General features: G+C 34.5%; 10 protein-coding genes and 2 pseudogenes across 12 annotated transcripts; 8 read left to right on the top strand and 4 right to left on the bottom strand.

Annotated features, from left to right (window-relative positions):
* Positions 1–13,767: 13,767 nt before the first annotated feature.
* Positions 13,768–22,986, top strand: LOC110708501 (annotated as a pseudogene).
* Positions 22,987–23,027: 41 nt separating this feature from the next.
* Positions 23,028–28,310, top strand: LOC110708500 (annotated as a pseudogene).
* A 1,696-nt stretch (positions 28,311–30,006) lies between these two features.
* On the bottom strand, positions 30,007–36,265 carry LOC110708502 (26S proteasome non-ATPase regulatory subunit 12 homolog A-like). The gene is made up of 11 exons (XM_021886632.1): positions 36,121–36,265; positions 34,721–34,915; positions 33,950–34,057; positions 33,761–33,865; positions 33,599–33,655; positions 33,303–33,499; positions 31,755–31,854; positions 31,566–31,678; positions 31,312–31,465; positions 31,145–31,222; positions 30,007–30,651 (listed from the first exon to the last, which is right to left on the bottom strand). Exons 1-11 carry the CDS (start codon positions 36,121–36,123, stop codon positions 30,433–30,435), a joined length of 1,329 nt encoding a protein of 442 aa, XP_021742324.1. The 5' UTR covers positions 36,124–36,265; the 3' UTR covers positions 30,007–30,432.
* Positions 36,266–39,186: 2,921 nt separating this feature from the next.
* LOC110708499 (kinesin-like protein KIN-14U) lies at positions 39,187–43,085 on the top strand. Its single transcript, XM_021886631.1, has 10 exons — positions 39,187–39,940; positions 40,045–40,128; positions 40,229–40,390; positions 40,498–40,604; positions 40,723–40,907; positions 41,013–41,180; positions 41,331–41,549; positions 41,649–41,686; positions 41,852–41,979; positions 42,072–43,085. The coding sequence occupies exons 1-10, from the start codon at positions 39,760–39,762 to the stop codon at positions 42,672–42,674; spliced, it is 1,875 nt and encodes a 624-aa protein (XP_021742323.1). The 5' UTR covers positions 39,187–39,759; the 3' UTR covers positions 42,675–43,085.
* A 1,893-nt stretch (positions 43,086–44,978) lies between these two features.
* Positions 44,979–47,780, top strand: LOC110708498. The gene is made up of 2 exons (XM_021886629.1): positions 44,979–45,556; positions 46,751–47,780. The coding sequence occupies exons 1-2, from the start codon at positions 45,219–45,221 to the stop codon at positions 47,400–47,402; spliced, it is 990 nt and encodes a 329-aa protein (XP_021742321.1). The 5' UTR covers positions 44,979–45,218; the 3' UTR covers positions 47,403–47,780.
* Positions 47,781–60,830: 13,050 nt separating this feature from the next.
* LOC110708497 (protein translocase subunit SecA 1-like) lies at positions 60,831–66,236 on the top strand. Of its 2 annotated transcripts, XR_002508754.1 has the most exons (6): positions 60,831–61,176; positions 61,555–61,703; positions 62,392–62,553; positions 64,622–64,737; positions 65,518–65,660; positions 65,967–66,232. XR_002508754.1 is itself a non-coding variant. In XM_021886628.1 (5 exons), exons 1-5 carry the CDS (start codon positions 60,969–60,971, stop codon positions 65,537–65,539), a joined length of 657 nt encoding a protein of 218 aa, XP_021742320.1. In that variant the 5' UTR covers positions 60,831–60,968; the 3' UTR covers positions 65,540–66,236. The 2 variants fall into 2 exon arrangements, 1 of the variants encoding a protein (XP_021742320.1); XM_021886628.1 differs by having other exon boundaries at positions 65,518–66,236.
* Positions 66,237–67,814: 1,578 nt separating this feature from the next.
* On the top strand, positions 67,815–71,807 carry LOC110708496 (protein FAM133-like). The gene is made up of 3 exons (XM_021886627.1): positions 67,815–68,336; positions 70,024–70,297; positions 71,205–71,807. Exons 1-3 carry the CDS (start codon positions 68,168–68,170, stop codon positions 71,542–71,544), a joined length of 783 nt encoding a protein of 260 aa, XP_021742319.1. The 5' UTR covers positions 67,815–68,167; the 3' UTR covers positions 71,545–71,807.
* Positions 71,808–76,527: 4,720 nt separating this feature from the next.
* On the top strand, positions 76,528–83,598 carry LOC110708495 (threonine--tRNA ligase, chloroplastic/mitochondrial 2-like). Its single transcript, XM_021886626.1, has 8 exons — positions 76,528–76,866; positions 78,332–78,478; positions 78,591–78,738; positions 79,330–79,583; positions 81,149–81,526; positions 82,186–82,494; positions 82,805–83,005; positions 83,121–83,598. The coding sequence occupies exons 1-8, from the start codon at positions 76,528–76,530 to the stop codon at positions 83,379–83,381; spliced, it is 2,037 nt and encodes a 678-aa protein (XP_021742318.1). The 3' UTR covers positions 83,382–83,598.
* A 907-nt stretch (positions 83,599–84,505) lies between these two features.
* LOC110708494 (uncharacterized N-acetyltransferase p20-like) lies at positions 84,506–85,277 on the top strand. Its single transcript, XM_021886625.1, has one exon. The coding sequence runs from the start codon at positions 84,568–84,570 to the stop codon at positions 85,099–85,101; it is 534 nt and encodes a 177-aa protein (XP_021742317.1). The 5' UTR covers positions 84,506–84,567; the 3' UTR covers positions 85,102–85,277.
* Positions 85,278–85,360: 83 nt separating this feature from the next.
* On the bottom strand, positions 85,361–98,869 carry LOC110708491 (serine/threonine-protein kinase EDR1-like). Its single transcript, XM_021886620.1, has 13 exons — positions 98,313–98,869; positions 96,151–96,573; positions 95,681–95,784; positions 93,698–94,845; positions 93,226–93,266; positions 91,522–91,590; positions 90,860–90,960; positions 87,364–87,442; positions 87,194–87,292; positions 86,613–86,681; positions 86,451–86,500; positions 85,971–86,147; positions 85,361–85,846 (listed from the first exon to the last, which is right to left on the bottom strand). Exons 1-13 carry the CDS (start codon positions 98,772–98,774, stop codon positions 85,711–85,713), a joined length of 2,958 nt encoding a protein of 985 aa, XP_021742312.1. The 5' UTR covers positions 98,775–98,869; the 3' UTR covers positions 85,361–85,710.
* A 123-nt stretch (positions 98,870–98,992) lies between these two features.
* Positions 98,993–101,663, bottom strand: LOC110708492 (aldehyde oxidase GLOX-like). Its single transcript, XM_021886621.1, has one exon. The coding sequence runs from the start codon at positions 100,990–100,992 to the stop codon at positions 99,343–99,345; it is 1,650 nt and encodes a 549-aa protein (XP_021742313.1). The 5' UTR covers positions 100,993–101,663; the 3' UTR covers positions 98,993–99,342.
* Positions 101,664–101,811: 148 nt separating this feature from the next.
* On the bottom strand, positions 101,812–104,517 carry LOC110708493 (pre-rRNA-processing protein TSR2 homolog). 2 transcript variants are annotated; one of them, XM_021886623.1, is made up of 4 exons: positions 104,196–104,517; positions 103,777–103,862; positions 103,490–103,597; positions 101,812–102,233 (listed from the first exon to the last, which is right to left on the bottom strand). In XM_021886623.1, exons 1-4 carry the CDS (start codon positions 104,383–104,385, stop codon positions 102,033–102,035), a joined length of 585 nt encoding a protein of 194 aa, XP_021742315.1. In that variant the 5' UTR covers positions 104,386–104,517; the 3' UTR covers positions 101,812–102,032. The 2 variants fall into 2 exon arrangements, with proteins under 2 accessions (XP_021742315.1, XP_021742316.1); XM_021886624.1 differs by having other exon boundaries at positions 103,777–103,847.
* Positions 104,518–121,361: the final 16,844 nt, after the last annotated feature.

The following is a 121,361-nucleotide window of genomic DNA, read 5'->3' as shown; positions in this document are numbered from 1 at the left end:
ACACCAATCTTGCTCCCTAAACAGCTAGCAAACAATATGGATGAAAAGTCTACACTTTGTAAACTGAGGGTAACGGTGGGTATCAGTACTAACTTTGCATTTTTGTTTTTTTTTTCTTTATTTATTATTTTATAATACAAAAGTTCTTTTTTATTTTCATATTTGCCACTTGATAAGTTTAATTAGAGTTAGCAGTTAGGAATTTCCTCACAAACTCTACCTTAAACTAATTTGACCCATCCGATTTTATTAAACCATTTAATTTTCCATCGTTTTTTTACCTAAAATATAACAAATGGAACCGCTTTTCGTTTCACACAACTTAAATTTGGTCTGACATATTTTTAACCCCACTTCTTTTAAGTTAAATTGATATTCTTGTTGTCCTTAAGTTAAATTGATATTCTTGTTCTCCTTATTTAATTTATTACTGTTAGGTTAAAGTATTATCTTTTAATCTGATTTTTCATATGTACCTCAATCAATTTCATGTTTTTCTTCAAAAAAAAAAATACAAAAAAAAAATGTAAATATTTGTTATTCTTATTACACATAACCACATACTCGTAATACAAATTTTTATTTTTACCTAAATTTAATAATAGTTTTTATCCTTATGTGATTTTATGTTTATGAAGTTGAAAGAAAATATTGACTACCTGATTTTTGAATATCATATATGCATTTTATTTCATATACTAAAGCCTTGGAATTCTTAAAACATTATATATGAAAATGTTAAATTACTAATGAATATGTGTTAAAAAAAAATACTAATGAATCTCAAGTAGGCTAGAAAAAATACAAGGCACCATTTTTCAATTAAAAAAGGAAAATGTTATACATAGTAATGTAAGCTACATGTAAGGAGCTAAAAGTGAAAAAAAAATCAAAAAAATCAAAAAATAAAAAAAAAAAATAATAAATAATTATATAGTGCTTTGCACGTAATGTTTTCATATATTTCTAAACTAGGTTAGTGCCCATGCAATGCACGTATTTAACCCGTATTTGACCAAAAAAATTAATTTTGCGTAAATTAAAGCTATGTAGTATTAAAATAGTTTTAAAAATCAATACGTACAAAAATAATAATAATGTTTGTAGGAAGTGGAAAAGAAAAACAAACAAAATAGGATGTAATATGATAAGATGAGATTAAGGTCCTATTTGGTAGTAGCGTTTGAGGTAGCGATTAGCATTTTGGCTAGTCAAAACACTTCTAGAAAAAATTTGAGAATGTTTGGCAAGGTAACAAGCGGTTCTAGTAGCGGTTAACGATAAAGGTAGCGTTTATAGCTAGCTTTTCTCAAACGTTAAAAATAGTAGCGTTTAGAAGTAGCGGGTAGCGTTTGACCAGATTCTATTACTTTTTAATTAATATTTATATGAATTTTGATATATTTTAGTATTGCAACCGCTACTTTTGTCAAACACTCGTACTATTAATCGTAACCTTGAAAGCTAACCTTTACCCACTACTAGTTGACAGCTACTCGCTACCTTAACAAGTACCCATTACTCGACCGCTAAACCTACCCGCTACCGCTACTTTTGCCAAACAAGATCTAAATAGAGGAAAGGGAGTTTAGCTGATAGTCAGAGCAATCTTGTAATTTTTGAGGGAAAAGAAAATAATTACATCAGTTTATTTTATATATATACACCGCTAATGTCATCATTGTCTACGTGTCACTTTTTTATTTAATTTTTCAGCAGACACAAATAACCTCTTTAGTAACCCCACTTAAGTAACCCCTTAAGTAACTCCACTCAAGTAACCCCTCAAGTAACTGATAGGCCGTCGTCGAGCCTACCAAAGATAATAATTCCTATCTTGGTCTCACTAACAATAGTAAGGGTAAGAAAGGGTCGAACCCAAGAGAGGCGTTGAATCAACCACCGAGTACTACCGTTTAAATAAGCTAAATGAATTCTATATTGGGTTGGTTTTGAGTAACTTCTTCTAATTCAACTCAACTAAAGCTAAGAGGAGATTAACAATATTAAAAGGAATCTAGGGCTTGGGTTATACCACTCAATTTCATCACAAATCACAATTAGCATGCAACAATCAAGGTAAATTAATGGGATAAATTAGGGGAAGTCATCTAAAGCACCCAACTACTCTCTCAAGCTAGAGGGATTACTTGAATCATGAATACAACCTACTCTCGTGGTTACATAGCATAAAACAAGTGTTAAGCATAATCACGATGACATAAACATTCCCTTGACCGGTAATCCCTATTCTCATGGCATTTCGGGTCAATCAAGCATAAGGGAGCTAACTCAAGTTCATCTCTCGATCCTTCGTTGAGAAAGCTTGGATAAATAGTTCTAGCAATGGCCATATACAAGAACTAAGCAATTAAACCACTTAAGCTCAACTAATTAACATCCCACAACAACCAAATTAGCACATGCAACAAGTAATTAGTGACTACATTGAGGGTTTTGCCCAAACCCTAGAATTTAGACTACTCACAATCCATGGGGGTTAAAGCAATTAAAGATTTCAAGCAATTCATGAACAAATTCAAACTAAGGATTAAGCTAATTAACAATCCAAAACATGCAAGAACTAGCAAATAATTAACAACAAAGTAAAGAGAAGTAGAAAAGATGAGTAAGAAATGGTTACTATGAAGCTTCAAGGTGAGCAACAATGGTGGATTTTGTCTTCTACAATGATTGAATTTGAATAATTCAAGCTAATAATTGAGAACTAACTAATGATTTGAGGATTTAATGTTCTAAGACTACAAACTAAGAGAAAAGCTCTGAAAAACTGCCTCTCCCGTACAAATGAGCTCTAAAGGGGTATTTATATGACCCCCAAATAAAAAGGACGGAGAAAACAAGGAAGGAGTTCGACTGCAGGTCTGCACGGACGTGCCAGATTTGGCACGGACGTGCAAGGCTAAGCACGGCCGTGCCAAGTTTGGCACGGACGTGCAGAGGGGGCAGAATGGAGGCAGGAGCTTCTGCCAAGGTCTGCACGGACGTGCAGCTTTTGGCACGGACGTGCAGACTTGCACGGACGTGCTATCATCTTGCACGTCCGTGCAGGATGCCCTGCCTAGACTGCTTAACTTTGGGAAGCTGTAACTTCTACGTTTCTTGTCGGAAATGGACTTGTGACCAGTCGTTGGAAAGCTCTTGAGACGAACTTTAATCTCCAATTTGAATCGCTTCAAAAAGTTGATAAGATCAAAAGTTATGGTTGGTTGAAGTTGACGCTTACGCAAACGACCTTTCAAGGTTCTCCAAAAGCTTTTCATTTCCCTTTAAGGCATTCCTCCTTCTTCCTCCATGGCTCTATCAACCAAGCTTGCCCTTATCCTTTCTCACTCATGCTTGATCATTTCCATAGTGCTAAAAATAGCTACATTACATCAAAAACACAAACAACCGGTGAAGCATGCATGGTACAAAATTTGCATAAAAATAGGATAAAAAAATGAACTTTGATGTCGATTAATAACGAAAACAAGGTTCAAAAGTACCCTAAAATCATGCCAAATAACAAGTTATCAGTAACTCCACTTAAGTAACCCCTCAAATAACCCCATGTAAATAACCCATCTAGTAACCACTAACCAAATAAGTAACCCCTAGTAACCTCTAACCAACACCACCGACGAACAAACCACCCACGACTATCGGCGATTAAAATCGGAAACCGTAACCCTAAATTCTGCAATTCCATCTTCAATTGAAAATGGTGAAGCTCTGATTATCGCTGACAAATGATGGTTGCAAAATTTTTTGATTGTTTCTTGGAGAAAATTAGAGGAAAGGAGAGAGAAATGATTGCAAATTTTTTTAATTGTTTCTCAGAGGAGAGGAGAGAGAAAATAAAAAAAACAATTGTGGTTGGCCGCACGGTGTGACTAGCCACATATAAAACTTTGTCTTAAATTTTTTCCTCCAAAATGCAAGGATGATGTCATTTTTTTTCCTTTTTAAGCTATAATATTTAACATAGCTTTGAAAATATATTCCATTTGAATTTTTAAATTTTGGATTTTCTACACATGACATATTATGCTACTAGGTTAGAATTAGTGTGATGCATGGTTTATATAAAACCTATTTATAATTTGTACATTTTAAAAATAAATCGCTATTATACATGAATATAAATAAGAATTACGTCCGTTCAAAAAAAAAAAGAATTACATATATTTTGTTTTTAAAAGTTTTTATTTTAATCAAAATTATAATATAGTATATGCTCAATGTTGTCTAATTCATAGCTCAATGTAGAAGATCATTTATTAGTGTGCTATTTAAAATTGTTTCAATTTCTTACGATAAATTGATAGATTCTAGTTGTAATGTAGAAGCTTCCAATATTTAAATTTCAAAAATATTAAATATAATAGCTTAAAAAAAAAAAGATGACATTATCATTGTATTTAGGCGGGATTTTTTTTTTTTTGAAAGATTTAGGCGGGAAAATTTTTATTGAGAAAGCTACACGTAGGCAATGGTGATGTCAACAACTTCTGTTTTAGTAATAGTTAATAGATTTAGTTATTTACGAGTTGTTAACAATAGTTAATAATATAATTTAATTGAAATTTCTTAATTAAAAATGAAAATTATGCACTTTTGGGAATTGCATATTCATATTTTATTAGAAATTAGTTAGGAAAAATTAGGAAATTATTTTCTTTCAATACGTGTTAAAAGTCTATAATTCAATTCTTATTTTAAACTCTTGCATCGCACGGGGTCAATTTAGTATATAAATATTTTTTTAAACTTTTTTTGAAAGAGAAGAGATAGGATGGTTTTGGAGGGAAAATAACAGCACCAGAATATGACACGTGTCATTTCCAGTGTCTATTTTAGTATTATGTTATTGATTGATTGATTAATACCAACTGAAAAGATAAAAAATGTTTATTTTTAACCCAACGGGCTACCGGCTACATGCCTACATATAACATTACACTTAAAAAATAGTACGTACGCATTAAAAATAATTCAACTTGATTTCCAATTCTATCTTATATTATAAAAGATTTTGTTTCTCTATCTTTTTTTTTAATAAGCTTAACATTTGATCTTATAGAAGATTTTGTTTCTCTATCTTTTTAATATGAAATAGAAAAATAAATTTGGGATGTGTTGTAACCTTTTTTTTTTTTTTTTTTTGAATAATTTGATTCATATATTAAAATTCATACCTCATACGACATTTAAGTACAATAAGATTTATTAAATCTAATAAATACATGACAATTGAATCAATTAAAAAATCCTTTAAACAGAGCTATGATCGATGTTGCAAATTGTACAATCTTCATACCCTCTTTCATATCGTTGCGATTTACAACCTTCTTCAACAAGGGGGTCGTCTATCAATTTGTTTTAGTCGTGAGGAAAATTTCCATCTGATTCATCGGATGGTAATTGAGGGGTTAACTTCTTTTTTGATCCCGCACAAATCTATATCCATGAAACAACTTGTACCATACTAAACTTAAAAAACAAAAACAAAAACAAAATCATTGAAACAAAGTCTACCACAGGGACACTTACTACACTCAAACCCACTATAGTGGTACTTAGAACCTTCAAAGAGTGTAGTTTTATTGAATTTAATAACAAAAACATTAAGGAAATAAAGGAAAAGGGTTGGAAATAGCCAAATTCCGACACAAATTTGGCTATTTATGGCCTATGGAACACTTTCGAAGAGAAACCCTAGAGAGAAAAAATAGAGAGGAGATGCCTAGCGGTTTATTTGGGAGGTGTTGCAACTTAAAGTTATATAGTTTATTAAAATTATATTTATGTATAAGCAAGTTTTGTATTTTTAATATTCTACTTCCTACGTTTTCCTAAGTTTCCGTTTTCATACACTTTTTAAAGTATTGAGAATTATAATGGAAAGTAGGATTAATTATATCAAGTGAATATTAGTCGAATAAAGCTAGACTAGAAAATAATTATAACCATTAAGAAAAACAATTATAAAACTAATTCTAATTGGAAATTTTTAGAAATTTTTTGTTATCAATAAGAATGTGCAAAAGTATATTGCTACCAATTAGAAAAAACCCTTATTTTCATAAACAATTGCATGCTGAATTTGTAAAGATTAAAAGATGATATATAGATTAAGGGCCTGAATTGAGCTGAACTGAACAAGACTTAGCTGAATAATTTATGAGAGAAAGAAATTAGGAATTGAATTAAACTGCACTGAAAATAAGCTGAAGAGAACAGGCCCTAAATCTACACGTCAGTCTTTGCTGGCTAGTATTATTCTTGTTATTAAAACAAGTGAAAATACACTTCATAAATACTTAGGAAAGATATCCACATTATCATATTGTCGTGAAAAAACGATCATTTTAGATATTATAGTGAACAATTTAGGAAAGATATATAGAATATCAATCAAAATAAATAAAAAATTCATATTTTCTCATTTATTGTTTTCTACTTTCACACTAACATTGTTGACTGTAAAAAAAAAGTCAATTTAAAACATTAAATTTTAGCTTTAATCCCAAGTCTATAAATACATGACCTTCATTTTTTCAATATGGTCTCTAATTTAATTTCCAATCTCCTAATAAAAAAGAATTGAATCCAACAATGTCAAAGGCAATGACTACAAAATCCATCAAGAAAGTTATTGGTGATGTCCTCAAAGAAATAGATATACTATCTACTTTCTATGGGTTACATTTTTTAATGGTTTTCTTTGATACAGAAAATGACATAGAGAAAATGGAGAAAATTAAGAAAATTTATAGATTGGCGGAAGCTGAATTGATGAAAAAGAAGCTTAAGAAGCTTCAAAAAAGAAGTCTTTGGAAGAAAATGAGTGTTCGGTGCATTTCATTTATGCAAGGGAGAAAGAAATTCAAGGATATTTCTAGAAAGAGATGTTTAATATTCATGCCTTAGATGATAAGAAAAAAAAAAAAAAAAAAAAAAAAAAAAAGGAAAATCCAAGCCAAATTTAATCGGAAAAAAAAAAAAAAAAAGGTTTGAGAATGGCCTTTCTTTATTGTTTTGTATGCTAATACTCATTTCAATGGGAAACATAAGAATGAAATTGGCCTTGTTTTTTTTTTTTTTTTTTTTTTTTTAGAAAATCTTATAGTCTAATTTTACAACTTTGATTCAGTTTGATCTCTATGCTTTATACGTTCTGATCAATTATGTTAATTTTTGTATTTAAACTCAACACCGCAACTCTCATAGCAATTTCTTTGATTTATTTATATTTCCAAAAAGTTAAAGATACATTGGCTATGTATTTCATAACACCACCAATATAAGAAGCTGTATGGGCTAAACAAATACAATGGTTAGTTGAGAAGTAAATTTATATTTACTCTGTTTTTTTTTGTTGACACATTTCTTTTACCACGTGTGTCAACGATTAATAAAACTCTAATTCTCAATAAATTATAAGATTTAATATAAGGAAAATATGCATTGGGACGGTTCAAACAAATTCCACATGACTATAGTATATTTTATCTTAACTATATAATCACAAACCAGACAAAAGTAGATCAAGTTTGTATTAGTATCAAAAGCTAAAATGTGTCATTTGAGGAACTTTTTACCTCATCTGCTTAAATTTTTTTTTTTTTTGAAGAGTCATCTGCTTAATTTGATTACTCTTTATGTTTCTGAATAATTAACACAGTCAAATTTGGCACAAACGCCAATATACTAGTTTGACTTCAGATATACTAGTATATGATTAATTATTACTCCATTCGTCCCTTAATTACGTGCCCGTCGGTTTTTTCACAGGAACCAGGAAATTGGGGATTCCTTAAATTCTATTATTGAAAGTACATTGTGCATATGGGGTTGAAGAGAGAGTAAAAATGAAAATGAACAAATGGCTGGAATTTAATGAAAAAAGAGAGAAAAAAAAGTGTATTTGGGAATTAATGCCAAAAGGCATCACTTCGTATTAATATCTATATGTAACAATATATTTTATGATTTTTTTTTGTTTTTTGTACGTTACTAATACACAAGAGTCAAAATTAGTATATACTTCCTCCATTTTCTTTTACTTGCAACACTTCTCTAAAAAGGAAATGTCACATTACTAGCAACACACTATAAAAGGAAAGTTACTTTAGGGAAAAACTTTACTATTTCCCTTATTTAAAGCACATGGCCTTCTAAATTACACTCCTAACAACCAATCATCCCATTTTAAAGTGTATTATATCATGTGAACCCCACATTTCTTAAATACCGTGAAAAAATGTGTGTTGCATCTAAAAGAAAACGGAGGAAGTAAACAGTAAAAAAAAGTCAAATATGTCAATTATTTAGAAATGAAAGAGTATTTTGTAAGAGTTTTTTATACGGAGTATCAAATAAAGTATTCAAAAAATTATTGCTGGTATCACTAGTAGAAAATATCATTTGGCCACCGGTTCAAAACCCCCCTATGCCACCGGTTTTGAACCGGTGGGCATTTGGGGGGTGGCAATAAACAAACTCAAGGCCACCGGTTCAAAACCGGTGGCAAAAACTAGTATTGCCACCGGTTAACCGGTGGCAAAACCTTTCCCGCTTTTTTTTGTAAGGGTTATTAGCACCGGTTCTTGCTCAAAACCGGTGCCTTTAATGGAAAAAAAAATAATTTTTTTTTTTTTTTGCATTTTTTTCACTTAAATTGATGTATAAACACTAATATATATATATATATACATACATATATATATATATATATATATATATATATATATATATATATAAACTTACATATTTTTATAAAAAAGATGCTGTAATATTACAATTTTCGTCCAAAAAATAAAATAAAATACAAAGTTACACGGCAGCACAGATACAGCAGCAGCAGCCTTACGAGGCAGTAGCTGCACCAAAACAATCAGAAATTGCAATTAGAAATTAACAATGAATAAAAAAACAAAATTGAAACTAAACCTGTAATATTCTTGAGAAATAATGTGGGATGGGACCAAGATAATAATCTTTAAATTAGCTAATTAGAGATGGCAACAAGAACTAATACCCTTCAACAAATGTCTACTAATCAATCCAATAATGTCCACATCATAACATCTGCTGGACCATGTTTCATATATAAACCATTACATTTGTATTAAAAGCATATGGTCATACCACCATACAGATATATTTCGATAGTTGTGAAATAATAAGCAACATGGGTTAGCAAGATAAATAATTCCCCATTAATATGATCAAGCACACCTTAAGTTGAACTGTTCACACATATTTCCATGTTAAAACAGGTAGGTACATAAGAAAGGTTCCACAAGATATGTGGCACTCTGGAACCCAATTTCACCAAAAGCCTCCTTTTCTTAATAATGCCTTCCTCTTTTATACTCGTATGTATCTTAGCAAGAGAACATAAGATAAATGAAACCAAATTGGAATTCTTTACACTGAGAAACACTCTCAAATATTTGGAGAGACTACTATATGCATAATCTAAATATCTCTAAATAGTAACATTCTCTTTCTCAGATGTCTCCTACAAAAAACATTCCAGTCAAGTTAAGAGGTTTAGGATACAACTCATATGTCACCAATGTGCATTCAAATATGTTTTTGGCCATATATTTAGCTATTTCCTTGGCAAACTCCAAAGAAAGCAACTTTGGATAACTTCAAAAAACTACAAATTATGTGTGATAACAAGTTCTACACCATGAAACCTAGAGTCACTCACTTCCATTATGCTTATTAGAAGATAAAAACCATGTTTTGCCTTGTCATTACCTAGTATGACAAGGCAAAGAGGAATGTGACGGAGAGATCAGAGACATCGATACAACATAACGTGTTGACTGTGCACATAGTTATTATACTACCAACCTTCAATCACAATAAACAAGGAAATATCTGATCACATGGCCATAGCAAAATTAGAAACTCTATAGATGTTGTTGGAAAAGAATCATTGATACATTACAAGCACAAGACAGAAGCAGCAGCAACATGGTAGCACAGATACAGCAGCAACACAGAAGCAGCACCCTGCGAGGCAGCAGCAGCCTTGCAAGGCAGCAGTTGCAGCAACAGATGCACCAGAACAATCACAAATTAACAATAAAAAAAAAATTAAGAAACAAAATTGAAACTAAACCTGTCCTTATTAAGCACACGCCTCGGAAATTACTTTTCCTGCAAAGAAGAAAAACACAGAAAAATAGACCAATAAGAATAGCACCAAATAAATGTAAGATTAGTGATATTTTCTTTCTCTACTTAAACTCTTCAACAACTAATTGAATAAAAAAACACTATGATATTTTTAATTACTATGGAATCAATCTCCACAATAGGTGAAGCATAGATATACACTTATGAAACAAATCACAAAAAAAAAAAAAAAAAAAAAAACAGATCAGGCAATAATAAAAGAACTGCACTTAGAATTCACAAAATATGCACTTACAAATATCACAATACAAACAAAAATGATATTTACCAAACAAGCACTTCCAATTCGAAACACCAAAAGTATTACAATTTCAACAAACAAGATCACAGTTGCACCAAATCAAAAGCTAAACAAAAAGCAACAATAATCTAAATCATATCAGATATCACATATTTAAAAATGAAATTACATTAAAAGGTTAAATAAAAACTTACATTCCACCAACTCCTCCAATAATCTCCGAACTAATCGGATGGAATGGAAGCTCGCAAATTCCAACCTTAAAACACCAATCATTCAATAATTTAACAGATACTCAATCATAATAACAATAATAAAAAAAAATTAAAAAAAAAAAAGCAAAATCTAATTCTAATTCAATCCTTTACGAAAATCCATCTAAAATAAAATTAACATGAGCAGTACTTTATAACCTTAACACCAATTTGAACATTTGAACCCTTTATGTATATGGTGTGGACAAGAAATAAGACCTTAAATATATGAACAGTAATTAATAAGAAAACCCAGAAGCAGCAACTCTTATCTCGTCCAATTTGAACTCAGTGAAACTCGGTTGAGACACACTTTCATCTTTCCCTCCGTTTTCTACAATCACCCAGAAATAAAAAACATATAAGCATCAAAACCCATCAAAGATTAAACTACAAACAGTTAAACAACATCCACAAACCCAATCTTTGATCTCAAAACATAACAGACCATAACTCCTCCTGGATTAGATCCAGCAACTAAAACCCAATCAAACCCATAATCCCCTTTACTCCTGACTCCAATTTAATCCCATTCATGTAACTTACTATTATTAGCTAACAAGAGGGACAAAATCGAACTCAAAATCAAACATCACATACAAACTCAAACCCAAACACAACAACCACATCACAAAATCCAAAATATAACCTAATAGCTCAATGAAATCGAAATCAAAATCAAAATTCATATTATCAGCTGTAAATACCCCGAAAAAAACCCACTAAACACTCAAAAACACCCAGAAAAATGCCATAAAAAATCGAAACATGTCTGTCACACGTTAACACAACAACCTAATCAATTCCAAATCAATTCAAACCAAAAAAAAAAAATCAGAATTTCAGTAAATTGAAGCCCGATCTGAACCAGATCCTAACCCTAAAAACACAATTCAGCAAAAAAAAAAAAAAATCGAAAACAATCGAAAAAATTACAAATACAAGTACCTTATTCTCGGATTTAAGCAAAGGACTCAAGAAGAGATAGAGAGATGGAGTGGGCTGGCGGATCGCGACCACCGTCACCATAATCACCTTGGCGCCGTGAAGAGAACAACATGTTCATCAACCTCATCACAACATAACCCCAACTAATTCAATCAAACGCCCAATTCATTTCAATTGTTCATCATTAATCACAAAAAAAGTAAATAAAAATCAGAAACCCTAGATCTCAAATCGAAGAGCACATACCTTCGAGAAGAATTCCACCACATCTGCAAAGATCTGGCACCGGTAAATAAAAAGACCGTCAATTACGATGGTGGCGACAACATTCACCACCGCCGTCATCCTCAAATCCTAAATTCCCCCAGTAGTGCTGCCAAGAGAGAAGTGAAAGAAAGAAAGAGTGGAGTGGCGGTAGATGGGGCGGCGGTAATTGGAGCAAGAGGAGGCAAGTGAAGAGAGAGAAATGAGGGTTTGAGCAGAGAGAAGAGAGAGGAGACGGAGAAATCAAGAAGAGAGAGAAAACAAAGGAGAGAATACGAGAAGAGAGAAGTAGAGATGAGGCGCGTTTTCTTTATAACAAAACCACCGGTTCAAAACCGTTGGCCTTTACCATTTATGCCACCGGTTCGGATTGAACCGGTGGCAATTTAAATATATATAATCCTGCCCATTTTTTAAGCCACCGGTTTTCGAAAACCGGTGGCCATTGAGCGGTGCCTTTTTGTTTTTTTCTACTAGTGTATGAAAGAGGGTATGAAAATTGTAAGAGTTTTTTATACAGAGTATCATATAAAGTATTCAAGATGAGAGAAAGTGACCGATCTAGAGAGATAAGCTAAAATGCGGTCCCTGAACTATGGCATTAGTTGCATATTTGGTCCCTTATCTTTCAAATGAGACACATTGGTCCCTCTAATTAACACCCTTGCCTCACCATTTATGGTGGAGGAACTTATGAGTCAACAAAGTTTGGGGATGTGTATTGCCAACTAAGCAAAAGTTAAGGGACTTATCCTAGTTAGCATTTGTTTAGGGATTATTAATCTTTTTTTTTTTGTCAGCTACAAATATTTATTACTACGTATTTATTATGTACAAACTTTGATTAAAATGAAAAAAAAAACCATACCCAAATTTTTTGCTTTTTTAAAAAATTAAATGATTTTTTTAAAAAAAAAATATGTCTTAAAGAATTAAAAAAAGAAAATTAAATGTGACTTTAAAAAAATTAAATACTTTGACTTTCTTTCATAAAAAAATTAAATACTTCGAATTACAGAAATAGGAAAAGAAAAAAATAAAGAAAGAAAGAAGGGAATAGGAAAAGAAAAAATAAAGAAAAAAAAGGGTCAGCCCTCTCTTCTTCTCTTTCGGTTTGGCTGCTCTAATGGGGAAAAAAACCCCTACTTTGCACCTCATTAACGATCATCAGCAATCACCGTCTTTTAATTCCAGCTTTTGATTTATTTTTGTGATTTTAATCTTGGCCTTCTGATTTTATTAATTCTCAAGCTCATGCGCAATATAGTTCGGGCGAATCGGAGGTTTGGGTTGCGTGGTTGATTAATGACGGTGGTGAGGTTGTAGACTTGTGGAGATGGGGTTGTGTATGTCGCAGGTTGTTGGTGATGTGGGGTTAGAAAAAATGGAAAATCCTATATATTTTTTTTTTCCGACGAAAATTCTATAGTTTTATTAATGCAAATCATAACTAAAATATTAATATTGATGAAAAAAATAATGTCAGTTAAAAGATTCCTTTTTAAATAAAAACTGACAAAAAAAAAATTAATGAATCATGGTCCTAAACTTTTTTAAATATCATTTTATTGTTTGCCACATGGGCACTTTGGTCCTTAAACTTTGGCGACTCATCTTTTTTCCACCGAAAACGTAAGTTATGGGTGGTTGAGGGACCAATTTGCTTCGTTTGAAAGATGAGGGACCAAAATGCTACAAATACTAAAGTTTAGGGACCGTATTTTAGCTTAACTCCGATCTAGGAGCAAAGTCTTCACAAGAGAAGAAGAAACTCTCCCAAGAGATAAACGTTAAAGGGAGCACTCTCTCTCTCTAAGAAAACTAATGAAATCTTTTTCTAAAAAAAAAAAAAAAAAAAAAACTCATTCAACAACACAAAAAAAAATGGCAAAATATCAAAAAAAATATTGCTAATATCTACTTAAATGATTCCAAAACACGCACGTCCAAAAAAAAATTATAACTCCAATATCCATTCTCTGCTTTTTACTAGTGTACTATTCAACTCTTAATTAATTGGAGCTAAGAAAGAATTAGCAATAGGCCAATAGCACCCCACAAAATGAGTCAAGATCTTGAAACTCCATTAATATCAAATGAAGTTCAAGAAAACAATAGTACGAATAATGTTATTTTTGACGGTCCAAATATAAATAGTAATAGTGAAAGTTTATTATTAAGCAAAAATGAGATATTGAGTGAAGTGAAGAAGCAATTAGTGTTAGCAGGGCCTCTTATGGCTGTGAATTTCTTGCTGTTTTCTTTGCAAGTTGTATCTGTTATGTTTGTTGGTCATCTTGGTGAGCTCCCTCTTTCTGGTGCTTCTGTTGCCACCACTTTCGCCTCTGTCACTGGTTTCAGCTTGCTGGTATGTTTACATATACTTCGTACGAGTATGTTTTTACTAATTAATCGTGTTTTGTATACAACGTATTAAGCTTGCTTTGGTACATCGCGAGTTGTGACTTTAAGGTTACAAGTTCTATTATATTCCTACCAATGGTGGTAGAGGTTCTGTTAAGTTGATTTGTGATGAGTAAGACCCTGTTCACTTCACCTTAAAAATAAAATTAATTTCATTTCAGTAAAAATAATTTCACTTCAGTAAAAATAAGTTCAGTTCATTAAAATTCAATTTTCTTAAAGAAGATTTATAATTAGTAAAAATAATTTTAGTTCGGCAAAAATAATTTCAATTCAATAAAATTAATTTCACTTCAGTAATTTAAGTTCAGCAAATATAATTTTGTTTTAGTAAAAATAATTTTATTATTTCCACTTGGAATGACTAAAGAATTGGAAGTGAAAAATTGGTGAAGTTGCATTAAAAATAATTATACTGGTTTTGAAATTGTGAATGTGAAGACTAATTTCATGTGTGACATTAAAGAAGACCATGTGCAAAGATTTTACTCTCCTCTCGCCTATAGCTAACTCATTGTTGGTGAACCACGTAAAGTTTATGTTCTTGTTTGTTGATTTCTTTAATCTTTCGTGCATCAGTCACAACTCTTACGACTGATGCTTGCTATATTGATTGATAGAGAGGAATGACATACGCCCTGGACACATTTTGTGGTCAATCATATGGAGCAAAGCAATACAAAATGCTAGGAATACACAAGCAAAGAGCAATGGTAGTAATCCTCTGCATCAGCATTCCTCTTGCAATTATCTGGGAAAATACAGGACAAATTCTTGCATTTATAGGCCAAGATCAAGAAATCTCAACTGAAGCAGGAATTTATGCACATTACATGATTCCTAGCATATTTGCATATGGTCTTCTTCAATGTCACATTGGATTTCTACAGCTCAAAACATTGTTGTTCCTATGATGCTTACTACAGGGTTTACAACTCTGTTGCATGTTTTTATCTGTTGGTTTATGGTGTTCAAGTCTGGACTAGGCAACCGAGGGGCGGCTTTGTCGAACGCCATATCGTATTGGATTAATGTGGTGTTGTTGGCTGTTTATGTGAGGGTGTCTCCTGCTTGTAAAGAGACATGGACTGGTTTCTTAATGGAGGCTTTTCATGGCATTCCTGAGTTTCTTAGACTTGCTATTCCTTCTGCTGTTATGTCATGGTAAGTGTTTATTTTATTTCATTTTAGCAAATTGTGAATTATATGAGTTCACTTGTATTAAATCTAAAAAAATAGAACATAATATAATTTTAATTTGGTCGCTTTAATGATTTATATATGCATGCGATGTGTGTTTTAAATTTTGATATTATAGCTTGGAAGTATGGACATTTGAGATGATGGTTCTACTAGCCGGTTTTCTTCCGAACCCAAAGCTTGAAACATCTGTTCTCTCAATCAGGTAACATTTCTTTACTAGTCCACTAATTCATCATAAACCTTGCACGTACCATACGTAAAGGGCGTTCTTATTTATCGCGAATTTCCTAAATTATCAGTATTACAATATTAATTAACGAGTTTAATTTAATTTACAGTCTCAACACATGTACATCAATATACATGTTACCACTAGGATTAAGTGGAGCAATAAGGTATAACAATTAATTAAATTAGACTACTCCATCTGAAAATAATTGTCACATTGTCTCCGACCTTGATCATGTTGTGCTTGTGCTCTTAATAGCACAAGGGTTTCCAATGAACTAGGGGCTGGACGACCACACTTAGCTCGATTGGCGGTATGTGTTTCGACATTGATGGTGGGAGTAGAAGGGATTTCAGCAGCATGTTTGTTGATCTTGGGGCACAATTTGTGGGGATATTGTTATAGCACAGAAGAAGAGGTAGTGAAATATGTTGGACAAATGATGCTTCTTCTTTCTGTTTCACATTTTTTTGATGGCGTTCAATCTGTGCTTTCAGGTAAGAGTTTGACTGTACATTACAACTTTATTCGATAAAGTAAATGTTACATTGATAAAAAAAATAAAAATAAAAAAAATTTACTATGTCCATTTTAGAATTAAAAAAAATAAATAAATTACATCGTACTGCTTTTTCTGTATGTGATATGCTTAAAACCCATACATAATCCTGGGCACCGTGCCGGGCCGTGCCTGACGGGCCACGGGCTGGTTCGTGCCGTGCCGGTCGTGCCGGCGGGCCCAGGATTTCGTGTCGTGCCGTGCCGGCCATTTTCAAAGGCCAGCCCACGGCACGGCACGACCCTCGTGCCTGGCGGGCTCGTGCCGTGCCGGCCACGTGCCGGCCTGCGGGCTGACAGCGGGCAGGTGCAGTTTTTTTTTTTTTTTTTTTTTTATTTATTTATTTATATGACAACATTATAAATTAATAAGTTTATAATGTATATAAGTTATAAAATTATAATTATAAGTTTTATAAGGTAACTTATAAGTTTATAACTTATAAGTTATTAAGTTATGAATTTTATAATTATAAGTTGAATATTTATGTTTTATAATTTGTATATTCAATATTTATATTTATATATTTACTTTATACTATTACTTTAAAATTTAATGTTTATGATTTATTAGTAATTGGTATAATTTTATTTATTTTTAATATGAATTTACAAATTGTAACAAAACGGGGAAAAAAGGCAAATTGGACTTTGGATGTGAATAATGCGTACTTTATATTATTATTACTTGAGTTGAGAAAATTGTACAATGATAACAATGATAAAAATCATACAATGATGGTATTAAACAAAAATTGGAAAATGATAAAATTGATATTTTTAAAATCGTACAATATACAATAATTGTCTATTCTTCTTCTCCTTCTTCTTGCTCGTCTTCGTCTTCGTATTCGTCTTCGTCTTCGCCTTCGCCTTCAAGGTCATCGGCTAGTTGCATAGATTGGGAACTAGCCGAACCCGAACCGGAAGCGGAGGTTCCTTCTTCGTTGTCGTTGTGGTCGTAAGAACGGTCTTGTGAGCGATTTTCCGAATCCAACCAATCTTTGAAACACACGCACATTTCTAGTGTTTCGGGTTTTAGACTTGTTCTTCTATCGTCTAAAACCCTTCCGGATGCGCTGAAAGCTCGTTCGGAGGCGACAGAGGAAACTTGGATAGCAAGAATGTCTCGTGCCATTGCCGCCAAAGTTGGATGCTTCGAGCTTTGTTGTTTCCACCATGCAAGGAGGTCGAGGCTGTTTATCTCATCGTCGTCCATGCCTTTGGTGAAGTCGTAACTCAGGTACATCTGCAACTCCGAGACGTCGCTTTGCGTTCTCCTGATTGATGAATCACCTGAAAACCTTGAAATCAAGTTAGTAGCTTGTGAAAATAAATGTTTGGCTTTCTTACTTACGTTTTTGGATGGTTGGGAAGGCCCTGAGCGAGGAACAGTGCCATATTTGGCTTCATAGACTCTATATAAAGCAAAAAATTGATCCTTCACATTAGTCTTATAGTTTTCTACATCATCGTCAAGAAACATGCATTGAAAGTAAATGTCAACTAACATAAATGTGTTTTCATACTTTTGCCTAGGATCTAATATGGAAGAAAAAATATAAATCAAAGGAATCTCACTATAATATTTACGCCACTTTTTTTCCATTGCTGGAAGATACTGATCATAATCACTTTGATGGCGATGATCAGCGAAAAGTTGGGCGAGTAAGCATGCATTAGAAAGAAAGTTTTGAGCACAAGGATTGTAAACAGTAGAAAAACAATACGTCATGTTATATAATAACTGTAAAAATTGCATATATCTTTCACAGTTTTTCCAATCATCATCATACAAAGCATTTTGTGGAAATTTTTGGTTGTAAAATAATGTTAACGGGCCCTTGTACTCAATTGCCTTTGTTAACATGTCATAGGTGGAATTCTACCTAGTTGGGCAATCGGTTCTAATTTTTATTACCCTTATCTTTTGTTGTTTTAGAAAATTCTTCCATTCTTTGTATCTCATGTTAGAGCTATTAATAGACATAATAGCATCTCTGATTTTGCTGTAGTATGGGCCAATTGCCCAAACTCCATCCTGTACACATAAGTTAAGTACATGGCAAACACATCTAGTATGAAGAGCTTCACCGTCTAATAGTACATCGGTTAAGTTTTGTTTGATAAGATTAGTTGTGTATGTCATAGAGGTTACATTATCAAAAGTCATAGACATCATTTTATCTCGAAGGTTGTATTCGTCTATTGCTTGCATTAAATGGTGAGCAATGTTAATGCCGGTGTGTGGGTATTCCAGCATTTTGAAATGTATTATTCTTTTTTGTAACATCCATTGATCATCTACCCAATGGCAAGTCACACATAAATAGTGATATTTATAACCACTATCCCAAGAATCGGCTGTTAAAGATACTCTACAGTTAAGGTTACTCAATTCGGCTTGTAACCGGACTTTGTACTCTAGGAAATTTTTCATTGCGGCGGAACGAACGGTTTTCCTAGAGATTCTTTTATGTTGGGGTTGTAGTGCTTTGTTAATGTAGGTGTTGAATGCGTCACTTTCCGAGAAAAGAAAAGGTTGTTCGGCGTGTACTATCATTTTTCCTAGTTCATCCCTATCCCTCTCATAGTTGTATGTAAAGCCGTATGGATGAAATTGGGAAATTTTGGGCTGGGTTGGATCACTAGCTGGTTTTGCACAAGCTTTCATGTGTCTAGATAAGTGTCCCGTCCCGTTTTTGGTAACTGCCGTGAATACACTATTACATGTTTTACATTTTGCCCATTGTTCACCATCTTTACTTAGGACAAAATAACGCCATACCTCACTCCTTCGGTTTTTCAAAAGTAGCATCTCAGTTTCGGTTAACCATTCATGATGTGTGTGATGGTTAGTAGTGAGACTAGTGGGAGTGGCAGTAGAAGGGGTAGAACCGGAGGGAATTCGGGTACTTTCTTGGCTACCTTGGCTAGAACAATAGTTTTGTTGATCACCGATATAATTAGGTGGAAATTGGTATGGTGGTAGTGGAAATTGGTTTAGTGGTGGTGCTGGAAATCCCGACGTATTATATGGCTCATAGCCCGGGGGGAAGTAAATGGGGTCATTGGTTTGACTCGTAATTTGGGGGCTCGTTGTATTTGGTGGTTCCCTAGAACTACTACTACGGATAAGTCGGCCTTTCCCCCTAGACCTAGATGATGGGTTGTTCGAGGCCATAATTAACAATTAATTTTTTAATAAAAAGTGGTTAACTATAATAATAATAATTAATAACAACAATTTTAACAATAAAAATATCAATAATAATAATTAATAACAACAACTATAACAATAAAAATAACAACAAAAATAAATAATAACAACAATTGTAACAATAATAATAATTAATAACAACAATTATAACAACAACAATAACAATTAACAACAATAATAATTAAACAAGATTATTCTAATAATAACAATAAAACAATAATAAATTTAAGATTAGTTTAGATCTTACAACCGTGCTTCAACGCTCCACTAATTACGATTACGAACTTTTTAATTTTTTCCGATATTAGGAAAATAATTAGAGAATTTAAGAGAATAATTAGAGAATTTAAGAAAATAAGGATTATTAGAGATTTAGAGAATATAAGAGATAAGAAGAAGAGATTGTGATTTTGTGATTTGGGAATGAAATGGAGGTGAGTATTTATAGAATTTTTGGGGAGCAAATTGGCAAAAAACTAGCCGTTTTTTGGCTTATTAGAGCTAGAATAAACGGTAACATTACCGTTGGCCCGCGGGCCGTGCCTGCGGGCCAGCACGGCGGGCTATGCCCGTGCTCGTGCCGGGCCGTGCCTGGGAATTCTCAACCCTGTCCGTGGCACGGGAGTTGAACTTCGTGCCGTGCCGTGCTTGAATTCGGGCCGTGCCGGGCGGCACGCGGGCCAACCCGGCCCGTGCCCAGGTTTACCCATACATGTTCTAATCAATTAAAAAGTTGAGTAACAGAGAGAGTATGGGATTATGTCTAGTAACGGACAATCTTAAAATGAAATATGTTATTATGTCCTCGAATTAGAGACTATTAAGATACTAACTTAGGGTTCGTTTGACATCACTTTGATTTGCTGTTTTTTGGTTTTTATTTTTTTAAAAAATATATTATATATGTCACATAATGAATTAAAAATTATTTAGACTTATTAAAATCATGATTATTTTGAAATCTGACTACAGAAAAGTGGAAACACCTTTTTAGTCTTCTATTTTTGGTTTTTAGATTTCAAAAAAACAGAAAACTGAAAACCAAAAATAATGTCAACCAATTAGATTGTATTATGTGAGTTTTTCAAACATGGAAAAAAACTACTACCTCCGTTACATATTATTTGCAACGATTAGACATTTTTCCTCTTTACTTTACGTCAAATCGTTGCAAATAATATGTAACGAAGGTAGTATATAGATCATGTAAGTTGCCTAAATGTTATTTTGGTGATAATGATTTTAGGCACGGCTAGAGGATGTGGTTGGCAAAAAATTGGAGCTTATATTAATTTGGGAGCTTATTACCTACTAGGCATTCCTTGTGCCTTGTTTCTAGCATTTGTGTATCACTTTGGAGGCAAGGTAAGTGTGATGGTTATTAGGCTTGTTGTAACTTTGTATCATATATACACTTCGTATGATATATTCACGCCTCTAATATATTTGTTTCTCAGCTCACACATATATTATGCGTGATTAGAAGATTATATTGAAAATATTTTAACCTTACTAGGCATGGGGCGGAATAATTAATTTGGGCCTCTTAGACCTTATTAGCTCCGACTCCATAATATATGGATAGTTTATTCGATTTACGTAGTATATACGGTAAGAAGAATTTAGATCTCCATTTAATTGAGTTTTGGTGATCTTATGCAGGGACTATGGACAGGAATTATATTGGCCTTAGTCGTCCAATCGTTTTTTCTCCTATTCATAACATTACGTACCAATTGGGACAAAGAGGTTAGTGTTATCCATTTTCAAATGCTAGTTATTATTTTGTTATAATCTTTTTGGGTTAACTAAGGGTCTGTTCTGTTCCGTTGAAATTCAGTTCAGTTCAGCTCAGCTCAGTTCAGTTCAGTTCAGCTCAGCTCTTAATTTATGTCTAATGATATTGCTAATGATATAAAGCCAAATTTTTATTCTTTTAAGCTCTTATTACAACGACAACAACAACAACAACAACAACAACAACAATAATAACAATAACAATAACAATAACAATTGAAATAATAATACTAATAATAATAATCAATAAATAATAATAATCATCAATAAATAATAATAATAATGATAATAATAATAATAATAATAATGATAATAATAATAATAATAGTAACAATAATAATAATAATAATAATAATAATAATAATCAATAAATAATAATAATAATCATCAATAATTAATAATAATAATAATAACAATAATAATATTGATACAATTCATTGTTCAAATGGTTCTATTTTTTTGATACATATTTCTAATGTTAATCTCATTGAGAAAATTAGAGTACTACACAACTTAAACTAATTTTCATAGCCAGTTAGTTCTTCGTCTTCTTCTTGTCCACCAAACTAATTATATAGTATATTTTTTGTAAATATTTTAATATGTACATTTGTATATACACATATGTATAGTAATAAATAATCAATAAATAATCAAAGATCACTAATCCGTAGTTAAAAATCACTAATTAATAAGTTCAGTTCAGTTCAGCTGAGTTCAGTCAATCGGAACAGGCCCTAAGTTTAATTTGTCTCTAATGATTGTTATTCTTTGCTTCAACAGACAAAGAAGGCCAAAGATAGGATGTGTAATTTAACAGTGAATTAAGGGCATTGTACCAAACATCATTTTGATCTTGAATTGATGTTTGCTTTTAAAAGAAGTGTCATAACTCATAAAGATGTTGAACTAGAAACGGAAAAGTTTTGAAATACAAATGCAATATTACCTTATTTGGGTATATAAACTTTTTCATGACATGCTAGTCCACCCATACTTGGATCGAGTTGTATGCGAGTCTTTATGATCACTTACTCATGTAAAAAGTGAAACACCAATTTTATAACTTGATGGATGAAAGAGTGGTTAATTAAACATAAGAAATTGGTTAAAAAAAAAGCATAAGAAGTAATGCGAAGGTTTTTTTTTTTTTTTTTTTTTTGTCCGTTGTTCGCTAATTCAGACTGGATTGACCTGGCCAAATTACATTAGACTAAATCAAATTTTTGAAATTTGAAAACATTTGTTGGTGGAAAACTACATATAAAATACACAATATTGGAAATTATAAAAAAACATAAAAAGTTTGGTGGCAATACCCACAAACGGTGACATCATCATCTTGTGTCTTAAGACTTGTGTTTAAGACTTTTTTCATTTTTCTTCAAATTTCAAGCAAGTCTCAAGTTGAGACTTCGAAATTCCAAGCTCAACTTAAAACTTGAGGTTGGGACCCACCTCAATTTTATTTTTATTTTTTTAACGCTTTCTACATATAATATGTCATATATTTGAGTCTTAGGGCTAAAGTGATACTCCGTAAATTTGGGCAAGTCTTAGTGAGTCTTCATAAGAATTTGATGACATTTAAACCTTAATTTTTTTTATTTTTTTTTTGGAACAACGACAACAACCCCCCCCACCCCACACACACACAGAAAAAAAAAAAAAAAAAAAAAAAAAAAAAAAAACTATTGAATTTATTTTTTGGCCATCGTTATGAAATACACTCTGTTGACTGTGTTGAGGTATGACATACACGACCAATACTCAATCCCAATTCCCAAAGATTTGTAAGTAACTTGTGACCTCCTCCCCACCCCTTATATCGATCATTGCTTGGGCCTAACGCCTAAGGCCAAGCATACAATGGGAGTGATCATGACAAATTTTTCTAAATGCTTCTCAAATAAATAAAACTTGAGAATAAGAAGCAATGTGTGGTTCGTGCAGGCGGATGCACGATCCACATGGTGTATCTCTTTAAAAAAAAAAAAGCGGAAAGAACATTGCATAGAAACATAAAGAACATTTAATTTAAGTGAAAAGAACATTTAGTTTAAGTGAAGAGAACAGAACATTGTATAGAAATGTAAAGAACATTTAGTTAAAGTGCAAAGAACATGTTATAAAATTGTAAAGAACATAACGTGCAGTTAAATAATGTTCTTTATCTTCATGTTATTTGATTGTCAGAATAATGTACTTTTATTTGTGAAATATGTTAATTGTTTATTTTGAAATATTCTTTGAATTTTGTGTTTAGATTATGGTGGTTGAATGAAAATAATGTTCATTACATTATATTATCATTAGAGGTGATAAAAAATTCGGGTCGGGCTGGGCCTTAACATAATATATCGTGTCCAAAAAACCCGGAAAAGGTAGAGGGCTTTTCGGGTTTTTTTCGAGCCGAGTTTGGATTTTTAACTTAAAAAGCATTTTTAGGCTTGTCTAAACCCACCCTTATTTTTGGGCCGGGTCGAACTTGATCACCTCTACGGACGTTCTTTAGATATATATAAAGAAGATGAAGTTGGATGTTTTTATTTTACAAAATAGTTATATGTTTTTTATAAAACAACTATAAGTTCATTACAATACAACTATTTGGTTTGTTTTTTATGAAATAACTATATGTTCTTTACAAAACACATGTATGTTCTTTACAAAACACATGTTTGTTCTTTACTGAGCAACGGAATGTTCATTCCGCCTTTTTTAAGAGAAAATGGATGCACGGAGCATCTGCATCCGCCTCCATAGAAAAAATTTCAAATAAGAAGAGTTAAGTTGTGATTGCGATATCAATCTTAATCAATAATAATTTGATCGGGCTTTAAGTACTATGTATTAGATCTCAATTTGATTTTATTCGAGTTTATCCGCAATTTAATAATCACTTATACCTTAGATCATTTTTAGTAGTCATTCATACACCTTATATTTTGTATATTCGAAGCTAAACAACAAAACATTGCCATCAATAGTCACCACTTATATAACCATTACAATTTTTAGTCATCCTTAATAATTCTTATATTATTACATTCAAAGATAATAAACAAAAAAACATTACCATCGATAATCACCACATATATAAACGTTAATTAACTAGTCTATAATCATTAAGCTTAGTAAAACTAGTAGCATACTCATTGCTAAATTACGTAAGAACAATCGTTTTCATGAGCAACCAAATAAAGGACCATACCTTGCATCCCATGAAATCGATTGAAATTGACTTGGCCAAAAGAGTGATGCAATTTGCATGCTAGGTTTTGTTGCATTATTATCCTATTAGACTAAGTCACCAAACAAATTCATCCACCTGTCCTTTTATCTTTGGTTCATTGTACTTATGTTAATTTTAATAAAATGTATAATTTATAGTCTTTAATTTTCTATGGATCATCCAATTCAATCAATTCAAGTAGGTTTGTCTTTCTTTTCATCTTTTATTAGCAAAGACAAGTTAATATAAATGTGAACCTACTAAAACTTGGCGTATTTTTCATGTGCCAATGTGACATATATTTAAAGTAAACTTAGTTGTGTAAATAAATGTTAAAAACTTGTACGAAGAATATAGAGGTGGTAATTTCACATGTATGACAACAATCCAATTCAAAGTTTTGAGAGAAACTTACACTCTACACGACGGCATGAACAAAAATGAAGTAACTCAAACTCAATCCAATTAGACAAATCTGTGATATTATAGGCAACTACTTACATAGTTTTTGTAAGATAAATTTGAATCATTTAATAATTAATTACCATGAATTCAACACGAACTTTTGACCAGTTTATCCAATTTGATAGCTTTGTTTTTATCTTGAATCAGAATAAAAACTGTTTTTAAGTCAATTAACTTTTACATTTAACTTTTATAAAACAATCATCGTTCAAGTAAAAAAATAAAATAATAATAATTATAGATAGAGGAAGTACACTATCTTTACCAATGCTCTGTGATTAAAAACTAAAAAAATTGATAATAATAATAATAATTCTAACTACTTGTCTATTCCCTCTGTCCCTTATTTTTTTGCCCTATTTGACTTATCACATTCTCAAAATAGCGTCTTTAAACGAATATATCTTTATACTTATAAGCGTAAAAAACTATAAAAACTGATATCAATAAAATATACAACAAGACAAATGCAACAAGACCTCAATTGACTATATAATCTCTTATAAATTAACTAGAATTAATAATCAAAGTTATCAAAGTCTAACCTACTATATACTATTCTACTACATACTACGTGTACTTTATACAGTTATATTACCTCATTATATATACATTATGCATTAAAGTCTCCCACAATCTCACATCATGTCATGTCTATAATTCATCCTCTTCTTATTCCTATTCATTCCACCATTATTCTCCATTAAAATCCATCCTTTATTCTACTCCTACATTATTATCATTATTCCTTCATTCCACTATGATCACTTTTAATACCTATATTCTTCTCTTCATTTTCACGGTATTCTCACGTGCTAGTGACCTTCCTGGCACGTGGGAACTTCTAGTACACAACGTTGGCATTGCTTCCATGCACACCGCCGTCACATACTTTGGCACGGTGGTTCTCCTAGACCGAACCAACATCGGCCCCACTAAGCTTCTCCTACCTAAACACCATTGTCGTAATCACTCTAACGACGTCGTTTTGAAGCATGATTGTTACGCTCATTCTGCTCTCTTTCACCCTACAACCAATCAAATCAGACCGTTAAACATTCAAACTGACACGTGGTGCTCATCCGGGCAGTTCCTCCCTGACGGAACTCTCCTTCAAACGGGTGGTGACATGGACGGGCGGAAGAAGATTCGTAAGTTTACGCCGTGTGAAACGACGGAGTTTTGCGACTGGGAGGAGCTAAACGACGTCGTTTTGTCCCAAGGAAGATGGTACTCTACTAATCAAATTTTACCTAATGGTGATGTTATTATTGTTGGGGGTAGAGTTGCCTTCTCAGTCGAGTTTTACCCTCCGAGGCAAAACGGTGCCGTTTTGTTTCCTTTTCTTGCTGACGTGGCAGATAGGCAAGGAGATAACTTGTACCCATATGTTCATCTTCTACCAAATGGGAAATTATTTATTTTTTGCTAATACTAAATCTGTTTTATATGATTATGATAATAATTTAATCTTGAAAAAATATCCACCGTTGGATGGTGGGCCTAGGAACTACCCAGCTGCTGGATCGTCGGTTATGCTTGCATTAGATGGTGATCATTCAACGGCTGTGATTTTGGTTTGTGGTGGGGCCCAATTTGGGGCATTTATTACAATGGATGACTCGATACCGGCTAATGGTAGTTGTGGTCGGATTGTAGCCACTTCAGATGACCCGGTTTGGGAGATGGAGGTCATGCCTTTTGCTAGGATCATGGGTGATATGGTCATGTTACCAACTGGTGAAGTGTTGATCATAAATGGTGCCCAAAGTGGGACCCAAGGGTTCGATTTGGCGTCTAACCCGTGTTTGAACCCGGTCCTCTATCGGCCTGATCAGCCGGTTGGGTTAAGATTTATGGTGCTGAACCCAGGTACGGTTCCTCGGATGTACCATTCGACTGCTAATTTGTTACCGGATGGGCGGGTTTTACTAGCGGGTAGTAATCCGCATTATTTCTACAATTTCAAGGCGGAGTTCCCTACTGAACTCCGTCTTGAGGCGTTCTCACCTGAGTACTTGTGTCCAGATCGAGCTAATCTTCGGCCTGAAATAAAGACGTGGCCTAAAAGCTTAAAATACGGTGAAGAATTCGAGGTAGAAATAACAACTACCCTCCCTCTAGTGGCACCCATTGAGATTAATTTGGGAAGTGCACCATTTGCTACACATTCTTTCTCTCAAGGACAAAGGCTAGTGAAGTTGAACGCAAAGCCCGCAACTCCTAGCACTAATGGGTGTTATATAGTTAGTTGTGTGGCTCCACCTAGTGCAACGGTGGCTCCACCAAGTTATTATATGATGTTTGCGGTGAATCAAGGTGTACCAAGCATTGCACAATGGGTCCAATTGGTTGTTTGATGATATCATATGTTACATCAGGAATGAACAATTTCAGTTATATTACGGAGCAATGATCAACTTACCATTCTATTGCGAAGACTCAAGAAGTGTACATGTATATACTACGTATTTGTTGGCTTTTCTTTAGAATTAAAAGAGAAAAGTAATTCTAAGATTGATTTGTAACAGTGTAAATGTAACGCCAAACTGTATGTAGTATATAATATTTAAGAATATCTTAAACTCTCTCCTTGTTTTGCTTGTAATCTCGAGTCGTTAGGAGCTAGTCTCCTCTTTCCACTTAGTAATAAGAAAAAAAAATACTACCTCTATTAATGGTTATCTGCAATTTTGGAATATTATTTATGAGATATAAAATATACCAAAGTTACGGATAATAATTAACAGAGGTAGTATAAAAAATTTAACACTATCTATTCTCTATATTATGCAACCAATCGTTGGCTAGTGTTGGTGCTTTTTAAAAGCCCCTTTAATCTTCTTTTTTGAAATTTCGTTATTCTTGGTGAAAAGTCCATATCAGTTTTTCATGATTAGGAAAGGAAGATTCTTGTATGCATTTTCTCCATTAAGAAATCGTTCAAGTGGTAAATGAATGGATGTTAGCATGTTACGCTACTTATGTTTATCTATAAATAAACCAATAGGAAAATGCAATGATTTTACTCCTATATTTTTTTGTAACGATAAACCCCTATATTACTGTCTTATATTACTACATTTTATTATAAATTTTATACTACATCCGATTCATTTTAGTTGCAACAAAGGACAACTTTACGCAAACCAAGGCAAAAGATTGAAAGCATGATTATGGAAAAATAAGGGTATATGCTTAACTATTAATCCAACCCAAAAAAAAAAAAAACCTTAATTAAATTTAAACAGTAACCCACCACCACTACTGACACCACCAAGCATCACCCAAACCACCCACCCACCACCACCAAGCATAACTGAAACCATCCACCACCACCTAGACCGAACCCAACTCCGTCGATGCACCACCACAGCCACCATCCCACGCACCCAGCAACCCACGAACCCAACACCCACCGAACACAGCAACCCACGAACCCAGCAACCCCACGAATGAACCCAGCAACCCGCTGCCCACCACCACCACCACCACGAACCCAGCACCCACGAACCAACGAAACCAACCCACCAAACCAATGAAATCTACCCACGAATCAAACCTGCCGATCTGAAACCACGAACCAAACTTGTCGATTTGAAACCATACCCACGATCTGAAACCACGAACAACCCACCGATCTGAAGCCAAAAACTAAATCTGCCGATTTGCAACCCACGAAACCAAACCTACGACGCCGATCTGCAACCCCCGCCGCTCGTAATACCATGAAGCTACCATGAAAATAGGGTTGGAGGAGGAGAGAGAATGTTAAATGGGATAAGAGTTAAATTAATTAAGATTGGGGTTTAATCTAATAAAATCAGATTTGTAATTTAATAAGGGTGTTTAAGAAAAAAAGTAAGGACATATATGTCATTTTACAGGCCAAAAGTTACCAAATAAGGAAAAAAAAATTTGTTGCAAGTAATTTGAACCACCCCAAAATGAAAATTGTTGCAACTAAATTGAACCGGAGGTAGTATATTGATAAAAACTTATTGTAAAAGTCAAAAAGATATAACAAAAACAATACTGTAGCAAATTAGCAATGTATACTCCATATTCATCATTCCATACTCCGTATTATTTAGATTGTACAAGTAGTAAATTAGCACAAATACACTTTTGTCTATTATAGAGCACTCACATTAGTGAACAAAAAAAGATTTATTCATTCTCTCTCTAGCCACTTTCTCTCTCTTTCCAACCAAATTTGCTCATGAGCATTGTTGGTGAGGAAATTTTATCCCACTAGTGATCAAAAAATAATTGAATTGCTCATGAGCATATTTTATTTTGCTTATTGATGTAGTAACAATTCTACCATTTTTGGCTTGAAGAGTATCCCCCGGAATTACATGGGGCGATTTGTAATGACCTTGAAAATTTATTGAATTAATAAAGTGCTATGCTTGATGTTTGTAAAAAATAAAAAAAAAATTTTAAAAAAAAAAATTCTACCATTTTTGCTCATCAATTTTGGATGAATGCAGGGTCCACGTATTTAGTATTCATCTTCAATTTTGCTCATCCTATGAGCAAATTCTAACTTGTTCATGAGCATATTTTATTTTGCTCATTGATATAGTAACATTTCTACCAATATTGCTCATGGGCAAAAAAATGCTCACTAATGTGATTGCTCTTACAATATTATTCCCAATAGAAACTCAAGGCAAGGAATTTAACTAATTATAATTGTTTTGTAATTAGGATGGAAGTGTTTTTATTTGTTAAAACAAATCCACATTTTATTTTATTAATTAGATATCTAATTACAAATTTATTTTTTTTAAAAAAAAAAAATAAAAAATAAAAAAAAAATAAAACCCAAAGATGGTACTTTTATTGATACTCCGGAGAGGCAGAGATGTAGTACCTTCCTTTAGGGTTACAAATCAAAAAACAATTGACACTACTTAACACCTTTTTTTTTAAAAAAAAAAAAAAAAAAAAAATTTACTACGCAATAGTTTTTACCACCTTTCAGTCTTTTTCCTTCCACAAGTTTCTTGTCTACCACCGGAGTACAGATTCCGTCCAAATTTCTGTTCAAGTGGTGCCCATTGACAATTTTTTTTCGACTTTTTAGTTATAGCACGGCAAAACAGAAGCAACAAAGGGATGCTACTTCCTCACTGAAGTTATATGCTCTAAACAAAAACAGAATACATGCTACTTGACCTAGCAGCATGAATCCCAGAGCTAATAGCCGGTTAAGCATGTACCCTTTACAGTATACAGAATAAGCTATAGCACTAAGAGAGCATAGAAGGATCAAAAGTATTTCGAAGAAATGGCTATTTCTTCAGAAGCCTAGTGAATTAGTGATTAAACCTGGAATGAACTTAAAGGTCATTCTCTCATTCAAGTTTTAAGAGCAGCTTTGTGAACCATCGTCTCCTTGTGTATTTGATGGCAACTCTTCTCAACAAGGTCAAGTAGCTTCTCCAAGTTCATTGACCATGAATTGAGGACGTCATTGCTATCCTTCACTACCTGAAAACATACGACCCCCATTGGCCTGTCTACCTTTGCCACCAAAGCCTTAGAGACAACCATATCAGATAGATGCTTCTCTGTTTCCTGAGACCACAAGTATAAGTCATATCAGAGTAAGAAAAGATGAGATATATAAAATCAAGTCAAAGTACTAAGACATAACTTGAATCTATCAAATAAAGTTGATGTCATTCTTTTGAAGGGGCTAGATTGACCACATTGAGTGGATTAAGTAATCTGCTAGCTCGACTAATCTAAGTGACTCCACATCAAGCACAATGAGATCAATTGCATAACCAACGTAAAATGAAATTTCCACTGTCAGAGCGAAACTTAAATTTCAACTTAGGTCTAGAGAATATGTATATAAATCCTGTATTATTTAAAGAATGCATGCAACATGCATACCAAACATATTAAATATAACTGACATAAGACTTGCTAATTGAAACATCAAATTAAACAAGGATTTTTAGAAGAAACATCCAAAAAGCTATCTAATGTATCTAGATAGATAGAATTAAAGATAGAAATTATAGGAAATGTGCAAGTGTTCGAGCTCATAAAGGCAGCAAACCTTAATACTAAGGCACAATAAGTCTGCCAGTCTCTTCAAGGTGATCCTCGAATAGTATTTTGAAATAACAAGTATGTTCTGCAATGAGAGCAAATAATCAAAATATGATTATTAACCTTATTGTCTGAGGATTGTAGATAATATAGATCAATGGTAGAAAAGCTTACATGTTCAATGACCCTTTGTTTTAGATCTTCAGCAGCTTTGTCGCCTAAAGAGCCTCCAAGCAAACTCTTCTCATTCTCAAATTCGCCCTCAAATTCATTCCAAAGACTGGTCCAAAGGACAACCTCCATTGTCACCAGCTGTTTCAACAGTGACCTGCAGCAGTACATCAAAAGAACCCATAACACAATGTAAAATACATATTAGAAGTATAAGTGAAATAAGATGAAAACCATTAAGGCAGTAAATGACATACTTGAACTTAGGGATTTCAAAAAGGTTCTTATCCTCCAGAGTAGAGTTTAGAAGGCTTGACTGCATTGGATCATGTGGGGCAAGAGCCAAATACCAGCATATTTTCCTCAAAATCTGAAAAAATACCAAATTAATATACTGTAAAGATCCGCAAGAAAGTGCAACATGATAATAGTGAAGTATTGTTCACCGGTGTCCACTGCTCAGGGTCTTCCTTGACAGATGGGATCTCATAGATAGCCTTGTAGCATCGACATATTTCAAGGTAGTCATTGTGGTGCTTGTAGTATCTAAACAGAAGAAACTCATTGAGTCCCCAGAATATCAACTTCAGATTAAATATGTCAAATCAACAATAAGAATAACAAATCCATTTCAATAGCATGGATAGCATTTTCTACAGTGACCAAACACAATCATTTGTGTCCTCACTCCTCAGACCTCAGTAGTATAGGCAAGAGGGAGATTTCAAAATCCACAAAAGCAATCCAAAAAAAGTTGTACTAGTAGAGTATGGCAACATTTTAAATTTTAGCATAACAATTCAATCTATTTTAAGATATTTCAGTATATCCCACAACCCATTACAATGTAGGATATTCATCTAAGCTGGATTTAAATAAGGGGTTCTCCTCCTATGAAGAGTAAAGGTGATAGTTGAGTATGATGGATTGATATAATTCTTCTTCCTCCCTAGTCAGCTTTCCTTAAAAGGGCATAGGAGTAATATTTTGGGTGATTTCGGATGCAGAGAAATAAAGTCAAGGATTGTATTCAATTCACTTATATGGAAGGAAATTTTTTTTTTACTACCTCCCACAGAGAAATTGTTCTCCTTTCCACTCCCTCCATCCTACTTACACGTCAATCTCCAACCTTCCCAAGATTCCAACATTACTGCTTCCTCTCAAGTCTCAATCCAACATCTCCCTTCCACTAGTAGCAATCTTTCAAAGCAATATCAATAATTTTCAACACTTTTGACACCAAAAGTGCTGTCACCAACAACAAGATTCTAGAACAATCTCCAAAGGATGCAAGCTCTCTCACATTTGTGATCTAAGCTTTTATTTCTTTAAGATGTCTAAGGGTGTAAGAAAGTTGGAGATGGTGCAAATGAACTTGGATTTCAGCAAGGATGATGGTTAAGATGTAGAGGAAGATTGACAGTAGAGAGAGACAAAAAGAAGCAACTGGACATGGAATCAGGTAAAGTTATAATGCTAATGTAGTGAGCAGAGATAGAATGAGAGCAGAGGGGGTAAAAGTAATCTATGGCTGTCCACCAAGCTTACAGAAAAAGAGAATTTCCCCTGGATTATTAGCCTAGAAAGCCCCCTCATAAATTTTACCCCTTTAAGTTATACTTTGCCTCCAATTATGCCATTAGTCTATTTTCTCTACCTCTTTAATCTCCCTAAGAGGTAACAGAATCTCCAAATATCAACAAAAGAAATAAAAGCCTAAAAGGGCACACACAGAAATTTTCCAAGCTAAAGATTTGAAGAAAAAACTACATTATATTGACTACTAGCAATAAATAAATAAATAAAAAAAAAAAAAAACCAAAAATTCATGGTACCTGGCATAATCCACTTATTTAGAAATGAAACTAATTTATAATTTAAATCCCAAGGAAAACAATTACTGCGAAAAGAAAAAAATTCTAACTGCAAAGATATCCTAGCAAGAACAGACTAAGCACTCCGTTGATAACAATTTTGATTTTTGAACTCACCGAATCATCAATTCGTAATAAATACGCTTCAATTCTGGCAACGAAGGAATATTAGCAGGGGCCTCTTCTACAATGGCATCACCTTCCTTAGGTTTCTTCTTTTCTTTTGAAGGATCAATATCGAAAACTCTGGGACTAATTCTTCTGGAAAGGATTTGAGCCCGAATATAGTCTTTACGGTCTAAGCAAAGGCGAACCTGATAAGCAGAAAATTTTCAGTTTTAACTCCAACAGTAAACAATTACTGCCAGGAGAACAGAAAATGGAACCAACAAATCTTGAGAAATGGGACATACTTGCTCAAGAATAAAAGCAATCTTTTCAGTTTTTGCCATTGCACCAAAGGTTTCAACCTGCAGTATCACAAGTATGTGTAATGATGATCAATTACGCAACTTTTACCTGAAAAACAGAGTATCACAGATAATGGAATCATATATGTAAGCAACCACACTTACCGCTATCTCTTGCATCAATTCAGCAGCCTCGTCGATAAGCCCTTGTTCTTCCTTAATCTTAGCAAGAATCTTGATCAACCGTGCCCTTTCTATTTCAACATATATCTGTAACAAACAGAATACGACATGAAACATATGAAAGAGCAGAATCTAACAAAAGACAAGCTCAACACAATAATATCTGGTTACCTTGCCAGCAGATACACTATTCAATGTTTTAATGAGCTCTATACGAGTATCAAGATCAGGTGTTTGATCAATGTAACCCATGGCTTGCTGCACCATCGCTGTCACAGCCTGTAAATAAAGGAACCTCCTGGTTAAATGCTTCATGAAGGAATGATGACTCCAAGATTACAAGGTAGGTAACTAAAAAGAAAAATACAATAAACAATTATGTTGTTTGAATTCTGTCTGGTGAACCTTGAACCATATAATTATGGATAATTAATCCAAATAAATTACTCAATTTCCTTAAAAATTCCAAGAATATCAACATAACACAATAGAAACAAGTAAGGTTCAATATGCAAACATAGAATGGTCCAGAAAGTGTAATAAGGGATATGCTACTACTGAATTCAATGATGTCATAGAATGGTCCAGAAAGTGTAATAAGGGATATGCTACTACTGAATTCAATGATGTTGTGGTGTCAAAAATAAATAAATTCTCAGCTGCAACTCAAGGCATATACAAAATGAGCAACAAAAACAGCAGAAGAAAGAAACATTCTAGGCTTCCATTCACCAGCGCCAGTGGGGTAAGGAAATGCTATCCTTATAGAAGGATCAAGGATGGATGGTATTAGCCATACTTGATCACTTAACCCTGAAGTTTTCAGATTAAGGATAAGTCCGGCTGACTCACTGCATATTTAAAGCACAGATATTATAATAAATTACGTAACCACAGCCGCTTCAATCATGATAAATTTTACTGAAGTATAAAGCTAACAACCTGTTTGAGTTGACCTCGGCGCTTTGACAGAACAACAATCTGATCATTCAAGGTTTTCCAGGCTTTAGCTTCAAAGCATAACTGGAGAATGTCACATGCAGCTTTTCTAGTTCCAGCAACATCTCCAGCAAGTCTCGATTGCTTTTCAGCATTCAATAATGCATCTATTTGTGCTTCCAGATTGCTTTGATTGTCCTGTAAAACAAATGCCAAGAAAGAGCACTGGTCAAAAGCTTAACGGGTAGAATGAAACAAAAAAGGCAGCATGATAAATTTCATTTCCTAAAATGAAGGGAACCAAAATCAGATAACAAAACTTTGATTTTGGGAAAAAGAATGTAATTAAGTGCATTAAAGCTCATATTAGCATCATCAAGGCTTCATTGTAGAAGTTTGGGATAAGCTATGTTTTGTAACTTCAATCATTCCATGTCCATTTGCAAGCCAATGAGGTAAGCGCTACTTGAACTGAATTTTAAAGATGAGATGATTTCAGGGATCCAAAAACTTCTACAACGAAGCCTTGATGGTGCTAGACATATGATAATTGCATTACAAGTTTACATCAAACTCAGGTATCAAATCAACTGCACCCAAATTCTAATCAACAATAAAATCAAACACAAACCCTCTAAACTAATGCTCTAAAGTAATAAGTACTCGATGAGTATTAAATGTTTAAAATCACTACTCACTACTTTCAAACAGATGAACAAAGAATATTATTGATTAATGTATTCATGAAAGAGTAACAAAAAGAAATAGAAAACAACCTCTTCCTTAACAGCTTCAAACATGAAATTCAATTTCACATCGGCTCATTCATAACGCCCAATTATAAGGTTAAACACTAGTAATCAGTATGTTGACGCATTACAATACATCAAACTCAAGTAATACATCAAAAATAGACAGATTTTAATCAATTTATATGAAAAAAAATCACACTTCTAATCATACATCCATTTGAAAACCCCATTGTATAAGCTAACTACCCTCTTCCACAAAAAGATTCAACACTATGAAAGCTCAAGTAATCAACATTAATCGTTTAAATTACGCTAAATTTCATAATTTAGACTGAATACTCAAAAACCCCAGAACAATTTTCCCCAAATTATTCACAAATTCTAAGCGAAATATAATTTAAATTTAAATGCAACAGAAACAAGCTAAATCATGTGAATTTCAGCATCGATAACACTAACAATCTTTAAAATTGCAATGTATCATTTCAAATATGAATGAATTAAACATATAAATGCCCAGATTTTGCTTATGATAAACCCCCAAAATCAATCAAAATGCTATTAACAATCAAGTAAATTTTGATAAAAAAAAAACCCAATTCATCATCATTGCAATGTAAGAAGAGAAAACAAAATTACGAGAAATTGTACCATTTTTGCTCAGCTCGTAAATTCCCAGTACCCCGGTTTATGACTGGGAAATGAAAAACTGTAGTTTTAAATTTTGTTGATTCCGATTTTGACCCTTTGATTTTGTTTTAATTTCCAGATCAATTTAATGGGTTTGTCATTTTTTGTTTTGGGTTTTTTGGATTGGACCAATTTGGTCAATTTTGTTTTAGTTTTCAGTGCACTTGTATTGAAATTTTACTCATATTGGGCAAGCTAACGCATGCATCAATAGCTAGTCATATCTGAAAGCTCTTTCGATTTTGGCTTTTAAATCACAAAATTTACTTTTTGGCAAAATTAATGAGAGAAAAATATGTAAATAACTATATTTAGGGTTATAAATGTCCAAGACAACTAAGATTAATTGTCCAAGCATTATTTATTTAAAAAACTTTTACACATTAATGAGGGTGTGTATGTAAATACACATTTTCAAGGGTATAAGTGGCATCACACTATTCATAAGACTCATCTCAAACTTTTTATATGGTAGGGATATACAGTTAGACCTGGAAAATGGGTCATTTGGGTTGGATATGAGTCGGTTAACATTTGGGTAGGGTGTGGGTCGGGTCGGGTAATTTTGGATTTCGGGTATGACTTGGGACAAGTAACGAGTCGAGTCAACTTTGGGTCGAGTATGTTTGGGTTAAACCATTTTTGGATCGAGTATGATCAGGTCATATTCGAGCCAGGTGATGTTCGGATTGTTCCATTTGTGGATCAAGCTCAATCGATAAATTTATATTTTGTGATTATCATAATAAGAACTATCAAGTTGGTTTATGAGATAGGCTACGATTGAGATGAACAATTTAAGTCAAAATTGGCACTAAATATTATTAGTTTAGCTATAAGTAATTTTAGTTTAGGACATTATAGGTCACCGGGTCTGTTTGGGTCAAACACTTTGAGTCGGGTTAGTTCGAGTATTGTATCAACTTCGGGTCGATTCAATTTGGGTGTCGGATCATGATTGGGTCAACTTTATTTTCGGGTCAAGTAGATTACGGATTTTGAATCATCAGATCTGGCTCTATATTGCCAGGTCTATATACAAATGAGTGCAAGGTACATTCAACCAACTCAAAGTTAGCTTTTGTATAAGTTATAAAAAAAATAAAAAAAGCTTTGGTATGACCTTTGGGTGGTCAGTTTCTAAAATTCTTAATGTCATGCACCAAATCCAATTACTCAAGGAGTAGTCGAAATATTAAGACATGATAATTTATTTATTTTTTAATTTTTATTTTGGTGAAACTTATTTTTAATTACAAAGTACTAAATTTGAAGCATGAACTCTATTTGAAGACATTTAACATTAATCAAATTGACTTGACATTTAATATGTCTGATAAATTAATACGGAGTAGTGAATATTTTATCATTATAAATTTATTGGGAAAAATAATGAGCCAACTTGAAATTTGAAATTAACTAAAGAAATTCTTCACCCAGACAAATCTTTATCCATTCTCTATTTCAAGTATTCGATTGCTGGTCTGTCCCCTTCATATGTCGGTTTTGAAGAAGGAACAAGTTGATTGCAAGTCAATATCGACTATCGAGGGACAAAAAGTTACGGAGAGAAAATTGGTTTGTAGATTTCGGAGAATGCCGCCCCGTTAGCCACCAAACTTCATCCAATTCTCTATAAATAGAGTAGATACTAGATAAGTTTCTACAAAACCCGTTTCATTGACATCCTTAAATCCAACAAATATTAATATGATACTCTTTTACTCAACAAATATTAATAATTATATAATGAAAAGATATATACACCACTACTCACCAATCTACCACTTTGATATAAAAAAAAAAAAAGGGTGTATGTACCTTTGCTTATAATTATTGTTTTGAATCATGTAAGACATGATGGTTTTCTTGAAGTTCAAACACAATAATTTTAGTTATATCTGTCTAGTTTTTTTTTTTTTTTTTTTTTTTTTTTTTGAATTTTTAAGAGATAATATTTGATGAGTTGGGTTGAGACCATCAATCATGGTTACAAGTCTTGGGTGGATAGCCCATACCAAGTGATTCACACAATAATGCAAAGAAAAGTCAAACACTGGAAAAATGGTGTAAGAAGTAAGAAATACTTGAAAAGCCCAACTAAGAAACAAAGTCTTCACTTTCAGCTGCTGCATGTGATTACAAATACTCATTCCCAATTACTGCCACTCTAACAATTATACTATTCAACTTGCTACAGAACTTTCACTAATTTAATCTTCACTATTTCTTGGTACCTCACCAGGTATGGTATCCAAAGTAATGATAGAATTTGGTATCCGAAGTTACTTACACTATTTGTCTCACTATTCGAGATTATAGCCAGAATGATCGAGTAATAAGGGTCTGTTCTCGTAAACTGAACCGAACTGAATTAAACTTATTAGAGTTGAACTGAATATTTTATGAGAGAGGGAAATTAGGAGCCGAATTGAACTAAACTGAACTTATTAAAGTTGAATTGAAAATAATCTGATGAGAACAGGGCCTAAATGATATTACCTCATTCGTTTCAGGATATTTGCATTGACATATTTACTGTACATAAGTTTGATCATAAATATATGTACGATTGAAAAAGTCTATATATGAAAACATATACCGAGACTAATCCAACATAGTAATACGATATCATTTAATTTTTATATGTTATTCGGAAAATATGGTTAAAAATCTTTAGAATAATGCAAAAGTCAAATTATTACAACTTTTCAGAAACATTAACTTTTATAAGGAGTGTCGGAGAATGTGGCTGGCTATAGGTTACTCGGTTTATAGTGTTATACGGGTTACTCTATTATGGTCTTTTTTTTTTTTTTTTTTTTGGAGCACAAATTTAGGTTAGTTAATAAAGCAACAAGATTAGTTATGGATTAGTGTAAAGAAAAAGATGGCTCAACTTTCTCCCTACCTTAATTCCACTTTTACCATTTTCTCTTCTGTTCGTTTCAGACCCACCACGCTCCTGTCTGAATATCTGCTTTACAACTTAAAAAACAAAAAAAAAAAAATAATCTTCCGGATCTAATCTCATCCAATTTCTTTAATTTTTAATTTTTTGTTTTGGGTATTTTTTATTTTATTTTTTAAAATTTTATTTTTTAAACATTTCATCTATGTCAGTGCTTAGTGATTGGTTACCCATAAACTGTACCAAAAGTACACAACTTTACCCTCATAAATTATTTCTTTTTCATTCTATATCTTCTTGATTTCCCCAAATTAATTTCTGGGTTTCTTCTAATCTTGTTAATTTTTTCTGGGGTTTCAAAAAAAATTACATAAAAATGGTAGAGTTGATTCACTTTCACTTCATCTAATTAAAATTCACTTTCTACTTTTGAATTTATTCTGGGAATGAGTGTTCTTTGGGCATTGATTCTACACCCTGTACCCTGTACTGTACTCTCTCTGCATTCACTTTTACAGGCTCTCTATTCTCTGAAATTCCTGTTCTGTTTTCTTCTGTTGAACAGAAGTATAACAGTATTCAGTGTAGTATAGATTTTGCTTATGTTTTACTCCAAAGAAAGAGGGCGGGTAATACGGTAACTCATCTTGTAGCAAGACGGGATACTAATATTGATTCCGGGTTCGAAAATGTTAATCACTAGTGTTGAAGAAGAGATCTCAATCCCATTTGAAAATGGAAATGAGGTTCTGAAATTTTCAGATGGTATAAATGGGATTTCAACAATTCAGGAAATTCCTATAATTACAAATAATGTGGTCCCTGAGAACACTCAGAGTGATCTCAGTGAATTAATATCAAATTTAGAAGGTAAATGTTCCTGAACTTTTTTAACTGTTATTGTATAATTTTATAAAAATGTTATTACCCTTTTAATTTTTTAAGTAATCTGTTGAAATTATATGATTATGCAGAAGAGATTATGGGATTAAAGTCTAAGCAAAAGGATTTGGATGAAAAGAGAAGAGGGTTGTTAAATAAGATATTGGACATTAAAGGTATTATTAGTATTATGAATTTGATTATTTTACAGTGGAGTAATGTACATTTTATTTGAGTTAGTTTGATGCTGATATTTCATATTAATGATCATATTAGGAAGCATTCGAGTATTTTGTAGAATTCGACCATTGTTATGGAGCAATATCAGCAAAAATGATGATCCTGTTGTAGTTGATTTGGATAAAGTTGTTGTTAAATCAGCTGGAAGCAAGAAGGGATTTGACTTTGACAAGGTGTTTTGTCAAAAATCAACTCAAGGTTAGCATTTTAATGTTTTCTTAGTGCAAATTAATGTAATATAAAGTTTTTCTGTTGTTTTGTTTGATCAGTATTAGTAAGATATTATATTGCTTATTATTCTGTAGAAGATGTATTTGTTGAGGTTGAACCAATTCTCAGATCTGCACTTGATGGGCACAATGTGTGTATTTTTGCTTATGGTCAAACTGGTACTGGAAAGACCTTTACAATGGTGAGATTTCTAAACTTCTGAGTCGGATTTTGTGATAGTTTTGTAATGGTACAAGGAAAGATCTGTTTCTCATTTTTGACATGAATCTCATGCATGAGTCGTGTTTTCGATTTTATAGGATGGGATGAATGATCAGCTTGGCATTGTTCCTCGAGCTCTTAGAGAGCTCTTTCACTATGCCTCTTTACATTCTACTGCTTCTGTTACTTTCTCTATGAGCATGTTGGAAGTTTACATGGGCAACTTGAAGGACTTGTTGGCTCCGAAACCAACTCGTAGAGCATATGAACCTGTATCACGATGGTATTTACATATTACTAATTGGCTCCATTCCATATTATCTGTTGACATAGTTAATTCTTGTTATTCCTTATTATCTGTCACTTATCTATGTTGGATGAATTACAGCAACCAGCTGAATGTTCAAGTTGATGCAAAAGGAGTTGTTGAAATTGAAGGCCTTACAGAAGTGCCCATCTCTGATTTCTCAAAGGCTAACTGGTGGTATACTAAGGGAAGACGAGCTCGTGCAACTTCATCCACTAATGTCAATGATGTGTCTAGCAGATCGCATTGGTGGGTTCTGCTTCCTATCCCTTTAAATACTGTGGTCTCTGTGTGTGCCTTGTTTTTACCTATTTATTCATTTAAGCCCTCTTATGCATTTCATTGGATTACTTTGGTGAGGCGTTTACGTTATCTGTTTTAAGTTTTATATATATCTAGCTTAATGAGGATCACCATTTCTCATCATGGAGATGCACCGGAAGGTCAAACAAGAACTAGCAAGTTGTGGATGGTTGATCTTGGAGGGAGTGAACGGTTGCTGAAAACTGGAGCTACTGGTCTAACATTAGATGAAGGGCGTGCCATTAATCTCTCACTTTCTGCTCTGGGTGACGTTATTGCTTCACTCAGACGAAAAAGAACTCATGTTCCCTACAGGTACATTGAAATACAGACTCAATCCATGTTTAAGGTAGTGGTTTTTTTCACTTGTTTTAATCATGCATAATCTAATAGAAGCCATCTATACATCTGCAGAAATAGCAAACTCACCCAAATATTGAGAGATTCGCTTGGTAAGTTTTGCATTACTTTTGTGCATGCTCAAAGATCAACTGTCAAGCCTGCAATTAATTTTTACTATATCTGTGATACCTACTTTCTGCATATATTATGATTTGGATTTTGTAGAACTCTTTTTGAAACTTATCTTGTGTTTTGTGTTCACTTGTTTTGTTCAGGAAATGAATCAAAGGTATTGATGATCGTGCATATAAGTCCTGTTGAAGAAGATCTAGGGGAGACCATTTGCTCTATGAGTTTCGCCAAAAGAGCAAGAGGCATAGAATCAAACCAAGAGTTGCCTCAGGTAGTCCATACTTGTTATCTTGTCTATTACTCAGCATACTTGGGTTTAAGCTTTTATTATGCATACTGATGTTTTGAGTATCTCTTCTTTAGGAAATAAAGCAATTAAAGCAAAAGAAAATAGCTGAGCTTTCTGATGAAATGAGAGAAGCTGAAGAAGAGTACCAAAAAGTCAGGGATCAATTGCAGAAGGCTGAATCACTTCATAGTGAGAAAAAACAGCTTAATGCAGTTGCCTGCGACAGCACAGAAGATGAAGAAAACATCACAGACGACACCAAAATTGATTCCAAGGAAATTGTAGACACCCCTTGTGACTCTGAAAAACCAATCAAAAGAAAATCATTGCCACATTATATGACTCCCACTGCTATCAGTCGCCTGAGGCACAGTGCTTCAGAAAGACAAAATCACTATGCAGCAAGAGTTTTAAGGTCTGGGACTAGAAGCTCCATGCAACTTTCAGCTTCACAGTCCCTTAGTTTTCTTGAGCCTCGTCTTAAAGCAGTTCTACGAAGTGCAAGTAGACATCATCCTGATAAAGCAGCGAAGAATGTTCCCACTGAGACTCAAAACTGCAGTAATGTAGAACCTAAACCTGCCTCCTCAGCGCGTAATAAACCAGTGACACCATCACTTGTGAACAGCAAGCCTACTTACATTCGTCATAGGAGAAGGATGTCAAATCTTATCTGATCCAAAATTCTTGTTTGCTTACTTTACATAATCATTATGAGTGTGATCATTCTCAGATCCTTCCTAGGACTTTTTCTTTTTCGGACTGCAAGTCATGCTTTTCTGGGTGATATTACAGGACTTGTTGGTTGATTTGTTAGCTTTTTTTCAAGTTTGTTAGCTGTGATTAACAGCTTATTAGGTATCCACTATGAGTTACATGTGTGTTGGGTGGATAACTCTTTTAGACTGAAAGGCTATCTTTTTTATGTGTAGCCCAAAGTTTGATGTATGACATAGGGAGGAAAAGGGTATAAATCTGTATGTTGGATTTTTGTTTTACTGGTTTTTGAAGAGTGTAACTAAAATAGACATAAACTTGTAAAATATTGACTGATATATAAAAATAAAATAGTTTGGTTTGCTGATTAACACTTTTAGTTGCATCTTTAGAATATTTTGACGAAACCAATGCTTATTACTTATTCTTGATGACTTTTTGGTGTATCTTTAGAATATTTCATTATGTAAGATACTTATTGATATTTTGCCATCTTATAACATGCACACGGTTTTTCTTGTTCAGTATTTACAAGCCAGACACTTAGAAGTAGAGCAGAGAGTAAGAAAATCCCTACCCTCAAGTACCCTCACTATCGTATCTCTTAATTATGAAAGCTATACGTGATAGATTAGTTTTTGCCAAGTTTCGTCTAGACTTTTAAGCTTTAAAGGGATTGTAACGCATTTTTAGAGTTTTGTTGAGGGCTTTTAAACTCAACAAAAAATTTTTATATAAAAAAGTTAAAGCAAACACATGTCATCTCGTTTCAAATGATATGACGTTAAAAGATATACTTTTTTTTTTTCAAGATAAAACAAAATATCTATAACTAATACTAAAGTAGCAACCACTTGGTCATCTTTATTTAAAGTTGTACACGTGGCGCAATTTCATGAAAAAATTTCCCGCTCAAATGTTTTTTTTTTTAAACAAAATGCTAATTAATTATAAACAGATTGTAGCTATTTTTGAGGTAATTAATTTAAAATAAGTACCTATTACTTAGGTGATTTATGTTGATAATAGGTTGTTAGAGTCTTTATAGAAGTTGTTAGCATAATTAAGGTCAATTAATTGAACTTATGAACATTTTAAACTCAAATTTTTTTTACAAAAATTCAAAGATAAATTACTGCGTGCATCGCACGGGTGCTAACCTAGTAATCAAATGAATGTATTCCAATTACATTTGCTATCAATCATCAATTATAAGTTTATTCAAATTAAACCATTTATCTCCATTTAATGGATATAGTCTTAATTAAATACTTCATAACAAATAATTTTGTGAAGTAGTACTCTGTATGACCGTATCACATAAGGTCACATGAGGCATCGTTTGAGCCAATAACTACATACGTTAAAACTTAAAAGCTAAAACTTATTTGTATATAATTTGTAAATTCACATAGTAATTGTTAAGTCTAATTTTTGTTTTCGAGATAGGTACATACTTGTATATGGTTTTTTTTTTTCTTTTACTAGTATAGGTTTGTTATCTTTGCACGAATTTATTTCAATAAGGGGTCGCCCCGGTTGATCTTCATGATCAACATATTATGTTAATCTAGTGCTTACTCATAAAAGCTAACTCATCCTTGTGCATCGTCAGCTGCTTAATCATCAAGAACACAAGCTTAGATCCAAACTCTGTTTATCAATGTTAACATTGGTGTCCAAGCTACTTCCTCCCTCGAAGCTACCATCGACACCACCATCTTCATAATGTCCACCGACACCATCATCTTCGTGATGTCCACCGACACCATCATCTTCCTCTATTAAATAGTCCATCGACACCACCTTCGGCGACAAACGAAAGCCCTAGAAATAAAAGGTGAAATTAAGGGCTTGGTTAACCCCAAAGGATACGGCCGTAGGGGTGATGACCATTTCACCTTGAAATTGATGACCTGAGAAGCTTTGTCAAGGAGCTCTTGGACATAATTCTTGCCAACGTTGGTGGATAAGAAAGATCAATTTATTTACAGACAATGCCATCGCCCATTGCTGGAGTTACAACTAGCTTTTGGCCGTTTGCCCAACACTAATTTTAGTTTCGTAGTAGGCCTTGTACTACACTTTTGTCATTGTTGAGACTTGAGAGAAAGGAGTGATTTTGGGATTTGAGGCTTTGTTCCTAACAAACGTTTTATGTTTGTTGTTAACGCCATCAAATATAATAGTGCATAGTAGTTGGCACTCTGAACACGTCAATACATGTCCAATGACATTACTATTTTTGGCTTATTAAATGAAAAGACACCATCACCCCTATGATTGACATAATATGTTGAACATTACGAGTGAACCACACTCATCCAATCGTATTTTCAAGTTTACAGTGTTGTTTGATCTATAAAAGTGCCTCGAGACCAAACCACGTCAATTCATCAAACCGAACCGCGAACCCCTCTAGATTTGAGTCATCCCCTATCGAATAGAACATCACAAGAACTCCCTCCCAACACTCGAAAAAAACCCAGAACCCAGAAACAAAAATGGGGCTACTCTCATCATCTTCATCTTCAACCTCACATCAAAAAGGGGTTGTAATCACAGTACCAGTCCTAGTTCTTGCTCTTTCTACTGCCGCCATTTTTCTCTTCTTCTTGCTTTCTTCTCTCTCTTCCACTTGCTCTTGCCCTTCTTCCCCTGCTATCACCGAAACATTTCCCGAATCTTCTGGAAAATCCGTGGAAAGGGTTTCGACATCAATGGAAGATATTGATTGGGTTCGAGATCAGATCCGAATTAATGGATTGCATATGAAGGATAATGTTTTGCGTAAAGGGATTAATCCTCGTACTAGGGTTCAACAGCTTGAAGATCTCCGACAGTATGCCCCCTTTTTCTCTTAATTTGATTTAGGCTTTTGGTTTATTTGATTGAATTTATGAAGTTATTAGAATTTTGAGGTAATGCTGGATCATATTTGCTTCTTCAAGTTCAAAATTGATTCTTTTGTTTGGGGTATGGGGAGTTGGAAAGGACAGTGATGTAGACGAGATTTGATCCGATGTCTCGGGTTACACCCCCGAGACTTAAATTATCTAATATAGTAGGTGTAATATCAAATTTGAGTGATTTTTGGTTGCTGTTAAGATGCCAGATTATTGTGCAATTTATCAAGGTTTAGGCTTATGATTTGCAATATAAACATGTTTTAAGTGGTTGTGAAGGGTTATTGAAACTAGTGATTATGTTTCTTTGCTTACATTGTGTGATCACTGAGATCAGTGATCATGTTATGTTGTTTGTAATTTATAATTACTGTTTCTTGCATAGCTAATCTCATTATTGATTGAGTTATGATAGAGTATAAAACATATTCTTGGGCCTCAACCATCAGCTTAAGCTTTTGGTTGAGTTGGTCCTTTAACATGGTATCAGAGCCAACGTGACATAAAGGTCACGGGTTCGAATCTCATCCACCCCCCACTTTCAAGTGGAATATTAAGCGCTGGGTATGAGGAGGGCCCATGCTGCATCCACACTTCTAGCCCAAACAGGCTTTCGTGTGAGGGGGCGTGATAGAGTATAAAACATATTCCTGGGCCTCAACCATCAGCTTAAGCTTTTGGTTGAGTTGGTCCTTTAACAAGTTATAATGGCCGGAAACTAAGAGCATTCACGGTCTGATTGATACGCGGTACTGAGAATGATATTACTTGTAACTTTGTTAGGAATGGACCATTACTACCACCAACAAGTACAAGCTGTTAGTGTAATCAGTCATTTCATGCTAGGATTACCTTCCAGAAATTTCTATCCCGAGCGGCTGAGTGATAAATGTTGTACAAAAGTTGCTCTTGCAGTTATGTTATATGGCTTGTTGCCTCATGTTCGATTGAATGCACCAGTCCTCTTTAATGGTTTGTGCTTATAATGTTTGATCAGTCATGAAGCTCTCTAGCAGAGGATGTGGGGTTTTTAGAATTTGCTTTGCATTCTTTTGTCATAATGTCTGCAATCGTATTCTGTATCTATTTAAGTAGCTAGAATTTCAAACAAACCGCTGTATATGTTTCAGGTACAAGGGTATATCTCATTATGAAGGGGATGAGGCCAACAACCACACTGCTCTACCCTGCCCTGGTGAGCTCCTCGTTGAAGAGCATCATAGTAACTATGGTGAACCATGGGCTGGGGGAAGAGATGTGTTTGAATTCCTTGCGGAGTCTGCTCACCTTAGCCCTGATGCTCAGGTTCTTGAAATTGGATGTGGGACACTTCGAGTGGGATTGCACTTCATTCGGTACTTGAAACCTGAACACTTTCACTGTCTTGAGAGAGACGAGTTATCTCTTATGGCGGCTTTTAGATATGAGCTTCCATCTCAGGGTCTGTTGCACAAGCGCCCTATTATTGTAAAAGGTGAAGACATGGATTTTAGCAGATTTGGATCTGAGGTTACATATGATCTGATATATGCTAGTGCAGTTTTCCTGCATATGCCTGATAAACTTGTTTGGGTTGGGTTGGAACGATTAGCATCTAAATTAAAGCCAGATGGCCGAATTTTTGTCTCCCACAACGTAAAATTCTGTTCTCGTTTAGGTGGAGATGAGTGTACAAAGAGACTTTCAAGCTTAGGGCTCGAGTATGTGGGAAAGCACACACATGATAGTCTGCTTTTCAATCATTATGAAATTTGGTTTGAGTTTCGGCGAGTGAAAGCTTAAATAGTTTGATAGGCAAAATCACAAAAGCTTATAGCGTATGGTACTTTTTGTCATCTGATTGGAAAATGAGGTCCTTTGGGGTTCTGGTGTATTTAAGTATATTATTGAAATCTGGGGGATCCATAAAAATGACAGGATGCTCTCTGTGCATTATCTCGTGAAGATATGTACTTTAAGCTGACTAGCAACTCTCCAAACACAAGGAGCTAGTTTTTTCTCTTTCGGTGCTGCACCTTGTTTTCAGAATAAGAACTGGAAATTCTGGTGGCTGTGCAGTAATTTTCATTTTTCACTTACTGTAAGTTATGTGTAATTTTTTGTAGATTGTACAATTAATTTAAACAAATATTTGATTCATATATTGAAATTTGATTTTCATATTCATGTGTCCCTTTTGCTATACTTCACTTTGCAGAATGATATTTACAAGCTCATATGTTTCATAGCTTGTTTTGACGCTGTAAATGTAGATGGGTTTCATGGTTTTTAACCTGTTTATATTTAGATCTTGAAGGTCACTATATGGCATGCAGTCTATTCCCTTTAATTACAAACTTCTCGTAGATGTTGCTCTATGTTGAAATTTTGGAATATTACCCTTTCAAATGTTACAGGTGCTCTAGTGTTGCCATTGGAATGATCATCGTATACCTGTTACTCTCTGAATGTTTTGGTAGCCTTGACTTCACATTTGAGGCGCTTTTCAGTAATAAGGAAACATCTGTGCATGATTTTTCAAGGAAGGTTAAAGAATTCTGAGTAGAGTCCCCCATTTTACTGCTCCCAATATGACCAATACATCAAAAATTCCCTCGAGTACGAAATTGCAGGGATCATTTCACACAGAATACAGCTTAAGTGTGTTTCATGATGCTTATACATAGCTTTTTTTGTGTATACATGGCATTAGATTTTCATAGTTCAGGCCAGATTTTCTTACATAAGCTATTTGTTGGGTCATGCTTGGAGTTGATACCTATTACTTTATACATCAAAATACCTATTAAGGTTGATACCTATTACTTTATACATCAAAATACTTCGTGATATTGAAGGAACTGTTTAAAAACAAGTATCAATATAGCAAGTCATCTAGTTTATAGAAATGTGTAATGATTTTAAGTTTGGTCTTTCGAACAGATTATAATGCAAGGTATGTAGCCATTTATGCAAAGCTTAGGGGTAAAAAGGAATTCTTTTGAACACCCAACCAGACATAAAGCTTAGATACGGAGGCAAGGAAATATGGCACTCAACATCTATCAAACAACACCCACTCCAATGCAAAAGAGAAGTATATCCCACCAAATACTCACTTCATGGACAGGTCTATCGAGTTTCTTTTCGGTTTCTCTCATGATTTCGAGTATGTTTTCTGTTTCTCTCTCTTGACGAAGATGAGAAGATAATTTTAGAGAGGGGTAAAAGCTCAACTCAATTTAAGTTACTGTGGTTAAGCAGTGACAGAGCAAAGAATAATGTTACTATGAGTCGTTACTTTGTTTGTTTATACAAGTAGGCATAATATCATAACTTTTATATGGAAAAACATCATTTATTTGTCTGGGCACGGACTCCGAAGCTATTTTATTACGAAATTTCCATGTGTTAAACATTCCAAGTTTAGCACAAATATAAATTTGGATTTTCCGGTAACAAAATATGACTTGTCATTTTAGCGTGTACACCACATATGTCGATGTAGAAAAACTCTAAATTATTAAAATATATGTATTCTATGTCTTTTGTTATATTATGTCATTCCGAAGAACTTTTACATTTTTGGAACAAGTGGTGTTAGCATAATTACCTTACTTAAGAAAGTGCACTTAAATAACTAACATCAGCTCACTTCACGCCGTCATTTTTGGATTGTGGTCCGAGCAATTAAAGAGAAGTAGGGAGGGGCTATTCCAAATCCGAGTCTATCACTTTTATGAAAATACTTTTATGAAAATACTAGTTTAGTCCTGTGCGTGCAAAAATTAAATAGCTATTATTTGTTTTTTTTTTTGTTTTTTTTAACAAAACGAAGCTATAATCTGTTTAAAATAGTTGTTATAATTCTTTATTTGAAAAATAATGTAATCATAATTTCATTAATTTATTTTGAAAGAAGTATCATATTTATTAATCATTACAGTTAAGAGTACAGTCAGGTACTCAATTATTCTATTTTTCACCTTTTAGGTACTCAATTTTTTTTGCTCACCTTTTGGGTACTCAAATTTATTTCCAGGTGAACTAACTCACCACTAACTATAAATAATTAAAATATTAATTTTTTTTAAAAAATATTTTTCTTAACCAACAGTAAAAAAACTAGTCGTTATATTCTATTTAATTAAAGGGGTTTAAACTTGGCAAAAACAATTCCATGAACACACCAGCAACAAAGTAGCATCAAAACAGGAAGATTCACCATGTTTTCTTAACCAAAATTCATCCAAAACGATTTTCCCTGATTCAAAAAAAAAATCAGCAAAATAGAAGCTGCTGCTTCTTCTTCTTCCAGTGTTCCCTTCTGCACTGCAGTAGCAGTATACCAGCAACACATTATCATCAAAACAGGTTGATTCACCATTTTTTTTAGGCAAAATTCTTCAACAACGTTTTTTCCCAGAATAAAAAAAAAATCAGCAAAACAGTAGTTGGCTAGCTGCTGCTTCTTCAGTTCTTCCCCTCTGTACTGCAGTCAAGAGTGATCAAGGACAAGACAAAAAATTCAGAAGAAAAAATCAGCCTCCTACAAAGTGCAAAAATAGAAACATTAAGCTCAAATCATGGAATGCTGCCACTGTAACAGAAGGGCTATGCATAGGATATCAAGGACAATCAAGCATCCATTCATGAGGTGTAAAATTTGTGAGAATTACAAATGCTACAATGGATGCAATTACTTTGAATGGGTTGACATGCCTCACCCTACTGAATTGAGGGATGAAATGTTGTTGATGATTAACAACAAATTTAAGATGGAACACGAATTATTCAAGCTGAAGAAGAAGGTTCAACATCAAAGCTTTGTTATTATTTTTCTAATTTTTGTTGTTGTTAGCTTGAGTGTGTGGGGTGTACCTTCATAGTCTTGTAATGGTTTCAGTAGTAGTAGTTGCTTCAGAATTAGGCTTCCTTTTGTTTTCAGTTTGCTGCAGCATTGAACATGTAATGAGAAAATGAATTTAATTGAATAAATAAACAAAAATTTAACTATATTTGAGCTTTACATACCCATGAATCTCTCTAAAATCCATTTGGGTAGGTGTATACACCAATACCCTTTTCATACATAGGCACATATGCTTGAGATTCTTGGGTTGGGACTTGTTGCCTTGGTGTTGAGGAACTTCCTCCCTGACTCTAACTTTGCTGAGTGTGTGTTGGGACATGCTGCCTGGGTGCTTCTGTTTGTGTGCTCCTCTGACTAGGCTGCTTTGGTGGCCTTATGCAAGTTGTCTTCTTGTGCCCAGCTTCTTCATAGTTGCTGCATTTGTGGACAACACCCTTCTTGCCAAGCTTGATTCCCTCTGTTTCTCCCATGGAAGGCCTTCTCTTTGTAGTGGGTCCGTGGTTCACTTTCTTCAACATAGTGGGGATGATTGGTACTTGTGATGTTTGAGGCCATTCATCTGGTCCATTTAGAGGCTCTAATGGACATTAGTAAGCCTTTAGGTAAGTGTCTTTGGTGAACCAATGGAAAACATAATGCTCAGGTTGCTCCATAGCTTTCCAAACTGTTGTGACAGCATGGTGGCAAGGAACACCACTTATCTGCCAAGCATTGCAGCTACAAGTCTTCTCTAGCAAGCTCACCACATACCTTATTTGAGTTCCCCCTTCCCTGACTCCATAGGAGAAATGACCATCCCAATATGCAACCCAGCCCCTAGCATCAATTTTGACTTTCTCAAGCTTCTTCTGAATTCTAGGGCAGATTGTAATGTCTTTGCCTTGTATGAAGTCCCTTTTCTTGTGCATCCTCTGCATCAAACCCTCTCTTATGTCTTCAAGCATAGTAATAACTGGTTTATGCCTTGATGCCAATATGTATGCATTAAAGACCTCATTCATATTATTGTCTATACTATCACATTGTGATTGTGAGGTAAAGAAAGCTCTCACCCACTTAACATAATTCCTTTTCCTCAAGTCTTGGGCAGCCTTTGAATTGATCTCAGAGAATAACTCCATGTTTGCCTCAAATTCATTATCTGTTGTGCTCTTTGCAATCTTCCAAAACCCTCTCCTATATTGCATCCCACCCCCAAAGACAGTCCTGAAGTTGCAATACACAAGCCTTGCACAACATCTAGTTTCAGCTTTAGGGAAGATAAGAGAAACAACCTTTAAAAGGCCCTTTTTCTTGTCATACATGATGGTGTATCCAAAGCCATCAATAATGCCCAAGTCATCTACCAAAATTTCCAGAAACCAAGACCATGAATCTGTGTTTTCCACCTCCACTAATGCCTATGAAATAGGAAACATTTTATTGTTCCCATCTCTGCCTGCAACCACCAACAGTTGCCCACCAAAAGGCCCTTTCAAAAAACACCCATCAATCCCAAAAAAGGGTCTACAGCCTGCTAAAAATCCATTCCTAATTGCATCAAAACAGACATACATTCTTTCAAATTTGCCAAAGCCCCATTTTAAACTTCATAGTGTTCTTAGGATTAGACCTAAGAATTTCAGCTGCATACCTGTGCAACAAAGAGTATTGCTCCTCATATTCACCTATAATCAGTTCATGAGCCTTTCTTCTAGCCTTAAGAGCCAGCCACATGCTAATTTTCACACCCCACTCAGTTTATATAGTGTCAACTATTTCCTGACATTTCAAATATGGATTCACCTTAAACTTGTTGTGATATGTTTTTGCAACCCAAGATGCCCTGATTTTCTTAACCTTTGGTTGCCTACCACATGAATGTTTAGGAATCAAGGTTTTCACAACCATAGTGTCATTTTCATTCTTTTTTGAAGCCCAGATGTACCATGGGCAGCCCTTGTCAAATGACTTGCACTTTGCACCCATCCTATCCCTTGCATTTCTAGTATACCCCACATCCCTCCCTTGACAAACACAGTAGTTAGTGATAACATTTCTGAAATCCTTAGCATCCTCAAATTGTTGCCCCAATGTAAAATGCCTCCCATCATCATTTCTCACATTCACACTTTGCATATGCCTAGAGTGTGTGACCCCCTTCTTCCTTTTGCCTTAGGAGGTGTAGTTATGAGATTGGCACAATACTCCTCATCTTGGTTTTCAGCTGGGCTACCAGGGTAGTCCTCTTCAGTGTCACTTCTAGAACCCTCTTCACCTAAACACTTTTCTGATGACCTCTCCTTAAGCCTTATGATAGACTATGTTTCATCAAGAAGTTCTTTCTCTGCTGGCTGACTACTAGCAATTTGTTCCCTATTAGTTAACACCTCTATATCTTCATTATCACTCCCTTCATCATCATAGTCAATGTCATCCACAAATTGAATCTCTTATCTCATGCATGTTCTGTGGTGCTTGAGTTGTCCCTCCCACCCTAGGATTAGATCTACCTAATAATGAAGTGAAAGTCCCCTTGCCATCAAGTTCATCCTCACTATCTTCTTCATGTTAAAAAAAAACACATCCATAACCCTATACATGTGGAGTAAACTCAAAAACTTCACAAAAGTGGCATCATCATAACTTAAAAACCTCATTCCTTCATCCACCCTTTTCAATGGATCACAATAGTGTAACTTACAAATGTCATCATACCCAAGTAAATCAATCATGTTCTTAAAATAAGAGGCATTCAAATTAGTAGGCAGTTCATCAAATATCTTAGTTGTCCCACAAACATAAACAAGGGTAGGAGTCTCTTCCCATGACCCTCCATAGTGCATAATTACAGACATAGGAATGTCTTCCATCTACAACCATTATGCATAAAATTAACACAGAGTACAAAATATAAAAAATTAAACTAGTACCAACGTATTTATATCCAAAATATTTTCATTTCATTCATTATCAAATTTTAACAAAATGATCATGTCAATGGAGATGACAAAGTGACCTAAATGCATAACAACAACCCTAAAGCATAATGTCATCCAAAAGAATGTGACTTAACATCATTAGTCACCTAAATACAATCAATAGTGACCTACCTAAATACATGTTAGGTTCTAAATACATCATTTCCTAAAGCCTATGTCTTCACCAAAAAACATCTACATAGGCTCCCTAACATTTTCACAAAATAAATCCCTTAGCCTCCAAAAAACAACTTTAAGGGATTATTTAATCCTATCTACATCCTAGAACCTACATCCTAGTACCTAATCAACCTTCTTAATCCACCATACTAGCAAGTTAAAAAAAAAACTTGAACATTGTTCCTCCAAACCTTCCTCCAATGGCTACAAGTTTGAGACACATCAATACCACTCAGGAGGTCCAATTTGGGGAAAACGTGAACACACATAATATTATCCATAAACAGCAATGGATGAGTAGTTTGAACACCTAAAGAGGGAGCTACACCATCTTCAACTAGGGATGGCAGTGGATCTGGACCGACTCGGATCCGTGGATCCAGATCCGTTTTTCACGGATCTGGGTCCTCTAATTTTGGACCCGACATATTCGGGTCGGATCCGGGTCCTACTGGAAAAAACGGATCCGGGTCCGGGTCTAACTACCAGACCCGGATCCGTTGATCCGTTTTATAAATTTATTTTTTTAAAAAAACTAAAATTTCTAATACTACCTCCGTTACATATTATTTGCAACGATTTGACATAAAGTTGAGAGGAAAAATGTCTAATCGTTGCACATAATATGTAACGGAGGTAGTACAAGAGTATAACTATATGAGACTCACATGAGTCACAAACTCACAACTTTAGGCCCATTGCCCATATCAGAAAACCAAAATCAACAAATTTTACAAACCCTAACTCTCTCTCTCCACCCTCCACTTCTCAGCCTACTCTCCAGTCTCCACCCCGGTACTCTCGGTCAGATCGGCGGCGAATGAAACAGCATCAAAGACCCCCATTCAAATCTGTAAGTTCCGTACGGCCGTACTCCCTCCTCTTTTTGGTTTTGTAATACCCAAATATTTTATGATTTTATATAATATATTTTATTTAAAAAAAATTATTTTTATTTATTATATAACTTTTCTAATCTAATAGTTTTATTTAGAGTTCGTAAAGTTTTTAAACCATATCTTATTTAAATAGCACTGTACAATTCAAAACGTATATAAACTATTTTAAACCCTAAAAATATTCTTAACTCTCAAAAGATATTTTATTAAAAAAAAAAGCAGTCGTTCTCTTTCTTGTACGTGATCATGCTTCCATCAATTTAAGAGTTTACAATTTACACTTACTCTTGATTATCAAATCATCAACCAATTTTGTAGCCTAATCTTCCACCAAACTTTCTATTTATGAGCCCACTTATCTTTTCAATATCATGCGTGTGAATTGCAAGTTGTGAGTCAATGCTTTACCTTGCTCTATACTTCGTATATGTTTAATTGTTCCGAAAGGTAATCACTAATCACACCATCAACCCTTAGATCGTTTGTTTATAATTTGATTGTATTATTTATTTTATGTAATCACACTTTATCAATTTGGAGATGTTTAATTGTATTATTTTTTTATGTGTAATCACACTATATTTTTGAGATGTTTGTATTTTCGTAATGTTATGTGTGATATGATTTATTATTTGTATTCTTTGTATATATGATTAATTATTATGGTATTATATGATTTGATTAGATTTGAGTATGGTATTATTTATTTTTGTTGTATATATTGATTGTACAATTATTGCTAGGGTTTTAATGTTGTTGTTATAGGGAGTATTGTTTTATCAAGGTTTTAGAGTTGTTAATGCAGAGTATTTTTTTGGGGGTTGAGATTTTATTTTATTATATTTGGGTTATTAGTATTTTTTTTAAGAGTTGAGATATTGTGATCGAATTGTTATATTATTTGGGAACTTGTGCCATTGTGGAGTTATTATTATTAAATTGTGAATTATTATTTGATCGATGTATGAGATCAAAAGGTTGAGAATTATTATTTTGTTGTTGGTTTGAGGCTCGACGTTATAGACTTAGTCCTTGTTTGTTGGTAAGAGGGTAATAATCATGAGTTAAGAATGAGGTACAATCTTTATTATTTATTTTTCTATGGTCCCCTACAGTGGGAATTGGCCCGTATGTGGTCTGGTTCAAGGTGTTTTTTTTTTTTTGTTATTGAGAGTATTCAAGTTTTTATAATTGTTGGTTTTATTCGAATTACCCATGTCCAAGGCTAGATATAGAACAACGAGCATGACACACTTATGGGTTATATGAGTTGATTGAGTAAAGGTTCGAACTATTATTCGAGGTTGAGTTGTTAAAGGTTATTTTCATAGTACAATGTGTAATGTAGTTTTGAACTACATTATTTAATTGATCTCGTAATGTTAATTATTATATTATACTCTATATTCTAATATGTGGTGATTACTCAGCTTTTGCTGACGTGTGTGTTGTTTTGATGTGCTACTTGTGTTTGCGACCATGTCTTTTTCTTATGGTGGCCCTGCGACGATCTATTTTGGAATTTGTCCTTAATGGTGAGCAGTCAAGATTGTTTAAGCAAGTTAATCAAGTGATCGTAGCTAAAGGAGCTCAAGTGATCGATTAGTATGCTATAACGAGTTTGTAAAGTTGTAAATAGCTCACCTAGATTTATTGGGTTATAATTATTGGGATTTTTGTAAGCCTTAACACTTGACAAGTTGTCGAGTGTGGCGGTAATATCTCCGATTTAGGTGTATGCTTCCGCAATTTTATTTAAAGGTTGTTTATATTCCCTTTATTTATTGTTTATTAATAGCTAGTAAATCGGGGGTGTTACAGGTTTCTTCGTTTTTTACCTTTTATAAGCAAATAAATTAAGGTAGTAGTTCAGATTTGTTTTTGATGTTTTTATACAAGTTTGCATTTCATTTGATGAATTTCTATGCTACAATTTTGTGGGTTTATATGCTGCAATTTCGTGGGTTTGTTTGTACTTGTTTTTGCTGCAATTTTGTGAGTTTTATGTATGCAATTTTGTGTAATTTTATGTAATTTGTGTTTATTTGTTTGATTAATTTGTAATGTACTGCTGTGAGGTCGATGGGATTTGCATAGTTACTTATTAGCAATTTAGTTTTTGCCAATTACTAATTCTTCTCTTTGTTTGGTTTGTTTCTTTTTTCTAGGATGTCGATGATGAAGATTAGTCCTTTCGGGAGATGGATTTTGGATGTTCATATTGGATATATTGTCGTTATTTTTTTTTTTTGCTTGGTCATTTGTAACATCATACTTTTTTTTTAATGTTTGGATTTTTTTTTTCCAAAGACAATATGCGTGTTACTTTGTATTTTTAGTTGTATAACTCTAATTTATGTATTGAACTTGGTTGAAATGTGTTTTTTTATTACATTTGTTTCTAAAAAGTGGCAAAATGTGCAGGACCCGTTTTGGACCCGGACCCGGATCCATTGGATATGTCGGATCTGGATCCGGGTCTTCATTTTCTAGACCCGACGGATCCGGGGCGGATCTGGATCCAAGGTTGAAAAACGGATCTGGATCCAGGTCCATTCGGACTCGGTCCAGATCCGACCTGTTGTCATCCCTATCTTCAACAGAATGAATCTCATTTTCAGCTCCTCCTTGCTCTATTCTTCCCTAAACAGAAAATTGACCATAATTTGAAGTTAGACACTTCAAATTCACAAGAAAAACACACACAACACCATCAATAACACATACACATTTTCACCAAAACCTCCCTTGTTTTACTACGCAAAACAGAACATGTAATCAAACCCTAGCTTAAAATATACAACATGCAATCAACATCCACCAACAACTGTAATACCCCGTATTTTCATACGTATTTTCTAATTAATTAATTAAGAAGTATTTTTATAAAAAGAGTATTTTAGTAAATTTATTATTTGGAGCCAAAATAATATTTGAATTTTGGCGCCAAAAGCATTTTGAAAACTAATCATTATTTTTGATAAGATTTATTATCCATTTATCCTATCTTAAAAACCGGATTATTTACATATTTCGGATATTTTAATTAAAGCAAAATAATATTTTAATTAATTAATTATTATGGCCGAAATTACCTAAAAACTAGCTAGGATTTTCGGATTTTCCATGTATGGAAAATATGATTTTTCTTGGTTATTTATTGGTAAATAATTGGTATTTAATTAATTAATTATTTAATTATTATTCTATATTATTTATACAATTATTTTATTCCTTAAAAACCGAGCAAAATCTTCCTAAATAAATTTATAGAAGTCTGAAAATTTGAGCTATGGTAAGCTCAATATTTTCGGCCCTATTAAATTATTTTGGGGGAATTTAATTGGTAAAATTATATTTTTAATTATCTCCCAAAATATCTTATTTTCCTTAATTCTAATGCTCCATCTTTTTAATATATAATCATCTTATTTTCTTGCCAATCATTCTTCTTAATTATTCCCCAAGTAATTCTAATTTCCTTATTATTTTTATGACATACATACCTTCCATATTCAAGTATACACAATCACTTTAATATCCAAACTTTCCTTAATTCTTGTACTCACTTCTCCAAGTAATCCCATAAACCCTACTTGCCATAATTATTTTCAAATTCTCTTGCCATAATTCTTGCATGAGCTAGCCTATAAATACCCCTTCATAACTCTCACATTCTTCACACCAATTCTCTTCTTTTCTTCTCCTCAATTTTACACAAATTATCCCGTTTATCTTTGAAGCCAATTTTCTAGAACTTCTGGTCAGTTTTGGGATATTGACGTTTCACAGAAAATTGTTCCTCTCGAAAAATCCTTGAGCTTAGGTTCAAGATTTACCCAATTCGGAGTTATAACAAAGGATTTATAGCCTCTGCAAGTTCTGCATATTCTTTCCAACGCAAATTATTTTCAGGTGGAGTCATGAATGAGCATAGGGGAGTCTAGGGATTTGCTTCACCTAGTTTAGTAACATTGTTATGAGTTCTCAAAATAAAGACAAGACCAACATTCCTAAACTAGGTGAAGCAAATCCCTGGACTCCCATATGCTCATTCATGACTCCACCTGAAAATAGTCAACACTGCTTACCATTACGGTAAACAGGGAGAACCAAACCAAGGAAAAGAGAAGAATTGGAATTGCGTTGGAAAGAATAGGTAGAACTTGCAGAGGCTATAACTCCTTCGTTATAACTCCGAATTGGGTGATTCTTGAGCCTAACCTCAAGGATTTTTTGTGACGAATTTTTTTTTTTTTTGTGAAAATCCAATGCCCCAAAACTGACTAGAAGTGCTAGAAAATTGACTTCAAAGATAAACGGGATAATTTGTGTAAAATTGAGGAGAAGAAAAGAAGAGAATTGGTGTGAAAAATGTGAGAGTTATGAAGGGGTATTTATAGGCTAGCTCATGCAAGAATTATGGCAAGAGAATTTGGAAAGAATTATGGCAAGTAGGGTTTATGGGATTACTTGGAGAAGTGAGTACAAGAATTAAGGAAAGTTTGGATATTAAAGTGATTGTGTATACTTGAATATGGAAGGTATGTATGTCATAAAAATAATAAGGAAATTGGAATTACTTGGGGAATAATTAAGAAGAATGATTGGCAAGAAAATATGATGATTAGATATTAAAAAGATGGAGCATTAGAATTAAGGAAAATAAGATATTTTGGGAGATAATTAAAAATATAATTTTACCAATTAATTAAATTCCCCCAAAATAATTCAATAGGGCCGAAAATATTGAGCTTACCATAGCTCAAATTTTTGGACTTCTATAAATATATTTAGGAAGATTTTTCTCGGTTTTTAAGGAATAAAATAATTGTATAAATAATATAGAATAATAATTAAATAATTAATTAATTAAATACCAATTATTTACCAATAAATAACCAAGAAAAATCAGATTTTCCATACATGGAAAATCCGAAAATCCTAGCTAGTTTTTAGGTAATTTCGGCCATAATAATTAATTGATTAAAATATTATTTTGCTTTAATTAAAATATCTGAAATATGTAAATAATCCGGTTTTTAAGATAAGATAAATGGATAATAAATCTTATCCAAAATAATGATTAGTTTTCAAAAGGCTTTTGGCGCCAAAATTCAAATATTATTTTGGCTCCAAATAATAAATTTACTAAAATATCCTTTTTATAAAAATACTTCTTAATTAATTCATTAGAAAATACGTATGAAACTACGGGGTATTACAACAACACTAGCATAATCCAACAACAAACAACAACACATCAACAAATTTTACACAAAAAACACAAGAAATCGACATCATCAATTTCGTTCAAAAAAATCCACAAAAACGCAAACCCTAACTCGCAACTAACATCTTCAATTGGCCAAAAAATTCGAAATTTATATCAAATTAAGAACAAAAAGACAAAGTAATAAAGATTACCTCAAAAAATGGCTGCGCTAAGTGTCGTTTTCCCTAAATTGGGCCCGAAAATTGCTCGTGTTCTTCAAGTAAGCTTCGAATTTTTTCCAGAAATGGAAAGAATAAAAAAAGGAATAAAGGAGGAATAAAGAATGAAAGGGAGAATAAAGAATCAGAAAAGGGAAAAAAATTGGGTGACCCGCACTTTTTTTAATATGGGTGGGCCCCACTTTCAGTTAACCCAAGGTACTGAATTGTTAACCAAGGGTACAAAATTCTTAGGGGAAATTAATTTTTTTGGTCGGAAAATGGTACTCAGCACCCAAACCGTGAAAAAAAATAATTTAGTACCTAAACGGTGAAAAAATGTAGAATTGAATACCCAAATTTGTGCTTAACTCTAATCATTAATGTGAAGAAAAAAAAGGGATGATGTCACAAATAATTTAGGTGGGAAAATTTTTCATAGAGAGTTTACATGTAGGCCATGTTTGGTAATTGGCTTTTTAATGGATTTTTGGTTAGCTTTTGGCTTTTTTAGGTGGTCAAACAACCAAAAAATGTGTTTGGTAATTGGCTTTTTAATCAGCGAAAAAGCTGGCTTTTAAGCCAAATGAAAAAGCTGCTTTGAGTAGCTTTTTTGTTGGCTTTTGGCTTGTTGGCCCACAAATTATCTAATAAACAGCCAACAACCAACAATTAATTTACCAAACACTTTTATAAATAGGTAGCTTAAACAGCCAATCTCAAAAGTCATTATAAACAGCCAAACATCCCAACTAGTCAAACAAGCCAAGTGAACCAGCCAACAGCCATTTGCCAAACAAGGTCATATCCTTTAATGATATCATCATGTTTTGTTTTTAGTAATAGTTAATAGATTAGTCGTATTAGTGAAATGTATTTTTTTATATAATTGTCTTCCTGTTAAAAAAAAAAAAAAAAAAAAATTGCTTGGAATTTCAAATTGCAATTAGCAAAACCCCCAATTGATCTTAAACCCTAACAAAAGAAAGAACAGCAAAAACCCACCCTTCATCATAATCCAAAAATGGCTTACAGAATTCTGGGTACCATTCGAAACAACTCCTCTTTCTTCTTCTCTCACCTTCACTGTCACCAAACTCCATCACAGTACCGTTCGATTTTCGCCACGTCGCACCTTGATGGCTCATGGATGGACTCGATTAAAGGGGTTTTCACCGGCAAAAAACCCACCTCTGATTCGGTTTCTACCGAAGATAAATTCACCCTTTACAGTAATTTCTTAATTCCTTCCATTTTTATGATATGGGTCTTCTTCAAATTTCTATTTTTATACTTTTTTTTGAAGTATTTTTGACACAAATTAATGAAATAAATTGTTATATTGGTATGATCAAGCAAGCATTTCTTTTAACATTGTAACGAAACAATCTTAACAAAATGATGCTATAAATGCATTGTCGTCGTGTTGATTTATTACTGCCTACCAAACGGGCAATGGGTTGTTGGGGTTATGGGGATTAAGCTTTGTATCATGCTAGTGATGCTACATTGTTTGATTGATACTATTTGCAGCTGGAAGTTACATTATGCTACTTGTATGTTTGTCAGAGAGTTTGATTATCTTGTGTACTTTCATTTGGTCACTGAAGGTTTTGCTGATGAGTTGGGTAAGGCGAGGAAGTTGGGATCTTTGAAGCAGTATGTAGTTGGTCGGAGCAGTGAAGCGACGTTTGCTGATGCTTTTGAGAAGCAGGAAGCAATTCTTCGATATCTTGCCAACTTTGATCCAAATGGAGAGGTGAGAGATATTATTCCTTGTATAATTTGTATATGTACACCCTCATTCAGAAAGAATAGTTACATATACAGTTTTGGGATTTGCAGTAAATCTCTTCACATCTTCAATAAGTAGCTGTACCCCTACCTTAATTAAGCGACGGGGAAGTGTGTGCTCAAGGCGAAACTATTTTAGAGTGTCTTTAGTTAAATCATGCCATATTGTTAAGTTTGGGACAATGTGGTGACTTCTTGAATGTATAGAGTTTTTTTTTAGTATACTAATATAATGTTAAAGGAATGAGTGAATTTTTTTCTTTGTTTTGTATGTAGATCTGCTGTTGGAAATTGAAAACTTAGACTTGCTGGATAGGCCTACTGTACTTATTCCAACGTGCATCACAGTATTCTTTATGTAGTTGGTACTTCAACTGGATCATCTCATTCCTTGGAATTTTTTTATGAAGTAAAATCCTAACCGATGGTTTAATGGTCAAGTTTCTCTTCTCTGGTGTTTCTGTGGGAGGGCAGGGTATCAAGATGTTTAGTAGCTACTTGGAGAAGTTCTACTCTTTTATGATCCTTGAGTTTTGGTCCCAAAACCCTCCTATTGTCTTTATTATTGTCTTTCTTTGTGCATGGAACTTTAAGCCTCATATCTCAAGTTATGTTTTGATTGAGTCTTTGCTATGTTTTTCCACTGATTGTAGAATCTTCAAATCAGTCAAAAACAAGAAGCAGCAAAGCAGTGCAAGTGTACGATAGCTGATGTTGAAAATACTTTGGCAAAATATACGTGGGCTAAAGAAGCTCAGTATAAACTACAGAAGTTAAAGGAAGAGGGAAAACCAATGCCAAAGAGCATGGCCGAGGTATTGTTTCCTTCCTCGGTCACTTTTTGTTTTTCCTAAATTTTTGTTTTTATCTATTCATTGATCCTTCTTTAGCCATTAGCATTTTCTTGAAACCTTGAATATTCAGTGTTTGATTTACATGTGCATGACATGAATAGTTGGAGAACATAGAAAATCATAATTTTGATTACATGAATGTTGTGAAACGATCTTTCTGACATATACAGTTGATAATTTATATAACGGCTATGAATCAAGATGACTCTTAGGTGCTTAGCTATTCTCACTAGAACGTAGATTTTAGGGAGTTTAGAAGAAGGTTGTTAAAAATTAATGAAGAATTTGGTAATCAGATTTGGGAAAATTACTTAAGTAGGATTGTATTGATAATAATCACGTTCAATTTCTTGGTGCTCTCCCAATCTACAACTTCTTTCTCTACTCTTATCAACACTCAACATAATCCTCTCACCCATATGCTCTACTGATGGAACTTTTCCTCAAACAAACTACATATCCTATTCTTTAAGCTACTTCAAGCTACTAACACGTCAATCATAAATGTTTTACCAAACCTTCAAGCAAGTGATATATTGTCCATATGAACATGCATGAGGGTTACCAAGGGAGAATGATAGGGTCACCTTGACAAAATCTTATAAAATTACATTTTAATCTACTTTTTTGTATATATATGACTAAATAATTTGAGATTTGACTATCGAATGTAAATTTGGTATGGTTAAGGGTATACTTATAAAACTTGAGTCTAGCCAATTTGAGTGAACTCCTCCACATACAATATGTGAGAATACTTGTGTCCAAAACTGCTTCTGATAATGTGTAGCTTGTCTATTATGCTTCAACGATACTCCTTCTGCCCCTTATGAAGTGTTACATGTACCTTTTTGGGATGTTCCTTATCAAGGGAGAATGATAGGGTAACCTTGATGATTGACTTGTGACGGAAACATTGTTATTAATGCAAAATTATTAGGAAAGTTTAGCATATATGACACCAACTATAAGTCTATAACTTGCGTGCAAGGAGCAACACAAGCTAAAGTGATTGTACTTGTTAGCATCTATTAATCAAATGTATCATTTTTCCTTTTTTCTTTCTCACGTTAACTTTTTTTCTTCTCTATCGTCACATTGATCAACCACTGCCTGCATTGGTGATTTACAGTTTCAACCAAGGCAACTATACTGATTTGGTTAAATCTATTGCGGAGACTACATATTTGTGTTATGCAATGTGTATAAGAAAGGGGTAGTATTGGATGTCCAGCATAATTAGCATAGCATGGACAGAATGCTAGGGAGCTAGCTAAATAAATGAAAAGAATTAGTGAGAGGGAAAGCATGTTGAATATTGTGATAAGTGACTAGTTTGTAGATTTGGTAGTGTTATTCCTCTCGAAAGATGGGCAAGGCTGTAATTTGCATTATTTCAGTCAAATATAGCTTGTTCTTCAATAATCATCCTTCTTACTTCCTTAATCCATCTTTTTAGTCCATAATTGGTGCTTAATCTATGTTAATTTATAACAACATGATTACTTGTTGAAGGACTCAAATACCGAATGGTAGAGTAGTGATAACATGATTATTGAATCAAGAAACTGTGTTGGAAGGCAATACGTCTTTCTCTACAGTTGATTTTACTTCTGCTATTTTATTCAAATCTCTGGGACCTCTATGGGTGGAAACTTCAGGGACCTCTATGGACATGACATCTTGCAGACTGAAGATTGAGAGGTTTAGATATATATAGCTTAGACAATTATTGAACTGGGATCTGAAGATTCTGACCTGAAATTAAGTAGACATGATTTGTCTATTTGTGCAACTTCCTACCAGTTTTTCTGATCGCAAGATGCGAGCAAACTGAGAACTAAAGATTTTACACTTTTGTCCCCATCAAATCTGTATTATATTAACTAATGGATGTATGACACTGTCACGTTCAGACACACCTGTGTTTACTTTAATAGGGAAAGGATATAAGGATGGTCCTCAATAGTTTGTTGCAACTGATTAAACTTCTGTTTGTTATTGATTTTTGACCAGTTTCTCTGTGTAGGTTCAAAAATTGATGGGTTCAACACCTCTCGATCGTGCTAAATCAAATATGGCTCAGACTGGTCAGATTAGTCGGAATGCGTTTTGTCCATGTGGTTCCAAAAAGAGATACAAAAGGTGCTTCATCGACTATCACTAACACTTATTTTTTATTTTATTTTAATTTTTATATATATATATATATATATATATATATATATTCTGAATTAAGATTCATCAGTCGGCCTTCATTTACGAGACTGTGACTGTTTTTTGCGCGAATTGTGGATGAGGATTGTTTACTGGGTTCAGAATTTCAGACCAGAGATACTGTAATCCTACACAAGCATGATAAATCTATCCCTGAAGGCTGAAGTCATATAGGTTTAGGGTTTTCTTGTCCAATTAAGGGGGCATTTTTGGGAGACAGATGCATGAACATATTCCAGCTATTGATGCTTTTAAGTGTTTATTTCTGGGAAGAAAAATCATATCAGATCACTAGAAATCAGATCAGATCATGAAGTTAAGATACATTTGTTACTTTCATATATAAATTCTTATAAAAAATGAATTAAGTTTGATCTGAAAAGATAAGACAACATCAATTAAAAGTCAAAATCACATCAAAGCAGGTGAATTCATTGCCTGAGATGGGGATAGTTTTCCCAAGTCCTACACAGTACACATCTTGTAGATTTGGGATGAATCTCCCCTATACTATCACAGACTAAACTGGATGCGGTTTCTTCATTGTTGAATTCTTGTCACATATTTTGAGAACAATTATATCTGTAGTTATATCTGTGGCCTTGCTTGCAAGCTGCAAGATTGTTGCAGAATTTTACGATTCCATTAACAATATACTGAAATGCATCCCATAGTAATACCTGTGTTTTATTTATGGCTTTTGTGAAGGTGCTGTGGAAAAGACAAGTAGGTGGCTTGCAGAGAGGATTATTCCAAAATGCTCCATCAACTGATCATTGTGTTTGGAGGAAATAATTAGTACTCAACACAAATCACATGACTTGATTACTTTCTTGTTTCACTGCAATTAGGTATGTTCGCATTCAGGACATGAATTTCATGATAATTTCAGGATATGTCTAGAAAGGCTGTGCCTTAATTCCTGAAGTACTTGTTGGTGCTCTGGGTTGAATAGTTGATGAATCGAAGAGTTTTTGAGGAAAAGTCTTTCTTGAAATTATACTAGTAATTTTTTTTGTTGCCCAATGTTTCTCCATATTTGTTAAATTTGTCAGAGAAGAATTTTACTTGTTCTAGAGCTACCTCATTTGTTTATGATTACTTAGTAAATTATATGATGAAATTGCTCTTGATGGTATGGAAATTTTGAACTCCAGGCGTTGGAACTGCTGCATATGCAAAGAAAACTTGTATACTCGGTGCTATGGTGATGTTGGAGGAAAGACTTGACTACACATGTTGATTGTGTAATTCATAGAATAACTATTTTTTTTATCTCCAAGATAGCTAATACAAGCATACCACAGTTCAGATGTTCAATTCAATTTGTTGAATTTGCAATTTCATATATTGTAATATACTGTTGCGCAATATCTGTTGTGCAATCAAACTATATATTTATATGATTATATCTTTACGATTGAAGTTAAACATAAACCTAATGGATAAAAGTAACCATATACGTCTGCAAGCAATTGCTTTCATGCACCTGCTGAATATCATTCCTGGGAACCTTATCCAATCTCCACACAGCAAGCAAGAAGGCACTTTACATTTTCTTGTTTACGATAAAAGGTTGCTACTGGTATACCTTTTCTGTATCTACGAAGACTAAGATACTAGACCAGTAAAGCTGAACTTCCAAATCGTTCCTGCAAGTCTAATGTATGGCCTGAAGACATGCCTGAGCTTCAGGTTGCAGGGCCGATTGATCATAGATAAACCCTCCTTGCCAACACAGATGAACCCTTGTGTCTAGATTGAGTAAATTTCCCTTCTTGTCAACTCTAATAGATCAACAATGTTATCGTCCCTTGGAACTTGGACAAGCTTGATGAGGTTCTTAATTTGCCTACTAGTGATTTGAGATTGACTTCTAAATACTGGTCGACTATACCTCTTTGGGGAAGTTTGGCTGATGAAAGTGGCTACGAGTCGAAGAGGAGCTCAATAGCTTTAATTCGTCATCTAGTTGTTACATCTTTCAGTTGTTTGCAAGTACCATTGTTGGTCGATAAGAAGGATGCTGAACAGCTGAATTCACAAAGATGAGCTATTCATCCTTCATGCTTAATTCACAAAGATGAGCTATTCATGCTAGATTCACAAAGATGAGCTATACATGCTTCATCATATGCTTCATGCTCAACCAGTTGTTACAAGTGTATGTAAATTGTTGTTATTGAAAAGTCTATGATGACTTGCAAAGTTGCAAACGAGGTTGAGGGATCCATTTGAAAATTATTAATTGAGTAGTTGAAAAGTTAAATTACATTTGAATATTAAATTTAGATTTTGAATGTAAATTTAGAGGGGTTCATTAAATAAAGATACCTCTTTAACCAATTAGAGAGGAGTGTATAAGATACCTTTGTACACTGAGTGTACATGTATCATCTCTCAAATTTTGTTGGTGATTTTTAGCAATCCTTAAAATTTACAAAAACATTGAACTCTAATTGGCATATTTGGTTATTGGTAATAAATGGTGGTAATGGAAATGATTTTACAAGTAACTTTATAAAGAAGATTTCATGTCAATGCCCATGATAATGTTAATCCTTCCTTAAATACCTCACTTTTCTTCGCAACTTTTCATTATTGTATCATTTACTATCGTTTTAAAAGTAGTTGTGGTAATGAAATACTATGAACAAAAACATATGTTTGTAGGTGTTCTAATTTATGACTGCTTATCAAACGTGTTGTAAGTGACATATTTAATTCTATTAGAATATAAACTACTAGGAAATTAGTGGGGAGAATTTGGTAGACAAGAATTCTATTCTTAGTGACATATGACATATCTAATGTTGATGTAATCACCTAATTTGACTTAAATTTGACTTTAATTAGGGTATCAAATGAGATTTTATTGAATTTGTTTAATAGTGTATTTTTTAAAAATAAATTTCATAATTTTAACAAATACTCCGTATGAAACTAATCATATGATTAAAAATTAACTAAAAAAAACTAATCATATGAAATTATGAATTATGAAATAACAAAAATATATATACTTCGTCTGATCTTAACTTTTCTAATCAAAGTCTTAAATATCAACCTATTTTCGCTCTCAATCTTTTCACTCTCTCTCTCTTATTCATAGAAAAAAAAAACCCAAATCAATTTTGCCCTAATTTCTATCTTTTCTAATCTCAATTACTCTCACTCACCTGCATATTTGATTTTCTGATCGATCAATTCGCTAATTCACTTCTTCGAGGTGCGATTTCATCACTCAATTTTTTAATTCATCTGCTCTTTTTCTTTAATTCAAATATCTTAAACCCTAACTCACAATTCCAAACACGTTTCGTCGATAAATTCCCCCAAATCCGTTAATTTTATTGCAATGGATCTGGAAACTGAGAATCGAATAGCAGCAATTCTATTGAAAGAAGCTGCAGAAATTCGGCGGCAAGCTCAGCAAGATGGTGCGCTTGCTTATCTTCGCAATCCTACTGTTCGAGGTCGCCCTAATTCTCGCTTTCTTACTGCCACTGTTCGCGGAATCCAACAAGGTATAAACTGTCTTTCTCTCTCTTCTTTTTGTTTTCATCAATGAAGGATGATCAGTGAAATTACTTCTTAATTTTGCTACAATTGATTGTATTTAATTTTAACAATTTGATATGTTTGGCAAATTGGGTTATTGTGTTAGTTTTGATTGTGCTATTAACTTAGTATTGGTTATGTATTGAAATGCTCGTGATCCGATTATTGTTTTTCCGATGGAATTTCTGTTGTTGTTACTTTGTAGTGAAATATGGGTTGATGCTGCCTCTACGTGCTTAGGAGCGCTTCAAGGTTCAAGATGACCTTGAAGTTATCATTTAGGATGCTTTTAGTGTGATAATGTGATTGGAGGTTACAGAAGGGAATGAAATTGAATCGGAGAGGGAATATTCGCTACTTTTATGGATGTGGTATTGCAATGGAATGACATTAAATTAAATTAGAAGAGTGGGGAGGGAAGTTGAGAAGGGTTATATGATGTATTACCAACTTACCATGTAATCGAGGAGGGTAATAGATGGATGGAATCAGTTATTCTCTGAAATTGTTACTATACCACTTAAACCAAACAACTTATAATGGATATAATTTAGTAATTCTGTTGCTAAATTTTTATAATCTGCGTACCAAATATTCGTCAACTTTGTATCTCTGACCAATATGTACACATAGATAACATCCGCTGTGACCAACATTAATCCTTGTGTCTCGCTTGCCTTCAACTCATTGTCAATTGCTGCATTTGCCGTCACACCCTACAACATTCCTCCTCCTTTTAAAGTAGTTTCATTTATTGCTATTCTCTTGTGATCGGATTTCATATTGTTGCATAATAGCTGAGTATATTAGTCTCTGATGTTTGTGCTGGATTTATCTCACTTATGCCTGTATGGCCATAATGTCATACTTCTACTCCTATATTGGATGGATTTTACTGCTAATGTATCATTAAACGATTGAGAGATTGAAAAGTTTCTTATTGGGTTCAAGCACTTATGCTCTTGAGTTTTGTTTGTCTCTTCTTTGGATCATAGATTAGAAATTTGTTTGGTTCAGTGTACTTGAAGGGTCCATGTTTAATCAATCAATAATCAATAACATAATAACCTGACGATTAAATTTATTCTTTTACTTCAACCATTGACAACTGATGATGAATGTGAATCAAACAAATGTATTTTTTTTACTAGACATCATTTGGAGTTACTGAGTTGGGTTGTGTTGTGGACTCCAAGTCTATTTTACTTAAAATACAATGAAATAAATTAGATGAATGAAAAATAATAATTGTAAAATGATTAGTGATTAACTACCTTTGTTCATCATTCTACTTAATTTATATTTTATTCAATTTAATTATTTTTTGTACTGTATTACTTTTTGTTATTCATAAATTAAATAGGTCTCCGATAATTTGTTCAATATCTTTGATAAATTTTAATCATATTTTGTTTGTTATATAGAATTGGGTTATTAATGTATAAGCTGTTTAATTTTGGACTTATCGTGCGTGGCACGGGTCCTAAACTAATTTGTAAATATGTATATGCTTACATCTTTCTGTAGCTGAGAAATTTGGTATAGTTCTCTTTGTCATGAATATTTGTAGATAGATTTAACTATTAGATAACCATTTGTTTACATATTCAATTGACGGCTTAGAGCTTAGAACTGTTAATGTTATTCTGACAGTTAATCGGGCTGTGGAGGTAAATGAAATGTGGCGGGTTCGGCAGAAGGAGAAAGAGCTGGATGATAGGCTTAAAGATAGGTCAAGGGATTATTACAGATACAGTAGCAGAGATGAAAAAAGAGATTTGGCTGGAAGCCAGAGCAAGAGGCATAGTTCAAATTCGTCATGCTCATCAAGCAAAAGATCATATGAAGATTACTCTAAAGAAGACGAAGACAAAGACGAAGACGAAGGCTTGAAGGATGAAGAGATTGAGGAGTTTCTGCACTCAAGGTCTTATATCCAGCTCCTGCATTCAACTTGCTTTTTTCTCCATATGTTTCTTAGTTCCTACCCCATTTTCCCCAACTGTGTGATAGTGTTAGCACTCGTTAAATGAAATACTTTATTTGCGATGCTTCCTTCTCTTTTCAATATCGAAAGAGAGAGAGAGAGAGAGAGAGAGAGAGAGAGAGAGAGAGAGAGGGGGGGGGGGGGGTTCTTTACTGCCTTCTTATTACTTTTTTTCTTTTCCTTTTCATAGCAGGCTTGACCTGTCCCATTTTAAAATTTCTATTCTATGCTTTAAAACAGAGTCTAGCAAATCTTACATGTTCTGAAATGTCAGAATTACTGTATGCTGACGCTGCCCCTGTTATAGTTGCATATTCTCAACCATAAAAAGAGGACATATCTCCAAATAACTACTCCATATCTTTTTTGCTACTTTTTTTGAGAGTCTGACGCTGTAGATTTATGCTATTAGGAATTTGTGAATTGCAGAAAGTGAAGTAAAATTATAACTACTTCATCTATGAAGTATACAAATGTGTCTATGTGATGACTTATACTTTGCAGAGTATACTTCACTTTTCTTTTTTCAATAATGCTAAAATTTTTTGTTTTACATTTCTCATGGAATTTATGTTTGTCATCATTAATAGTGTATACTTTGTATCACAAGTATGTATTGTTGTCCTTTGGGGGATTTTGAATTTCATTTTTCATCTGTTGTTTGCGACATATCTTCTCTTGGATTTTTTTTTTTTAAAAAAATATCTTTTTTAACATGGCGTCAGGACCTCCAATCTCCCCCCCCCCTTCCCCCCCAAATATGATACATTTGGATCGGAATTCATTAATTATTTACTCTTATGATGAGATGTGTCAAATTACTAACCAGGGTTTCTGTTGATGGCAGGGTGAAGCGTGGTAGGGGTTCTATAGGGTCAAGGATGGATGAAACTGGTCCTTTTCTTCCCCGTTCTTCAGAATCTCCAGATGGTGTGGCCACTGACTATAGCAAGGATGAGAGGCGTCATAAGGCTGTTCTTGGTCCAGAGAAGCCCTCATCTTGGAAACATTGTGAATCTTCTGATGAATCATCTGACGAATCATCTGACAATCATGAGCAAAAGAAAAAGAGATCCAAGAAGACTAGTTCAGGAGGATCAAAAAAGAAACACTCCAAGAAGCATAAATCAAAAGAGAAGTCAAGGGATAAGAAAAGGAGAAAGAAGGACAAACGACATAAACACTAACTAAGCTAAACTGCAACTCTTGAATTTATATCGAGGGTTCAATTCTCTTTGATGTTCATATATCATGTTCCTATTAACAATTGAACAATGATTCTCGATTCCTGGCATGCACGATGTTACAAGTGTACTTTTTTTTATTTTGGTGTTCCATTGTATGTAATTATGTAGATGCAGTGGATACCAAAAAGTATCAATGTAATAAGCAGCAGCTGGTTTTTGTACAATTTTTTGTTAATATAATGAGTTTGATATTGGCTACCTTATAGGGGTGGGACTTCGGTCTGGCAGTTCGGTTTGACCTCAGTTTGAAACGGTTTCGGTTTGAAACGGTTCGGGTTAAAACGGTTTCATTTAGACGGCGGGTCGGTTCAGTTCGGTTTTGATTAGTCATAGGTCGGTTCGGTTTCGGTTTATTTTTGTACGATTTAAATTCGGTTCGGGTCATAAACGGTTCGGTTTATAAACAGTTCGGGTCATAATCAGATGGGTTAGAAACGGGTCGCTTCAGGGGCGGATTTACTCGGGTCAATGCCGGTTCGGTTTTTAAACGGTTCGGTTAATAATCGGGTCGGTTTGAAACAGGTCGGTTCAGGGGCGGGTTTACCCGGGTCAATGCCCGTTCGGTTTATAAACGGTTCGGGTCATGATCTGACCGGTTTGAAACGGATCGGTTCAGGGGTGGTTTTACCGGGTCAACGTCGGTCCGGGTTCATATCGGTTCGGGTCATGAACGGATTATTTTGAAATGGGTCGGTTCAGGGGCGGGTTTACCCGGGTTAATGCTAGTTCGATTCATATCGGTTCGGTTTATACTCGGTTTGATGCTAAAATCGTTCGGGTTAGTTTGGTAATCGGTTAAATTGGATCGGGTTGAAATCGAGTTCTAAAAAGTGGTTTTGACCAGTTAGCGCGTTTTGTTTTATATCAAGTTGGGACTAATATTTCCATTTCATTAGCGGGTCGGCATAGGTTGGTGAAAAAAATAATGGATCGAGTAGAAATTGGGTTTTAAGAGATTTTTGACCGGTTAGCTATTTTCGTTTTATATAAAGTTGGGACTTCGTCACTTTATTTTCAGACATCGGATTATATACAATTACACAAATCTTCATTTATTCAATTATTCTATATCATGTTAATATGTTATGTTTCAAGTTTGGTTATACTCTTGTTGTTGTTTATTCGATATTATCATATTAGTCTATTACAAATTTATAATGTATTAATGTATTATTGTTTCATTATTAAATATATATTATTAGGTTATCATTGGATTGTTTTAGATATCGTGTCTTGACCATGTTTTGATGAGTTGCTACTTTGAATACGATAAATCGATTCAGATATCAGATTATATAGAATTACAGAAATTCTCATTCATTCTATATCATGTTAATGTGTTATGTTTCAAATTTGGTTATAGTCTTGTTGTTGTTTATTAAATATTAGTCTATTACAAATTTATAAGGTATTAATGTATTATTGTTTCATTATCAAATATTATCAGGCTATCAGCTTCTTGTTTTAAAGATCGCGTCATAACCATGATTTGATGAATTGGTACTTTGAATACGATAAATCGATAATTGATATTGTAATAAACTAATAATTTAATGTTACGGAACTATATTTGGATGTTTAATTAAAATCACGATTATTCAATTTCCCATTAGTCTAATAAAGTAATAATTGACAATTGTTTGTAACTATTCCATAATTTTGGTGTTAAAGTTATATTGCTGAATTACTTTGTTGTCTTACCCTCTCTAATCACCTTTTAAGATTACGTGCCTACAAGGCTGCAACATATATATGTTGCAACTTGCAAGTTAAAGAAAACGGGTGGGGAAGTAGAAGTATTCAATTAGATCGATCATCAACTGTTTTAAGTTTTAATAATCAGATACATTTATCGATTATCTATACATACCAATGATAGTATGATACCAATCGTACCATACATTATTATTTATTACATATACTGATATACATATAACTAATATACATTAAATATGTCATATTGAATCAATTCCAATTTCCAAACATTTGTGTTTCTTACAATTTATAAGTTACATAAAGTTAAGAGTACAGTAGTGTTTTTATTAGTACGTAGCTATGAATAAAAAAAAACATACTATCCAAATCCATTATCCCATGATCCGTGTCACCGTCTTATATTAAATATCAGCCATTGATTTGCATGTCATCTAACGGCCTATCATCGCACACATTCCAATTCACGATCCGTGTGTTTTCTTTTCCACCAATCAGATCACTCTTACCATCGTCTCTTCAGTACTCTTTTTGATTTCTCTCTCGTTTTCTTAATCCTCTTCTGTAATATTATCAATTTTTTGAAGCCATGGCTGCTAATATGCTCACTGCTCTCTCGTTTTCTCTCTCATCTCCTCTTCCTTCTTCCTTTCTTCTTCTTCCTTCTTCTCCCTTCTTCCGTCTATGTTCTCCTTTCTTCCATCTCGTTTCTCCGTCTCCGTCCACCGGCACCACGCACGACGGTTTTTATGGTCAAATTCGACCACGAAACTCTAGATCTAGTTGTTTCATGATCGAATTTGGCCTTTTAAAACCAAATTCGAGGCCAAATTCAGGATTAATATATAAGGTGTTTTCGTTCTTCCTTTTTTTATTTTCTGTTTTTCTTTTTAATTTTTTTTCAAGTTGTGGGCAACGGAGGGGGCCGAGTTAGGGTGGGTGCGGCGGCGGTTATACTGGGTTCGGGTGGGTGGGGAGGGAGGATTTTTCGAGGGAGGGAGGGAGTTTTATGGTGGGTGAGCAATTAGAGTGAGTTGGGGGGTTTCGAGGATGTTGGGTTTCGTGGGGGTGGGTGGGGTGGGGTTACGGTGGGTTTGGGTTTTTTTTCGATTTTTTTGTATGGGGTGGGGTGGGGTGTGTTACGGTGACGGTGGTGGGTCTGGTTAGGGTTGGGTCTGGTTTTTTTTTTTTTTTTTTTACAGTGACGGTGGTGGGTGGGGTGGGGTGGGGTTTGTTAAGGGGGTGGGGTGGGGTACGTTACGGTGATGGTGGTAGGTGGGGTGGGGTATGGGTCTGGGTTTTTATTATTTACAGTGACGGTGGTGGATGGGGTGGGGTAAGGTTTGGGTCTGGGTTTTTTTATTTACGGTGGGTGGTGGGGTGGGGTGGGGTGAGTTACGGTAATTATGGTGGGTGCGGGGGTGGTGTTAGGGTGGGTCTGGGTTGACGTTGGTGGGGTGGGGGTGGGTTACGGTAACGGTGGTGGGGTGGGGGTGGGTTACGGTAACGGTGGTGGGTGGGGGGTAGTTTTAGGGTGGGTCTGGGGTGACGGCGGGGGTGGTGTTAGGGTGGGTTACGGTGGTGGGTGGGTGGAGGGTGGTTGGATTGGGTGGGTGGCCAAATTTTTTCATTTTTTTATTTAATTTATAACTCCTAATTTAGTTATACAAGAATATAATTTTAATTTTATAATAGCAAAAAAATTTACAAATTTAAATCAATAATTATATGTAAAAAAAATTGTACTGTTAAATTACATTAAACATCAAATATATTTCGTGGAATTCTAACAAATTGTTAAAGGCTGTAAATAGTTCAATTTGAATGGAACGGGTTGTAAACGGTTCGGTTTAAATAGTTTGTAATCGGATCGGTTTAAACGGGTTGCGGTTTGAAAATAGTTCGGTTTAAACAGTTTAATGGGTTATAACAGTTCGGTTTAAACGGTTAGCGGGTTGTAAATGGTTCGATTTAAACGGTTTTTTCCTACAGTTTAAACGGTTTCGGTTTATAAACGGTTCGGTTTAAACAGTTAGCGGGTTAACATTAATCGGTTCAAACGGTTTCGGTTTATAAACGGTTTGGTTTGTTATTGGTTTACGGTTCGTAACGGGTTAACATTAATTGGTTCGGTTCGGTTTCGGTTGACATTATACGGTTCAGTTCGGTTTTCGGTTTAAAATTAGCGGGTTATAAACGGTTCGGTTCGTGATGGTTCGGTTCGGTAACGGACGGTTTCACGGTTCGGTTTGAAAAGTCCCACCCCTACTACCTTACTATTCTTGGCATAATTAATCTGCCAATTAAACCTCTGGTAGCAAAAGTTCATTAATGAGCATTAACATGGATTATCCTCTTTATCTTGGTCAAGTTTTGAAATTTTGTAGAAAATACCATTAACAGATATTATGTTGATTTTAACTAGCATTAACTGTTTATCACCAAAATCCTCTTTATCACCAATTAAACCTCTGGTAGCAACATTTCATTAACGAGTAAAATTTACAAGTAATTATTTTCGTACCAACACATATATAGAGTTTATATTGATTTTAACTGAAAATCATTTTTACTAATGGTTTTAATAAACTTTTTCTAGAGTTATTACCCTACTCTTTTATGAGGAAATACATCACCGTTATAAACAAACAAAATTGCATAATAACCTTTTGTACTATTAAAAGTCTTATTAGTACTACTACGGTTCAGTAAACCTGTATTGCTCTCAGGGGTACTCTTAAAATGTCATTATTTATTGCCATTGCTATGTACTCCGTATTTGTTTGTGCCTAACAGTGAGCCCCTTGAAAGTGCTCCTCTTTTACCGTAGCTTAAAGCCTCTTAATAAAAGTATTTTTTTTTTGTTGGTGTTTAGAGAGCCATAAGGGCGGGGTGAGAATCGATCCCAGAATTTCCTGAAACCGGGACGGAAGCTCAAACCACTCGAGCTTGAGAGTTATGAGACTATCACTATCCTTTCTCAATTCTCACACGTTATCATCCAAATCCGGCTCAATCTATCCATCCAACTCGACCCAATTCATGATCCATTCGGGTGAGTGAGTTACTGAGTTTGGTGACCGGAACCCGAAAACCTTTACCACACAAGGTAAGAACTGGGAAGAGAAGTCTACACTAGCATTAACAGAGAAAGCGACACCCAAAAACACAACAAAAATTTGGTGATAAAATCTCAGAAACACCACCACCATGTTTGTCATTCACAGGATGGCGACCACCACACCCATTACTTTCTCTCTCCTCTCTAACTCCCTTCGATTTCTCACTAAACCCTCTTCTCCTTTCACTTCTTCCCTCAAAAATGGCTTCTCAATCTCCCCTAAAATCTCTGCCAAAAAGCTTGCATCTTTCTCTTCATACATTCCTAGAGGTGGGTTTCGTATTTCTTCTGCTGTTGCTTCTCCTGATTCAATGGAGACCGTAATTAATGAGGATGAGAAGAAATTGGAGGAGGGAAGTTTTTCTGAGGTTAGAATTAAACTTCCCACTAATGAATCGTCTGAAAAGCTCTTGAGGGTTCGTCATACGGTACGTTTTTCAATGATTTAATTGCTTTTGATGTTTTTCTTGTTTTTGTGCTCTTGTTGAAGTTTAATTTGGGAAGAAGTTATTGAAATTTGAAATGGGTGTTTCTTGTTTATATTTGATTTGTGATGAAGATGTTGAAATTTGAATTGGATTGATGATTGAGTTTTGGAAACCTAATTTGGTTTGGTTTGTGAAGGAAAGGTTGAAACTTGAATTGGGTATATAATGCTGTACAATGTTGACTGCTGAATTTGTTTATTAGTGTTGTTATCTGAATTTTTGGTGGATTACTTTTGGAAGCTTGAAATGAGTAGATTGTGTTTAGGGGATGAAAGAGTATGTTCAGCTTGTGGTTCGAGTTTTGGATACCGTTCGAGTTTCTTACTTTCTTGGTTTTGACTGCCTAGTGAATATGTTGGGATTTTTATTCATATTTTAGTGCTCAATTGGATGTGTATAAGGAAGAAGGGGGCTAATATGAAGTGGGGTATTGTCTAGCAAGTTAGCTTTGATCAATTGATTGAGAAATTAAGTCTTGCCTGGACTTTGGTGGAAAGTTGCATTTGCTATGGGTGTAATGTTGGAAATTTTCGAGGTAGAGGTTGCTTATGGAAAATGGCTTTAATTAGAGTTCTTGTTTGCCGTCTTAAATGGAGTATAGCTGATAAGAAAACTGCAGATATCTACGAGTCTCCTTTATATTTAGCATCACCCCATCAGAGTCATGTGAATAATAATATGCGGAGTAGTTGACTCGATACGAGGCTATGACTGCTTAGTTTCATTGTGATAGAATTTGGCTTTAATAGTTTGTTTGATGGATGCAACATTCATGACAAGAATTGTTATTAAGTGTTTGCTCTGGTATTTTGTTCCTCATGCTTTTAATACTGCGTGCCAATAAGGAAAATAGGAAATATTTCTGTGTTTGTGAATATTGTGCTACAGCTGCTGCTCACTTTACCTTCCTCACAGTCTTCTGTAGGAGTCTTTTGAATTGTATATGATTGATTGGTATGCTATAGTGGTACTCTGAATTGCAAAGGAACTTGTAAGCTTTTAATTTGGTGGCTCTCTTGTTTGTAAATATTGATTAGTGTGAAAGGTCAGTGCTTGATGGGATGTGTACAGACTATTGTTTCCACTTCTTGTTTCCCTCCTGCAACTGATATGAATGATGTTGTTTTGAATTGTAAGACACTTGGTTCGTGCTCAATTATAACTTGACAGAGATCTAATCTCAAGTAATTGTAGGGGATTGGTTCTTGGTTCTTGTTTCTCATGATCTTGGAATCTTGGACCCTTGTTCCTTAATGGGTTTAAATGAAGTTAATTGCGTAACAGAGATATGTTGTTACTTATTATTATTATTTTATCAATTTTATAGAGATATATTCATTTGGTGATTGATATGTTGGTTAAAATTACTGGTTTATTTGGAGTAACACTGGTAACTTGCTTGCAGTGTGCACATGTGATGGCCATGGCTGTTCAGAAGCTGTACCCAAATGCCAAAGTTACCATTGGACCGTGGATAGATAATGGATTTTATTATGATTTCGATATGGAACCTATTACTGATAAAGACCTGAAGAAAATCAAGAAAGAGATGGTCAGTGAAAACTATCAGCCAAACTCTAAATAATTAAACTTTACTAGCTGGGTGAAATATTTATTAGTGTATGGTTTCATGGTACAGAATTTATTTCTTACATCATCTGTAGGACCGCATTATTAGTCGAAACTTACCACTAGTCAGAGAAGAGGTTTCACGAGATGAAGCCCAGAGGAGAATAATGGCTCAGAATGAACCTTACAAATTGGAGATTTTGGACAGCATAAAAGAAGAACCCATAACAATTTATCACATAGGTAAGGGTTTGGGAAAAAATATGTGCTTCCATGCACTTTTTTTTTTTTTTTTTTGAAGGATGTGCTTCCATGCACTTTAACCTCTTATTGTTTGCTGTGAAGTTTGCTCTTGCAAATGACTGATTCTTAGCTACCTGATGCACTTGTATCCATAATTTATTTTTTTTTTATCTTTGAAATTGACAGTATAATTCCATGCTTCTGCTGTCTGTGCTTGTAGACTATTGTCTTATGCCACTGCTTCTGCATGATTTACTTCTGCTGAGACCTTTAGCCCTTATAAAATTACCAACAAGAGCTGTTCATTAGGATTTCATTGGCTAGTCAGAATGAATTTTAATTGCTATGGTGCAAATTAAAGCTAATGATGGAATTGTTAAAGTCAAAATTGAGCAAACATGATTTTTCAAAGTATTCTATCGTTTTCCAATTTTGAAGTTGTGTAATTTAAGTATTTGAGATACCTTGCTTAATACAATGTTATTTCGTTTACATTTTCTATTGTTTTAGCACTATGAAATTCATGCTATTGTTATTTTTGTTACTCTGTTTTTTCCTGGTTTTCTATTGATTCACTCTATGTACTTGTAGGGGATGAATGGTGGGATCTTTGTGCTGGGCCCCATGTTGATACTACTGGAACTATTAATAGGAGAGCCATTGAACTTGAATCTGTTGCTGGTGCTTACTGGAGAGGAGATGTAAACAGGCCAATGCTACAAAGGATTTATGGCACAGCATGGGAAAATGAAGAACAGCTGAAAGCTTACCTTCATTTCAAAGCAGAAGCTCTACGGCGGGATCACAGGCGTCTTGGCCAAGAACTTGACCTGTTTTCCATAGAGGTATCTTATATCTAAACTTTTATGCTTTGTTAAAAGTGCTTAGTATTATAGAGCCCATTCAATACCCTTTTTATATCCCCCACACTCATCATTTTTTTGTCACAAAAAGATTCTGCCCTGTTCATGTAGACTCGTAGATCCACAAAGAAAGCTTTGTTTCTTTTCCAAATAGATGCAATTGAAAACTTAGAATATTATTTCAATTTCATAGTTCCTTATTGCTTGCTAAATCCCATATCATCTTTGAGTTTGCTACTATTGCTAGTGAGGGGCATCTGGCTTTAAGACATAGCTGAGGTTTATAAAAGTATTAACAGTTCATGCTTGGTCCTTTTAACTAAATAATTGCTTTGGAGTTCATGCGGAGTATGTCTTTATGAGGCTTGTTACTTATTTTTGTTGAATCAGATCAAATCAGACAATGCTTGGTCTTTAATTTCTTTTTTTTTTTTTTTTATTTATTTATTTATTTATTTTAATTTATTTTTATTTATTTTTTTATTTTTTTATTACCAAGTATCTTTAATTCTGTATTACATCCTTTGTCCCCAAATAAAAGTCCCATTTTATGCACAAAACTTCTCCTCAAATGAAAGTCTGATTTCACTTTTATCTATTTCTTTATTCGCTTGTAATCATCCGAACCCCACTTGGCCCACTATATTTTTATTATTATATTTAATCTAATCAACCGAACCCCAATATCTTGTTTTTTATATTTTCATGTAATCAACCTAACCACACTATCTTATTTTTTCTATTCACCTTGTAAAAACTTGTGCAAAAGGCATATGAGACTTTTGTTTGGAGACAGAGGGAGTAGTAAATATTATCAAAATTAGATGGAATACTTACATTAAGATGAATCTAGCAAGAATGCCAAGAACCCATTATAATGTTCTGTCTAATTATAAACTAATGTAACCAGTCAAAGTTATATCATATAGAGTTTAGGCCAACCAAATCAGAAGAAAGATTTAGAGTCCAGAACTTCAATTAGACCAGCACCCTTTTCCTAGTGAAATGAGCAAACCTTAAGTGTTAGTTGTGTACTGTATACGAATTGATTTTGATTCCCAAGTTGCTTGATAGTTATGAATCATAGTACTATGAAATTCCTTAATTCATGTTTTCATATAACTGGCTGCTCTCTTGTCTCCTGGTAGAATATGAGTTTTTTATTTTTAATTTTTTCCAGTGTGCCTTCTGATGACACGGCATCTCTCCCATCACAGTCAATGATTATGATAAACTTATAATTATATGGTGTATTGGAATTTTTATGTTTCTTCTATATATAATTTCTATAGATCAACAATTACAACAGATGAGTTTCCGTGGACTCCTAGGCGAAATTTGTTTGTAAGTGTTAAATGAAGAAAATATGAGATGCTTGTGGTGAGGAGAGAGATTGAGAGAAATGACAACTTAAAATGGAAAGAAAACATTTGTTGCAAATAATAGGAAACATCCATTTTTGACAAATGTTGCAAATAATATAAAGCGGAGGTAGTATTTTTAAATTCAGTTTCAATAAGGAATAAGAAAATATGTTTTATATACAGGAAGATGCTGGAGGAGGCTTGGTTTTTTGGCATCCAAAAGGGGCCATCGTGAGGCACATTATTGAAGATACATGGAAAAAATTGCACATTGAACGTGGATACAGTCTGCTTTACACTCCTCATGTTGCAAAGGCAGATCTATGGAAGATAAGTGGTCACCTTGATTTCTACAAGGAGAATATGTTTGAACAAATGAATATTGAGGATGAGCTTTATCAACTACGACCAATGAATTGCCCTTACCATATTTTGGTGTACAAAAGAAAAATGCACTCTTATCGAGATTTTCCAATTAGGGTTGCAGAGCTGGGAACAGTATACAGATATGAGTTGTCTGGGAGCCTGCATGGCCTCTTCCGTGTTAGAGGTTTCACTCAGGTACGAAACTTCTGTGACTTTCACATAAATTCTCTCTTTTCTGAAGATACAGAAACATATATACTCCGTAGTAGATTCATGTGCTGTAGTAAATTTTTTTATTTTTTGATAATTTATTTTACAATATCAGAAGTTCTTAGAAGGCCATTGTATTTCTTTTCTCCAATTATTTGTACTTATCATCGTAAGATAAGTTGGCTAGGGTATCCTAATAGTTACTTGGTTAAGTTTGATATTACGGAGTATCAGAATAGCCTGTATTTTTGGTTTTTGATCAGAATATATTTCTCCTTGTTTTCTGTTTTTCTGTTCTGAGCTGCTATTATATTCTATTTTTGCATCAAAAATTATTTATAATACTCCACAAGAGAGGCACCATATTTTGTCTATATCTATCATTCTGAAGCTGTCTCAAACTGATGGCTGAAGTTTCCAAACCCTTGGCTCTTTACTTTTCATAAATTATTTTCGAAATTGTTTTTGGGTTTCATGCTTCTTTTCTTCTAAAGATTAATTATATCACAAAGGTATGTAATATACTATATAATTGTCTATTAATCAATTTCTATATCTCTGTGCCTATCATGGACTTTAACTGATTAGAAAATTGTCATTCAGAGGTTTTGAGTACAAGACTAACTGTTCTTCAACGATTGTAGGATGATGCACATATATTTTGTTTAGAGGACCAAATTAAAGACGAAATACGGGGGGTTCTCGATCTTACAGAGCAAATACTGCTTCAGTTTGGCTTTCACCAATACGAAGTGAATCTATCTACGAGGCCAGAAAAAGCTGTGGGAAGTGATGATATATGGGAAAAGGCCACATTGGCTTTAAAAGAAGCTTTAGATGATAAAGGTTGGGGCTATGAAATTGATGAAGGTGGGGGTGCCTTTTATGGCCCAAAGATTGATCTCAAAATTGAAGATGCACTTGGTAGAAAATGGCAATGCTCGACAATTCAGGTAAACCAAGTAAATAATTTATCACAGAACAAATGAGGGAAATTATTCTGGCAACTTCCGTCTTGTCTAGCATGAGATAAAAAACTATGTATGCTTCTTGTGTTTCTTTCACTTATTGTGACCGAATCTTGACTGTTTACTTTTCTCACTAAAAATTTATGGCGTATTTTTTTCTTTACAAAATTCTTGTTACTATATTTTAATACATATGGAATATGATACGAAAAGTTGAATAGAGTGTGAATATGAAATTCCAATTGAGCTTTTTTGTTCACTAACTGAGATTTGATCTATATGCTGGATATCTCAGGTTGATTTTAATTTGCCCGAGAGATTCGATATAACATATGTAGACTCCAATTCTGAGAAAAAAAGACCCATCATGATTCACAGAGCCGTGCTTGGATCCTTGGAGAGATTCTTTGGTGTTCTTATAGAGCATTATGCTGGGGATTTCCCATTATGGCTCTCTCCTATACAAGCTCGGGTCCTGCCTGTGACCGACACACAGGTTAGAACTCGAAATTGTACAATATCAATGCCAAGAGCATATATGCATTTTTCTATGGTAGTTATAAACTTATAATTGACGTATATTCTTAACATAACAATGCTTGTTTCTACAGCTTGAATACTCTCGCGAGGTTGTCAACAAACTCAAGGCAAATGGCATACGCGCTGAAGTTTGCCATGGTGAGCGCCTGCCTAAGCTCATCAGAACTTCAGAAAAGCAGAGAATCCCGTTAATGGCTGTCGTTGGCCCCAGAGAGCTGGAGACCCAATCAGTTACTGTCAGATCCAGATTTGGCGGAGAACTGGGCACTATGCCAGTTGACGACTTCACCTGCAGAATTAAGAAAGCTGTTGAGGACAGAGGCTCATTCTGACATACTTTGCTCAAGTTTTCAGAAGATCAATTAAGATTGAAATCTTTTTATTCACAAGAATTACAACACTGATACGGAGTAATACACATAGACTTTAGATTACTGAAGATTTATCTGCTGAAATTATGATTACAGAACGAAATTCTCTTCTTGTAATCATATTTCTTTGGCAGCAGATAGTTTGTTTTATTTATTTATTTAATTTGATTATGATGTAGTAAGAAGTTTTTTAAATAGTCATTATGAAAATTTGATGATAAAAAACTACTCTAAATAAATAATAATAATAATAATAATAATAAAAAAAGAAGATGGGTTATCTTTATACTTTATTCTTTAGTTGTGCTTGGGTTGTGTATGCATTTATCTCTCTGGATGAGTGATCAAAAGGTAGTCCACAAAAACTATTAAACTTTAGTATACTGTATACGGCCAATGGAGTACATATGCTGTTATCAATCTCAATGGAGCATTTATGCTCTTATCTATTATAATTAATTAAAAATTATTGCCGATTTGTTTATCGCATTCAGAATCTTTTAAGAGAGAAGATTTAATCAAGAAAAATATACTCGTATAGGATTTTTTTATTTTTTTTGGTGTCGATAAATAGTTTCAAAATATTAGCAAAATATAATATTTTTTTGTATTGCGTATTCGAAAATATTGTGCTCAAACATATATGTGCATGCACTTAATTTTTTTCGCAAAAAAAGCTAAATGAGACAAATATGAAGTAAAAATTAGTGAAAACAAATATATGGAAATTGTTGCAGTTGGGAAAAAAAAAGGGTTACATGATTTTTTTTTTTGTGAAAAGCAAAGGTGGTTATAGTGTAAAGGGTTTATTTGAGTTAAGTGTTTAGAGTTTTAGGGTGGTTAGTTTACAAAAAAAAAAAAACATTATGTATTAATTCTAGTCTAGTTTAATTTATGAGACAATCTTTGATGGTTTGAATGAGTATTAAATAATAATAATAATAATAATAATAATAATAATAATAATAATAATAATAATAATAATAATAATAATAATAATAATAATAATAATTAAAAAAAAAAAAAAGATAAGAGAATCTAGATATGATATGATATGTACTCCATTTAGTGTTGAAGTGTTGACCACTAACATTATATAAAGCATAAGATAATTAACTCTGCCATTGCCATCCTTAATAATCCATCAATGGAGATAAACCCAACAAAAATCATCCTCAGGCCATTCAAAATCACAGATGTTGATGATTTCATATTATGGGCAGGTGATGATGAAGTCATGAAACATTTGGTCACGTGGAAAACCATCACTTCCAAGGAAGAAGCCTTGACTTTTATCAAGGATGTTTGCATACCACACCCTTGGAGGAGGTCCATTTGTATCGATGATCGATCAATAGGGATGATCTCGATACACCCTGGCTCGGGCGATGATAGATGCCGGGCACACGTAGGGTATGCAGTGTCTAGGGTGCATTGGAACAAAGGGATTGCTTCAAGAGCTTTGAAGATGGGTATGAATCAGGCTGTTAAGGATTACCCTGAATTGGTTAGGCTGCAAACTTTGGTTAGTGTGGAAAATAAGGCTTCTCAAAGGGTTTTAGAAAAGTGTGGTTTTCTTAAGGAAGGATGTTTGAGGAAATACAGCTATGTTAAGGGACAAATTAAAGATGTTTTTATCTATGGTATTCTGTCAACAGAATTTCCATCAGCTGATCAATGATAAACTATTTAGAGTCTGAATTTTTTTTATTTAGTTCTTCAACATTTGTTAACGTATCATCAGTTTCTGTTTTATTTGGTATGTTGTATCTGATAAATACTCATCAATAATACGAAGTATTATAGCTAACTTATCAGTTTCACTTTCCTAGCTTGGCAAACATATCGGTTTGACATAATGTTTAGAAAATACTATGCAGTTAAGCCAGTTTGTTAGGATAATCAGATAAAGTAATAGATCGAAATCAAATTTCTGTACATATCATTTTCACAATTCCATGTTATATTTCATAAAATTAGGTATAGCTGTGTATAGACATACATATATACGAAGTACATCACAATATTTGCATCAGAAGCTATGCACATCTCTGTACAAAATTTTGCGGCTGACATTCCCTTCGGACTGCTGTGGCTCCTGTAATCGAAATATAATTACTACTTACATTGACAATGGAAAACTGCCCAGAGGATGCCTTTTATCAATTTTTTTCCTATTCTTGTGTTTAGTATTTCTTTTCCCCTGCATCAGATTTTTACTTTTGCTAAACCTTATCCACAACTACATCCAACTATCCAAGAATATAAAATCTTTATTCACACTTGGCAATCAAGGCGTTGAATTTACAGAAATTTCATGTTGAGTCACTGAACTTTGCTGGTCAACATTGGACGGGAGAGCAAGATGCTGCAAGGACTTCAAGGCTACACAAAGTTGTGCAAATGAAGGGCGCAGGTTCGGCTCCCTGGAAATTATGACATAAAATGAGTTTGAATGCATAAATTTGACCTTAAACTAATAGAAACACCTTTAATACAAGAAAGATCAAGATGGGGGTGTGGCTAACAGATAGAGACAATAGAACTTACGTTTGCCAACATTCCAGTATTATCCTAGCAACCAAAGGATCAAGTTCCTTGGAGATGTCTAGGCGCCGATTCTGGAAACCCACGGCGCCCACAACTTGCATCGGGTTCATCCCACTCCAAGGCAACTTGAGAGTTGCAAGCTCCCATAATATCACTCCAAAGCTATATACATCACATCTGATGTCCAACAAGAACAAGATTTAACTCAGTCATTGGTAATAAGGGCGTTTTTTATTAGGACTAGTGCAGTTCATCTAGGACAGGTTCTCACTCGAAGCATTTAATCATATCTTCAATTGCAAGAAGAAAGCTAACATTACAAGCGCAATATTTTGGCACATATATAAGGTATGTACATTTGTTTTAAGGCCGGAGGGAGGGGGGGGGGGTGAGTGTGATTGGTTTTACAGATATATACCAGGCAACTAGAATACAGGTGAATTCATAGGAGAAAGAAATGCAATCAAGCAAGGCACTCACTTCTCATTCGATGGTTCATTTCGAAGCACTTCAGGAGCCATCCATTCAGGCTATTACAACAAAGAGTGTCTTTGTTAGAGTAATATAACATACATACCAAAACAATTTAAATTTCAAAAAAAAAAAGTTTTAACTTTTAATCGTCAGGTTCAATGCTCTTACAGTTCCAGCAGTTGATTTAGATGACAAAAATGTATTATGCTTCAGCCTTGACAATCCGAAATCACAAACCTGCAGTGACAAATTCTTGTTACCGAAGTGATATCACTCTAGCATGCCAAGGGGGGGAAGAAAGGAAATGCCAGAGAAGGATTTTGATTTATTATTCACAAATCTATTAACTCCCTAGAAGAAACCTGCATGCATATAGTTACACGGAGTTATCTTTACCACACTCAATTTCCTCTTTGTCCTTAATATAAAGAAGGTAAAGGATGGATAACATACAGCCTTGTAAACAGAGAAAAATATTTTCAGTATATAATGTAGATTCCTAACAAACAATTCAAGGCAGTACCTAAATGAAGAAATTTCAGTGCTAAAAAAAATGCAAAAGCTGTTACTTTCTAAGGCAGGTAGGTCACAAGATAGTTCAACTCCACTAACACTTTTTTCATGGTAAAGCTCATCATGGCCACGTTGTACATATGATGCAAATAGATCGTGATGAAGATATGACTACATCACAAAATGCCAACCAAAATTTCAACTGAAAAGGCAACTCATTGAAATTTCCAAATTACCTTCACATTCCAATTCTTGTCAACTAATAAATTAGGCGACTTTAAATCACGATGCACAATTGTTGGTGTGCTTGTATGCAAGCAATTCATGCCCCTCGCCTGCGAACGAGATGATTGTCAAAGGTATACTTCTATGGACTCCAAAATAGTGGAAAGTGAAAGAACCATACCACATCAAGTGCCATTTTTATTCTACGCTTTTCGTCAATCTGACAATTGGGACGATGAAGTATCCGGTACAAGCTTCCTCTACAAAGCAAGGGAAAAAAATCACATATAATTACTTTCTACCATTATGCAAATAAATAACGAACAATTTGTAATCTCATATCTGCCACCTCACCCCACCCCCTGGGGTCCCCCAATACAGATAACAACAGATGGAAGTTTGGCTGGTCAAAAGCATGTAAAATGTTTGAATTAAGATGAATAACTCAAGATGCCAACGAAGCAAGAATACATAGAAATATAGAATCAGTCAAAAAAAATTCTAGGCAAACTTTTTGGGACGGAGATATACAGTCAATCATTTCAGAATTTAAATTTCAAATTATCCAAAACAAATCTAAATTATAAACTTCACCCCCCCCCCCCTCTCTCTTCTTTTCTCCCCTCATTGAACTAACCTAAATAGCAATCAAGTAAGAGACCGGGATCCTTAGAACTTTCTTTTAAATCCAACCATCAGCAGAAAATTCCATTCCCATTTCTCCCAATGTTGATACAGGTCACAATATTATGTGTTTAAAACCCGCATGAAATACAGAACCAAACTCCATATAAATTACAATCTCTAGCCAGGGTAGAGATGGAAACGGGTCGGACTCGGAGCGGATTATGCTCAATCTGACTTCGACCCGACAGGAAGTCGGAGGTTAAATCCGACTCCGACATCCGACTCCGACTCCGACTTTAATATCCGACCTCCGACTCCGACTCCGATCCGACCCGACTTCGAGTTTTTTTTTTCATTATTCAATATACTTTGAGATGTTGGCCTATTTGGGCCTTTGCAACCCACACCCAATGCCACCATGACCCACACAAAATCCACTATCTATTGGAGTCGGAGTCGGATAATCCGTTAAAGTCGGACATTTGTCGAAGTCGGATTTTTTTTCTCGGATTTTTTGTAGGATCCGACTCCAACCCTCCTCCGACTCGGAGTCGGATTATTTTAACGGAGTCGAACTCGGAATACTTTCTTCTCGGACTCGGAGCGGATATTTTACCTCGGATCGGGGCGGAGTAGGGTCAGATCCGGACTAGATTGCCATCCCTAAGCCAGGGGTTTATTAGGAAAAACAAGCTGTATAAACACTCCTAATTTGGAAAAGATTCCAATATTATTCTTACACATCTTTCTTTATACTACCAAAAAGTTAAAGTCACTCCCTCACAATCAACAAAAACCATAACCCATTATCTTCTATCACATCTACTTTTTTAATAATAAAATATACCATCATCTCTTGTCACACCCACTTTCCTATTATATAATCCTTCTCTGTTACATGGACTCGCCAATAATCATCGCACACCCGTGTCGACACGACACGACACTGACATGGGTATGAAAATTCGGCTCCGACTCGGCAAAATGCACTCAGACATTCCTAGTTGTATAAACCCTAGATTCATAAATTAGCTCATCTATTTATGAGGGCTTTTTGTCGCACATTGAGGCAACTACCATAGCCATATTCTCATCCTTGCCGGTTGGTTGGGACTCCAACTTGGGAGGTGGTCGGAGAGAAACCAGAAAGAAAAAAGAACAAAAATAATAATAATAATAAAGAAGAAAAGAAATATTGTACAGTACTGAGTAGCAAAAACAAAGACTAGAGAGTGAAAAGTGGGGAAGGTGGGTGAAGAGATGACGTGTGAAGTATCAAAAAGTAAAAAAAAAAAATCCCTACTTACAGCATAATTATGATTTTTCATCCTCAAATTTTTTTTTTTTTTTTATGCACAATGCTTGTATTTTTTATAATAGTGAATTTTTTAAAAGAAGTAATTTTTAATATATCTAAAATTTTTTTTAAAAAACTTTATTAAAGTAGATTTCCTTAGCATTGAAAGATTGTAATTATAAATTTTATACATTAATTGTCGTGTCCCTATACCTGTGTCCAAAACTCGTACTGAGTCCCCGTGTCCTGAAATTTCGAGATTGATGTATCGGACACTCGAATCTGTACCCGTTTCAAATCTTTTTATCCAAGTCCATGTAGCATAATAATCCTTTTTTCATCTGTTTCTAGTAAATTGCAACACTTTCCTTTTTCATCCATTTTTGATCAATTGCAAAACCCTCTATTTTTGTTAAGGGTCCACTATTATCTCTTTCTCTCGCTAATCCCACTTTCACTACTTTGATATTATCTCTCTCCTACTACCAACTACATATACCCCCACCATCAATACTTCATAGTTTATACCATAAAATCCTCACTTTAGTTCCCCACCCTATGCTTTTTTTAAACTATGTGTCAAGCCTAGTGGAGTAGTAATTAATAGCATCTAAACAACTAATCATATATAACTCCATGCCTAAAAAAGTGTTCAAACAATTCTTGGAAGGAGGACGTATTGTGATAGTTATTAACGGCTTTCCTGACTCAAAGAGATGAAAGGCAGAGTATCATTCAAAAAAAAAAAAAAAAAAACTCCGTAAGTTTTATAAAACTAGCTCTAGAATTACTAAGGTCATGATGTACAGAACTACAGAAGCATGACAAAACCTTATTACTCCTTCCATTCCTTTGAATTCTTCCCTACTTTACTTCTTCCCTTTTCTGGCAAAGATCATTTTATCTTTTTCCCTCCCTTACCCCCCCCCCCCAACCCACCACATGAGTCCACCATTGGTAATATTCATGTCTTTTAACGACTTTCTATGTACTATCCAATAAGTAAAAGAAGGATCCACTTTCTTATATCTCTAGGAAGAACTCCAAGAACCCGAGGGAGAATATTATCAGAGCATATATAATTGTATATGTAACAAAGACAATTCCCTTTATAAGGATAATATTTATGAACCTCATATACTCAAACAAATCCATTAAATTTACCCGATTAACGTTCAAGTTCAGCAGGTGAAATAATTCCATAATTCAGGTATTTTATCATTTCGTTTGACCTTTGCTAATTGTAACCAATTAACCAGAGACAGCAAGGAATATACTAAATCAAATCATAAAATGTCATTTGTATGCTTTGGGGTGATTTTACCTCTTTTTAAAAATCAACTGGCATAAATCATCATTAGAGATATTCTGAAATTCGTTTTCTACATATTATGTTAAAAAAACTAACAAAATATGTAATAATAAAAAACTTTATGGCAGGAGTAAAAGTTAATTATAAATAAACACAGATTCTTTAAAACTGGCAGGAGTTAAAGTGAATTATTAATAAAAATAGATTCTTTAAAACTGTTCAAACTGACATTCCCCTGTTTCAAACTGTTTCAAAAATGACATTCCCCTGTTTCAAACTGTTTCAAAAATGACATTCCCCTGTTTCAAACTGTTTCTGTAAACTGCCATCTTTTTGTTTTGACTTCTGTTTCCTTTCAGTTTGGTTTCCAAGCTGTATGGTTTCCTAGTAAGATAACCTTACATAATGCCACCCACGTAAACAGAGAAAAAAGAGCAATACCTTGGAAGAAATTCAGACACAATTGACAGGTGCGGTGGGCGAGTAACGGCGCCCATAAATAAGACAACGTTGGGATGGCGTAATCTGCGCATTATACGGACCTGTAATTATTGGGTAATGCAAAGGAATCAATTAACTGCCAATTACACGAATATTTATGAAACGCTTGTCATTAGCTTTAGAAACATAGCCGCAAATCCATAAGTTTGACATAATATGAACAAGCAACAAAATCATGCAATGCATCTGAGCATTATCTTACATACAAAATAATTAAATATTTCAACTTCAATTGTCCAAAGTTCAGATAACGACAGCTTTTTTGTGTATGTGTGTGGGGTGGGGTGTGGGGGGAGGGGGGGGGGGGTGTAACACAAACTTAGGAAGCACAAAGTTCTATGGCGATATACTTGTAAACTTTCACATGCCACCTTTAGCTTTCTTACTTCAGAACCTACAAAAACCCCTTCCCTCAACCTGCCTCATAACATGGAACATATTGTACTAGTATTCTTACTGGAAAAAAATTTCCTTGCTCCCATATTTTTATGTTTTTATATAGTGAATGATCATAGTAGAAAAGAAAGTAACAAATAAAGATGATATTTCAAGCAGGTAGATGTAATACTTGATTTTATACAAAAGCAGAGCATTGCACTCACCTCTCTTTTAAACTCTGCTAAGGCAGCCCCAGAGAAATCCTGGTCCAAGAATTTCTTGACAGCAACTTCCTGCAGTGTAAAAAGTGCCATGAAAACTTTTATGTTCTTGGATTTCTCTGACAAAATATTAAAGATGCATCTCAACTGCAACAAAGAAAGGACTACAGACCAATGCCATCATCATATCAAGGCAAGACAATTAGCGTGAAAAGCATAAAATATGTTTACACAAATCACCTGCTCATCCGTAGCATAAAGTTTAAACAATAGACCACTTTTACAACTACTATCAGATTGACTTGAAAAAAAATTAACATAGCAAATTAGTAACATTCAACCCTAACACTTGAGTCGATTTAACCCAAACTCAACAAAAAAAAAAACGCATTAACCCATTCACCCATTAATTTATGGAAACATTGATACAACCAAAAACCCCTAAATCTGGGTAATTCTCGGAGAATCACAATTATGCATCCGTTTAACACTACTGAACCCAAACTAACACCATTAGTCATGCTCGAGTAACTTGATAAAGTGGCAAAAGATGTTACGGGGTACTTTCTTAACAAGGGGGATAAAAACATTGTTAACAAAAAATATAGATAAATAATGGTCATATAAGCTAAGAACACCCTTTCCTTCTTCCTTTCCATCTCCTTTAATTGAAGCACTCTAAATTCTTTAAACAAACAACACAAACTTCTCCCTTTCTCTTAAAATTTCAAAAGATTATTTGTTCCCCTCAACAACTTTGATTTTTCAAGGCACTTCAAAAAACAAAAAAAAAAAGGGCGGGGGGGGGGGGGGGGGGGGGGGGGGGGGTGGGGGCGGCTTCACAAACGAAACAACAAATGACTTGCCTCATTTTTTTAAGAAGGCAGGGTAGCTCAATTATTACATTGCCAACAAAGTCAATTTGTGTTATTAGAGACATACTACAAGAAAGGGTGTGGGAGATTTTCGGCTTCTTTTTAAATTTATCTTAAAACAATAATTAGTCACATCATCAAAAGTATGACATAACTGATGCTTATACTCAGTTTTATAGTTTTTTTGGGAGACCAATACTAGAAGTACCTACTCGAGCTCGGGTGAAAGTTCAATTAAATAAGGAATTAGATTTTGTGACCAAAAAACCTCAAAATCTCTTAGTAGCTTTGGGATTGAGGTGGGTATACTGAAAAAAGATGAGATACTAATTTAAAGATCAAATTTGGTTCAATTAATCATTTTAGTGTGTGTGAATATTTGTCACTTTACTCACATAATTACAGCTTCAATGCAAATTATGTGTACAATATCTAGTAACATTAAAGCAATATTTTTGGGGGATGGGAAGACCAAAGGTGACATTCATCATGTAAAAAGTCTAAAAACTAAAGAAAACAAATACGGTATCATAAAGAATAAAATGTCTTCATTCATGTATGTCATAATGCAGTAGTACACATGTACACATTCATAATTTTCAGAAGCTAAATTGCTATCAATTTTTTTTTAGAGAAAAAATAGTCTCATCAAACAAAATTAAGTATTAATTATAAAGAATACTTAACAGCTACACAGCAAATTCATTCAGCATTTTAATTAAGGCAAAAAAAAAAAATATCACACACACAAGTAGACACTAGGCAACATCATTTGAAAAAAATAACAAAAGTCAACACCTTTTCCTTACAGATGTGACAATATAGAACATACCGTGCCATTCCAGTCTGCATGGTAGACTTCCCCATATGAACCTATTGTCCAGCATAAGCAAAGAACAAATCAAACAATGAAATGAAAAAGAATAACTCAAGGAAGAGCATTCCACTAAAACAAAAAATGAGAAAACGAAGGCAATCAACCTATAGAACACTAGGTTTAAAAATTTCCTTCAATTTAATCTAGTGATTCTAGCCAGGTATAGTAGAAAGAGATGCATCTTCTCCAACCAAATAACTGCTACCACTTACCAGGAGAATTAAGGCCTAAAGGGCCCTAAACATAAATTTCAGCTAACAGATAACCGCCAAAGTCAAGAAAAGGAAAGATGTTGGCAGAGAACATATAACCCATACAAACACAAATGATATCTTAGATGAGCAGGTAACCCAATATAAAAAATTGATTAAGGAGCAATACCCTCAACTATATCATGATAAAAATACTACGTAATAAAAGTTTATACCTAATCCAATCCTTTCACCTATAACAAGGTCCTCCCACAGGATTTCACATTCACCCACATCATCAAGCACTTGATCAACTGCTTTTCCATCAGAATCCACTGGTCTCAGACTAGAATCATTTAATATATATCCTGTTCCTATAAATCCCTCAGTTGTGCACTTGGCACCACCAGTACCAACTCTCTTGCATTCATTTCCCTGACCAAGCATGTCACCAGATGAGGTTGCTTCCTTCAGGGAATCTTTCGTTTGGGAGGCAATCCCAACTTCCACTGGAAGAGGTTTGTCATTCTCACCATTGCCAGGTGCAGCAGTTGTAGCAACATTAACAGAACTGTCAACATTGACATTTACACCATTCAGAATTGAACTCTCCAACTGAGAGCCATTTTGATAAAAAATTTCAGCAGCTGATGTGCTCAATGTAGTTGCTGGTGCCATTCTGGAATCCTTGTTTCCATGGTTACTTCTTGGAAGAAGACTGTCAACTAAATCACGGTCTTTATTCCTGGGAACATAGTTCACAGCCTGATGGTTTTTCCACATCATGGGAGAAGGTGGTTTTCTGGAGATAGCATCATTCCTAAATCTCTGGGACTCATCAATTTCATATTTGGGTTTGTTTTGCGGTGCAGCTTGCCCAGAAACTCGTAAATGGAATGGATTAAGTTCCGCAAAAAGATTTCTAGAGTCATCAGCATTACCTTGATTATAGGGTACCACATTAACATTCATCCTAGAACCATCACCTACTGCAAGGGCTCCACGATGTGGTTTGAACAAAGACGCCCCCACTGCTGATGTTGACGGCAAATCTAATTGACTGTTTGGGTTTGGTTGGCTGGAGGCTCTAGAAGGGCCAGCACCCATGTCATTGCTGGTGCTTGATGAAAAAGGTAATGATTCTGTCTTTCCAAAGACTGAATTCCGACCAAATTGAAAATTATTGTCAACAGGAGAGCCCCCACTTGATCCTGAATTAATGGGCTTCGGTCTGGCACAAGGAAATTCAGAGTCATTTGATGGCTGGACAGAGGGGATCTTATTTAGTTTGTGGTTGTACACTGGAACAGAAGAATCCTTCCCACTTAATACATCAGCAGGTATAAGTGTTCCTGGGGCTGCCATGAGATCAACCAAATATTCCCTGTGTAATTTATCAGATAGTTAAATGGGAAAAGGCGGAGACACAAGAGCTACTATGCATTGCCATCAGGTAATTATATGTTTTTTTTTTAAAAAAAAAGGGGGGGGGGGGGCTAGATGCTGTTCTACTAACATTAAAGAATGTCCAAGTCAAAACAAATGCTTTTAGGAATTAAAGAGCCTTTTCTAAGAGAACTTACAATACAAATTCAATTTCTGCTCCTTTCCTCTACCATCCCTCACATAAACTACCCACGTGATTCCAATGATCCCACTATTAACCCTTCTTTCTTGATGACCACGCAAAAGCAAGTGGGAAAAATAAACCATGGAGAGAATAGTAAGCTTACATAGCTACGTAAAGAGCACTTGTAAAAAAAAAATGCAGCTACTTGAAGAGCTATAAGCTCAATATTTAAAGAAGCTTGAGATTTCTGTCAATTAATCTTTGACCTTGATTAAAAACGAGACTGAATGCAAAAATGTTTAATCTTTTTCTTTCCTTTCTCTCTCTCTTTTTTTTTTTTTTTTTTTTGGGGGGGGGGGGGGGCACAGCTGACAAATAATAAGCTTTTGAACCATAACTCTAATATATATACAGATAAATTACTGAATTTATAATTCCCTTTCACTCGATATATATTCTTCAGCTATTTTCAAAAGAGAAAGGAGGTCATGGAGCTAGAAAGCTTAATTTGTCACTAAATGAAGTCAGCAAGTTCATAGAATAACATATCAAAGTATTAGAATCCAAGAAGATCATGTGCTTACAATGCATATGTAGGAGTATTTTTATATATGGAAAAAAATGATTGCATCAACAGCATACTAATTACCTATCGTCAGCCATCTTTATTAAGTTGATCGCATCATCTTCAATGCCAGTGTAATGACTTCCCTTCACGAGTCTACATTTTATACCCACATTATCGGCTAAAACCTACAAGTTAGGACATGTACAAGGCAATTAAATTGAGTAAACACATATATACGTCCCAATTAAATGCTGATGGAGCATTGCTTTCTCTGCACTCAACATCAAAAGGGAAGGATGTCTTTACTGAGTTGACATCAAGTTTATGAAATAGGGCTCCTTATATTTTGTGTCTAGTCCTTATATTTTGGGAGATACTGCCTTTACCTTGGTTTGCATAAGTTCATGTACAGGTTTACTGTCTATTGCATCAAAGACGATTGTACTAGGTTTAAATAAATAGATCACCCATGTTAATCTAACGTGGTGCAATAAAATCAAAAGAACACATTGAATCAACATCAAGAAGTAATTTGTAATCCATTCACTAACCTTAAAGAGCAAAGCCCGATGGCGTGACAAGCCAACCCTTACAGAGCCAATGGGAAAAACACTTGTATGAAGAGATGTTCTTAGTTCTGTGCTGATCTCCATCCACTTTGCTAACACAATTCCTGCATCCCTAACCGGTCCTCCCATGTGTTCTGTCACAAGTTCAGCGACCCTTTGAACCAGAGTGCCAATCTCGGATGCAGGGCAGTCTAGTGCAAAACAATGTGCAATTTGCTCCAACTCCACAAGTGTTGGATCAATTGTTCTATTGACTATCACAGCTTCGAATCCGGAATCACCAGCATTTGTTTCAAGGTCTACAAGAGATGGCATCTTTCCTTGGACTGTTGGATCCACTGATATACCAAATATATCATAGAAACCATCGACCACCTTCTCCTCATAATCAAGTACATTGTAATCCTGGTAAAGCAAAATTTCAATTTCAGCACACCAAAAACAGCAGCATATATTGTCATCATAGGGTAAATAAACAAAATCTCACTATTAAGCACTAATCAGAAGCACATAATCATATCTACTGCTATCCAAGCAACTAAGCAAGAGTTATAGACTTATAGGCTTCCTTCATGTGCTTGAATTTCCTTGAATAAAAAAGGTGATTCAAATTTGCCTACAACCCAGCCCAAAACACTTACCTTTACCCTTTTACTAGAATAAATCCGACAATGGGAACTATATAGCTCCTCCATAAAAACCAATGTTACCATCATAAGGTGCCCAAAAAAATATAATACATTGAATTTTAAGGTGATTTACTAAAGTATTTCTCAAGCACCCCCTCTTCAACTCACTAGCATGACCAAAGATGGCAAAGGGCAGGAGGATAGAGGATGAAGAAGCATGGAGGTTTTGAGTGAAGTATCACAAAGAGTTTATGGTCAAAATACATAAGTTCTTAGTTATGAAGGAGCAATGTGATAACCAACGTCCCTAAATTAATTGAAACTAGAAATACTATGTTCATTAGGTCCACGAATACAAATAGCAACTTTAGACGTAAAACGAATTACTACCCAAGGTATAGTTTACAACTGAAACTAAACATCTCATCTCATCTCAATCATAGTCCCAAGAAAAATATTCAATATGTTAGGATTAGTGTGGAGATGCATCAATATATGGAGGCATAAGGAAGAATCAAAGAGGAAGCTTGTTGAAGGAAGTTCGAACGAACATAGTTCTAGCATCTCTGAGGTTCGGTCGAACCTTGGGGCAGAGTTGTGAAAAATTTGCAAATTTGGAGGAGTGACCGAACCAAAGGGGGTTCGACCGAACCACCTCAAGTTTGGCCGAACACAGGGTAGGTTCGGCCGAACCCCCTGCTGTTCTGTTTCGACGGCTCGATTTCAGCCCGTGCTTCTTGTTTAATTGCTAGCCCTTGGATCATCTTTATTCTCCTAATCTATATATATATTTTTCTTAGCTTCTTCCCCAAGTATTCACAAACTTTAAACACTAAGAGAGGGTTTATGAGAGGTTTTTTTTGAGGAGCATTGGAATTCTATACAATTCATGCTTGTAATCTTGATTCATTCATCATCAATACTACTCCATAGTGCAAGGTGGGTTTTTTTCTCCCGGTTCTCGGGTTTTCCCACGGTAACTTTGTCTCCCTTTTACTTGCTTTAATTTCTTCATGGTTGTTCTTAGTTGTTGTGCTTGCATGTTCTTCATTGTTGTGGGTTGATTGCAATTAGTTTGAGCCCTTAATCCTGTCACAATAGGCATTGAAGATTTATCTTCCTAAATGTAATAGAGTCTAATGCTTGCCAATTACAAAAAAATTGGCAAAACTAATAATCCTCCCCAGGTCATTTTAGCAAACCCTTATTAGCATTTCCTTCCTGTACCGCAATCTTTGCTAATGAGAAGGTCCATCACTCCACCAGTTAACTCCTATATTCGAATAGACCGATAAATTCAATTAATTCGATATTCTACTCAAACTAACTTCCCCCGATTTCAGCAGCAGCAGCAGCAACATGATAACACTAATTAACATCAACAAGGTCAAAACAAAGTGCATTCCAACAACAAATTACACAAATTAAAACAGAAAGTTCCTACATTTCATCATCAATTAACAAATTCCACAATCAAAATATCCCCAAATTAATTAATCAAATTCAAAAACTCACCCAAAACCGCCGCGACAAAGCCTCACCAGAATCCTCCTTATCTCGACCATTATCAATAGAATTCGACCTCCCCAAACTCAACAAAGTAGCAGCACGGATCTGATCATTCTCCGGATCATCTCGAAACTCTGAATTCGAAGCACTAATAGCCAAAGCAAGCTGCATCTGAAATTCCTCCTCAGACGAAAAATAATCCCCTTGCCGAAGATGATCATTCTTCATCGGCGGCAAGTTTCCGACGCCGGAAACCTGCGAATTGCCTTGATCGGTGGTTACAGACTGCGATTGCACCGCCATCGAAGACGACGAAGAAGTAGAAGGTTGAGGTTGAGATTGCGAAGTAGAAGATGAAGATGAAGATGAAGATGAAGTTGAAGATGAAGATGAAGGAGGAATTAGGGTTTCATTGTTAGTACGATTAAGGTCATGACTTTTGTGAAGCTTCTTGAAAATGTGCTTCATTTTTGCTATTCTTCGTTCGTTCTTTGGTGATGTTGGTGTTAATGTAGTTTTTACTTCGCTAATAAGAATGAGTTTGTTTGTTTGTGTAATGTGTTGTGTTATATAGTGTGGAAATGCTAACTAGATTTTGGCGATAGAGGAGAGAGAAGAGAAAGTGTGAAGAAGGTGAGTTTATTAACTTTATTTGAGAAAAAAATGGGATTTTATCGCTTTTTGATGACACGCTTGATGAAAAAAATATTTAAAAATTATTTTAAAAAGAGTGATTTGATATAAATCATATAATGTACGTATCAAGTTAATAATATTGGTCTTTTTGAGTTAAAGGATTTGACATGAATAGAAAAGAAAGGAAATGGTTTTTATTAAGTTATTACGGATTACTATATTTGATTTTCATAATTGACATGAAAATAAATAGGAAATGATAGTCCATTTACCAATATTTGAGAGAAAAATGAGAATTCAAAGACGTAAAGCTAAGAAACAAATATTTTCATTAAATAGTTTCAAAAATAAAAAAATAAAAAAAAAATAGCAAGTACATTAACACGAGTTTTCACTAACTTTATTGGATTTTTACCCATATACCAGAACTTGGTATACCAGCATGAACTACATATAACAAATAATACCCAGGAGGTGCAATATTTTTTGTTGAAGGTCCCATAACTCCTACATTAAACATCCCTAATGAAACTTGAGAAATCCTTAACATTCTCAAAACCACCATCCTTTGATTCATAGCTAGTGAGTGTGTTGTAAACGATGGAGCAATAATGTTAACAGACACAACATCGTCGGATTGGTATTGTAGCACATTGAATGTGATTGTAAAAGGTTGTTCGTAGCCAACTACTTGATCACCGTAGATAATATTAGGTCTCATAGGTGCATGTTCGGCTGACAAATAAGGTGGTGAATATGTTTCTATGCTTAAATCTGTTGGAAATTCCACATTGGTGAAGTTATAGTAAACATGTGGGTTGCTTCCTCCTACTAAAACTCGTCCATCTGTTAATAAAATGGCTGCGGAATGGTACATCCTAGGCCTTGGTGATGGACTCATGATGAAAAATCTATGTTCAATTTCATTGTTTGGACGATAAATCAATGGAGTAGTGACTGGATTTGCGGCATTCTCCCATCCAGCAGTGCCTAATTCAGCGCCGTTTACAAGGAGGATATCACCGGTTGGAAGTAGTAACATGTCCCCCATAACACGCGCCATTGGCATGTCCTCCATATTCCAACTAGGGTTCGCATCAGTGACTATTAAGCGTGCACAATTGTTGTTTGCGCGTACAAATGACCTATTTGACATTGCTTGTGTGAATGCCCCGTGATGTGAGCCACCACATATCATGATCTCAACTTCACCGGGTTTATTCTCATCAATAGGTAGGAGTACTGAAGAGCCCGAGCTAGGATAGTTGCGAGGATTTCCATCGGGAATGGGAGGGAACTCCTTAACTAGTTTATTTTGAATATAGTCAAATGATATAGCGCGAGTGTTGGCAAAGATGAATAAATCACCATTTGGTAATAGGTGCACAAAAGGGTACAAGTTGTTTTCCTCATCATCATGAGTCTCCAAAAGGAAATCAAGCCAAAACGTCGACGAGGAAGATGAAAATGTATTAGACGTCCTAGGAAAGAACTCGTAATTGAAAACTCTTCTACCACCAATTACTATAACACGACCATCAGGCAAAATTTGATTTGTTGCATACCATCTGCGCTCCGATAAATAACTAGGGTATTCATTCCAATCACAATCATCTGATCCACAAGGTGTAATTGTACGTACCGCACGATCACCATCGTTATATCCACCAGTTTGAACCAAAGTTCCATCGGGAAGGACAGAGCCCGAAGAACACCAAGTGTCGGTGTTGACCATCAATGGGCGGTAGGAATTAGTAGCAATATCGTATAACACTGAGTGTGCTGTGCAATCCATTTGAAGGACAATGTCAGAGGGGTCATGGCGACACCGTCCATAAGGGAGGGAGATATTAGAAGGGCCAAAATCAGTTCTATCAAACATTACAACCTTATTGTTGCGCAAAAGTTGCATGTGCATGGCTGATATGCCGATGTTTTCATGCAAGACTTGCCACTCGCCTAGACTTTGCAGGTTTGATAAGGAGCTTTGGCATTTCGCCGGAGAAAAAGAGGCAATAGCTAAGGATAGCAGAAGAAACAAGATGAGCATGATGATGGATAGTTGATCGCACAATGTAAGTAATTGAATGTTTGGAAGTCTTTAGTTGAAGAAGTTGGTAGGAAAAAGTTGGAAAATTAGTATGAAAACTAAAAGAATGAATAAATTGTGATCCCTCTATAAACATCACCTCTGAAGGGCGCTTAATCCTTGGATTAAGCTGCTTTGAAGGATAGAGGTAAAGATTGCACCTAATTCAAAGAATATGGTATCAATAAACCTGCTTATTTACAGACCAACATTTCTTTTAATTATCCCCCAAAAAATAATCAAGGAACAACCACCCTTCAACAGCAGAATATTTTTTTTTAATTATTTTATTTTATTTTGATAGTAGCAACTAGCAAGAATTAATATACTCGTATTACCTATTTCAAAAAAAAAAAAAAAAAAAAAAAAAAACAAACAAAAAACCGTATTACCTAAAATACAAATATAGGCTTTTGGTTCAACCAGCAAGAACAAGCCATCCAGCACTTTGTACTACCTTTTTATAATAATACCATAGGTGGTATCACCAGATGCTTAATAAACGAATTTTATGCGGCTTGAATGTTTGATGGTAGAATAGGCCAGACCGATACGTGTCACACTGGAGTGCTGTGGCCTGACCATCTCAACTCTTCAGACATAAGAAGCCAGAATTGTGTGGTTGTAAGACCTGTAACCAGCCATAAACCCCAACACCCAAGAAATGATATTTGAATGCAATAGATCAGCTTTTTAAGGAAACCAAAACCCATTTATTACCAGCAGGTACTACCAGAGATTGAAGCCGCAAAATGTTCACAGCAAAATTATAGTAAAATATTTATTGAAATTACACGAGCACTTTCATTTAAACTCAATTATGTTTCAATATCATATATATCACTTCTCAAATAAACTACATTCCTCAACATGCGTGTCATGCAAAATACACACAGTATTGTGAAAAACTAGTGGATATAATTGGATAAAAGAAAAAGAAAAAGAAAAAGAAAAAGAAAAACCAATGCTTGGGGCTTAGGATGAGATCATTAGGTCCCAAGCTACTTGTTTCGACCTTTACTCTTCCTTGAAACTTTAACCCATCCATCTTCAGCTTCTTCCATCTGCTGGTGTATGCCATTGTTTTTCTGTATTTCTGTGGGATTAGTACTTGGCAAGGACTCCGTTGTATCTACCGTCATATTTGATTCCTCTTCATTCCCCATGCTCTCATCAGCTTCCTCATCGCTGTCACTTGCATCCTGTGACATGGCAATTAGCACTTCAACATGTGCACATAAAAGTGAAGCACTTCTGATATCACAGTTCCTAAAATCCTAGGTAATTATAATGGTAGCTAATACAAGTTCTTTCACGTAATATTATAAGCTTCTGGAAATAAACAGGCTGAAACATAATGGGGCAAAGATATTGATGTAAAAAAAAGAGAACTGCAATGAGACAGTGTAAGAACAATAGTGAAAAACAGTCCAGGAGAAAAAGGCAGAAGTCAGCACACTTCATTTTGTAATCATCTCCTCCCTGTGAGATAGCAAATGGTCGTAGAGCAGTTGTGTGGGTGATAACAGTGGCAAGCAGATGTGGTATTGAAGTGGCTATGATTTTGGGTTATGGGGGAGAGAGAGAGAGAGGGGGGGGGGGGGCGGATGGTTGATGTAGTGCCCGTGGAGACGGTATTTATCATCTCCAGGCTCCAGGTAAAATTATGCTTTATATATGGAATGCAAAAATATTTAATCGATGTTTTACTTGTTTGATTCCGTTTTATACCCAAAATCAGTGAGCCAAACACCTTCTTGAAAAGCAAGCATCTTTTTCAAGATGACGTCAAAGGGAAAATACAATTTTCAAGATGATGCTATAAAAACATAGTTCAGTTTACCAAATAATTGGAATACCTTCTTAATGAATACTTAGAATGTTTGGAAACATAGTCAAGTTGCTTTTCTAACCAGTAGCCACGATACACTTATATAAATACTTGTCAAAGTTGAAAAATATTCCTGCAGTAGTGGAAGAGAACTACAGATTTTGAGGATCAGCCTAGAACTATTAGTCTTCGACTCTTCATATCTTGTTTCCTAATAGATCTAAACTTCAAACTTTTCTGCACAAATTAAAAGCAGACCTTCCACCGGGGCCGAGCTCAAGTAAATTATTCTTTATCAATTAATTATTAAGCGTAGATAACCCTATATTACTTGTAAAATGTTGTAACATTGTGATTATTTTTGGAAGAGAGATTAGTTCAAATTTCGGCCCTTCCAATATTTAGAGCCAAGATCTGATACTGTATACAAAAACTTCATTATTCATGCAAAATCTTCAAAATATCATGCCAACTTCCAAGTAACAACCCAAATGCACATAATACAAACCACAAACAACAATGCATAACCCAGATTCCAAAATTCTCTCATGAATGTATTTGTTGCAGTCATCTAGATGACTAGATCTTCACTAACACAGAATAAACAAGATAGAAAATGTCGATTACCTGTTCTACACGAGGAACAGTAACCGGTTTTGTTTGCTTTAACTTCTGAATTGTTTGATAGTTGCCTACCAAACATTCTTCATACATAGCCATCAACTGATCTGCTACCTACAAATTACAAAGCAGACACTAAAAATCTAAACTAGAATAAAGCCATAACTTCTGATCACAAATCTTAAGCATTTCGATTCGACTCATCCAATTTAGCATGACAATTATGCATGTAACTTAATTGTAAACTTGAAAAAATAATTGAAATGTATTCTATTTTGCAATGAAGCAATCACCTCTGGTACATCGTCTTCTGCATCTGTATTAAAAGAATCCAAACCATCCTCTAGCAAATCTTCTAATTCGTCTATGTAAACAGGTTCTGAGTAAAACAGGGGGAAAAAACATCAAAAACAATACAAATAAATATATAATCCAAACATCAGAAATTCAGAATCATAAAAAAATTGTCAATTTATAACATTAATAAAATCAATTAAACAAGTGCAAACCTCTCTAAATTACTCAAAAAAAAAAAAAAAACTCAAATTTTAAATTAATCAAGTACTTATAATCTAAATTAAAAGAAAACATAACCAAATTCCCAATAAAACAAGCATAGATTGATGTTATTCATATTAATCAGTGATTGAAGTTACCACTTTCAAATTTTTACTTAATTTAGAAATTAAAACGGAAAATTGAAGGAACAAACCTCTGCGATTAGGTTTATGGAAGAAATTAAAGATTTGAGAGTAGAAATCAAGAGCTTTTTGGTGAGAATGAGGGCCTCCCCACTCATTTTGTACAGCCATTTGAAGAGTCCACCATTTTGAGAGAACCAGTGATACTCCTTCTTGAAAGTGCTGAATTGAATCCGCTGGTAACGTTTTTATCTCCGCCATTTTCAATTTGGTCAGCTCTCGATTGATGGAGATGTAAGAGAAGAAAGTATAAACCCTAGAATTTGGATGGATTGATTGATGATTTTACTAAACCCTAGCGATTTGATTTTCAATTATTTCCTTTTTACTGGGGAGGTTGTTGGTCGGATTTCCTTACGGGCTTTGATGTAGTGTGTCACTGTGTTGTGTGTACATGTCCCGCGGCCCAAATGAGAGTAAGTACAAAGTAATGGTACAAATTCTTGGCTGCATTCTAACGCAGCCAAGATGGCTACAACAAGCCAAAACGCAGGTCTTTATTAATAAAACGCAATTTGCTATTTTCTCCTTCAACTTTCCCTTCTTCCTACTAGAACTTCACTGAATATCCCCCTTTTCTTATGTCATTTACTTCGTATATGGATTGATTCCTTTTGGGTTGCAATTTTCTCTCTCCTTTTTCTTTTATTCCATTTGATATTTTCTCTCTCCTCTTCTTCTCTTTTAATCAAGATTTTCTCTCTCCTCTGTTCTTTACTTAATAATGGAGGTGGTTGCTATTCCTCATGAAAATCATCAATGGAGGTTAGTTTTTGTGTTGTTTATAATTAATTAGTTTATATTTTCGTTGAATTTGTAATTGTTTATGATTTTATAATTTTATGAATTTCAATATACTATTGATTAATTGATTTTGATGACATTGATTTTGATGAATTGAATGAATTTGATGATTCATCTTGCTTTTCTGATTTTATAATTTGATAAATCTTGTTTTGCATTTTTTAGATTCATTTTGTGATTTTATAATTATGAATTTCATGAATTTGTTGAAAAACTATCTACATTTTGATGAATTGCACTATTTCAATTTACAATTGCTATTGATTTCTTCAATAAGTTACGAAATCTTGAATTTCTTAATCTGTTATCTTTTTTTTTTAATTGAATTTGTTTTTGAGTTCATTATATGAACATTTTATACATTTAACATTGTATTCGTTTATGATTTACATTTTGAACACATATATATATTCAATATGAACATTCCATTTCTATACTATGAACATTCATTCTCCAGAAGTGAGCAATGTACATTCAATTCACCAGACAATGACCAGTGTTATTTCACTATATATAATCATTGTGAACATTCGTAGTCCACTTTATGAACATCTATTGTGCAGGTCATGAACACTTTGTTATTTTTATTTTTTCAGAGAGTACAAGCCGGAGTATCCAAATTAATGATGAAAGAAGTTGGAAATGAGCAGCAACTTTGTTATTTACATTTTTATTTTTGGACGTGTTCATTTAAGTTTTTTTTGAAAGGTTATATTCAATTGTAATTGTATTTTGTTAAATTTCTACCAATTTGATCTATGTATGAATTTCGATTATATTAGGTGGTGATTTTGTAATGTATTATGATCGATTTGATTAGGTTTGTGAACATATAATTCATATGAATTGAATTTACGACCTTTATTATGAACATAAGAAAATTGGAGAAAATGATTATGAAAGGTACACATCATAAGTTTTTACAAAATATGAACATGCATTAAAAATATGAATATATGCATTTTAGAAAATGAACATACGCATTCAAAATATGAACATATGCATTGGTTCATTTTTTGAATGTGTATGAATATAAGAATTTCAAAAGGTGAACATATACATAAAAAATTATGAACATATGAATTCAGAAAGTTAACATATACATTTCAGAAAGTTTACTTAAGTATTCAAATATATGAATATAAGCATTTAAAAAATTGAACATATGTGTAAAAAAATATGAACATATGCTTTTTCCGAAAGTGAACATAAGCATTAAAATTTGAACATAAGCATAAATAAACAAAATGAGGACATTATATGAACATTAAGAATATTTATCATATGAACAACAAATATTTATATTATGAACATTTCAAAACATTTTATGAACATACTGCATCCGTTTGATTTCACAAACATTAGGTTTGTAAACATATAATTCATATGAATTGAATTTACGACCTTTAATTATGAATATAAGAAAATTGAAGAAAATGATTATGAAAGATACGCATTATAAGTTTTACGAAATATGAACATACATGCATTAAAAATATGAATATATGCATTTTTGAAAATGAATATACGCATTCAAAATATGAACATATGCATTGGTTCATTTTTTGAATGTGTATGAACATAAGAATTTCAAAAGGTGAACATATACATACAAAAATATGAACATATGAATTTCAAAAAGTGAACATATTCATTTCAGAAAGTTTACTTAAGCATTCAAATATATGAATATAAGCATTTAAGAAATTGAACATATGCATTTTCAGAAAGTGAACATAAGCATTAAAATTTGAACATAAGCATATAAACAGACAAAATGAGAACATTTTATGAACATTAACAATATTTATCATATGAACAACAAATATTTATATTATGAACATTTCAAAATATTTTATGAACATACTGTATCCGTTTGATTTCATTAATTTTTTTTTAATATTTCCAATAAAATTTCGAACAAAAGAGTAATTAACAATACTCAAACGAATTTAAGTGATATTCATAAAAATTCAAACAAAATTAAGTGAAATTAACATAAATTTGCCTTTTTTGGAAGGATTCATTTTTTTTTATCTGATTTCAAATATCCATGGTTGTTTTTTTTGGAGAGGGTGAATCGTGTGATTGATTGTTAGAGAGAGAAAATCAAATAGAGAAGTAATAAATATTAGAAATTTAAGTTTGAGAGTGACAATTAAAAAAAAAAGTAAGATTCTTTGCTTATATATGGAGTTCTTGTTGAATATCCATGGTGATTTTTGAATTTTTTTAGAGAGAGAAAAAATTGAAGAGAAGAGAAAGAGAATAATTACAGAGAAAAGAGAGAAAAAATTGCAGAGAAGAGAGAGAGATTTGGGTTGAAGCTTACTTTCCATGGAATTTGTAATTTTTTAGAGAGAGAAAACTAGAGAAAGGAGAGAGAAAGTAAATTGATGTTGGGAAGTAAATGATTTTTTGGGAGGAGAAGTTGAAATTAATGTTGATGATGGTGGTTTAAAAGTGACGGGTTTTTTTTCTGAAAGATTGATGGATTTTGTTGGGTGGGCCATTTTTAGTGGCCTGGTCCGCGTTCGTGTTTGGGCTGTTGGGCCTTGTTGCAGCCATCTTGGCTGCACTCTAGTGCAGCCAAGACCTATTGAAGTAATGGAAATGTGCCGGGGGACGAGTGTAATTTTACCAATTGGTCTTGGCTGCACTCTAGTGCAGCTAAGATAGCTACAATAAGTGAAGCCCAAAACGCGCGGCCCAAATAAAAAAATGAACATTTAGTTGAAAAATATGAACATGAAAAAAATGAACATATAAAAACAAAAAATGAACACGTAAAAAAAATGAACATTTAATACTAAAAAGTGAACATGTTACAAGGAAATGATAATTTATTAAAAATGAATCTAATTATCATATAATCATAAATTTGCTAGATCACTACCTTAAAAATGAACATTTAGTTAGAAAAATGAACACATTAAAAAAAAAAAAAGAATATTCAGTAATAAAAATGAACATTCAGTAATAAAAATGAACATTCAGTAATAAAAAGTGAACATGTCAAAAAAAAAAAAAAAAAAGAAATGAACATTTAGTACATTAGAAATGAACCTTTATCATACAACCATAAAATTGGGATCATATACATTGAAAATTCTCCAACTTAAAGGCAAATTCATTGTACATATCATATACTTCTTCATCACTTCTTAGTTGTTTCTTCACTAATTCAGAGTCTTTGTCTTCTACAAATACAATTAATCTGTACTCACTAAAATATAACAAATAATCAGAATTTTCATAATCATCACAAAATATCTTCATAATAATTATTTAGAATGTTTATAATACATAATCATCAATACAATACTTAAAAATATAAATAATATTCACTCTATATGTCATATGTGTCAATAACAGATATGTTCGTAAAGAATAACGAAACATTTATATTCATAATAAATTGTTCAGATTTTCAACATAAATGTTCGGATAGTTTAACTTTCAACGTATTATATTTTACTTTCAACCTAATAAAAATGAACATTTAGTATTAAAAAATGAACACTTATAAAATGAATATGTAACAAAAAGTTATGAACATTTAGGATATTAAAATGAACATGATTTTCATAAAGGTTCAAATTCATTGTACATAATTATTAATGAAAAATAAAGATAAAATAAATTGTCGAAATATGTTCATTTTTTATGTATTTAATATTTATGTTCGGTGTACTAAATGCTCATTTTGTAAAAGATGTTCATTTTAAATTTCTACGTATTCAGTTTTTTTACAGAAATTATATTCAAGATCGATTGTAATCATTGAAACTCTAAAAAATTGATTATAAACCTTAAATCTAATCTTGATTCATCATAGAGAAAATAATTATTGATTTGTAACATGATTAGAAATCAAAAGAAAAAAAAATCAAAAGATAGAGAGAAAGATAGGGGAGAGAGAAAATAACTACAAATTAAGCAATACAATTGATATTCATTAACAATTAAGCAATTTAATTGATATTCATCACAAACTCATAATAATTTCAAACAATCAAACAATAAATCATCATGCATTATCAACGAAATCATACAAAATACAATTACAAATTGATAAAATCTAACCTCCATTGTTTTCTTTGACCTCAACTTTCTCTCTCCTCCATTTTTTTATTTCCTCTTTGATAAAGCCAAATGATTGAATTTGAAACTCATAGATTTAGAAAGAAAGGAGTATACCCATCAAAACACGAATTACTAACTCAAAATTTTATATAAAGAAGAAGAAAACTTTAAAGATTGAAGGGAAGTGAGGTAAAGAGGAAAGAAAATTTTAAATTGAGAAGAAAACTGAAGAGAGAGAAAAATAATAGAGCTAAGGAAGAAGAAGAAAGAGATTTAAGATATAGGGAAGAAAAAAAATACGTATGTTCATTTTAACGTACTATATGTTCATATTTATTGTTGTTGCCGCTAGCTTGGCTGCACTAGAATGCAGCCAAGAATTTGTATAATTTTACATTCTCTCATATTCTTTGTTATATATGCTTACTAGATGAAGCCCGTGCGATGCACGGTTTGTTTGATTTTTTTTTGTTGTATTTATGAGTCTTAAATTTGTTATATATTTAGATAAAATTCCTGATATTAAAAGATAATATATAATATTTAATTAATTTAAACTTAAAAATCTCATTCGCCAATTTTGCTTACATCGCATTTGAATTATTTAATTCTAAAAGAAATTAATAATCTCCTATTTAATTGGCTACTACTAAGATTTATAATCTTACATGACGCGCTAAGAAAATTAGATCCTATGTGGCTCTCTAAAAACTCGGGAAAAAACTCACCTTTATATATATATATATATTAGATTTTGGCAATTACCACCTTCTGTTATGAACATTTTAGCAATTACCACTTTTTTTTTTTAATTACCACCTTCTATTTTCAAAAACAACAAAAGTTATCGCCTTCTTACCTCCCAACTACCACATGACGTCATTTTAGGCCCATTCTTTCCCTTCCCTCCCTATTTCCCTCACATTTTTCATTCCTAACTCGATTTTCATCCCCCTGTAATACCCATATATTTTACGATTTGATAAAATATAAAATTAGAGCTTTTATATATACAAATATATTATTTTGGTAGAATTTTAATAATATATTTTATTAAGTATTTTTTTTAATCTCTTTTATGAGAGGATATATATACCCCCTCACCCTAATAATATTCCCTAAGAGGTGTTCAACTATAAGTTTGGATTTAACCCATAAATCTTTTGACCAAACTTTGTTTAACTTATTTTTTCTATGGTGATGTCATGCGTAATTATCCTACATGTATAATCATATTTATGGTTTGTTCCACCGTTAATCGCAACTATCATTAGCATAGTTCGTTGTTTCATGAATCTTTGATCGTGTTCAATGTTTAAGTATCGATCATAACGTAATCACACGAAATTTTCTTGGAGTTGGCTTTGTTATAATTCGTCTTATTATGTGTAGGTTTATATAATTTTTATTCATATGATCAATTATTGCATATATTGTTAATATGTTGTGATATATGATTTAATTGTGTCGTATTATTTTGTTGTATTATTGATTATATTGATTGTGTTATCTAGGGAGTATTGTTTTGAGGTTTAAGGTTATTAATCCAGAGTATTATTTTTGGGTTGAGAATTAATTATTTTTGGGTGCTAGTATTATTTCCCTAAGAGTTGAGATGTTTTTGAATTGAATTGTTATGTTATTTGGGAACATGTGCCGTTGTTGAGATTGTTTATGAATAATTATTTGATCGATGTATGAGATCAAAAGGTTGAGGATTATTATTTTGTTATTGGTTTGAGGCTCGGCGTTATAGACCTTAGTCCTTGGCATGTTGGTAATGAGATAATGATCATGAGTTAAGAATGAGGTACAATCTTTATTATTTATTTTTCTATGGTCCCCTACTGTGGGAATTGGCCCGTATGTGGTCTGGTTCAAGGTGTTTTCTGGTTATTGGGAGTATTCAAATTTTTATACTTGTTGGTTTTATTCGAATTACCCATGTCCAAGGCTAGGTATAAAACAAAGAGCACGGCACAATTATGGGTTATATGAGTTAATTGAGTAAAAGTTCGTATTATTATTCGAGGTTGAGTTGATAAAGGTTATTTTTCAGAGTACAATGTGTAATGTAGTTTCGAACTACATTGTTTAATTGAGCTAGTATTGTCTATTATTGAATTATACTCTATATTCTGATTTGTGGTGATTACTCAGCTTTTGTTGAAGTGTGTGTTATTTTGTTTTGCTACTTGTGTTTGCGGCCATGTCTTTTTCTTATGGTGGCCCTGAGACGATCTATTTTGGAATTTGTCCTTAATGGTGAGCAGTCAAGTTTGTCTAAACAGGATGATCAAGTGGTTGTAGCTAAAGGAGTTCAAGTGTTTCGATTAATTTGCTATAACAAGTTTGTAAAGTTGTATAAATAGCTCACTTAGTTTATTGGGTTGTAATTATTGGGATTTTGTAGCCTTAACACTTGACAGGTTGTTGAGTGTGGCGGTAATACCTACGATTTAGGTATATGCTTTCGCAGTTTTATTTAACGGTTGTTTATTTTTCCTTTATTTCTTATTTATTATTAGTTAGTAAATCGGAGGTGTTACACCCCCTTTCACTTTTTTCCCCCAAAAAATCAGAAACACTTTAATTCACTCCTCCAAATCAAAATTGACGAACAATTATTGTTGGTTCGGGGGAAAAAAGTGAAAGGGGAGATGAGAATCCAAATAGGAATGAGAAATATGAGGGAAATAGGGAGGTAAGGTAAAGAATGGACCCAAAATGACGTCATGTGGTAGTTGGGAGGCAAGAAGGTGGTAACTTTTGATTTTTTGAAAATAGAAGGTGGTAATTTTCAAAAAAAAAAAAAAGATGGTAATTGCTAAAATGGACATAATAGAAGGTGGTAATTGTCAAATTTTCCTAATAATTATGTGCAGAGTATATAGGAGAATGTGAATTAAGTTGGGTATGAATCAAGCCGATAATAAACCAACAGACCATGATGTGATAAGTGGTTTATTTGACCACTTATTGTGTTAATTTAAACCCGATTTTGCGATCATTTCCCCTCTTTCTAACCCTATTTTGAATGAAAATGTTTTGTCTCGGCTTTCCCTCTCTTGGATTGTGTTTGTCCATGTTTTGCAGGTCTATGGACTCAATTTGGTAAGCTTTCGGTGCATGGTTTGTGTTTAAGGCAAGAGAATTAAAGAATGGAGAGGGCGCTCCAGGGGAGCGGGCGTGCACCTATCCTGGAGCGGGCGCTCCTCGACTTTAGCAACAATCTGCCCAAATTCAGAGTCTTTTAGGAGCGGGCGTGCTCCTGACCAGGAGCGGGCGCTCCTCCCTTTGAAGTTGAATTCTGCCTATGCTGTGGAGCAGGGGAGCGGGCGTGCACCATGTGTGGAGCGGGCGCTCCTCATTGTGGAGCGGGCGCTCCTCGCTGGGAATCCGTTTTCTTTTGACGGTTTTCCCTATGTGTTTCGGGGAGTACAAATACTTCCCCTTTAGCTCATTTAGGAGGGAGGACAGTAGCCTAGTTTTCAGAAACCTCTCTTAGTTTGAAACATTCCTTTAAATTAATTTAGCTTAGTTTTCATCAAATCAAATCATTGTATTAGTGAAATTCAAGAATTACTCTCAAAGTTTGGAAATTTGTATTCAACATTTGAAGCTTCAATTAGTAATTTCTCCAACCTTTTTCTACTTAATTTCAGATTTTATTTGGTATTTGCATGTTATTTAAATCTTCTTAGTTCTTGGTAATTTGTTATTGGATGATAGTTATTTCAATTGTTAACCACTTTTCCCCAATTATTGAAGTAGTTAGAACCCTAATTCTTGATTGCATGTTGATAAACATGAGTTGTGAGTAGTCTTCTTGCTAGGGGTTGGGTGAAGCTCGACCTTTTGGGTTAACTATGCAAATGTGGGAGAAGCATTGATGTTTGTATTGCAATTAAATTGATTATATGCTTGTTAGTTCCTCATGATAGGTTTAGCTACCCTTGACTTAGGAGCTTGATAGCATGATATGCCTAATTTGACATGGAAGTGTAAATTGAGTATGTCATTACTTATTGTAATTTGATTATGTATCATCTATTGCTAAACTAATGAGGAATCTAAGTTTAGTAGTGTGAGTTGTTTTCTAATTGTATGAGGTTGATTTTACATATAGTCCTTGCTATATCTCGTCTATTTTACTCCCCGTTTTCCTAATTGCCTTGGTTGAGTGGATCCCATTCCCTAGTATCTTTAATTCATTGATTTAGAACCATAGTTTGTTTGTCTACTTGAAAAACCCCAATTCACCATTGACTTCGAATTAGCTTAAGTGTTAAGATCTTTGGCAACCATATCCCGTTCCTTATGGACCGAACTCTTACTTGTCATTATGCTTGGTTTGTAAGGTGTTTGTTAATAAATGTGTTTGATCGAGTGTGGAATGTGCGACCGTTCCAACGCCCATCAAAATGGCGCCGTTGCCGGGGAACGGTGTTGTTGATTGCTAATTGATTACTTGAGTCTAGTTCACCATAAAACAAAAAAAAAAAATCAAAAAGATTGTTTCTTTTTGGCTACACTTGTAGCCTTGTTACTAATTGCGTTTGTTGAGAGTGTATGCGCAAAACTCATAACAGGATCTTGGTACCTTACGATCCCGAGATTGAGCAAACTTATAGAAGGAGAAAAAGAGCCGGTTCTAGGCCGATTACTACTCCCCCAACTAGAGAGACCAATTTCGAGGAGGATCGAGATCAAATGGGTGACGCGGAACCACCACCTCAAAGACCTTTAAAGGAGTTGGGAACTCCGGGAGCTTATAGAGCTTCAAGCGGCATTGCTCCACCCGTTACTCAAGCCAATGACTTCGAGATTCGGCCCGCAATGATTAATTTGATTGAAAGGAGGCAATATAGTGGAGCAAAACATGAGAGCCCTCTTGCACACTTGAACGAGTTCGAAAAATATTGCAACACGATCAAGGTAAATGGGGTAACTTAAGAGTTTGTGAGACTAAAGCTATTTCCTTTTTCTTTGATAGGAAGGGCTCTTGAATGGCTTGAGAAGGAGGTGAGGCCTAACTCTTTGAGAACTTGGGACGAGGTCACCACGACTTTCTTAGGAAGATTCTATTCCCAAAAGAAGACGGCCGAGGCAAGAGCTTTGATCCAAGGTTTCCGTCAAAAAGCTAGTGAAACCATATATGAAGCATGGGAACGATACAAGGAATATCAAAGGGAGTGCCCTCATCATGGAATTCCGTCATATCAAGTGCTTCAAATTTTCTATGGGGGCTTGAGCCCACAAGGAAAGACTAGCTTGGATGCAGGAGCGGGTGGCCTGATTATGAACAAGACGGAGGAGCAAGTCATAGAGATAATTGAGGATGTGGTGAGGCACCACATGGATTGGCAAGAAGGAGAGAGAGATTCTCTAAACAAGGGAGGAAATGCGGTTTACTCCGTTGATCACCTTAATGCCATCAACAATTTGACTTCCCAAATCGCCAACCTTGGAAAGGAGATGACGTCCATTAAGGCAAAACTAGAGACCTCTAGTTCAACACAAGAGCATCCCTCCCAATCTAAGGGGAGAGGTATGAATTCTAACTCTTCTCCCTCTACTTCTAATAACATGCCTCATGGATGTTTGTTTTGTGAAAATTGTGGGTCATATGACCATGATACCTCTTCTTGTAATTATGATTCCCAACCCCAACCCCAATACGAAGATGGTAATGAAAATGAAAATGAACAAGTCAATGCCTTGTCTTATGATAATAGACATAGGAATGACAATCAAAGATACTTACCACCAAATAGAAGAGAACAAAGGGGGAATTCCTATAACCAAAGAGGAAATGATTACGATTACCATAACCAAAATCAATGGGGAAATAGGAACCAAAGGGACCAAAATCCCCAAGGTAACTACAACCAACAAGGTGGTTATGGTAACCATAATCATAATAATCAAGGAAACTATGGGAATCAAGGGCAATTTCACCAAGGGGGAAACTCTAATAATCGGAACAATTGGAACAACAATAATAATAGTGGTTCTTGTAATCAAAATGCGTCCAATTCGAATGTTAGAGGTAATAGGGCTTCCCAAGACAACTACTATGCACAAGCACCACATAGTAGGTCTAGCTTGGAGGAAATGATGGAAAATCAAACTAAAATGTTCAATACTTTCATGGCCTCTAGTGAAAAGAAATTTAGTGAAGTGATGACCCATAATAAAATGCTAGAGACACACATTTCTCAATTGGCCAATGCTTTGAAGGAAGGGACTAGCACTTCTAAACTACCACCCCAAGGACTAGATCCTAAGAGGCCCGTAAATGTAATATCAACAAGGAGTGGTAAAGTGTTGGAAGAAAGTGTTCCTAAAAAAGGCAATGAGAGAATGAACATGAGTGAGCCTCCCCTTAAAAGTGATTTTGAACAAGAGAGAGAGCAAAACCATGAGAATGAAAAGGAGAAAGAATGTGAGAAAGAAAAAGAATTTGAGAAAGAGAAAGATTTTGAAAAAGAGAGTGAAGAGAGAAGAGAAAAAGAGAGAGAAACAAAACAATTGCAAAAGCTACCATATCCTCACAAATTTGTTAGAAACAAATTAGATGTGCAATTTGGAAAATTTCTTGAAACATTGAAACAAATTCACCTTTCAATTCCTTTTACCGATGCTATCAAGCAAATGCCTAACTATGCTAGGTTTTTGAAAGATATTTTGAGTGGAAGGAGAAAGTGTGAATTGGTTGAAACGGTTAGTCTCACCGAGAATTGTAGTGCAATTATCATGAACAAGTTGCCACCCAAATTGAAAGACCCCGGTAACTTTTCTATCCCATGTGCAATATACAAGATGCAAATTGATAATGCTTTGTGTGACCTAGGGGCTAGTGTTAGCCTAATTCCATACTCGGTATACCAAAGACTTGGGAAGGGGGAAATTCTACCCACCAACATCACCCTACAATTGGCCGATCGCTCTATTAAATTCCCAAAGGGTAAGGTAGAGGATGTTCCTCTAAGGGTGGGGAAGTTTGTAATCCCGGTGGATTTTGTTGTGTTAGAAATGGATGAAGATGTTAACATTCCAATAATTCTTGGAAGACCTTTTCTTGCTACTTCGGGTGCTTTAATAAATGTTAAAAGTGCTAAAATTTCACTAAAAGTAGGAGATGAGGTGATAGAATTTGATTTGAATGAGAGCATGAAATATCCAAGCTCTAGTCTTGATAATTGAATGATGATTGATAGTATTGATTCTATTGTAACTTCTATGCATGAGCACTTGCTCACTACTAACGATGCCCTTGAGAATGTCCTTTTGAACAAGGAAAAGATAGGTGACCAAAGCAAAGAGATGGCATTGTATGAAGAGATGCTTGAAGGAAGTACAAAATCAAGCGATGAGCAAGTGTGCATGGGAATCACAACACATGATGCATTAGAAGTAGCTACCTCAAGAGAAGGTAAGGGTGTTCCAATGGTAGAGTTGAAACCTCTACCATCGCACCTAAGGTATGAGTTTTTGGGCCCCAATTCAACTTTTCCGGTTATTGTGAATTCTTCTTTGAACGAGTGCCAAACTCAAATGTTATGTGGTGTTTTGAGAGACCACCAAGGTGCTTTAGGCTGTACCATAGATAACCTCAAAGGTATTAGTCCCGCTTTATGTATGCACCACATAACACTTGAGGAGGGTGCTAAGCCTTCCATTGAGAGGCAAAGGAAACTCAATCCTCAAATGGGGGAGGTGATGAAGAAAGAAATCACCAAACTCCTTGATGCCGGCATCATCTTCCCCATTTCGAGTTCTAGATGGGTTTCCCCCGTTCATGTGGTCCCTAAAAAGGGAGGAATGACCGTAGTTGAAAATGAGAATGGTGATCTCATTTCAACTAGAACGGTGACCGGTTGGAGGATGTGCATAGACTATAGACGTCTAAATGCATCCACCAACAAGGATCATTTTCCTCTCCCTTTTATCGACCAAATGCTTGAAAGACTAACCAAGCACAAGGGGCTTTCTTGATGGTTATTCGGGTTTCTTTCAAATCCCTATAAACCCGGATGACCAAGAGAAAACAACTTTTACTTGTCCCTATGGAACTTTTGCATATAGGAGGATGCCCTTCGGGCTTTGCAACGCACCGGCAACCTTCCAAAGATGCATGATGAGTATTTTTGGGGACATGCTTGAAGCCGAAATGGAAGTTTTCATGGATGATTTCTCGGTAGGGGGCCTTTCATTCGAGGATTGTTTGTCCAACTTGGGCAAGTACTTGACAAGATGTGAGAAGGTCAATTTGGTTTTGAATTGGGAGAAATGCCACTTTATGGTGGAAGAGGGAATTGTCCTTGGTCACAAGATTTCAAGCAAAGGGATTGAGGTCGACAAGGCCAAAGTTGAAGTGATAGAAAAGCTTTCGCCACCAATCAATGTGAGAGGAGTAAGGTCATTTTTGGGGCATGCCGGGTTCTATAGGAGATTCATCAAGGATTTCTCACAAATTGCTAGACCCCTAAATGCTCTTCTTCAAAAAGATGCCATCTTTATTTTTGATGAAAAGTGTCTCCAAGCTTTCAACAAATTAAAGGAGGCTTTAATCTCAACTCCAATTGTGCAAGGGCCAAGATGGGATTTGCCATTTGAACTTATGTGCGATGCAAGTGATGTTGCGATTGGAGGAGTATTGGGGCAAAGGGTAGAGAAGAAGCTTCACGTGATTTACTACATGTCTAAGACCTTGAATGAAGCTCAACGGAATTACACTACAATGGAGAAAGAGTTTCTTGCCGTGGTTCATGCTTTTGAGAAGTTTTGGAACTACCTCATTGGTTCCAAAACTATTGTTTATACCGATCACGCAGCCATTAGGTACCTTATTGCAAAGAAAGAATACAAGCCACGTCTTCTTCGGTGGGTCCTATCCCTCCAACAATTTGATGTTGAAATCCGTGATAAAAAGGGGGCCGAGAATGTGGTTGCGGACCATCTTTCCCGACTAGAGAATGTGCAAGCTAACGATGATGAAATACCTATATGTGATGAATTGAGAGATGATGTGCTTTACATCTTGAATGAAAAGGAGCTTCCTTGGTTCGCCGACTTGGTGAACTACTTGGCTTGTGGAGAATGGCCACCCGATTTCTCCAAGAATCAAAGGAAGAAGCTAAAAAGAGAAGCAAGACATTTTGTATGGGATGATCCCATTCTCTACAAACGAGGAGTAGATGGTTTGCTCCGTAGGTGTGTCCCGGATGAACAAGTGCAAGGAGTGCTCAAGATGTGCCATTCCGATCCGTGTGGAGGGCATATGGGAGCCAACAAAACAACATTGAAAATCTTGCATAGCGGTTTGTGGTGGCCTCACATCTTCAAGGACGCTTGGGGATTTGTGAAGACTTGTGACCGGTGTCAACGAACCGGCAACATATCCAAGCGCAATGAGATGCCTCAACAACCGATTCTTGAGATTGAGGTATTTGATGTATGGGGTATGGATTTCATGGGGCCATTCCCAAATTCTCATGGAAATCAATACATACTTGTGGCGGTCGACTATGTATCAAAATGGGTGGAAGCCATTGCCTCCCCAACTAATGACCACAAGGTTTTCATGAAGATGTTCAAAAAAGTCATATTTCCAAGATTCGGTATTCCAAGGGCGGTCGTGAGTGACAATGGTTCACATTTTGTTCATAGTGCTTTTCAAAAGATGCTAAGAAAACACGGGGTCCACCAAAGATTCGGCCTTACCTATCATCCATAAACAAGTGGACAAGCGGAAGTGTCTAACCGTCAAATAAAGCTAATCCTCGAGAAGACGGTTGCTAAGAATAGGAAGGATTGGTCGGAGAAGCTTGATGACGCTCTATGGGCATATAGAACGGCGTACAAGACCCCAATAGGCACAACTCCATACCGTCTAGTGTATGGAAAATCTTGTCATCTACCGGTGGAGCTTGAGCACCGAACCCAATGGGCGATCAAGAAGATTAATTTCGACTTGGCTAGCGCAGGAGAGCAAAGATGGCTTGATTTGCATGAGCTTGAAGAGCTAAGGTTGGAAGCCTATGAGTGTGCTAGAAACTATAAGAATCGCACTAAGGATTGCCACGACCGGAACATTGAAAAGAAAGCATTTCTAAAAGGCGATAAGGTACTCCTCTACAACTCTAGGATGAAATTGTTTCCCGGGAAACTTTTATCAAGGTGGAGTGGACCTTTTGTTGTCAAGGAAGTGTTTCCTCATGGAGCTGTGGAAGTATGGGATATGGACGGCAAGAGATCTTTCAAGGTGAATGGCATCGCCTCAAGCTTTACTACGAGGGTGCTCATGTAGGTGTTTTAGAATCAACTCAATGTAATCTTACCTCCTGAGTGTGGAGGTCGTCAAGCTCTTGACGTTAAAGAAGCGCTTCCGGGAGGCAACCCGAGAGAAAAAAAAAACGGGGGAGAAAGAAGGAGAGAGAAGAGAGAGTCAAGAAAATAAAAGGAGTGAAAAATAAAACAATGAATGAGAGAAGAAAAGAATAAGAGTGTTGGGAATTTCTGATTTTGGCCAATATTGTTGAATTTATGTTCTTGTGGTTTTGATATAGGAACTTGAAGCAAAAAGAGTCGATGAAAACAAAACAGGAAGTTGTTATCGGGTAGGAGCGGGCGCTCCTATCACTAAGCAAGCCCGCTCCAAGCTTAATGAAAGAAACAGTGCGCTTCAAGACTGGTAGGAGCGGGCGCTCCTGGGAAACTGCACGCCCGCTCCTAGCTGTCCGCACAAACAGGAACATCAGGCATCTTTAGGAGCGGGCGCTCCAACACACCTGCACGCCCGCTCCATGCTGGATTAGAAATCAAAATCAAAGAACTGCATGAGGAGCGGGCGCTCCAACACCATTGCACGCCCGCTCTTGGCCAATGCCGTAGCCAAAATTGTTTAAAGGAGCGGGCGCTCCAACACTACTGCACGCTCGCTCCTGTCTGGGTTAGCAAACAGGTTTCAATCATCAACATTGGAGCGGGCGCTCCACAATCATTGCACGCCCGCTCCTGGCCAATGCCGTAGCCAAAATTGTTTAAAGGAGCGGGCGCTCCAACATACCTGCACGCCCGCTCCTAGCTGGGTCAGAAAAGGCAGATTCACTACTTTGGTTTGGAGCGGGCGCTCCATGATCTCTGCACGCCCGCTCCTAGCTGGGTCAGAAAAGGGCAGAATCTTAACTTCGGTTAGGAGCGGGCGCTCTATCCTCTCTTCACGCCCGCTCCTATCTGTCCGGGTAAAAAAAAACCCTCACTTTTCCCCTCATTCTTCACCACTCATTCAAACATTCATACTCTCTCTCCTCCTTCCCATCTACTTCTCTCTCTAAAAACCTCATATTCTCCAACTTCTCTCTTCAATTTCATCATCAAATCTCAATATTTTTCACTAAAAATTCACAATATCCTTTTCTCCACTAAATTCTCTATCTAACAACACAAAATTTACACAAATTTGAGCACGAAAATTTCAAACCCTATAGCACCACCATTGAAAATCGAAGGAAAATTTGGATCTTTTCAAGGAATTGGAGCAAAGGAAGCAAGAATCGAGCAAAACTTGGAAGTTCTAGAGTATTTTCATACTCTAGCTGGTAAATTCTACTTCCCTACTTCACTTTCCCTCTTCAAGTTTTTCAAATTTGTTTATTTCATAAACATTGTGTACTTAGTTGCATGATTAGATGATTTCAAACAAAGATGGTTGCTAATTGAAAATGGTTGATGGAAAATTGTGATTGATTGTTGGAGTAGTGAAATTGTGGTGAATTTGTGCATGTGATTGGTGTGAACTTGAAGTTCATTGTTGATTGTGAAATTGTGTGTTGGAAAATCCTTGTTGGTTGTGTTGGTATATATATTGAGTTCTTGAAACAGGTACTTGGATTAATTTGGGGGTTTGAAGTTAAGGAGGTTGTGTTTGGTGCATTTTGGTGTTTTTGTGAGGTGTATTGAGTGACCCCCCTTTTTATTCCTTATTCCGCATTTGTCAAAATGGTACTAAGATTATTTGGAGGTGCGGGAGGAAAGAAGAGAAAGACTTCCGCCATCCAAATACCCGAAAACCAAAACCAAAGCCAAACACAAAACCAAGACAATGGTCCTCCTCCCATTAGAATTCCCGAAAAATTCAAAAAGTATCACTCCGAGCTTTCAAAACAAAAAATCCTTCCTACGAGATTTTATGACCAAACAGCTTGGCATCTCTTAGGTATAGATGAAGGAATTCGGCGAGTGACCGATAATTTCGGATGGTTAAACTTCCTCAAGAAGAG

This window comes from Chenopodium quinoa, unplaced genomic scaffold (genome assembly GCF_001683475.1).
Source record: "Chenopodium quinoa cultivar QQ74 unplaced genomic scaffold, ASM168347v1, whole genome shotgun sequence".
NCBI lineage: Eukaryota > Viridiplantae > Streptophyta > Magnoliopsida > Caryophyllales > Amaranthaceae > Chenopodium > Chenopodium quinoa.
Note: the sequence above shows the minus strand (reverse complement) of the source record. Positions and strands in the feature narration are given on the sequence as shown.

Coding starts and splice junctions, on each gene's coding strand:
- LOC110708495 (XM_021886626.1), top strand. CDS start 76,528: ATGTTTGTCATTCACAGGATGGCGACCACCACACCCATTACTTTCTCT. Junction 81,527..82,185: donor GTGTTAGAGGTTTCACTCAG/GTACGAAACTTC, acceptor CAACGATTGTAG/GATGATGCACATATATTTTG. Junction 82,495..82,804: donor GGCAATGCTCGACAATTCAG/GTAAACCAAGTA, acceptor TGGATATCTCAG/GTTGATTTTAATTTGCCCGA.
- LOC110708498 (XM_021886629.1), top strand. CDS start 45,219: ATGGGGCTACTCTCATCATCTTCATCTTCAACCTCACATCAAAAAGGG. Junction 45,557..46,750: donor CAGCTTGAAGATCTCCGACA/GTATGCCCCCTT, acceptor TATATGTTTCAG/GTACAAGGGTATATCTCATT.
- LOC110708492 (XM_021886621.1), bottom strand. CDS start 100,992: ATGCTCATCTTGTTTCTTCTGCTATCCTTAGCTATTGCCTCTTTTTCT.
- LOC110708499 (XM_021886631.1), top strand. CDS start 39,760: ATGTTAATCACTAGTGTTGAAGAAGAGATCTCAATCCCATTTGAAAAT. Junction 40,908..41,012: donor TATGAACCTGTATCACGATG/GTATTTACATAT, acceptor GATGAATTACAG/CAACCAGCTGAATGTTCAAG. Junction 41,550..41,648: donor AGAACTCATGTTCCCTACAG/GTACATTGAAAT, acceptor ATACATCTGCAG/AAATAGCAAACTCACCCAAA.
- LOC110708491 (XM_021886620.1), bottom strand. CDS start 98,774: ATGAAGCACATTTTCAAGAAGCTTCACAAAAGTCATGACCTTAATCGT. Junction 87,443..90,859: donor GTGTCTGAATTTCTTCCAAG/GTATTGCTCTTT, acceptor CTTGCTTTGTAG/AGGAAGCTTGTACCGGATAC. Junction 86,148..86,450: donor AATGAACCATCGAATGAGAA/GTGAGTGCCTTG, acceptor GTTGGACATCAG/ATGTGATGTATATAGCTTTG.
- LOC110708494 (XM_021886625.1), top strand. CDS start 84,568: ATGGAGATAAACCCAACAAAAATCATCCTCAGGCCATTCAAAATCACA.
- LOC110708496 (XM_021886627.1), top strand. CDS start 68,168: ATGGATCTGGAAACTGAGAATCGAATAGCAGCAATTCTATTGAAAGAA. Junction 68,337..70,023: donor TGTTCGCGGAATCCAACAAG/GTATAAACTGTC, acceptor TTATTCTGACAG/TTAATCGGGCTGTGGAGGTA. Junction 70,298..71,204: donor GAGGAGTTTCTGCACTCAAG/GTCTTATATCCA, acceptor TGTTGATGGCAG/GGTGAAGCGTGGTAGGGGTT.
- LOC110708493 (XM_021886623.1), bottom strand. CDS start 104,385: ATGGCGGAGATAAAAACGTTACCAGCGGATTCAATTCAGCACTTTCAA. Junction 103,598..103,776: donor CAGAAGACGATGTACCAGAG/GTGATTGCTTCA, acceptor TGTAATTTGTAG/GTAGCAGATCAGTTGATGGC. Junction 102,234..103,489: donor CTGTTCCTCGTGTAGAACAG/GTAATCGACATT, acceptor GCCATGTCACAG/GATGCAAGTGACAGCGATGA.
- LOC110708497 (XM_021886628.1), top strand. CDS start 60,969: ATGGCTTACAGAATTCTGGGTACCATTCGAAACAACTCCTCTTTCTTC. Junction 62,554..64,621: donor TGCCAAAGAGCATGGCCGAG/GTATTGTTTCCT, acceptor TTCTCTGTGTAG/GTTCAAAAATTGATGGGTTC. Junction 64,738..65,517: donor TCCAAAAAGAGATACAAAAG/GTGCTTCATCGA, acceptor GCTTTTGTGAAG/GTGCTGTGGAAAAGACAAGT.
- LOC110708502 (XM_021886632.1), bottom strand. Junction 33,656..33,760: donor AATTGATGCAAGAGATAGCG/GTAAGTGTGGTT, acceptor GTGATACTGCAG/GTTGAAACCTTTGGTGCAAT. Junction 31,466..31,565: donor TTTGAAATCCCTAAGTTCAA/GTATGTCATTTA, acceptor GTACTGCTGCAG/GTCACTGTTGAAACAGCTGG.